A 144,179-nucleotide genomic window follows, 5' to 3' on the forward strand; every position below is an offset into this window, starting at 1 on the left:
CAAATGCAACATGATGCAAATAAATGTTCCTACTAGGGATCCGGCATGAAGTCAAGTTATTCTAGGTTCAACCTAGGTATATGTTCTAGATAGTGTACCCGAGTGGACAATTCGAGTTGAGGAAGGAGCTCTTTTCCGGGAACCAAAAGGCCAGCCGGCTTAGAAACTTTCCGAGCCTCTTTTATTTCAGGGTATGACATTAACAGAATAGGGAGTCTCAAGCAGTAAGCACATCCCCGGAGGTGAGAAGAGAAGGTTTCGGCACAGTTTATATGTACAGTTCAAATAATATCATAGCGGTAAAAAGCATCATTTTGCACATTTAAGCTCAATCACACGATAAAGCCAAATACAATAATTATTCTAAGCTCGAATTTCTAACCCTGAACCAGTAGTTCTAGGTTAAGTCCCCAGCAGAGTCGTCAGAGCTGTCATACCTCTTTTTTCGCCCGCGCCGCCGTGAAGGGACGCGGAAGGGAGTTTTTTCCAATTAAAGGACAATCGAAACGGGATTTATTTATTTATTTTAGAGTCGCCACTTGGGAGATTTATGGTGTCCCAAGTCACCGGCACTTTAGGAGTGACTTTGTATTACAGTTCGCAAACCAGAAATCCGGATAAGAAATTTTGTTAACCCGGGAGAAGGTGTTAGGCATTCCCGAATTCCGTGGTTCTAGCACGATCGCTCAACTGTCGTATTTAGCTTAATTATCTGATTTTATACAATTATGAACTTATGTGCAAACTTTAAACTCTTTACCGCTTTTATTATTATTATTATTATTATTATTTTAACAGAGAATTACAACATTGTGAAAAAACGTATCTAACTACGTCACATCAATGTACTCGTGGTTATCGACACATTTCGACTCTGTTGAGATTTGGATTTGGGTCACATAAATGTGCACCCGAGTTTAAGAAAGTAAATTGTTAAAGGTGCGCCTAAAGCGACTAGCGTATCATTATTTTGGGTAAGGCCGTGAAATTTGCTAAACGGCCCATCCGAAGTCTAATTAATTATTAACCATTTGTTGAGGGCCCCACAACTTGCGTTTTATTTGGGCGAGGCTCATCTCATTTATTTTAAAAGGATAATCCTAAAGTGCCTACATTTTTTCTATTAAATTTGTCTCTAAAAATGAAAGAGAAAAGGTCCTAATTTATTTACATGCTTACGAGTTGTTATAGTCGGGTTCCGAACGCAATTTGTTAAATCAGAATGTAAACACAATATGGACAGCCCGTTGGCCAACATGGGCCCAGGTTCACCGCATGTAGTATTAAACGTGACTTGGGCCGTCTTATTCCAATATTGGGCCTAGTTAATTATTTCTACACATGTTCACAATTTTTGCACTTACAGAGATATAATATGATAGTATCTAACTAAGCAAGTTACATGCAAGTTTTAGAAAGAGCAATTAATTGGAATGAAGTAACTTAAAGGTCTAGTTTTAATCCTAAATTCAAATAATTGATTGTTAGAGCTAGATTGCCATGATATCAAAACAGTCTACTGGCCTGGTTTTATTTAACATGCATTTGAACCTGTACTACCTAATAACCAAACTAAAACAACGGGACATTATTGACTATATTACTATAACACTGTCCAGTTATACAGAAATGGCAGAATTTTTTTTACAAAACAGTAGTGTATAGAATGTCCTAAGTACAATCAGTAACAAAACTAAATCAAATTAAACTTCAACTCTTTATTTGTATTCATGCTTCATGTTTTAGCTTACAGTAACCAGCGTATCAGTTGTGTACATGATATTGGAAGCAAAAGAAAAAGAAGATCAGCAGAAATACAGTAGCATACAACAACAGCAACAATAACCAGCAACAACCAGCAAACGGGACACCCAGTGACAGATTTGAAAACCAACACGATTCCAGCACACTCAATGAAACAATATCAACGCAAACCAATGCAGACCAGGAATAACAACTCAAGAAACCACTTAAAAAAAACCTCAATTAAACGGTAACAAACTGATTCTGATTTTCAGTAGTAAAGAAGACCTCACTTTTCAATATTTAGCTCTCAACCTATTGAACTCTTTTGGGTAAAAACTCAGCTTGTATTTCACTCTTAAACTTTGAATTTTTGATGTCCAAACCCGTCCCCCTTTTTTCCTTTTTGAATTTTTTTTTCAAAGTGAATTCTCCCTCCGTATATCCAGTGTATGCAAAGTGTATATCGGGTGTATACTACTCTCTCTTTAGATTTCCAGAATGTTTTTTTCTGTTCCGAAAAATCCTCAAATCTCTCTTAATGTTTCAGAAAATTCCCCCCTTTAACTTGTGTCAAGCTCTTCTTTTTTATAGCCAAACTTGAAGCACTTAAATTAAATCCCAGCATCTTCTCCCCATCCCCCTTTTGAATCCCACTACTTAATGTTTTGTCCCCCACTATATTAAACAAATATATTAGTTCCCACTAACACATATCTTTTCTTTATTTAATTCCCTTACTCCCCACTATCGCATGCTTTGTCCCCCACTATATTAAACAATGTATTAATTTAATATTATTTAATATTATTTAATACTTAGTGGACAGAGCACTCATTAATCATTTTTTTAAAAACTTAAAATCTCGAAAATGCCCCTGAAAATACTGCAATTTACCATTCTACCCCATCCCTTTCAATCTGTACCAAAACCATATCAGCTATAGCCAATTCACCTAATCAATTAATCAAATTACAGCAACTATAACCAAATCAAGCCTGACAATTGACAACTAATAATCAAACTCTGCATAATAAACTCGCCAAACAAACTCCTAATCGACAACGTTCATGAATTAACAACAAAGTCAGATTCATATTCGAACAAACTCATCAAAACAAACAAGTAAATCCAAATCACTAAACTCGATCATCAGTTGACCTCAAACTAAATCAAACAACATCATAACCACGATGAATGATTCATAACAAATCAAAAACTAAAGACCAACACATAAACACTCACATTAATTCACTTGATGAAAAACTAACGAACTTCAAACAAAAAATAAACACGAATTAAATCTAACACAAACAAAGACCTGGGTTCGAATTCAAACCAACCTATCGGAACACGAACATAATCATAGAAAGAAGAAAAGGAGCGGAAGATGAATTTACTGAACGAAAACTAAAAGAAAAGAGAACGAAAACCTACTAGTTTGAAGTCCGGGTTCGAACGAAAACTCGACGAACAATGCCGAACGGTAACCTCAAGAGTGGTTTCATGGCTACACTGTTGTGAATGGGAAGTGGCAGAAGAAGCGACGATGATAGTAAAGCTCAGAGACGACGGGTAAATAGCAGTTGGCTATTGGTGGCTGGTCGTGGAAGTTGCTGCTGGTTTGGGGGCGATGGAGGCGACGATGGTCGTTTGGACGTGACGACGACAGGGCTGGGGACGATGGACGTTGGTTCGTTGCTGGAATGATGGACTGGTTGCTGCTGGGCAGGGTTATGGGTGACGCTGGAGGGGTCGTTTGGAGGATGGTCGCCGGACTGACGAAGAAGAAGACACAACAGCCGTGGTTGCTGGAGATGGCAGTGGGGTTGTTTGAAGCGACGTGGTCGCTTGGGTAAGGTGGTTCGTTTGGGAAAATGGTGGTGAGGGGGGAAGCCATGGGACGTGAGGGGGAGCAGAAGCAGCGAGGGCAGCCATGGGAGGGTTGATGGGGAAGGGGGGTGGTTTGGAGAAGGAGAAGAAGAGGAGGGGCGGGTGTTTTTTAGGGTTTTGGGGTGGAAGAATGAAAAATGGGAAGGAGGGGTAACTCGTTTGGTTATGGGGCGGACCGGGTCGGGTTGACCCGGTAGGGGTTTTGTTAAGGGGTTATCCGGTTTTGGGCTTGTGGTTTACAATTGAAGAAAAGGCCCAATCCGATTTTCTTCTTCTTTTATTGCTTCTTTTTTCTTCTTTTATTTTTTCTTAAACTAAAACTAAATTCTAAAAATCCTAAATTATCCTATAGAACTAAATTAATTTATAAAAGTGCAAATTAACTCTTAGTAACAATTAACACACAATTAAATAGCAATTACGATAAAATCACACAATTTGGATATTAAATGCCAAAAATGCGACGTACATTATTTTTATTTTTTGTTCTTGTACGAACTTAATTGCTCCTAATTGTAGAATTAAATCCTAAATGCAAATGCGACATATTTTTGTATTTTTTTTATCAATTTAACAAATGATCTTCCTCCTGGAAATAAACCTTTGGGTTCTAAATGGATTTTTAAGAGAAAAATGAAAGATGATGGCACTATTGATAAATTCAAGGCAAGACTTGTTGTCAAAGGGTATAGACAACGAGAAGGTCTTGACTACTTTGATACATACTCCCCAGTTACAAGGATTACGTCCATACGGATGTTAGTAGCATTAGCTGCAGTGTATGGTCTTGAAATTCATCAAATGGATGTTAAAACGGCCTTCTTAAATGGAGAGTTGGAGGAAGAAATTTACATGGAACAACCTGAAGGGTTTGTGGTTCCAGGTAAAGAAAATAAGGTATGTAGACTTGTTAAGTCCCTTTACGGACTAAAACAAGCACCCAAACAATGGCATGCGAAATTTGACCAAACAATGTTGTCAAATGGTTTTAAGATAAATGAATGTGATAAATGTGTGTACATTAAAAATGTTCCAAATCACATAGTCATTGTTTGCCTATATGTGGATGATATGCTAATAATGAGTAATAACATTGCCAACATAAATGCTACTAAGCGTATGCTAACTAGCAAGTTTGATATGAAGGACTTGGGAATTGCGGATTTAATTCTGGGGATTAAGATCCAAAAGACTCCTCAAGATCTGGCATTGTCACAATCTCATTATATTAAGACAGTACTTGAAAAATTCAAGCACTTGGGCTTTAAAGTTGCAAAAACTTCAATTGACGTAAATCTTGCACTAGCAAAGAATAAAGGCCAAAGCATATCACAATTAGATTATGCTCGTGTGTTGGGATGCTTAATGTACATCATGAATTGTATACAACCAGATATAGCTTGTGCTATAAGTAAACTAAGTCGATACACGAGCAATCCAGGTCAATCTCATTGGATGGCAATGAAACGAGTTTTGGGATATTTAGAACATACCCAAAACTTTGATTTGCACTATAGTAAATATCATGCGGTGATTGAAGGATATTGTGATGCAAATTGGATCACCGGTTCAACTGATTCGAAGTCCACAAGTGGATATGTATGCACTATTGGTTGAGAAGCGATATCTTGGAAGTCGTCCAAACAAACATGTATTGCCCGCTCTACAATGGAGGCTGATTTCATAACCTTAGATAAAGCCGGTGAAGAAGCTGAATGGCTCCGGAATTTCTTGGAAGACATTCCATTTTGGCTCAAACCGTTGGCACCAATATGCATACATTGTGATAGCCAAGCAGCAATTGGAAGGGCTGGGAGTGTTATGTATAACGGTAAATCTCGTCATATACGACGAAGACATAAAACCGTTAGGCAACTACTCTCTAGAGGAATTATCACGATTGACTATGTAAGGTCAAGTGATAATGTGTCGGATCCACTTACAAAAGGCCTAACTAGAGAGGTAGTTGAGAAATCATCGAGGGAATGAGACTATGGCCGAGAACAAGTCATTGTGGCGGTAACTCTACCTAGAAGACTGGAGATCCCAAGATCTAGGTTCAAGAAGATCAAACAAAGTCATTAATGATGGTTCAACATTGTCAACAAAAATTTTAGTCCATTCTCGTGATGAGACAATGTTCAGTACCAAGGATAAAGCATTAAGGCTTTTTAATGATTTCTAAATTTGATACAGGGTATATCAAATAGTGTATCTACGGGATGACACGTTTAGGAATCACCTATGTAAGTGTGAAGTGTTAGCCGCTTCAAGGAGAATTTTGCAAGGCCAATTCTCTACGCACTTATGAAACCAGGCAGTGTTCATGGCTGAAACGAACACAACAATGAGAACCAAAGACGGTTAAGGGATTGATTGTGTGACTTATGGTTGTCTAGGTATACACTAAAGTTCGACGGTTCAAAGATATCAAATCTACCGATTGACCGAGTATATCCGACATAAGTTCACTACGGAAAGTTCAAAGGGAAACCTACTTATCCAGATGCAATTAATTCTTGTTTGCAAATCACACAAGTTTTTCATGCATACTTCCATGATATAGCCATTCCCCATTCATGTGGGGGATTGTTGAGTTTTTGTTTAAGATGAAATAGTCTTAAAATTAGAGTGAATGGGAAATGGGATTTGGATTCGGATTTGGTCAAATGATCGATCGATTGATTAATTTTTTGGACCAAATTTATTTGTTAAGTTTATATACAAATACACTTCATATAGCTCTTAAAGAGTTAAGAAGAAGGCAAGCCTCGCGCCGTCGTCGTCGCTCGCTCGGCTTCGGCTATGGCTACGACTTCGGCTTCGGCTTCGACTTCGACTTCGGCTTCGGCTTCGGCTTCGGCTTCGGATTCGGATTCAGATTTGGTCAAATGATCGATTGATTGATTAATTTTTTGGACCAAATTTATTTGTTAATAGTAGATATTAACGTAATATTATCCGTGTTTGTAACAGATATGTTCCAATCCGTGTATTGTACCACCAGTTGCAATAGCAGCCGCCTAGTGCTCCTCCCACCATGGCTAAGTGCTTGCTCCATAACAAGCTAGTGCATGCTCCACCATGGAGAGGGGGCGGGTCTCACAACTGACTGCTATAAATATGAACAACAGCAGTTGTTGAAGACACACCGAAACAGAATTGAGAGCTATTGATCTTCTCTTCACCGAAAACTCAACGTTGGCTATAATTTGCATTCCTTCCTCTCAGAATTTCCATTCGACTTCTGAGTTTTCCTCCCTTGTTCTGCATTGTTTTAAACTACAAACAAAGCATCCGTAAGTGTGATTTGCTGCCGAACTTTGTATTCGCTGAAACACTGGGGTTTGAAGTACCGCTACACCAGTGTGTAATTCGTTCTATCCTGGAAGGAAATAATCCATAACCTTGGGTACTAGGAGGGGATTAAATTCCTTAAGGAAACACTATGAATTCAGTAGACTCGAATTAATTTCTATTTTATTTATATTTACGTTTATAAGCTAACGTTCTAATTTCTAGAATCATTATTTACAAATACAGGCATTCAAACAACAACATCCAGATTCCCATAAAGAAAAATCCTTGATTTTAAATTCTTGACGGATCAGAAAGAATATTTTGAGGTGGATGTGTTTTATTTTCACACTTGGAAATTGGAATAGGATGTAGACATCTTTTACTTGTCCCATTCTCAGCCACTGGTCCTCCAATTAAAGATATTTAATCAACATGAAAGAAATAATAATTTATGTAGATATTTTTAAAATGCAACCCTAACCAATGTATTTGAATATTTTAAAATCTCAAGAATAACACTGCGAATTTGAAAATTAAATTAAAGGTTTTTTTTTTAAGACTTGCTCTTTTGTTTAGTTTCTGCTCTCAAAACGAAAATTTAAACATTCTTTAATAAGTACTACATGCCTACAGCGATACTATTACGCGAGAATTAATAATGTCAGCTAGAGTGATATTGTGCGTGAGAATGAAAAGCAAAGGAGATATGACCCTTTTATTTCACAAGTGGATATCTACAATAACGATCAAGTAAAATTTTATTAGTGGGGCTCGTGGAGGATAATGTGTACGTATATCTTACTTTTGCTGATTCGAAAAGATTCTCGACTCAAAAAAAGAAAAAGAAATAATATATCAGTGTCATCAACAAAAACTATAGAAATAATATCATAAAAAACATAAAATAGATAAAAAAATAAAAGCAATAACTAGTAAATACCAGCACTATGAAAAACGGAAGTGGATAATCATATACCTCAATATAGTAATCAATGTGTGCCCAAGTCTATATAAGATAATCTGATTCAGATATTTTTATAACAAATACTTCCCTTGTAAGCATAGACACTTGAGAATTTTGAGATTTTAAAATAAAAATTTAATTTTAGAAAACTAACATGAGGTAGATTATAGCTGAACATTGACTTTAATTTAACTATGGCGAATCAAACTCTCAAATTATACCCAAAGTCACTTTTTCGTATACATATTTATTACTTAATCGTAATTATTCTCACGTTAACTTTAATTATTAAAATTGAGATTATCTGAATCCATGCAAATAGTAAGTACGGGTAAATATTTAGTCATAACATCAAAACAAAATTGATTGAATGATTAATAAAGGGAAAAAATTTATTGATTGATTTGACTCAAATAGTTAGTAGGATAAGATTTTGTCTTGTATGGACTTCTAAATATAATGAAACATCATTATTCGACAATATCAACGTTATTTTAATGGCGTCCGTTTGTTGTGTTGAGTTGATATGAAACTTCCCCTTTCGCTTTCCTTTCCCGCAACTGCTACTTTCCTCTGCCACCCCCAACCCCAACCCCAACCCCCTTTCAATTCGTCTAAACCCTAAAGATCTTTTCTTGGAATACACTCGAAATATTATTTCTTCACAAAATTGCACAATTGTGGAGTACTATTTATTTCGTATATATTGATTGCTAAATAAATATATCTGCGACTAGTAGTACTGTGTGTGAACGGAAAACAATGAGCTGGAGAAGAGTTGGGAAATCTTTTCAGGCACTGTCAGCTCACACCTTGCTTTTGTGTTTCACTGTTTTGCTGGTTCTCAAGCTCGATCACGTCGTCGATTACTCCTGGTGGTCAGTTTTTTTTCTTTTCCCAATTTTAATTTAATATACGAATTCTAGATGAATTCATTATAGTAATTGATTCTCATGCCTGTATTTTCGTGGATGCTTATATGGCTTGTTTAAACTGTGTGTTTCTTTAACTTCCTATGAAAACTTATTTGTTCCTGGGTTTGTCTATGGAGAAAAAACTAGGAAATACAATTATTATATATAAAAATAAGCTTAATTGGGTGTATATGAGTGGTCGAGGGAACAACCTTCTCTTTGCATATCTGTTATTTTTTTCTCTTTAAATATGGTAGTGCCGGTGCCGGGGCTTGCACAAACCTATGTGCTGCCTCTTACCAGCACAGTTATCGGGCAACGCTGCCACCAAGGCTTAGGCAAATGGGAAGAATTTGTGGGGTCCATCCTATAAATTAAGGAAGACTTTTCTTCCTTTGTTGTTTTTTTTTCAAAGTTGGCAGCAACTTTTTCTTCTGCATTGTCAAAAAGGGTAGGTTGCAGAAGAAAAATGTCAGTAGGCGAGGCTCTGCCTATAAAAGGAGAGCTTCGGCTCTCATTTCTACACACAAAAAACCTCAGACAATAAATTTGAGTGAGAGAGATCAATGTATTTCATAGACTATAAGAAAATAGTCTGTAAAGAAAAATAGAGTGTGAGAGATATTATAGTAAGGTGGAAAAAGCAAAAGAGTGTTTTTTCTTTTGAGGGTGTAGTGATCTTAGGAGTATTTGTACTCGTTACTACACATTGTAAAATTCCTTGCTATAATGATATCAGTCGCTCTTCTTGGCCGTGGTTTTTTCTCTTATTCAGAAGGGTTTCCACGTAAAATTTTGGTGTCATTTTTGTTGCATTTTTATTCTTGCTGATTTAACCACAACTTAGCGGTCCACGTTTATCACTAATACCGTAAATATTATTTTTATGGGGTTTCTTCCCAACAAGTGGTATCAGAGCCAAGGTTCTGTCTGAGTATGCTCTGTGGTTGCAGCACAGTCTGAACTTCCACATCAGAAAAGAATTACTTTGGTCTCTTAATAAATAGTATTTGTATTTGTGATAAACGATGGAAGCCAACACTAGTAGAATGGTTACTTTGAGTGACACAAATTATGCCATTTGGAAGGGCAAAATGGAAGATTTGCTCTATGTCAAAAATTTTCATCAACCTGTCTTCGCTACTATAAAGCCTGATAATAAATCAGATGAAAAATGGAATTTGTTACACAGGCAGGTTTGCGTCTTTATTAGACAGTGGGTTGACGATAATGTTTTGAACCATATTTCTGGGGAGACACATGCTCGGACCCTATGGGAGCACCTTGAAAGTCTGTATGCTCGGAAAACTGGAAACAACAAGATGTTTCTAATAAAGCAGATGTTGGGTTTAAAATAACATGATGGTTCCGCGATGACAGATCATCTGAATAATTTTCAAGGGATCATGAACCAGTTATCTGCTATGGGCATTAAAGTTGATGAAGAAATTCAAGGCTTGTTTCTACTTGGTTCCTTACCAGATTCTTGGGAAGTTCTTAGAACTTCATTATCAAATTCTGCTCCGGATGGTGTGATCTCTATGGACCTTGTCAAGAGCAGCCTTTTAAATAAAGAGATGAGAAGAAAATCTCAGGGTTCCTCCTCATCAGATGTCTTGGTGATTGACTCTAGGGGGAGAAGCAAGAATCGGTGTTCTCAAAATAGAGAATATAATAGAAGCAAATCCATAAGCAGACTTAAAGATATTGAATGCTATCATTGCGGGAAGAAAGGGCACACAAAGAAGTTCTGTCGGATTTTGAAAAAGGAGAATAGAAACAAAGAAGAACAGAAAAAAGATGGCAATCGTGTGGCCACCGTCACTACAGAAGATCTTGTTACTGTCCTTGATGCGGATCTGATTAATATTGCTTATTATAAGTCAAGATGGGTTGTGGACAGTGGTGCCGCATCTTATGTGACATCAAGGAAGGAATTTTTCTCATCCTATACTCAGGGTGACTTTGGAACTTTGAGTATGGGTAATGAGGATGTATCTAGGGTGGCTGGTGTTGGAACGATTAGTTTGGAAACTAGTATTGGAACTAAACTAGTTTTAAACAATGTAAAACATGCACCTGATGTTCGTTTGCACTTGATCTCTGTTGGTGTTTTGGATGATGAGGGATATGTCAGTACCAATGGTGCTGGAAAGTGGAAGCTCACTAAGGGTTCCATGATTGTGGCTCGTGGGGAAAAACGTCATGGTCTATATTGGACTACGGCCTCTACCTGTGTTGATATGGTGAATGTCGTTGAGAGCAATAGCTCTTCAACGTTATGGCATAAGAGGCTTAGCCACATTAGCGAGAAAGGACTAAATGTTCTGGCCAAGAAGAAATTGTTGTCAAATTTTGAAAGTACAAATTTAGAAAAACGTGAGCACTGCTTGGTTGGAAAACAAAAAGAGTTTCTTTCTAGTCTCATCCTACTTCAAGAAAGACAGAGTTGCTTGAGTTGGTGCATTCAGATTTATGCGGTCCAATGAAGACAAGGACTTTGGGTAGTGCACTTTATTTTGCTACCTTTATTGATGACTGCTCAAGGAACTTTGGGTCTACATCTTGAAGACTAAAGACCAAGTGTTGGGTATCTTTAAGTAGTTTCAGGCTTCAGTTGAAAGAGAAACTGGAAAAAAGCTGAAGTGTATTTGTACTGATAACGGTGGTGAATATTGTGGACCGTTTGACGAATACTGCAAGCAACAAGGTATTAGACTCCAGAAGACTCCTCCTAAGACTCCTCAGCTTAATGGTTTAGCAGAAAGGATGAACAAGACCTTGATGGAAGGAGTCAGATGTTTGCTTTCTGAAGCAAAGTTGCCGAATTCCTTTTAGGGTGAGGCTTTGTTGATCGCCGCACATGTTATTAATCTATCTCATGCTATTGCTTTGCAAAGTGATGTTCCAAACAGAGTTTGGTATGGCAAGGATGTTTCCTATGACCACTTGAAAGTGTTTGGTTGCAAAGCTTTTGTACATGTACCTAAAGATGAGAGGCCAAAATTAACTGCCAAGACAAGGCAGTGCATCTTCATTGATTATGGCCTTGATGAGTTTGGTTATAGGCTATATGATCCAATTGAGAAGAAGGTCGTGAGAAGCCGTGATGTTATCTTCGTGGAGGATCAAACCATTGAAGATATTAACAAAGCGGAGAAGCTAAAATCTCCAAGTTCTGAAGGTTTAGTTAATCTTGATCAAATTCCTCATACAAATGCGGATGACGTTGGTGGGCTCAATGATGATGGTGATGCCAAGAACCATATTCCAGATCAATATATTGATGGTGATGGTGATAACAATGCTAATGCTAATGAGGTAAATGCTCCTACTCACGAAGTTGTGGACGAGTTAGATATTCCACTCAGGAAGTCTTCTAGACCTCGTACTCCTTCCTCCTGTTATTCACCCAATGAGTATGTATTACTCACTGATGGGGAGAACCTGAATGTTATGCGGAGGCCATAGAAGATAAGCACAAGGATCAATGGATTGAAGCCATGCAAGATGAGATGAAATCTCTGCATGAGAACCATACTTTTGAGTTGGTGAAATTGCCTAAGGGCATGAGAGCTTTGAAGAACAAGTGGGTGTTCAAAGTTAAAGTTGAAGAACATAGTTTGAAGCCCAGATACAAAGCTAGATTGGTTGTCAAGGGATTTGGTCAAAGGAAAGGTATTGACTTTGACGAAATATTTTCTCATGTCGTGAAAATGTACTCCATTCGGGCAGTTCTTGGTTTGACTGCCAGTCTTGATTTGGAGATTGAGCAGATGGATGTGAAGACTGCTTTTCTTCACGGTGACTTAGAAGAGGAGATTTATATGGAACAACCTGAGGGCTTTAATGCAAAAGGTAAAGAAAATCTTGTATGCAAACTTAAGAAGAGTCTATATGGATTGAAGCAAGCTCTCTGACAGTGCTACAAGAAGTTTGAGTATGTTATGGGGGAGCAAGGCTACAAAAAGACTTCTTCAGATCATTGTGTGTTTGTACAAAGATTTTCTTATGATGATTTTATCATCCTCTTGCTATATGTGGATGATATGTTGATTGTGGGCAAGAATGCTTCCAAGATTGACAAGTTGAAAAAACAGTTGAATAAGTTTTTTGCAATGAAAGACTTGGGTCATGCTAAGCAGATTTTGGGAATGAGAATTACTCGTTCGAGAAACGAAAGAAAGTTTTACTTGTCACAGGAGAAGTACATAGAACGTGTACTGGAGCGCTTCAATATGAAAAGTGCTAAGTTGGTTCGCACACCTCTTCCTGGTCATCTCAAGTTGAGTAAGAAGATGTGTCCTACAACAACGGAGGAAAAAGAGAGAATGACCAAGATTCCTTACTCCTCTGCTGTCGGAAGTTTGATGTATGCAATGGTATGCACTCGACCAGATGTTGCTCATGCAGTCGGTGTTGTTAGCAGATTTCTCGAAAATCCAGGAAAAGAGCATTGAGAAGCTGTAAAGTGGATACTCAGGTATCTAGAGGAAGCTCACATGAATACTTATGTTTTGGAGGATCAAATCCAATTCTGAAGGGCTATACAGATTCTGATATGGCAGGTGACCTTGATAACAGAAAATCCACTACTGGATATTTGTTTACTTTTTCAGGGGGAGCTATATCATGGCAGTCGAAGTTGCAGAACTGTGTCGCACTTTCTACAACTGAAGCAGAGTATATTGCGGCTACTGAAGTTGGCAAAGAGATGATATGGCTCAAGAGATTTCTTCAAGAACTTGGATTGCGACAGATGGAGTATGTTGTCAATTGCGACAATAAGAGTGCAATAGACCTGAGCAAAAACTCCATGTACCATGCGAGAACAAAACACATCGACGTAAGATATCATTGGATTCTTGAGTAAGTGGAGAACGAATCACTTCAAGTCAAAAAGATTCACACGAGTGAAAATCCTGCAGATGTGTTGACTAAGGTAGTACCAAGAGACAAGTTCGAGCTTTGCAAAGAACTTGTTGGCATGCGCTCAATCTAGAATCTCCGGTGTTACCTCCTTCAGGTGAATGAGACTGGAGGGAGAGATCTGTGGGGTCCATCCCATAAATTAAGGAAGACTTTTCTTCCTTTGTTGGTTTTTTTTCAAAGTTGGCAGCAACTTTTTCTTCTGCATTGTCAAAAAGGGTAGGCTGCAGAAGAAAAATGTCAAGTGTAGTAGGCGAGGCTCTACCTAAAAAAGGAGAGCTTCGGCTCTCATTTTTACACACCAAAAACCTCAGACAATACATCTGAGTGAGAGAGAGCAAGGTATTCCATAGACTATAAGAAAATAGTTTGTGAAGAAAAATAGAGTGTGAGAGATATTATAGTGAGGTGGAAAAAGCAAAAGAGTGTTTTTTCTTTTGAGGGTGTAGTGGTCTTAGGAGTATTTGTACTTGTTACTACACAATGTAAAATTCCTTGTTATAGTGATATCAGTCGCTTGGCCGTGGTTTTCTCCCTTATTCAGAAGGGTTTCCACTTTCCACGTAAAATCTTGGTGTCATTTTTGCTGCATTTTTATTCTTGCTGATTTAACCATAACTTAGTGGTCCGCATTTATCACTAATACCGTAAATATTATTTTTACGGGGCTTATTCCCAACAGAATTCACCTAGTGTTATTTAACATGAAATCTCATAATTCTCTGACCACTAGGCCACACCTCGAGTGCGGTAACCCCACCATTCATCTTCTCTTGAAATTTGTGTTATGCAATCTAGGGAGTAGGAAACAGGGATTAATGGGGCACTTGTATAACACTGGAATGAATTTTATTATGAGAGATGGAATGATTCCTTTTATAGACAAAGGAGCTACTAGTATAGTGCCCCTTAAATTTCCTTTAACAGTAACAAGAAGTCCTTTACCAGGTTTAGATTTAGAAATGTTTCATTATGACTTTGACTTGGATATGCAGGATTGTATTCTTCCCTCTATGGCTGTTTCATGTTGTTGTTGCCCGAGGAAGATTCTCCCTACCCGCTCCATCAGTTCCCCATGATCGCAATGTATGACTTTATGCAGTAATCTTCTTTAAATTTTGATCAGAAAAAGGAAATCTGTCCAAGCAAAAGTGCTTATCAAATTTATCTTCTGCTTTTGTGTTCTTTCTTCTGTCGCCGTTGCCTCCTTGTGGATAGTGGGCACCATGTCATGCTGTTGTTGCGATACCTTTGCTTATAGCATTCGAACTACTTCTTTGTATACATCTCGAGAGCATATATGGTAAGAAATACGAACTCCACAATCTTTTGTAGTATGATTCCTACAGATTTTTTACTTCTCAGTTTTCTTGTACTATCTCAAGGTGTGCCTATATATCCTATTAATTTGTTAGCGAGAATTGTCCTTACTTTTTCTCTTGTGTTTTTGTGCAGTCATCCATTCTGCAGCGGTGAATTTGAAAATTGTCTTTCTTCCCTTGTTAGCATTTGAATTAATTATTCTCATTGACAACTTCAGGTAATGTACTGACATATTTTTGGTGATTTCCACTTATTTCTTTGGTTGCTTTACAATGAAAAGACAATCTAGTGGTTCTTGTACCGCCATGATTCTTAAAAGAATCTCCATAATGCCCTTCCTCTTAGAGCCTAGCCTTTGTTGTGTAGCTTTTCATTGGTACATTTTAGTGCAATAAAGATGGCATTTGCAACAGAAAATTATTCATTTCTAACGAATATTAGCAATTCATGCCATTAAAGGCTTCAAAAATAAATTATTTGCCTCTTCATAGGGTTAGTGTTAACATTGCTTGGGCCTCCAAGTAGAAATCTGTCATTTGTTCAACATATTGGTCACTTTTACTATTTCTTGCCTTCTAGTCCTTTTCTGCAATATGAGCTGTTAAATTCTTTGTGCATGACCTATTGTGTGTAAAATAATGAAAAGCATGATAACCAATAATGGAATGGAAATAGTAGTACACTTGCTTATCAAAAATCATGGTATTTGGATGCTACCTTCACCCTTTCACTTATGTGCCATGTCTGACTGGTGGATAAATACCTTTTACCTTTTGGAGCAGAATGTGTAAGGCGTTATTACCTGGAGATGATGAAAGCATGAATGACGAGGCAATATGGGAAACACTTCCTGTAAGTTCATTTATTTATCCTTGGAGATACAGTTATAGTATGCAGCTGAATTCTTATTTTTCTGATTTTCAATTTCTTGATTTTGTGAATTCATATTGCAATTTAATTTGTTCAAGTGTAAGATATCCCGGACCCCATTTATGGGATCAAACTGGGTTTGTTGTTGTTGTTGCAAGTGTAAGATATATTATCATGGTCGACCATACAGTTGAGATCATCTGACACTATCTGTACTCCTAGGCATAGTAATCTGAACTATGTTTTTATCCCCAGTAGTATCAATATACAACCGAGAGGAGTAACATTTGTGTATCATTGAAATCATGTGAGATAAAAACTGTTCTTTGCAAAAACATTATCTTAGAGAAGGCTAACAAAATGCATAACTGACCACTAAATGCATTGTTATTTTCCCTACTTGTAGACATCTAAAAATGTTAGCCTTTGCCCATAACTTTGAACATGCAGTTTTCATCACTTAAATTGCAAGGATCAGAAATGAAGAAGCTAATAGATATTGGGATCTTAAATTTAATGAGGACCAGCATACCTAACCATATTGATCTATTACTATGATCCAATGATCATCTAGCATATAGCAGTTAAATAAGATTGCTGACAATATTTTCCCATACTTCTAAGTGACTAGAAGACTTGTCTACTTTAGTTTGTTAATCCCTCCACAAAATGTGAATGAACTATCATCTTATGTTCGTTGCAGAAGATACAAATTCTTTCTTTGAGGCAATATTTTCCCTCCAGTAATCCGGGATACCATAAAGTTATACTGCTCTATGTTATTTCAAAGTTTAAATGATTTCTTTTAGTCAACTAGTCTACCTTTTTCGTATTCTGGACTCCTCTATCCCAATTATTACATGAAGAAGATATTACCTTTTCATAGTTCGAACTCCTCCACCTATCCCAATGATTACATGGAGAAGATATGACGTGTGCGTTGTTTTAGCATTTGTCAGGGAACATATAGGGCTTTTCTTTGACCCTGTGTGCTTTAAGTATATAATAAAAAAGTAGTATTCTCAAAAAATATTTTTTAAAGAGTATAATAGGCTCCGTCTTTTTGTACCATATAAACTGCTATTTGCAGTTTAAAAAAAGCTGTCTCCATTTCGGGTTTAACAAAAAAGATGATAGAACTATCTTTTTGAGACTGACTGAGTGTCTTTCTATCTCCAATTCAATCTAATGACTTGTTCAAAGAGCTTGCTCGATGACTAGTTAAATGAAATCATATCTTCCTAGATGGCGGACCATTATTGATGATCGCATTTCGTAATAAATCTGGCTGTGGTTGAATGATTTAATGATGTGTCATCAAAGCTTTATGGTGTTGACACAAGTAACTTGGTATTGCTTATAACTTCACGTTATATACAAAAAAAAGTAACTTCGTATTACTTATCTTAAAATGAAAAAAGGATATTTATCAGAAAATAGTTTGGTTATAGCTGTTAAACTTTCTTCTTGTTTTCTTAATACTGTGGAGAATGCAAAAAGATGGCTTTAACTGAATAATGATCTTATGCTTGCTAGCATTTCTGGGTGGCGATCTCCATGGTTTTCTTTGTTGCTGCTACAGTGTTCACCCTTCTGAAGTTGTGTGGTATGTACCTCTCCCTCTCTCTCTCTCTCTCTCTAGTTGTGGATTTTGTTTATTATATTTGTTGCTTTGAGGGGTGCAGCCCAAAGCATCTTCACTCCATTTTTTTTATTTTGCCACCTAATTTTTGTTTTTTTTTTTTTTTTGGGTGGGGGGGGGGGGGGTTACTCTTTCCTAAAGATCATCCATTCTTTGACAGTTGAAGTTTATTGATGTTCAATTGGATTCCTCGAGTTTTTGTGTAGTCATTTTGACATAGAGTACATGAATTATATTTGTTTAAGTAACAGGATGACAGTGCAAGATGCCCTTAGTCATGTTTAGAGGAGAAGCAGGGGCTCGCAAAACAAGTCCTATTCATTTGTGGTTGCTTGTCAGTTTTTCTTTAAGCCTATGTCAATTCATCATTTCCTCTCTTTAAACCCTAAATTATGTCATCAGAAAAAAAGAGTAAATGAAGAAACTGAAAGACTCCCAAATTTAGGCAAGTTCTTTTGGGAAGTGAAGTCACAAAAGGACACTAATTTTTTTCAGCAGAAAGCAACAAGGAGAAATTCTCTAAGTTTTGTTGCTGATTTATCAAAGGCATCAGAGACACTTCTTTAAAGAGAAGCCTGAATAAGTAGATATTTGAGGTCCATTGTTGCATTTGCTCATCGATACCTTGATATCCTGGAGGCCCGTTTTAGTTTATTACTTCCATTTAATTATGCCCGCTAATGGTCTTGAATCCACCATATTCTTTTTGCACAATTGAGAACTTATCCTACAAGTATTTAGATATTGAAAAGCAGAAATTTCTTCAGGGAAGAGCAACGAATTGCCAGTGATTAGTGTTTTAGGACCAAGTGCTTTTACGCGACAGCTTTTAGGTGTGATACAATGGGGCCGAAAGTGGTCTTTGGATATTCACTTCTATGTCTATTCATTGGTTGATGAAATATTGAGATTGAAAAAAAAAAGAAAATAGAAAATCCTGGAATTCATGTTCCTTTAAGGGGACTTATATTTCAATTCTAAATGTAATCCAAGGTTTGACTGGTTTATTTATAGTATGCAAGTGTTTTACGTCACTACTACCTATTCTTTTTTTTTGGGGGGGGGGGGATTAATTGATCTGTCTTCCAAAACATGCATGTATACATGTAGGGGTGTATTCCTTGCAGCAATAATACCTATTCTTACACTATTCCTTTGTTGTTCCAGGTGATGTGGGCGCTCTGGGCTGGTGGGACTTGTTTATAAATTATGGGTACTTTTTTGTGATGCTCTTAGCCGTCTTACTTCTTATAGTGGATTCGGCTAAAACTGACAAAGTTCAACATCTGTTTTGGCAGTATTGCTGAGTGCTTTGCTTTTCTTGTTTGTACGAAGTGGTCAAATCCAACGATTCATGGAAGCTCTCTCGCACATGGAGCTAGTTCGTCATCTACTACTATCAGATATCTTGACTGGAATAGTGGTTTAGTGGTTTCCTCAGAGGAGGAACCGCAGAATAGAATGTGTGGGCTGCAAGACCTTGGTGGTCACCTAATGAAAGTTCCAATCATATGTTTCCAAGTCCTCCTCTGTATGCGCCTGGAGGTAAGTTACTCTGGTATAATTGTGTCTCAGCTACTTTTTTGAGGATATGCTTGGAATTTGTATCCATTAATTTATTCTTCTGAATTTCAGGGAACACCTGCAAGTGCAAGACACATTTCCCTTCCACTTCTATTCTTACCCATATTCCTATTGCAAGGAGCTGGGGTCTTGTTTGCTACATTAAGATTTGTTGAGAAAATTGTTCTTTTATTGCGAAGTGGAGCTGTTGCAGAACGATATCATGTATTCTCTTCAAGAGTGCGTGACTGCTTTGCGTTTATGCATCACGGTTCCAGGTAAAGTAATGAAGAACCAACAAGATGCAGATAGATAAATCATTACAGGTTTCTTTTCTGTAAAACATGGTGTGCAGAAGGAAGAATCAGAAAATTATGGGATAACAAGAAGACTTAACTGTCACATAGTAGTGATTCTTGATGCTTCAGTTAAGTGGTCCCTAACATGTGTTGGTATTTTCAATAAGCAGGCTACTTGGTTGGTGGTCCATTGATGAATCAAGTCGAGAAGAACAGGCTCGACTATTCCATGATGGATTTCCGGGGTAAGAATGGTTTTCCCTCTTTGTTATTGCTTCTCCTCTGCCTCTGAGTTCTTTGCATTGCATTTCATTTCCGTGGTGAAAGGACGAGTTTGTTTTTTGATAAAGTAATAACTCAATTAGTGTGGCAAAATATATATATATATATATATACATATATATATATATATATACATATATACATACATATATACATACATACACAAGTGTTCACGTGAAAAAGTTCCGTACAAATGGTAAACAAAAGTAGAAAGTGTACACAAAAGTACGTTCTCTATAAATAATATCCAATCATCTATGCTGACAAGAACCTCATAGCTACTCCAAAATTTGCTAAAAGAAAAGACATGCCATCATCTGTTCTTCCCAATCCTTCAAGGTTCTCCTGTCCTTTCCCCCCAACTGTGCAGATAATAGCCAAATGGCTACATCATAAGCTGTGCATTTTCTATTTTCTTCCTCCTGTCATTTACTGTAGCTGGCATTGACCACTTACCTACCAATTTACCGCTGTCCACCAAACTGAGTAGCAACTTGGCTATGCAACAAGTGATCTACGTCTTCTTCTTCCGAGAGTTTTTGCATGTGATGTCAGCTAATATATGTGTTTTTCCTTTCCTCAAATAATTGGCTGTAAAAATGGTACCCCTTACTGCCAGTCAAGTGAAAAGTATACCTCTCAAGTGAAAAAGTGTACCTTTCTTGGAGCTCTGGAATTGTATCATTTGTCCTCCCTTCTTACTAATCTGTGGTAGAAGGACTTCCCTGAAAGAATTTCGCTTCCCTTCTCATTCCATTTGCATGATCATGGTCCAAAACTGTGATGTTCTGCTCATAAAGTAATTTCATGAGGTTTTGGAACTCAATTTTCCAATTCTTTACATTACTTCTAAATCTCAAATCCCAAAGAATTCCACCATCTTTTAGGTTTCTTCTGAATCTCAAATGCCAAAGAATTCAATATCCTAAAGATGGTTGGGAAGACATTAGTGAGAGTATCTTTGTCATGCCATCTAGGCTTCCAAAAGATAATCATGTTTCCATTTCCCGCTTTAAGCATGATGTTGCTACTGAAATCATCTCACACTTCACAATTTGTCCATGATCTAAGATTCCCAAGATGAAATTTGTAGATTTTGAACTTCTTATTTTATAAATTGCGCTTGGTTTTTCTGTTAGGTTCTTTAACTTTACCTCGGCCCTAAAAAACTTATAAAATCCAAAATTAAACTCTACAGCAAGGGTGTTTGCATTTTGGTTTTAGTATAGTTTCTACCCTAGAGAGAATAAGCCAACTACATGCATTATTAGCTAAATAGCTCCAAAATTGGTATTTGATAGGTTTCTATCAGAAATGCTGGACAGTGGTAAAAGATGTTTTATGAAGGCCATATCTTTAAGATGGTTCTGCATAGGTGAAGGAGCAAAATAATGTAACTATTTAATTGAATAATTTAAATCCCTAATTCACTTGCAATGAATATGTCTAAACAAGAGCTGAAATAAACTTCTTCAACTTGAGAAGCCAACCATATTTTGGGTTGATAATCTCATCTACAAAAAACAAATAGAGAGAAATATTGTCGGTTTGGTTTCATTTCAACATTTTCTGTAAATAGCAAAGCCATACCAGATTGTCTGTTTCTCAGATTTAACACCACATTGACCAAATCAAAGAACACGTCGGTTTATTACGTTGTTGTAAATTACTTTTTTGTTCAGTATGTTTTTTAATCTTTTTTGAACACTCCTACTCCTAGAATTGGAGTTCGTTCAGTCCTTATAGTTAAGTGATGTTAAAGCTTATGGTAGCACTAGTGCCTTTTGCTTTTCTTTGCACGAGCAATTACTAGATTCGTGAATCATAAATGTGGCTGAAATGAAGTCTGCTATCGAGACTTTATTTTATTATCTTGATCAAAAGAAAAAAAGAGAGACTTTAGTTCGTTATAGTAACTACTTATTGTTTTGTAGGTATAATACTTTTTGTGGTTATCCACCTGAAATAGTCAAGAAAATGCCCAAGAAGGATCTTGCTGAGGAGGTAAGTTTAACGTACATTTCTCTCTCTACTTATGAACTTTTCGGGATTCATATTTTAAAACCAAGTTGTGTATGATATTATAGGACAATTTCCTGAAATCTAATAATCTCTGCGATGTATACCTATATAGCAAATAAAAATTCTTGATAAAAAACTATATACACACAGTATATCCTTGTACTGATATCTCCCAGAAATTCCCTCATAAGTTCATAATTGTCACTTGATCGTACTTTCCTACAAATTTTTTATATGATGTTCATACGTTCTATTGGATAAACAGTTGCTTTTTGTTCATCCAACGCATTTTCCGTGAAATACATCTTTTTTTTGGAGGGGGGGGGGGGAGGGAGGGTATGTGCCGACCATATTTTGATATTATATTCATACCCTTTTTTGGATGATCAGTTGCTTTTCATTGATAAAACAATTACTCTTGTAATAATAACTCTTGCTAAATACCTGCAATCATATAAGGTAGGGGTAAGGTCAGCGTACACTTTACTCTCCCCAGACCCCACTTGTGGGATTTCACTGGGTTTTTTTTTGTTGTATTCCCACAAAAATTTGGAATTGTGTTCATACCATTTTATTGATTGATCAGTTGCTCTCTGTTCTGCTTATTCTGTATTTCCTTAACTTTTTGTCTTCTGTTGGGCTTTGTCATAGGTTTGGAGACTTCAAGCAGCTCTGGGTGAGCAAGCAGAAATCACTAAATTGAGCCAGCAGGAATATGAAAGACTTCAGAATGTAAGCTTCTTAATTTCGCTTAGGCCTTCACAACTCTGTGGTGCAGGAGATAAGATCTTTCATCCATTTTCAGTATATTGCATGATTATGTTTCATGGGCTATACTTGTACTTTCTAGTTATTTGTTGTTGTTGTACATTATTGGCTGTGTTATCTTTCAGCTTTGGTTAAATAATTTTGACCTCCGGCGGACTATGAAGTAACATTTGTCTGAATCTTTCTTTTAATATTGTTTCTTATTTTTAAATCCCTAACCTAACTTTGGACTACTAGAAATCTTATTGTTTTCGCCTTGGACATTTGATTATTATCATCATTGTTACTGTCACTGCCTTCCGAGGGGAAACTAAAACATTTGACAGTTACACTAACTGAAGTTACTAATGACTGAAGTGACTGTAATTTAACTATAGCTTTTTTCTGCCTCTTGGCATGAGATAGTACTTGCTAATGGGAATATCTTAAGTTGTACCTAGGACCACAACAACACCTACGGCCAATCCGCTAATTGGTGATCCTTAGGTTGTACATCATTGACATTCTCTGATTATCTTCACATTTCGCTCCCAGGAGTTCTGGTAACATTTACATTTCATGTCTGGTGATCTAAATGAATACTTAGATAAATGTAATACTATGGTTTAGTTAATTGGTCTTAGCTTGAGATATGGGATAATGGTAGCTGTTTGAGACGATGTGGGTGGAGTTTGTTGTGCGATTTGAACAATCTCATTTTTCTTGTGTGCAAAATGTTACACTCATTAATGTGAGATCTTCTTCTTATATAGTTGATCACATTAACTTCCAATTGATTTTTTATGCTCTGCAGGAAAAAGTTTTATGTAGGGTTTGTTTTGAAGGAGAGATTAGTACGGTGCTACTCCCTTGCAGGCATCGCGTCCTTTGCAGGTATTATGCTCTATCTTTGTGGGCAAGCATACTGGTTACTCGCCAATAATATAACTGTTCATTCTTTTCTGATGTGGTGCAGTACCTGCTGTGAAAAATGTAAGAGATGCCCTATCTGCCGTGTCTTTATTGAGGAGCGCTTGCCTGTATATGATGTATAAATCCATCAAATCAAGTTACTGCCTTCTTGAGTTGGAAGTCCTTACAAAATGTCAGATATGATACATGACAAGGTAGTTAATAGTTTCTCTAATGAATTTTGGGCAGTTCGTTTTGCTTTGACTGAACTAACAACATTAGGTAGGGCATAGTTGGATTGCAGTTGTTATTCTCATGCTGTGATCTTCTGTAAATGTATGTCCTTTTTAATGAAGGAAGCTGTAAATATTACAATATATGCCTTTTCTCAGTTTTTCTTTTTCCTTTCTAAATTTAGCTAAATACTTTATTGTCCATATGTTTTTAGCCATACAGCAATCATTTTCAGGTGAGAACTCAAACAATGATCGACTCTGAAAATGTGAAAAGTGATATTTTTCACATTCCATTCATGAAAAATGATAGGCCAGTGCCCAATAGGCAGTTGTCTCCTTAAGTAACAAATATTTGCCAAACATGACTAAATCAGTTGTACAAATGCAATAAGCAAGCTGCCCTAATTATTGCTACAATAGTATAAGAAAAAGATAAAGAGTGTAATGCATGATGTGTGGATCAGACTCGCATAAGTGGTTAGAACTCCATAACAAGTCAGGTTTTTAACTGAAAGAAAAGTAAAAGTAGTCAAGTTTTTAACTGAAAAAAAGGTAGAGGTGTAAGTTCATTATCCATCGAGTTTTGTATTTGTGCAAGCTCCCTACCTGTCGAGTGTCGAGTATTGTATCGTGCAGAACTGATAGTCTGGAAATTTCTTTGTTACAGAAAAAAATAATCTATAAAGGTATATTTTGTTAGAGGCCGATCCAGGATTTCAAGAGGATGGGTGTAATATTGTGAAGATGCAGGTTTATAATTTATATTTAATTGATTTAACTTTAGTCTCTTACCATGATCCATTACACTTACAATTATATGTTTAAAATTATTATTTTTTTGAAATTTTAGTAATTTTCACACACACACACACACACACACACACACACACATATATATATATATATATATCTGTATTGCATGCTGAAAACAAGAGATCTAAACTACCAATTTCATTTGTAGAAGTGCACCCAATAATAATTGCACCATAATAGTCTTTGAATATGGGTTCACGCGTATATATTTAAGTAATTTTAAAGAAATATAACATTGTTATACATGATTTAGGGAAAGGAATATGGATTCACGTGAACTCATATGTGAGCTTAGATACGCCTCTATTAACTTTATACGTAAGTTATAAACAGTTTTGCGCAGTCCAAATGCCTGCCGAAAAATTAGTTGCGTACTTTCCCCGTGGTAGACATGCAATGCAAGTTACAGTTGGCAAATAATTATGCAAGCTGAATGGGAGAGCTTAATATTTGTTTGAAATTTACAAATTATAATTTCTAATAAATCTCTGTATTATTCTATCTATGCCAATCAAAGAGGTATACGCAATAATTTATCCGAAAGCAAAACAAGTAGATTATACCAAGAACTAAAAATGGTGAAGATTCCACCTTAAACTTTAATTCCAATTTGTAAAAGGATTTATTATTTCTGGTTTATAGGATCAGCTTCTGAAATAATAGTGGCAATTCACCCAAAAAAAGCTTCACTAGGAGATGTGAGTTTCTTTTGGTTAGTTGTTTAGTATGACTCCACCCATTTCAATTTGTGTGATAGTGATTGATAGGAAATCTGATATTAGTGTATGGGGTAAAATTGGTTGATAATAGGTGTCGAATGGTAAGATGACACGTGGAGTCGAAGATGGACAAAAGGACAAGTCAGGAAACAAATAATACCAAATGCGACGTGTATGACCGGTACCGGATGGATTCCGAAGGGAACTTACTCGGCGGTAGAAGTTCAAAGATTTGCCATCAGACAACATTCAATGAGGAAATATTTGCTAGCGTTAAATGAGCAACTGTTACGGAAAATATTTGCATTCAAGGCATGCCGTTACATATTCATTAATGACACTTTTATTCTCATTTAAAGAGGAGTTTGATCTTAGGATCTTATTTCCTAGGTATAATTATAAATAGTGCGGTTAACCGCCATTGATGGGAGACGAGACATTCTGCAAAAGCTATACTTTATTATTTTGCTCTCATACTTTATTATTTAGTTCTCAATTCAACAACTTCATCATTGCTTTATTATTATTTTCGCCTCTGCTATCGAAAAGGTTAATTTCGGAACCCGGCTTGTTATTTTCTTTAATTTCAGTCGTTAAATCTTAGTTGTAATCTTATTTCTTTATCACTTTTTGGATCAAATCGATTCGCTTGTCCATAAACCACGTTGCAAATTCAACTGTATTGTTTTACGGATAAACAATTAGTGTTAGTGAAACAAGGTATTAACAGAGAAAGTTGCAGAATTCCTTAAAGTTGTAAATTGTGTAAAAAAATAAAATTATCAAAAAATAATTGTGCCAAACATTTCGTCAGAGTCCAAAAATTGAAAACAAGAATTTCATTTAAATTAAATGTTGGGAGTAATATTATTTTTTGGCAAAAGCAAAAGTGAGAAAATCATCAAAACATAGTTTTCAACAACTAGGGTTTTACAATTTTAATCTCGACAAATTTTTTAAACTTTTCATTTAGTAGTAATTCATTTTTAGTTTATATTATATGCATTGTCTCCCAAAACGGCCAAAAGCAGCCCCCCAGTCTGGTAAAAACAAATTTATTTTAGTTTCATAATTACTGTGGTTCAAGACGAATCCAAAAGATCTTCACAAAACAGATTTGGATTTGAAAGAGACCTCTATCCTATCCTATCCTATATATATATATATATAACCCAATTCCAAAATCTACTAATTATGGATTATTTCTGCCGATAGACGTCTGTTAAGCCTCTCTGTTCCCTCACATTCAAATTCTTGGATAGACCCACTTGTTTTTTTCTTCTTTTGTTGCCCCCTTTGTTAATAAATAACAAGCACATTGGATCCAAACTCAATTGTTTTTTTTAATAATTCAATCGAGACCCACTTGTTTTTTTATAATCACTCAAGCTTTTATTTTCCGATCCATCTACAGCGTTCGAGGCAGATATATCTTTGTTGAATTCAGGTGCCAAATACATGTAACCTAGTTTTATTTATTTGGTTTTTGCTTCATTATCTAATTGAGCTTTCTTTAATTTCCTACATGATGCTTAATGAGTTAATGCTTTAATTCTACAGGTTGAATAGGTTATACAAGTTTCTGTATATTTTTCTGGAATGAGAAATGGGAAGCCAAATTTTATTAGTATGAATATGTTGTAGTTTTTTAAGTAGCCGGAAATGAGCAGATCACCATCATTTTCGGTGAAATCAGAAGCTGATAATTTAAAGATAGATGAAAAAGCTTTACAGCAGTGGGTAGTTGGGTTCTGTATTATTAGGTTTGATCTAGAACAAGGTCAGCTCATTGAAGAATGTTACCCCTCGGGCTGTCTAACGCATAATGAGGAGCTTGAAGTTGCATTTAGCTCATTTCCGGATTCTGTTTCTCAGAGTCATAATCGATCAAGCATCCATGATTGTATTTTTTTCTTTCGTGTCCGGAGGCAGGGGAATCCTCTGCCTTCATCCGAGATAGTTGAAGTAGATAATACTCGAGTGACAGCTACTGATAAGGTGTTAAAACAACGGAATAGAATTCAAACGGGGACGAATTCTAGATATTTGTATGGTTTTGTGTTTAACAGACAGAGACACGATGAAAGGCTTAAACGGGGTGGTGAGCAAAAATCCGTGGTGATTCTTTCTCACAACCCATTTTCGAGTGTTTTTAGACCTTTGTTGCAGATCATGGGCCCTTTGTACTTTGACATTGGAAAGAAAGCCCTTAATTTTATTGCTGCCTATGTATCAATGTGGTCTGCTCCTGTACCTGGTCAGTTAATGGAGCTTCCAATTGGGAATGCTACTCTTAAAGTGAACTTACCACCTGCCCATTGTATGCCTTTGGATTGTGGAGTACTTTTTGAAGAGTTGGCTTCTCCAATAGCCCCGTTTCTTCCTTCCAATCAATCAGTTCCACAAGGTCTTTTCCATGACGCAGATCTTTTTGGGACGTTTAGGGGACTTTTAATGCAGCTTTGGAAGTTATGGGAATTGTTACTTATTGGAGAACCCATTCTTATCATAGCGCCAACGCCACCTCAGTGTTGTGAAGCTGTTGCTGGTTTGGTTAGTTTGGTTGCTCCGCTTCTTTGTAGCATTGATTTCAGGCCTTACTTTACTATTCATGATCCCGATTTTGCTCATTTAAACTCTCTTCAAGAAGGTGCAGCATTTCCTCCAATGATTTTGGGTGTGACAAACCTCTTTTTCTTGAAAGCCCTTCGAAGTATTCCGCATGTTTTATCAGTTGGAAATCCTACCGTGAACGCAACTCGACTTCCATTTACTGCTAGAGCTTCAACTGGCAGAATTCCGGCTGGACCTGAAGGACTTAGTCTTCCTAATCTTTCCTTGAGGAGGTTTGCGCCTTCAAATTTTTTGAATGCTATGAAATTGAGGAGAGATGGTCCACTCTGCCTGATGACTGAGCACAAGGAAGCCATTTGGAGCAGTTACGCTCCAATTACAAAGCCAGACACTTCAATCTTGAATAGGCTAATTGATGCAGGTTTATCACCCAGGGTAGAGGAATCAATGTCAGTTGTTAATAATGACATACTTCGTCGGCACTTCTTAGAGCTGACAACCAACTTCTTGGCCCCATTTGGCCCATATTATAGACCAACAACACCCTCTGAAGGATCTTCTCCATATGTTGATCCTCCTCCTCTACCAACATTTAATGCTGAGGACTTCCTCGCTAGCTTATCCGCAAGGGGTCCTGGGAAGTTTCTGTTGAAGAGGATGAAATCCAACTGGCTGGACCTTTACAGGTAAAAAATGGTCAGTTTTTCTTCTTGAATACTCTTCTTTTAACCACTTAGGGTTTTTCTCTTCAACGTTTACTAGCAAACTGTTATACACGAGATTAACGGATTGTCGCTTGCCTCAAAATGAAATGATTACTTGTACCCATACAGGCGGTTTCTGAAAGGGAACAATTTTTTGCCTTGGTTTCAACGAAAGCGTGCTGTTGCTGAACAAGAACAGTGTAGGCTGTGGAGGCAAGCTAAAATGAGGGCTGACATACAACAGCTGATATCTAGAATGTCTGAGTTGGAGATAGTTGATACGTTCAATGCAATTGAGAGGCATCTTCTTGGAGAAATGCAGGCATGTACTTTCCTAAACTTATATTGACAATTCCATTTTCTTCTCTCGAGGGTATTCTGGCTATTGAGTAGTTTTTCACCTATAAGGGATGCATACAGAAATATTGAAATGCTTATACTGAATTATCAGAAGGGTCTATTGGAAACAGCCTCTGCCTTAACAAGGTAGGGGTAAGGTCTGCGTATACACTATCTTCCCCAAACCCCACTTGTGGGATTACACTAGGTTTTTTGTTGTTGTTGTTGTCGTCGTTGTCGTCTTATACTGAATTAGAGAATGAAACTAAGAAATTTGGTTATGAGTTAGAAGTGTGATTGTCAGATGATATTTGATCATTCTTTTCTAAGTGACTAAAATATGTGCTTATCACCCCCTCCCAAAAAAAGAAAAAAGAGACTGACATATCTTGTTTCTATAGAGAGACAAATTGTTTATTACTACATATAGTCATATACCGCGGATGCTAAACTCAGGTGCTAACACATAAATCTTCCTATATATATGTGTGTGTGTGTGTGTGTGTGTGTGTGTGTGTGTGTGTGTATACACACGCATATATATTATCACATTACTTTCTGAATTTCTCATTGCAGTTAAGGCACATCATTTTACTTCCATGATGCTTGTCTGTTTCCTTTTATTTTTATCTATTTATCTATTTTTTGTGTGCCTGTTTAGAAGCTTTAATGATTCATATTGGTTAATGAGCTGATTAAGGACAAGCAATCACCTTCCCACCCCTGGGCTGGAGAGTTCCATAAAGGAATAATGTAAAAATGAGTGACAAACTTTATATGTTCCAATTGGAACAAGCATGTGATGACACCTCAAAAGGAAATTTATGTTGAATTTTCCAAAAAAGAACTAAATAAAACAATGAAAATATTGGACTATCTGGAGTTTTTCTGTGTTTGCATATTTCTCCCCTTGTTCTATATTGGCAAGTACAGAAAGCCATCCATTATGTTTACAATACCAACAGTTATTTGTGTTAATCATTTAAGTGAATATATTTTTATCAATTTGATGTGTTGTTTAATTTATTCCTTAGTTTTCATTTTTCATGAAAATGGGCAAACTTACTGTGGCAAGCTCTTGTTAGATCAGTTTCCTGACATCTTCTGTACCCACTAGCAATTAGGGGCTAGTATATGCTTTTGGTCTCACTGCTCAGTCAAATTCATCCCCCGAAGCATCCGACTGAGTTTAATATAATAGATATCAAATTCCTTAGACTGGTACTTTCTCTGGGTTTGAAAATTCTGCGAATGAACAGTCTAGCAGTTGATGAGACACCTAGCTGAGACCAAAGGCTTTGCTACCATTGTTTTCTGACTTATTCTTTTGCTGAATAATATTAGGCTGAAGCAGCAGTTTCTGTTTGAGTAAATTCAGTGGCTTTTAGAGTTTATTCATGTTAAGATAATCATATGCATCTGTGAGAGTTTTTAGTTGTCGGAGGGCGGTTCATCCATGATGGCCATAGTTGAGATTGCCTGTATTTGGTTATGTAGATGAAACACCATCAAAGTAAATGACAAAGAGCAACATGTGGATAAAAAATTCCATAATGCTGAACTAGTAGGAGAAAAAACTCAGCTTTAAATACCGGTGTCTGGATTTGTCGTTTCTTAACCTACTATACCATTTGAGTGTCAATGAAGAATATGTTCAAACATGACTTTAGTCCTGTGACTTACTGCACATAGAAAGCAACTAGTCAGGATATCAGAGTGAATATGTTGGAGATTCGCTTGCTGCCATTGTACAATACTTCTTGTCATGTATGTAGTTAGTTTAGTAAGTTATAACCTGTATATTCCTGGGCTGAATCAGAGGTCTGGGGCATGATGTGTGAGGCATTTACACCAAATGTTCACATTTGGTACTTGTTTTTGTAGATGATAGAGTAGTGCAGATTAGATAACTTTTTATGCTTGGTTAACATAGGACAATATACATCTTATGTTCATTTGAAAAAAAAAACAGATACTTAATCTTGGTTAACGTAGATCAATATCTTGGATGGGTCTGGAATTGGTCTTATAAGGGATCTGATGTTGTAAGATATAGAGCCCGTTTGGATTGGCTAAAAAAAGGTGGCTTTTCAGCATAAATAGCTTTTAAGCCAAAAAGCAATAAGTTGGGGTTGCCCAGCTTATTGTTTTTGGCTTGTTTTAAGCAGTTTTAAACTTATTTTAAGCACTTTATTGCATTGCCAAACACTGAAAAAAGCTAAAAAGAGCTTGAAAGCCTATTTGACCAGCTTAAAAGCCAATCCAAACACCCTCATAGTGGTGTGCGTTTTCACTTCTACCTGAATAGGTTTCATACATTTTATTACAAGTTTGTTTTAAACCTTGATCTTCCTCAATTTAACTGGGAATGTGTAAAAATAATTGATTTTTTTCAACACGTGAGTCAAATTTCGCAACAGCTCCGGAGTTACGATTTCAGTTCTTCTAAAGTGAAATTAGTCTTTTCACACAGCAAACATGAGCAAACTTTATACTTTGGTTACTCAAAAACAAGTCAAACTAAGAAATTTGATTTCTGAGCTTTCAATTAAATTTTCACAGCCCTTTCCTGAATAATTCAGTTATCTAATCTAGATGAAAGTTTGAACGAAGCAGTTGATTACCCATTGCGATGATTGACTGTCTCCTGAAAATAAAAGCTGTGCAAACACCTAATGCATCACAAGTACATTGATTGCTTGTGGAATAAGAGGAGCTCCTTAATAATGATTGTAGCGATTATTTTGCTACACCATGAGGAGTTATAACCCATTAGCTATGTGCATTTATAACAATTGCTAAGATAAATGGTAGGTCTTTCCTGCTGACTGATAAAAAAAGAAAATATATATTCAATTTTCTTTATGTCTTTTTCATAATAGTTATGTTATTAATTTCATTTGAATTTACTCTGCATATCTTTTAGTAATTTCCTTTGAGGAAGTTTTAGCATCTTTTCCATCTTCTACTATTCTACTAGATAGATGAAAGAGTGCATTAGGTTGATTAATCTAAGCAACCTAAGATTGAAGCTAGAATGGGGAGAAAGATAGAAGCTACACTGTCAAGAGTGGATATGACAATCTATGCTCCAAAAAGGAATTGATTGATAAATGGCCATGGAAACTTCTATGGAAGACCAAATTCCCTATAAAAGTAATTGGTTTTACCTGGACAACTTTGTACGAGGCCTGCCTTACTCAAGACAACCTTAGCAGAAGAAGCATTCCTACTGTGAATAGATGTTATATGTGTCAAGGGGAATCTGAGAGTGTGAGACATCTGTTTCTTCACTGTACAGTAGCAGCTGACATTTGAAGTATGTTTTTATCGGTCTTTGGACTTGCCTGGGTCATGCCTTACACTATTAAGGATGCTTATGAGAGCTGGTATTCATGGAGAGTTGGGAAGACCATAAAAAAAATTGCAAATGGTGCCTGCTTCTATTTTTTGGTGCATTTGGAATGAGAGGAATCGTAGTTGCTTTGATGAAATTTCAACTCCTATTCACATTCTTAAAGCTAATTGTATAATCAGCCTTTTTAGTTGGTTCAATCAGACCCCTGTAACTAGTACTGAAGTCGTTTTGGATTGTGTCTGCTCCTTAGTTATTCAGTAAATTTCTTTACATGAGCAGACACTCTTATGTTGTATATTTTTGCTATGCATCTTCTTGATACCTTATAATGAAATTCTCTTACTTCATAAAAAAAGGATTGATTAGTCTAAGCAACAAATTCTCAAGCACTCAAACTGGGAAGGCCATATTACTCCAGTGAACAAGTTATCATGGTAGGCAACCCCATTTTTGCTTCAGACGAAAATAGGAGGGTTGGAGGAGGTGGAGTCGTATAGGTTGTTTCCCTTTATTTGGTAAGAGCGTAAATGGGGAGGGGAACTAAATGTGAAGGGGTTGGAGACCTTTTCATTTTTGCCTTTTCAACTCCTCCAAAATGCGATGGAAAGGAAGAAGCATATCACATTTCACTTCCTTGCAACCACACCAACAACCAGAAATAAGTCATCAATCGTTTTCTTCGGGGAACTAAACCATTTCATTTCTCTCCTTCACCCTCCTCCTCCCCTTCCTGGAACCAAAGTTAGCATAAAAGAATGCATCATGATCAGCTTGATTGTGCACTGACAAATTTAAAAAGATATTTATAGGACTTGGAGGGACTTAGTTGTTTGATCTTGTAAAGAACTCAAGCCTGACAGATATGTAAGAGGGGATAGAGGGTGAAAACATATCTAATTATTTGCTCTTCCGTGCATTTCGCGCTTTAACAAGAAAAGTCTTACCTGTGTGCAGCTTATTTTTACCTGTACTCTGGGGTTATTTTGGCTCTATAACAAGTCTGTTCTACTTTATTTTAGTTACTGAAGAAGTAATCATGCATTTATAGAAGCTAAGCAATTAAACGAACTTCCATTTAGTCTTTTGTCATTTAAGCCTTATAAGCTGAGTCAGTTGACAAAGGAAAGGAAAAGGAAAAGGAAATAAAGAAGTGAAAGGTAAATCTTAGGTTAGCTGCGGATATACTGATAGATCTTAAACTTGTTTGCACACAAAATTGTAGCCTCTAGCTGTACATCAATGCTGTATTTCCTTGTCGCCTTCATTTTTTCTTTAGCTGACGATAGATTCACATTTACCATATTTTTGTGCATAGCCTCGACAAATACCAATTTTGTTGAGCTGAGATAGTATTGCCAGTTATAGTCATGTCATGTCTAGAATTTTGGAAAATACTCACATATTATCCATTATTTTTGGATTTATAGTCGCGCTTCTTAAATGAAGTGAAAGTGACCATCATCCATTGTTCATACTCACATATTACCCCGTTATATTTGGATTCATATTCGCTGAAGATGGCTTTTTCCAGTTTAATTTTTGCAATTGAACTGCAAACTACACTGTTTATTGGCTTTGATTTTACATGTTTGGTTTAGCGATGTTACAGAATTACTAATTTAAAAAATGCAACAGAATAATATGAAAGAATAGGACTTGACTGGTATTATATAAATTTTCAGCATGGGATCTTTTTACTGTTTTTCAACTTGAGGTGATCTAGTCTTCTGCTCGACATCTTTTACCTTCATAGGGCTAGCTATTTCCACTCTCTTCTGTTAATCAGCAATATCATGACAATATATCTTTCTTGATGGCAATGTCCTGCTGCAGCAGTCGAGCACTACTGATGCAGGTTCTGATGCCACTTGCTCCAAACTAAGGGGGGATCTTCAGGCAGTGTTTAACGTCCTTCCAAAGGACGTGCAGCAGCTTATGTTAATGAACCCTGAGAGGGCAGCACTTGTACAAGGAAATCATGAAAGTACAGGATTCCCTGATAGAGCTGTACAAGATGGCGAAGTTCCCTCTAATTCAACCAGATGACACGTGCTTATGAGACGGATAAAATCAGACAGCTGAGTTGAGAGTTTATTGATGCTGCTAGAAGATGGAGAATCAGTCATGTCCTCTTCTCCACTGTAATTTCTTTCAGGAGCTGGACTTCTCAATGATTCTGCTGTAAGGTCAGTTAAGTCTTGCCTCAGATTTCCATTTTGCGTTCATATTTTGATTGCAAGATTTTATATCTTTCCTCCAGATAAATTTGGTAAAGAACCCTGGTCTGTTGAAGCTGTGCGATGAACAGAGATTATATTCTTCTTCTAAGTTGGCATTCGAATGTTTCCAGGGAATGATTGTTATAAGATGTTTCAGGATGAAGACAAATCTGTTTTTTAACTCATTACTGAAAGGGAAAGCAATTTCTTGATATTACAGAAACAAATTATGAGCCCTTTCGCTGTAAAAGTCCAGCTTTGTCTCCACATTTCAATTTAAATCTTTCTTAATGAGTGTACCCTCTTTAGTTTTTGTTTCCCCTCAACTCTCAAGGACATCAGTTCATATAGTGCATGATTAGACCAGTCATGTTATAAGTGTAATGCTAATGTTTGCATTTCGTTGACAGGGGAAGAAGATTCTGTATATAAAAACCTCGAAGGGAGTCCACCTCCTCCCCCCTCCCCCCGCGCCTTTTGCTATCATTTGGTATCCTTTAAATCTTTCATTGCAGCTCAGTTGATTCTCCTGTAAAAGCTCAAGCATCCTTGCATTCTTTTGCAGTTCCAAATCTGCAATTTGCTACTATTACTGTATTCTTTTTCTGGAAGTTATTGTTTCAGATTTTTCTATTGACGAAGAATTCTCAAAGGTTGTGCTCAGTTAGAGATTGGCAGTCACAGTTATCCTGTTGATTCATAATATGGCATGCTAGATATGAAAGCACGGGTCACTGTGAACCTTGTAAAAGGACAGCCCAGTGCACTAAGCTCCCGCTATGTATGGGGTCCGGAGAAGGGCCGGATGATAAGGGTATACTGTATAGGATCCAAAAAAGTCCAAGGTTTATGGCGGTTAAATAAGACCAAAATTTGTTTAAACCTTATCCCATAAAGATAATTGGTGGATGATATGTAAGTATGAAATTTGAAATGTCATGTGATTGCAAGTAACAGTTGCTAGTATTGCGGTCCTTGTGACTTGTCATAAATATCAAGGAGACAGATTAGTTATCAAAGAAAGTGAAATTATGGCTTGACAGAGACTTGTTCTTTCAATAAAAATTAAAGTTTTTTAGTGCCACAAAGATTTATGAACCTTTGCCCTTTGAGAATATTTGAAATAGAGGCAAAGAGACTCGGATTTGGACGTAGTACTTGGTTTTGATAGGTATTGAAGAGACGCAAAAATAGACTTTTGCCATCTTAGGTAACATTATTATGTGTATGATCGATGACTGACGTCGGATTTATATACATAACATCTTTTTTTTCTTAGTGGACATTTGGACATAAGAATTGTAAATTTCAGGAAAAAATGAAGAAAAAAAATTCTAATGAAAATTGTATTTAAAAATTAGAGTTGTGTTTGGCATAAAAATAATTTTGGGCTGTTTTTGAATTTTTGTGAGTGATCTGAAGTGAAAATTTTGAAAAATAGTTTTTTGGAGTTTTTCGAATTTTTTTGAAATTTATCTTCAAGTGAAAATTGAAAATTTAATGGCAACACCCTGATTTTGAAAAAAAGTGCAAAAAATTTCAAAAAAAAAAAAAGAATCTCTTTTTTATGACCAAACGGACCCTTAATTTACCCCCCCCCCCTCTCCACCTTTTCTTTTCTTTTCCTTTCTATCCTTTAAATGAATATAACATGCTCTATATTAGTTTCTAATTCCTAAATTTGATGTATATAGTTTGTTTTGGCACATTTAGAATTTTTTGGTTACATACTTCGACTACTTTCTTTGTCCCAATTTGTATTACTTTGTGATTATTGATATTGATAATCAATGGATCAACTTTCACAACTATTTCCTTTTGTTGCAAATAACATTAGATATTTCGAAGTTACATGGAAATGATGAAAGAACACATTTAAAAGAAATTCTAGCAAAATGAGACATAGTTTGATGTTCGGGTGTGACAACTATTTTTGAGATAGTATTGTCTTAAAGTTGTATTCAATCGTTCGCAATAGGGGTGTACATGGACCGGGTTGGTTCAGTTTTTATTAAAACCAAACCAAACCAACTATATCGGTTCAGATTGATTCTGTTTTGTCGGATTTTTCGGGGTTTTCGGATTTTTTTATTACATGAATATTATTTCAATTTTACTTTGTTAAATTTTTTATAAGTAAATATATGTTTAGTAAAAATTGAAAAAATTGACAAACATATGATCTATTAAAAAAAATTTATGGGAGAATTTTGTTAATAACACATGATAGTTACTTTTTTAGTCGCCTAACAATAATTTTTCATCGACATATACTTTCACGGTTAAACGTATTTAATAATTAAACATAAAAATCAATATGATGCCTAATAATGATATGTTTTATTTAATTTAGATTATCAAAATATCACTTCAAATTCGAAAAAGATATAAGAATTTAATAAATCTTGACATATGAACATGGAAGAATAAAGAGATTGACGCATTTCAATAACAGTTAATAAGAAAGTGATCATATAACTCATTATTTAAGGTTAATAAAAATGGAGTACTTCATATTCTATTAAATATTACATCCTACAAGAGAATCCCAAATATTTCTAGAATTTTTGTAAAGAAAATTCTATATAAAGTCTTGAAAGTATATATAAAAATTATATATTTATATTTCGCTTTGATTCGAATTTTTTTACTCAATACCAAACCAAATCAAACCAAACCTAGTCGGATTTTTTAATCGATTTGGTTTGACTTTTCGGTTTGATGCGATTTTCCGGTTCGGTGTGTACACCCTGGTTCGCATATTGAAAATCTTTATTCTAAGTAATTTCCTTCTGTGAAAATGAAACTGAATAACTGCATATTATTTTATAATATCTAATATCTATACATACATAAATTAGTTGGCGCAACTCCTCGCCCCCTTTCCTGTGTTGTTACTTATCGATGTCATACTATAATTTATTCAAACTTTTCCTAATCTTTTTTTCTTTTGACGTTTTTGATTATTTTATGTAACATCTCATTGACAAAATGGGCATACTTTGGCATGAAGTAGAGAAGGAGAGAAGGCCACGTAGTACATGAATAATATGATTGAAGACAAAAAGTGCCAAATTGTGAAAAAAAATCATTACTCAAATGCCCACTTCCTCAATTTATGTCTTTCAATTCCATATTTCCATGTATAGCCATTCTTCTCCCTTTTTACCCTTCTCCTCTTGGATTTTCCACTTAAAGGGATTCTGATACTACAACTCGTCGAAAGGAAGCTGATCTATAGATAAAACTGTTTAATTATTTGGATATATATATATACTCTAATGTCGAAATATGATCAATTAGGACAAAAACAAAGTATTATGTCGAATTGTTTTTAGTATAAAAGTAATACTCCCTTCGTCCACTTTTACTTGGCATGTATACTAAAAATAGATTTTCATTTTTACTTGTTACTTTACGCATATTAAGATAAGACAATTTTTTTCTTCCTATTATACCCACACTATTATTACTCATTTCAAATCATTTTCTCAAATGCAACAAAATATGCATCAATTAATATGAATATCATGGTAAATTATGCACTTTATTTATTATTTTTTAAGGGACATGAAAAGTCAAAACGTGTCAGTATCAAGTAAAAATGAACTTAGGAAGTAATTATAAATAGTCATCAATTTTTGGGAAAGAAAGAATAGGACCTATTGGACCAAAAGCCAGTTGATTTTAACAGACATTCATTTTTGGTACAAAATTAGAAGATCTTCATTACTACTTACAATTAATGTTTTCAACATTGTCAGTTCTAGTACAAATAATATTCTCAAGATTACCACCCTTTAATTTACACACACACAAAAAAAAAAGGTATTAACTAGAGACTTTATCTAAGGAAATCACGAAAAAGAAAACCCTTATATTTCAAGAAACTAGCTACGGAGAAATAGGTAAAAGCTTATTTGCATCAGATATTTATACCAAATCAATATCAAATAACTATATTTAAGTAATTTAATAAGATAAAAATATATATATTAATTTCATAATTTAATTATAAAGCTTACGTGCAAATATATATTATGTATTTGTTTATAAATTTAATATAAAAATTGTTGCAAGTAAATTTTTACCGCAAATACTAGTCATTTATACACGATTGCCAACGGTGCGTGGCCCAAATTTGGTAGTGTCAGACAGGACTTTTATAGGAGCCTCTCATTGCATTTAACGCCATTCACCCTCTCAAACTCAATCATTGCTAAGTGTTAAAATAGCTATATTAGATTAAGTCAAGTCACAAAAAGCAAGAGGACTTTTATTTCATGTTTTAATCTTTTTATTCCACCCTCTTAATCATAGCTTTCTGCTTTCTTTTTTTTTTTCTCGTGAAGAATCTTTTTATATTTTTCACTTACTATCTAAGAATGGATTTAAACCGTAAAAATAACTACTATATTTGTATTAAGATAGATTGTTTATATTATACATTTTAGATATGACTTTCATCAGATCTATGCATAGTGCGTCGAGGCAATACTTTATGCATTTGGCTGATTTTTTTACTGCACAGGAAAGATTTTATTGCATGGGAAAAGTTGGTAACTTTCTTTATTTTCTATCTTTTCCCTCCCCCCCTACCCCGGGGTGTTGTAGGGACAGGGAGAGGAAAGAGTTGGAAAGGAAACTCTTTTTTAATTATTCTTCTTACTTTTGGTCGACATGAGCTTAATATATAGGTGGAAATTAATTTCCTTGTATACTAGATCTTGAATTATTTCTTTTGTATACTAAATTTTAATTAATTTCCTCTTATCTATTTTCCTTTTTTGTATATAGGATATTTCATTTACTTATTGGTACCCTTAATTGATTTCCTCCATAGAATCTTTTACTTTATTTCCTTCTTCAAATTTGCTTTCCTTTTATATAAAATCTTGTATATAGGATTTTATATTTAGTTTCCCTTTTATATATATAAATATATGACAATATTTACATTACTTAGAATCCTTAATTCTATTCCCTCAGTTTATTTCCTTCTTAATTTTTATTTTCCTAATTTTAAGCTTAAGTTTATATCTATATATTGACTCCAAAACGGAATAAAAATACACAACCAAAGTTATTCTCGAATATTATTTTTTTATTTATTTTGTGACGAACGTGACAAATCGACCCATCCCCTTCAATTTCACAAGTGGTCCTCCTTCTCCATTAATACAATTGATACCTCCCATTCTTATCCTGCACTCATATTTTCCTTCTTCCTAATTGGGAAAAGTTGTAATATTAAAAAGCAGAAAATAAAAAGGAAATATGTCAGTTTCAGAATTGTGGAGCAAAGAAGAAGAAAAAGCTTTTGAAAATGCCATTGCAATGCACTGGGTTGAGGATTCTGAACAACAATGGGAGAAATTTGCTGCAGTGGTCCCCACTAAAACCATTGATGAAATCAAACGACATTATCAGCTCCTTGTTGATGATGTTGCAGCCATTGAATCTGGGCACGTTCCACTTCCCAATTATATAGGAGAAGAATCTTCTTCCTCTTCAATTAAGGAAACCAATTTAGGTCATTCTGGGTCATCTGACAGACGCTCCAATTGTGGTTATGTAAATGGATTTTCGGGTCCAACACATGACCCGATTGGCCATTCTGGTAAAGGAAATTCTAAGGCTGAACAAGAAAGACGAAAGGGTATTCCTTGGACTGAAGAAGAACATAGGTACAGAATCAAATCTTTTTTTCTTTCTCAATTGCACTAATTTAGTGTTGAATTGAAGATTAAATAAAAAATAGGAGAATTCAAATAGCAACAACTTGTTTGACATTGAGATTTAGTTATTATTATTGCACAAATTTAGATGTTACAACTTTTACTATAGGTACCGCAGTAAAAAAGAAATTCAATTGCACTAATTTAGAGTTTAGAATTTTTACTATATATCCTATGCTTTTTAGGAGTGGTTAATTCTTTCAGAGATTTTTTAGTTATACAATTTATTTTTATGTGCATACTATTTGATATGAGATGAGTTTAACCAGAGTAATGTTGTCGGGAATGATTCGTTCAGGCAACCCTAATTTGTTTCGAATTGAAGTATAATTATTGTTATTGTTGCACTAGTTTAGATAATTTCTAATGGGATTGTTATACAAATAGCTGGCCAAATTTAATGTTTATTTTTGTTACCCGGTATTGATAAATTATACATAATTATATATATATTATACATCTGCCAGCAGTTTTTTTTTAATTTAAGAGATTAGTTGGATGGTTATTTGGGTTAATTCCTCATTTCTTAATCCTATGTCTGATTTTATCCCTTTATTTGGTTTACAGGTTATTTTTGCTAGGTTTAGATAAATTTGGGAAAGGAGATTGGAGGAGTATTTCAAGGAATTTTGTGATATCAAGAACACCAACACAAGTGGCTAGTCATGCCCAAAAGTACTTTATTCGATTAAATTCAATGAATAGAGATAGAAGAAGGTCAAGTATTCATGATATTACAAGTATTAACGGTGGAGATATTTCAACTCATCAGGCTCCTATTACGGGCCAACAGCCCAATCCAAATCCATCAAATCCAGCAGCACTTGGGCCCAATATCAAGCATAGAAATCAGCCCAATATGCATGGTTTCGGCATGTACGGTGCTCCGATGGGACATCCCGTTGCTGCTCCACCGACTCACATGGCGTCGGCCGTCGGAACTCCGGTTATGCTTCCTCATGGACACCATCCTCCTTATGTTCTTCCAGTTGCATACCCCCTACCGCCGCCGCACCCGCCACCTATGCACTAGTAAATTGTGCATATTATTGGAATTTTTTTTATTTTTTTTTCTAATTCTATAGACTATAGAGTCATAACATAAATGTTTTTAGCTGCTGCTGAAACTGAATTTTTGAAGGCTCGTGCCTTGTTTTAAGTATCTTTTAGTTGTTCCAATTGTTCGTTTTTAATGCGATTGAGAAATTTGTAAATACTAGAGTTTAGTTTCTATATGGTTTTGAGGGGTTAATCAACAATTCTTTTGCACAACGTACAAGGGGTTATTTTTGGCATCTTTTTTGCAATTCGAGTACATTAGCAGCCAAAAGTGTCCAGAATCCAAATCCACCAATAAGGAAAAGGAAATGCAATAGCTTTCAGTGGTACAGAGGATGGTGGGGGTCCGGGAAAACAACAAATGAGGGTTATGTGGAGAAAAAGAAGAGAGGAACTTTCTCTTGAAAATCTAGAATCTTTTTTTCCCCTTTCCCTAGATCTTTTATAAAATAATTTCCAACAAATCAGTGTAATTTCACGGATGGAAAGACGTATTCCAATAGACCCCATAATTATAGCACTTTTAAAAAGAAGTACAATGGTGAAAACAGAACCATGAAGAAGAAAAAAAGCAGTATCAACATTTATAAAATAATTTTCAAGTGTAAATTAAAATATAAAATTAAAGTGCAACATTTTTTAAAACAAAAATGAAGTTCCATAATAAATTACTTAAATAATGCGCAAACTATAATCAATGAGATTTTAAGATGACTTTTTCATTATGTCATTACCTTATGACTTAAACCTATTAACCGTTGAGGAACAGCGATGTTTAACCTACGAGGCTACGAGAGTTCCTCTTCCTGCCCCCCCCCCCCCCAAAAGCAGGAGGGAGGTCGGGGAGGTAGTACTTTAGATATTTATAACCGCCAGCGCTCTCTTGCATCATATAATTGGACTTCTGCTTTTCTGCATAGCACTGAGTGTTCAAAAATTTGAACACCCTTTGCCCGTGGGTTAAGCAAGGGTGTTCAAAGTCTGTTTTTAATCAATAATAACTAATTTTTTTACCTTAAATGTCGTATAATTTTTCGGCGAAGAGTGGTCAGTTGACCACCCTTCAACCAAAGTAGCTTCGCCCCTGGCCCAAGGGCAATGGCAAAGACTCCCATTATTGACCCCTACGTAATGCCAATGTAATTGTTGACGACAAGCTATTTCACTAAAAAAAATTACTCCCTCTGTTCCAATTTGTGTGAACCTATTTCCTTTTTAGTCTGTTTCAAAAAGAATGACACCTTTCTAAATTTGGTAACAATTTAGCTTAAACTTACAATTCTACCCTTAATGAGAAGCTTTTATAACCACACAAATATTCCAGGCCCCTTTTTGATTTGTTTAGGGCCACAAATTCCAAAAGTCTTTATTTTTTCTTAAGTTCCGTGCCCAGTCAAATAGGTTCACATAAATTGGAAAGGAGGGAGTATGAAAAATCCTGCCAATTATATGAATGGACACAGTACAAAAATAAGGGAAGTAACCATTTTTCAGTTCATTTGTTGATTACCGCAAGTTATTTGGAACCATAGTCGTTCATACACATGCTGGTAAATTAGAAAATTAGGCAGTATTAGAATTAGACCACTACAAATTGAAACTACTATTCCAAGTCTGTCCACGGAACGATGGAGAGGTCGACGCATAATGACCAAAAAAGAACATTAGGCGACTCTAGTTTCACTCAAGTATAAAAACAGCAGCATAGTGTTAGACCTAATGTATGAAGATTACAAAGATAGTCAACATCCACAAGAATAGTTACAACAGGATTTTGCACGCAGCTGCTTGGATAGTATCTGATACAACCACCTCTTTCGTCCCCATCGCCACCATACTGGTACACCAGTCCTGCGTCTCCGCTTACCCTGTTTTCCTGCATCAGGGACAACAAGGATATAGTTAAACACATAGAAACCCAATCCTCATCAACACCATTGCAGAATTTAGAGTCTAAAAGACTATACAGAAAGCTAACTGTCCTGAAACTTATCATTCAAAGAAATGACCGATTCAACACTCAACGACCAATGCACTTTATACAGAAAAAGTGTTGGGAATTATCAACTGAGATGCACAAGGCCTCCACATTATTTACTACCAGCCAAAGGATTTCAATTGGGGTTTATTTTGATCCTTTATCATCCTCAGAGCTAAAACTATTTTGGATATTAGGTGATCGTTCAGCTTCACATTTGAGGACTTTTTACCACATTTTAGTGAAGAAAATAGAAGCTGCACCAATCAGTATGTAAGAGGCCAGCTTCATTTCTGCAATAGAATATTGCATTTCAGGTAGGTCACAGAATTGTTGTATATTTCTCGAATTTTAACTTAAAATATTGAATTGTTGCACATTTATAAAGTAGTGACAGTTGACGCAAAAATCACAGGACCAATTGGAGAAACTCTATAGATTAAGTGGGCGTATGGACATAAGAATTGTAAAATTTCGAAAAAAGTGGAAAAAAAATTTCAAGTGAAAATGGTATTTGAAAATTAAAGTTGTGTTTGAATATGGATATAACTTTGGGTTTTTTATGAATTTTTGTGAGTAATCTGAGTGAAATTTTGAAAAACAACTTTTTGGAGTTTTTAAAATTTTCAAAAAATTCCAAAATTTATTTTCAAGTGAAAATTGGAAATTTTATGGCCAAACACTGATTTTTGAAGAAAAAAAAAAATTTCAAAAAGAAGTGAAAAAATTCCATGGCCAAACAGGCTCTAAAAGAGAAAACAAAAGCTTATTATCCAAACTAGAGACAAAAAAGAAAACACGGACCTCAGGTATGGAGCCCAGCGAAAATTCAAGTAACTTACTTGTGTCCTGAAAAACGTAGTGTCCCCATTTTGACTGTAATTTGGTGAAGTTTGTCTCCAATGTAGGCCAATAGTGCATCTGAATCTTTAAAACATCCATAACACTTCGCAATCCAGATTTGGAAGGTACAGCATTGTCTAGGTCAATCACAGGACCTTCACCAAGCAAGACCTAGATAAGAAAGGATAACATCAAAAAAGAAATCAACTTCTGCACACACCAGCAGTTTTAAGGATAAATCTTCAAACAAAATGTTCTAGCAGTTTTAAGTCACCGCCATCACTATTAAGAATTGCAGCATCAATGCATGTTCAGGACCTAGAATAATCTAGTTAAAAGTAGCATTACCACAAAAAAAAAAAAAATCAGGAACAAACTGTGATATATCCACAATTTGTAATCTAGACTTCTCCAAACATACTGCCAGAAAACCTCGCTTCGATAAGAGATGTAAATCCTAGTCATGAAACCTTTCAATTATCCAAAGAGTTGATTGTTCTAGTTGCATTAATGACTTCTCTGGTTTATCTGCTCGTTAAGTGAACTGAAAAAGATGCAGGGTGTATAATCCACTTGTAGAAAAACACATAAGAATGTACAATTCATTCTACATAGCTCAGCCAGGATTTCATAATATGCTTGATGCACAAAGCAATGTGTTTAAAAAAAAATAATAGGCCAAAGCATGCCATTACTCAACAATTCATTCTACATTACTCAGCCAGGATTTCAAAATATGCTTGATGTACAAAGCAATGTGTTTAAAAAATAATAGGTCAAAGCATGCCATTACTCGAAAAGATGACCAATACAATATCAAGCCATCTGGTTCTGACCAAGAAGCCTGAAATCATTGCAGTTTGCACTATGCACGCACAACCAGAAGCAGTTGAAACATTCATCACACTGGACTTAGGCCCCATTTGTTTGCACTTAATGGAGGTCTGAATCTTAATCATTTGGATCTCAGGAATTAAGTGCATTTATTTTTGAATCTTAATTATTCAGATCTTAATCATTAAGTCTGTTTTTTTTTTTTTTACTTCACAACCACTTAATAGATTTGAATAGGTCTGTATGATTAATATCTATAATAGAGACTTAATTTCATTAAGATGCTATCATCCATATTCATTATCAACTACCACCATGCCACCCACCACCACCATACTTAACCACCACCATCATCCTCAATCATAGCCGTCACCATCATCGACTACCACCCCCCACCATCCCCATCACTCCCACCGCCATCATTCTCAACCACAACCAAAACTCATCCACCTCAACTACCACAACCCTTCACCATTGACAAACATAGCTGGCATTGCCCATCATTATAAACCACCACCACCACCATCCTCAATAATAATCGCCACCACTATCAATCACCATTAATTACTACCCTGAACTACCACCACCAACCAAAACTACCACCAACCACCGTCTCTAATCGGTATTCACAAGCACTACCGTTAGCCATCACTACCAACAACTATCATAATTTTACAAAAAATATACTCCCTCTGTTTCAATTTATGTGAACCTATTTCCTTTTGGTCCGTGCCAAAAAGAATGACCCCTTTCCTTATTTGGAAACAATTTACCTTTATGCAATGATTTATAGCCACACAAAATATATGTGCCTCATTTTACACCACAAGTTCAAAAGTCTTCTCTCTTTTCTTAAACTCCGTGCCCAGTCAAATGGGTTCACATAAATTGAAACGGAAGGAGTATATTTTATTGATAGAATATTAGATTAATTAGTATTTCATTTGAGTTTTATGTTTACTAATTTTCAAATAAAAATAAATTTTATACATTCAGATGTTAAAAAACAAACAGTCTTAATTATTTAGTATTCAAATCTTAATACACATCTTACTATTCAGATGTGTATTCAGATTCAGACGTCTTAATCTTGAAAAAAACAAAATGAGGCCTTAGTAGTGATAGTCATGATAGAAGTGAAGTAAGACTAGAGGGGAAAGAATAATGTCTTGGTTTTTTTCCCCTCCAGTCTGATATCCTCTTTTGTAGAGAATCATGTTTTGATACAGATTCTCTACCTTTTGGTATACCTCTTGTATATGGCAGTTTCTCCCTTTTTTTATTTATTCCATTTACCTTGTATAAAAAAATGTATTTGTCCATACTGATAAAAACACACCCTCCTGACACTGCAAGTTCTTTTTCCTTTTTCAAACTATAAGTTTTAATGGGAGACACTGTAAGTTCTTTCTTTTGTTCCAACAGTAAGTTCTTATGCCCTGTTCGTCAGTTCTTCCCGCTCCACCATTCGCTACCTCTGCCTAAATTAGAGTAAAGTTTACCTTGATCACCGATGTAGCTGATGATGAAATTGAACGAAGATTGTAGCTGCAAAACATTGCCATTCAAAACAAGTAAACATATAAATCTCCAGTTCTCTTGGACTAAACAACAAGATAAAGGAGCAAAGACAAGACACAAACCCGCCCTCAAGAATAACAAGCAATTTTCCACCTGACAATGCACTCAACATTTGAGTCATTGATGCATAACCAGCAGGAGTTACCTGCAAAGATGATCCAAAAGGTAATACAACGTAGCACATGCAACATACAAGAGGAGAAATGAGTACAACATTAAACAAGTCGATACGAAGAAAAATTCTTACATCACAGCAACCAAGGGGATCACCCCTAGCAGCATCAAATCCTGCTGAAATGATAGTAAAGTCTGGATTGAAGTCCAAAGCTGCAAAAGGTGGAAATAGAGAAGTTGATGAGTTCGTTTTCTTTCTTGTTTTTCTTTTTTTCTAAAGAGATAATTCTATATCAATATCTATCTATATTTTATTAAAAGCACGAAGCCCTTTAGTGAAATGTTGTTCGTCTTTTTAACACTTCAAAAACTTGTTTGACATCGGGCAAAATTATAATTTAGTAATTATTTTCCTAATATTTAGGACTTTGAAATTAACAAAAAATTTAACTATTAAACTTTTCCTTATTTGAACTAGACAAAAACTCCTAATATTTAGGACTTTATAATCATTAAGCTTTTACCTTTAATAAAGGGGATCTTTACACAAATAGACGATCATATTCATTGTTTACTTTTTCTAGCCATATACATAGATTACACATTGATTATATAAAATTACACACATATAGTACATATATTATGCATATATTATACCTCCACCGGCTATTTTTAGTTTAAGTAGTTGGATGCACGGCTATTTGGGTTAATTCTTCTTAATAAAGTATCCTTATCATCTTTAATTTACTAAGACTAAAATATATGATGATACAAATGATTCCATAAATTAGAAAAATAGGAGAAATAGTTATTTTAATCTTATAAGAACATCATCTTTAATTTACTTCTATTAAATATAGGATGATACAAATGATTCCATAAATAAGAAAAATATATAGGAGAAATAGTTAATAATAGTTTACAAAATTAAATATCATGTGTTCTTTTATCCTTGGGTATAATTTTAATTTAGAGTAATAAAATATATACACATATACAAAGCTATATGTTAAAAAATTACACTCAACACTTAGAACAAACAACAAAGAAATATTTTTAATAATATAAAAGAGAAAGACAGAGAAAGAAAAATGCTTGAAGAAAGTCAATAACACTAACACTTCAGCAAACACAAAGTACAAAAATACAATTCCTTTACCACTTTGAAAATAAGATACAACAGTTAAATTATTTAATATTTGATATGAGCTAAATATTAAGAATTTGAATAAACAAAAAATAAATTATTTAATTTAATATTAAGAATAAATAATTAAGTATTTCAAATTCTAAAAAGTAAAATTATTTTTCAAGTTAACCCAAATCGTGTGGACCATAAATTTGTTGCATAAATGACCGTTGATGATGAAACAAATAAAAATAGAGCAAAATTAGTTATAGTTCAGTATTAAGAGTTAACTTGATTAAAATACAAACACGAAGAAACAAGAATGAAACAATAAAAGACAAAATGAATTCAAACTGAGTCGTCTAATTATTTTCCTTTCTTATTTAGTAACTAAAACCTCACTAAAAGGGTAACAATGAAACCTTTGAGGGAAATAAATTGAGAAGACATATGAGTCAATTCTTTAATTAGTGTTATTTGAAAAATTGCTAAAGAACCGTAATAGAAGTATAGTTAAGCCTACTTTTGTCTTCCCGAATAAACTTGATAAAAATATTTCAAAAACAACTCTTAAATCTGCAAGGATTATGTGTCTTGCTGAAACTAAAAAGGGAAATATGATAACTTGTGAAAATTAGATGATAAAATTACAAAATTGGAACAAAGTTAAGGTGAATATATTGAACGATGGATGAGGACTTCTATGAGACAGAGCTTCCCTCTTTTATTGAGTTAGCTATATGGCTTTTATTTTATAACACCCAAAAATAACTTTTAAATAATATTTATGTGATTTTTAAAAAAAAATTACTCATTGAGATTGGGTACACGCGCAATGCGCATAGATTAAGACTAGTATGTTCATAAGAACAAGAAATCAAGTGAGCTACAAATAATCAACCACTAAAATATGCATAATGCATATAAAGCAAACTAATTTGATCAACATGCAAAAGGTCGAGAATTTGATAAAAGTACATAAGATGGCGTTCAAAATAAGCCACCAAAAATCTAACCATCAACACAGCATGGTATTTCCTCTCTACACAAAGTAACAACGAAATAAAAGCGAGTTTTGAATGACATGAATTAGTCTTTCCACATCTTCAAAAGTTCTTCAATTTCGCTCTCCATATTAGCTGAAAAAATACATAGTGGTGCCCTTTTTCATGTGACTTTCGTCACAACATCTAGTTTATCCATCCTCCTACCTGTGTGAGCTTGCTCATATTGCCGGTCACAAACCTAAATAAAGGAGGAAGGTTGCATGTTGACACTCAAAATAAACCTAGTAAAAATTCATGATGACTCCTCGAAGCATAAAGTACGTAGGTACATGCTTGCCAAGGTACATGTTAATCAGTATCCAAGTGTAAAAACATGTGGGAGGGGTTCCATTTACCATTTATCAATAAGCTCCAATTTTTTATTATAAGAATAGGTAAACTAAAGACATCCTGCACAAGTCATAAACTATCAAGAAAGGAGCATAACATGCCCACATTTACTTGGCAATCATGGAGGCTTGACTTTGGCTTATGTCAACAAGGGATATTATCTAGCCTCAGCCTGGTACTTCACTAAATCACCTTTTCCAAGTATCCTCACTTTCTTTTTCTACTAGTTTATTTCATAGTTTCTTTTTAGTAAGGTTTGATTTTACATAATTTCTTCATAGATAAATAAAGAATACCTATAGGAAGCACAACTTGCTCAAATGCAAAAATGTAATCCTTGTCACCCACTCCCCCACGGCTCCAAGGAATATTCACACAGTATCCTTCTGCACCCATGGAACCAACCTGCAAAATAGGAATATAAACTATGACATCCAAATGCATCTCTAATGAACGTGATTTCAAAACAAAACACACGTGAAAATTATGATTTATGGACGCCTTCTCTAGAAAGAGCTTAAAATGAATTAACCCAAAATTAAGGGTTATTTTGACGAGAAACGAGTACCTCATCAGCAGCTCCTGTACCAGGGTAGAATCTTCCACCCTCATGTCTGTGCAAAGATATATACAAAACCTGCTCAGTAAGAGTACCACAACATTCAGTCATAAAGAAATTCTCCCTACCAAATAACAGATTTGCAATGTTGGGAAATTATTTATAATACACTCCCCGTGTCCCAAATCATGTGATAAACATTCTCATTTTAAGACGTCTAAAAATTTTTGGAAATAAAATTTTCCCAGTAAATTAATATTCTGTTTATAATTCGTGGTGTAGATGTTTTGCTTATAAATTAACTTTACAAGATTTCCAATATTTCAATAACTGCATTCAATAAAAATGTAATGTCATACTAATTTCTTAACATATTCTGCTAATCAAGATATGTGTACATAAACTGGGACAAAGACAGTATCAAAGGGATAGAAAAGAAGAGGATCCCTAGTGGCAACATGAAGGCCCTTTTCAGTGTTTTGCAAAAGATTGATCATAACACAAACTCAGTTTAGCAATTCATTGCTTACAGATTTGCTTCTCTCAAATATTTCTTGTGTACCATTCCCATGATGAACATCCTGCGAGAAATGAGAATAAATTACCGAATAGGTTACAACTTTTGCATTTCTTGTGTATTACACGAGTAAAATATCCCATGTTAACTGAAAGCAAATGCAATCAAGGATAAAGATATAGCATTAGTAATTACCCAATCAACTATTAACACCTTCTTTGCACCAGCGGCCTCAGCTGCTGATGCAGCAATTGCTGCATTGTTGTGGAGACAGAAGCCCATGGCCTGTTTCACACCAGCATGGTGGCCGGGAGGACGAACCTGATTCATTTTTTACAAAGAATATATGAGGGTGGTTTTTCTTCTTATATGGAGAACGCTAAATACAACAACAACAACAACCCAGTATAATCCCACTAGTGGGGTCTGGGGAGGGTAGTGTGTACGCAGACCTTACCCCTACCCTGGGGTAGAGAGGCTGTTTCCAAATAGACCCTCGGCATCCTTCCCTCCAAGAACTCCCCACCTTGCTCTTGGGGTGACTCGAACTCACAACCTCTTGGTTGGAAGTGGAGAACGCTAAATCAAATGCAAATTATTACCAGAGCAAAACCATTTTTGACACGCCCAGAGTAAATTGCTGAAGCAAGGTCAGCACATAAACCTGCTGCAAGCCTGGCAGCACATGCTGAATGTTCATTTGCATATGTATCAGGTGTAAAATAACTGCCATTTTAAAAAGCTCTTGATCAACATAAATATTATAAGTTTTTCTATATCATGAGAACAGTCCCAGTACAGTGATTACCATAAAACAAAAACAACCACCAATAAAAATGAAAAGTAAATGATCAATATTCTCAAACCTGGCAAGCATACGCCTGGTAATATCAACGGCTTCAATATTCTCTGTGGAGTGGACCTAAAAGATCCAAATATAAAATTAGAATATGAAAATCTAATTCTATTTCTAGAAGTAAAGAACATCACCTCCACCGTCTCTCGATACATAAAATCATAATACTAAAAATTGTTGGGTGTCATCGCTTAATAAGAAGCCTTCCATTTTCTATATTTTATTTGTATAAAACTTGGTTTTTAGCAGTCCCTAAAGATCAAATAAATCATAATTTACCATGACTGTGATTTTAGAGAAAGCAAAAACCTATCAGCTTGCTTCTGTAATTGGATAAGTAGCAATAAAACCATCTTTACAAGATATTTGTTTTTGCTTCCCCCTTCACTTAAAGGTAGATATGACGCTTAGCCAACTTTTTAGATTGAAACTAGTTAAGCTATTCACCTCAAAATAGCAGGCATGTAAAAAACTTGAGAAAAGTACGAGTGAAGTCTAGCATCTTCACTGACTGCAATACTTATGGGTCTCAGAATGCACACTAGTACAGACAATATCAAATAATGCTGAATACAACACATAGCAGAATCCTTCACCCACTAAACAACAAGTACTTTAAAGCATCTCACCATCTGGAGTTCTTCCCTTGTGATTTCTCTTGCAGCAATGGGATAGCACTTCCCCGGAAATATACCTTAACATTTCAAGAAACCACAAATGACTAGACAATCATTTTTCAGAGAACTGACGTCATAGACTTTAAACAGCATTAAACCACTTAAGTATTCTACAACTTCACATAGAATAGGGGAAAGTTTGGATGCCCATATGACAATACTAGGTTATAACACTGTAATGTTCCCTATGGCATGTGGATAACAAGAATAGGAGAAAACCTGCTGTAGCGAGGCTAGCTGCAATGGCTTGGAGGCGGTCTGGTCTTTCAGGATGTGGATGAGATTTCATTACAACCTTTTCAATCAAAAGAGAACCCAGAAATAATACCTTTATCAAAACAGGAAACTGGTATTCACTAACTAATATCCTAAACAAAATGCAAAACACAACAACTGAATTCTTCTTTTCTCTTTCTCATTTATGGGACTAGAAAAGGCTTAAGAAAATATTAAATAAAAGATTAACCCAGAAGATAAAAAATTGAGAAGTACCATACTTCTGTGTGAAGCAACATCCTTTCATCGAACCCTACAGCAGTGGAGGATGATAAAGAACTCTGCTTGCACGGATCTACAGCAGTGAAGAAGAATCAATATACTAGCTATGCTAAAACAAAAGAAAAGAGAGAGCATAAACAATATCGTGCAATACACAGATAAACATAAAAACTAGTAATAGATACATGCACCAGTGGAAAAGGATAATAATGAGTTTTACAAGTTAGAGGCTATTAGAAGTGGTACGTCTGCTCAAATTCCAAGGGACTTCACTTTGCAATCAATAAAATAACCTACGACAGTTCATCCACTGAACATTGTGAGATCAAAATTCTCCAAAACAAAACAACATCTCAATCACGTCTTCAGGTCTCTCAACCACCTGAATCCCAAATATTTGATTGAGAACTTCCATTTTCTAAAGAGCTCCAGTTGTGCTGAATATTTTACCCCTTACCTTCACATATTCTAAGTTCACCCCTGAGCTCAGCTTTTGCTTCCACATGACTATATACTTTTTCATATGTTAGATACAAATCTGCTTTGGGTCATCAAAAAATGAAAAACACTAAAATTAGTTATACTTGGGTGAACCAGCAATGTTATTCTTTTTAATGAATCACATTGGTTCTAGAAGCATTTTGAACAATGACTCCTGAGTATGAGGTTATAAACCTATAAGCTCGCCCTTAAATTTGGACTTCCATTCTAATTTCTAGATAGTTGACCTTTTCTTGCTGTGCTGGGGTCTATCTGAATACATGGTAAAGCAAATGGAACCAAGAAACAGGGTTACCGCATTGGCAGGAGAGGACACAAAAGGCGAAGGCTCACCCATAAATAGCAGGTACACACTGGACCTCAACTTCCAAAACATTATTCCTTCCACCAGTAAATAAATTTCACAGCTAACATGATAGGTCGACTGTCATCCACAACTAGATTCCTTGTCCAAGACTATTCTAGGAAAGCGTGCAAACTCCTTTCCTACGGGCATATTGTATGACGGGATAACTTCAACTAATCATGTAACAGTTCATCACACGAGAAAGTCATTTTTTTATCAATCAAAAGCCCAAATAAAACGTCTTACTAATAAGAATTACTACCAACCTTTAGATTTTTCAGTTACAGGCAACTCATCTTGGTTGACATCCTCTACAGGCAGATATGGAGAAGCAAAAAATCCACGCGTGAGGATTCCAGATTCTCTGTGTTCTCCGCATATCTGTATAGACAGTATTCAAGAAATAAACCACAGCCTATAGAATGTCTCCAGTAGGAGACTGGACATGCTGAACAAGAGCACAAAAAGAATAGCCAAAAAGATACACAACTCACTTCACAATTGGAAACATCCTCGACATTGACCATTGTACAATTGACACAGAACCACCTCGGAACTTCTACTTGCTTTTCTGATGGTTCCCAGTCACTGTCATCGTCGTCCTCGTCAAGATTGTACCGAGCATTGTACATATCCTCCAAGGTCATGTCATTTTCACGCTTCACACTTTTCTGCAGTTGCAAAGTTACAATAAGGAATTATTAGACACACACCTTCAATATCACTGAAAAATTCAAAATGAATTATAGCAGCTCCCTCACAGTTATTGCAGCTGGCGCAGGGTTCAAATCGGAGATGCCATCTGAATCTCTCGTACAATGTTGTGACACTTCCCCCGAGTGTCCATCATTACGACAAGTATAATCACAAACAGATGTGGACCCAACCCCGTTCAATCTTCCGTTTAAGTTTTGACGTATAACAACTTCTGAATGATTTAGAAGATTGGTTTCAGTCTTTCCACCAGTTAAATTGCCCATTTTAAGTGTCTCTGAGACCTCGTTGTCTTCGGAATTAATAACACAATTCTCCACCAAGATCATTTCTCCACAGCAATCACAATCATCTGTGACAAACATCAAATACTAATTAGTATCAAATGAAATTTAGACAAGCACTTTTAAATTTACAAACTGCAAATGCCAAAGCGGTCTGCACCATTACACTTTACTGTTATAACACTAACGTGACACTACAAAGTGTTTAACAAATTTGTTTAATTCCAACGGCTAGATCTGTGTAGAGATAAGTATTGAAATTGTGGCAAGTTCAGATTCATACAAATATCTGAGAATTGAGATATTCAAAGCTACAATTTTTCTTGATAAGCGATATCCAAAGCTACGATGGTAAATATGGATTTAGTGTAAAACTGTAGAAACTGACATACTGTTTCAATTGTCGCTTAAATCTTGGTTCTTTATTGATCAATAAGGTTAAGCCTGTTGAAAATAGAGCATAAACAAAATGCAGCTCCATAGAACATTCTAATTTTTTAGCTTTTACTAATCTAGTAGAATGGGTCGACGGAGCACCTCTCACGTCCAAAATAAGTGCAATGTAGTTGCAGTAGGGGAAAATAAACCAATTGTTCCTTATAACTGTATCGACAACAGCAACGGCGGAAAGTATTTGTCGTAATTAGACCAAAGACGTCGGTATAATTTAGGATAGTTGAAACTTTACTCCCAATAAACAAAAAGATTCGGAATAGTTAGAACGTAGAAGTGGAAATATTTCTGAAGCACAAAAGCAAGATTTTCTCCTACCTGATTTTCTCCTACCTCTGACAATGGTGGAAGTGCTAGTCTGTCTGTGGGCGGAAGATTAGCCGGTGGATGAACGGTTCGATGGACCCCTTTCCGCAATAAATAGGAGTCTTATTTTCTAGGGTTCTTCTTTTTGTTTTGTTTCAAAAAAAGGACATAATTTGGTTATCAGCCCATTGTTTGGCTCAAACAACTAGGAAGTTTATAGCCTCTTTGGCAAGAATGTATTGTCTTTTTTTTTGGGAACATTTGATTAACCATAAATCACAATCATTTTAATTTTAATGAAGGCCATTGAATATTCGAATTTTCGATACTAACAGACTCAAGGACACTTAATCTTGGATTACTTTAGAACTAAAGTGGCATCCTCAATACTAAAGTTAAATACACATAGAGGGTGTTTGGCTAAGCTTATAAGCTGGTTAAATTGGCTTATAAGTACTTTTTGGCTTATTTATATGTTTGGTAAAATTAAAAGTGCGTATAAGTTAAAAATAAGTCAAAAGTTATAAGTTGGTCTCCCCCAACTTATCAAATTTCAGCTTATAAGCACTTTAGGTTTGACCAAAATATTTACTATTCTATCCCTAAAATAATTCTTTTTAAACAAAACTCTTCGTATACCCAATTCTTCAACTGCTTATTATTAATTTTAGCACTTTTATCCAAACACATAATTCATAACTGCTCTTTTCCAGGCCTTGCGTGAACACGGAATGTCTTATGTTTACCGGGCTGTCTTTTAATTATATTGCAACAGTCAGGCATAACTATTAGCACTATTTTATGGTCTCGAGGTGAATTTGATTGTGAATTGACGTCATTATTGGTGATGAGTCTAATGCTATTCATGAGTGCATGTCCCTACTGAAATAGCTCGAAGATCCACTGATTGAACATGACTATAGGGAGCAAAACGAACTGGCAGATCAATTAATCATATATGGTAGCAAGATGCAGAAGACTATTGCTCATATATTACATTTTGCAGTTCCCTTCCATGTTTGTCTTATATGTTTTTGGAGGCAAATAAATTTGGTATCATATATCATAGAATCTCTACGGGTGTGATACTACTTAATACTAGTACTAGGATATAATATGCTATTGGAAAAAGGGTTAAAAAAAGTCAAAGTATCTCTTTCCAACATTCAAACTTCCATTAACCAGAAAAGAAAAAAGCTAAATCTTATGAATCATTTTGTGATGTATTTCTTCAGAAATGGATTATTTCTTGATTGCGCGTCTCATCTATTATAATTTAGGTGCTTTTCTCGTGTTGTCATTTTATAAAGTTTATTTAAGCACAGTTTATACTTAAATTACAAATAGATAATATATATACTCTCATCTCCGCAACCACTCACCATGCTATATTATAAGCATTAAGACTTTTAGGTGAAGTTAATTTACTATAATATCCAAAAATTGAATGACCAAATTATCCTCAATCTAAAATTAAAATTACCTTCCATTAAATAAATTTTTTTACTTAATGCCCCGGTAAAAAAAATAAACAGTCCTAATGAAATAATCAATAATAAGGGGTGTTGCCTTACACCTTTTAGCCGTCATTGTACAGTTTTTACTAATATTTTCACAATTTCTTTATATATTATTTGCTTCTTTATTCAGTTTTTTCTCCTCCTTTAAATCCTTTATTACATAAGCGATAGCGCTTATTTATTTTTTCGGTTACAACAGGATTTTTCACCATTAATTATTATTTACATATTAAACATTTCACATTTTATTTTCTCTATAACTCTTGTAACTTATTCCCTCATTAACCAATGCACTAACCAAATTAATTTAACCAATCTATTCGTTACTAAATAAATCTATAGAATATGAGGAGTTACACCTAAGTAAATTAATATAGGTTAATTCTATTATTTTAATAATATATGCAAGGGAAGCCCAAAGAACACCAACCAAGAGAGAACTAAATAAAGGCAACAAAATAATTTTCATTTCCCTCAAGAACGCTTTTGGGGTAGCAGATTTGATTTGATCTTACATTTTTATTTTAGTTTCTTTCACGTTTCCTTTCCATTGATAAAAAATGGTATGAAGTAGATGAAATTGAGAGTTGGACAAGTATGTAGATATGATGGATGCTAGAATCAGAATAGTTTCAACTCTCAGTACCTTCAAACTTCGCGGATGATGAAGACCACATGTGAGCTAGAGGAGTTCATGAGATATATGGAAGGTGAGTTTCTCCAGAAAAGATGTTATTCATGTATTTCGAGGGCATATCAAATGATATTTTAGCAGGTTCAATTGTTTTTGTTTAGTCATTTTTAAATTTTGTCTCTTGTCATTTCTATTAAAGTTTTGATCTTTAATTTTTATAAGTTTTATTATGACCGTGAATATCACAAAATTAGAGCGTTGGTGTTTTTCTACCAATCGATAGATGATTGGTCCTGAAAGAAATTATAAATAATTGAAATTATTTTTAAAATATTTATGAAAATCTCAAGCAAGAAGTTTCAAAAGCTTCCATAGCACGGAGAGTTGAATCTTCCTTTCCTTTTCTTCATATAGTGTTTACAAACAAATTATGGACAATTAAAATTACTTCCAATTACGTACATCACTCAAGAAAGAAAGTTAAGAAATTAAAGATTAAATGATATACAATAATTAACTTTTTTTGTGCTATAAAATATGTTTTAAAATTCAACCACTTTAGAATAATGTATGCAGTTTATGTAATAATTTTTTATTATTTGCTATAAGTTAAATAATGATTGCTGTTGGGTATACACGTGCGCGAAGCACGTGTCCAAAAACTAGTTTCTTGAAGTATATATATAGAACTAGTTGTTGAGTTTTTGTTTAAGATAGAAATAGTTTTAAAATTAGAGTGAATGAGAAATGAGATTTGGATTTGGATTTAGATTCGGATTTGGTCAAATGATCGATCGATTAATTAATTTTTTGGACCAAATTTATTTGTTAATAGTGAATATTAACGTGATATAATCCGTGTTTGTAACGGATGTTTTTCAATTCGTGTATTGTGTTGCAACACTAAGCAATAAGCAGCCTAGTGCACCTCCCACAATGGTGCAAGTGCTCCTCCCACCAAGCAGGTGTACATTCCACCATGTAAGTGCTTCCTCCATGATAGCATAGTACTTGTTGCACCATGGGGGGGGGGGATTTCTCTCAAATAACTGCTATAAATAGAGCATAAGTTGGAGAGAAAGAATAAAACATCGGAAAAAACACTCGAAACACTCTGTATACACTTAATATACACTCTGTATACACTGGATATACACTCTATATATACTGGATATATACTCTGTATACACTGCGTATACACTGGAAAAACGAATTGCAATCTGATATTCTCTTCGGTAAGAATTCAACATTGGCTATACTTTGCATTCCTTCCTCTCCGAATTTCCATTCGACTTCTTAGTTGTCCTCCTTATTCTGCATTGTTTTTAACTACAGACAAAGCATCCATAAGTGTGATTTGCTGCCGAACTTTGTGTTCGCTGAAACACTGGGGTTTGAAGTATCGCTACACCAGTGTGTAATTCGTTCTATCCTGGGAGGAAATAATCTATAACCTTGGGTACTAGGAGGGGATTAAATTCCTTAAGGAAACACCGTGAATTCAGTGGGCTCGAATTAATTTCTGTATCATTTAAATTTACGTTTATAAGATAACGTTTTATTTTTCCAGAATTATTATTTACAAATACAGGATAACCACGGATCCAACACTAGTCTCATTTATCTGGCTAACAAAAAGCCCATTGCAAAGTGCCACAATCCTGATAAATCTCTAATGCCCCACTTGGGCGGAGGCTCGTATTTAAAAATGTAACGCACTTCAGCTGTTGAGATTGTAAAGCTCACCTGGTGTCAAAAGCATGACTTCTGATTCAATCTGAGCCAAGTGTTCCTCTTTCCAATTTGTACTCGCACTCGACACCATCTTGAGAATATGGGATGAGGGAGTGGGGAAAAAGGGGCGGAACAGTACAAATAAGTAGATCAGTGCACACTACCCTTGTGTTGCAGAATGCTGATAAACGTTGTTAACGATATGGTCACCTGAGAAAAGTTTACAATTGCCTATATATATACGTGCTAAAGAACACTACAATGAGAATCAATGTTCACCTGCTTTACTTTGAACACTCTTAACAAGAACTAAAGTGTTACTGTAGAAAATTTAGTAGTAACGAGTCAAACGCATTATTTATGTCACATTTAACTATGAAAGTTTGGAGCTGAAAGCTTTTAGAATAACTGGAAGTGATCTGTTGACAGATTCTTGAGCTGGGGTCTATTAGAAACAGCCTCTCTACCTTCACAAGGTAGGGATAAGGTCTGCGTACACTCTACCCCAGACCTTACTTTGTGGGATTACACTGGGTTTGTTATTGTTGTTGTATGTTGACAGATTCATATATGGCTAACTTCAGCATACAAGTGACTAGAACAGCTATCACTGGTCAGCGGATGAAAAAACATTACCAGCTCCGGACACCTGCTAAGGATGTGGGACAAAATTACAAAAGAGTCAGAGATGGCACTAAACGGAAAGCTTGAAAGAAAAGCAGAGGATTACCATTTCCTGCGTTCTGGCCAACATAAGTGAAGACAAAGTTCTCTTTATTTCATCAATATCTTTGAGCAATTTCTCATTCTCAATATTGCCACTTCTTATTTCAACGTCTAAAGCTGTGATTCACATCAAATTCCAATTTAGAACAACCAAAGGGTTTGAAATGAAACACCAATTGTTGCATCTTTTACCAACCATACACAATTTAAAGTTCTTGCAGAGTTGTTGATAAATAGAGCAATGATATTTCAAGCTGTTCACACGTAAAACAGCAGCCCAGACGAAAAAGAAAGAAAAGGCTATAAGAGCTATTGACATTATTATATCACTAATGAAGGATACAACAAAAATAAAGCAGAAATGATACCAAGATATATAGAAACATAACTAACAGGAAGAGAAAGTTACCAGACTTCGCTTGCTGAAGATCTTCAAGAACCTCTTCCACAAAAGCTGTTGTTGAACTTTCCAATGCTTTGGTTTTCTTGTTTAAACTACGAACTTCATTTTGTAACAGCTTTTTCTCTGCTAGCAAAGTGCATACTTCATCATTATCTTTTACAGAAACTTCATTTTGAAAAGCCAGGCACGACGCCATGAATGCATCCCTGCAAAAGTCAATGCTAAAGATTCACTAACAGTTATCTTGAGATATGGAATTTATCAACAGAAAGAGGCTGCCCCTTATTAAAGATATATAAACTCTTGTCGTTTGTATTTCCACCCATAATGTGTCACATAGTTTAAGAATAGCACCTTCTGTTATTCATACTCATAAGTATCTCATCGCGCCTTGTTCTTAGACAACAAATCTTTTCGTCCAAATGTTTGAGAGAGGTCTCTGAATCAGCTAAAAACAAAGACAAAAATTCAGAGGAAAACAGAAAAGTAATGAGAATAAAAGTCAATCACCAGTTCACCACCACTTAAACAGCCTAGAAAAAGTTTTATGTATATGTTTCTTGTATTGCTTTAACCCAAAACAACCGATACTATTGGAAGTTCTACATTTAGTTTTAGGCTCATATTTGGGGCAGTAAATCAGAGGATCGTAATATTAGCATAAATAAATAAATAAAAAGAATCAGAAAACAAGTAATTTGACAGCTGAACACAAAAAATGAATTACCAAAAAAAGAAGAAACAGATTAAAATGCTACGCAAAGCCTCTATACTCTTAACATAAATACCATGAACTCTCATCAATCCATCGATTTCAAATTGCAGTGCATATGCAGTTCTCATCAGCTCCGATTCTCGAGCAGCCAAAGCGCTTTTAACTTCCGTACACTTCACTATTTGCGATTCAATCTCTCTCGTTGCCTGAATGTTCGCCTCAATTTCTTCGTTCACCTGAATGAAATTCCAACAAAATAAGCTAATTTAAACCATGTGATTCACCTATCACACACAAACACACATAGACATACACAAATATATAATCACACACATAAACACACAGATAAATACAAAATTGTATATATATATATATATATATATACACACACACACAGTGAATGAGATAAAACTGCGTGGAAGCACCTGATCAAGCATATCCTTGAGCGAAGAGATCTGACACAGAATTGTACCTGAATCCTCCATTGCTTCAGTTCTCGCTCCTTCCTTTGTGTTATGTGGATGCTCTCTTAATTTGCCGCGCTTTTACGAGATCACACAGAGGAAGCTGTAAGCTACGGGGTTCACGATTTTTCGAGATTCAAAATTTGACTCCCTCTAATATTTCGTTAGGACACTTTGCCCCTTCACTAAATGTCAAATGCACTTCGTTCCCCCCTATTGTGTCATGATTCAAGGAATGTAATGTGTCAATGATTCAAAAAATAATTATACTTCTACTTCAATATTTATTGTTTGGACTTTGGACAATGGTAGAAACAACAACAACAACAACCCAGTATAAATTCACAACCTCTCGATTGGAAATGGAGGTAGCTTGTCATCAGAGCAACCCCTCTTGTCTAGGACAATGGTAGAAGGCAATATTAAATTAACCGATTTTCTCTTTGTAAGCTGCTACGAAATCAGCAATAAAACATAATTTGAGGCGCGCATATATGTATGCTATTGCATTTGGTATAAAAGAAAACGTTTTCTATGAAAATATTTTCCACGAGTATATGTGCTTCATTTAATATTTTCTTCATGATTAATGTAATATTATCTTTTAGATCATTTTTAAGGTATTTGGTCAAGTAAAACTAAATGACATATAATAATTAAACAAGGTGTAGGATTATGAGGATAAAGCTTTTGTGTTAGCTTTTGGTATTATAAATTGATAACTATATCTGCGTGTTGATTGAGACATGTAAAATTGAGTAAGAGTTGCAATCTTTTTAGAGGATAATTACGGGAGAAATTCAAAAATAGCCAGATTTACAAGCGGTCATTTAAAAATAGTCATAGTTTCAAAAGTAATCGAAATTTAGCCACTTTTCATGTAAAGATAAATCTGAACGAAACACTATTCCAAATCCGGAAAAATACTCCAGCATAATATACTGGAATTTGGAGCACCGGTGCTCCAGTCTCCAGTATATTATACTGGAGCTAGCAAAGTATACTGATTTATGCTGGAAGTTCATACACAGGTGCACCGAACTCCAGTATATTATGCTGGACCGATCTCTGTTGCAGCAAAATAGTAGCTATTTTTCAATGACTTGACAAACGCTGACTATTTTTGAATGACCAGTCCGAAAATTGGCTAGACCATGCCATTTTAACGATAATTACTTCCACCCGCTAGTCCTGATTTTTGCATTTAAAATAGCCCTCTGAACAAAAAACAGCCTTGGACCTTTGAACATAAATCACAATTGGCTGATTAATCAAGGGTATTATACAAATTTTATACATTTTTTTGACTATTACTTTTACCACGACTATTCAGTGTCATTTTCTCATTAATCAACATCAATCAATGAAGATTTAACTCGCTTTTTTTTTTACAGGTTATCATGACAATAACCCCCCCCCCCCCAACCCCCTCTTTGGCTATAATTTCAGCTTCCAAAAATGATTCCATGTCCACTTAAATGAAGCTGTGTTTTCCTGGTGAGTAGAAGGAAGAAGCACGTGCAGTTTATGTACAAAAAGAGGCAAAACGAGCATAAGAAATCTGAAGGTAATTTGCCTCTTTGAGATACATGATTTGTGCGATTCTCTCTTACCAAGAAAATATAAGTTTTAAGAGCACACTGATGAGAGTACTCGGTTAAATGATGGTCTAGCCATATCAAACGAAAGTAAAATAGAAAATTTGAACCAACTTTTACCAAAGCACAAGACCCAAAACTTCACTTATCACTTAAATTTACGCCAATCCATGGGCAAAAAAGAGGAGCTGCATGGGAAAAAAGGTTTGCTAGGAAAAATTTGGGCGGGGATGGGGTGAGGAATAAGTTAAACGTTATTTTCCTCTCCAAGGATCTCACTTCAAATAATATAAAGAATTCACAAAATCACATCCCACTGTATGTGTGTGTTTGGGGGGGGTGGGGGGGGGGCGCTCTCTATGATCATCTCTACATGATAGCAGCACCCATCTCTGCTTTTCCCTGTCTACATCTTCAGAGATATAAACAACAGTTCAGGTTGAAACTCGAATCACGCCTTTGAAAAATTACACAAAGATTTGCATACCTGCACCAGTCATTTCCATTAATCAACAACAAAGACAGTTAACTGCAACTAACAATTTGAAGCGAGAAAAATAACCTGGGCTACAAGCTAGGGAGGGCAAGGCTAAAAGCAAACACCCTCAGCTTTCTTCCTAAGCAATTTCCAGTTGGAAAAAAAAGATTTAGATGGAGATGCTAGCATTTCAAGTGGTTTTGGATTAGATTTAAATCAATACAATGATTTTACATTTACGAGTAATTGGAAAGGAGATGAGTTACACGAAAATCACAGAAATGTTTACGAGAAGTAAGATAATTTGGAAATTAATCAAAGGAATTTGGAAGGGACCTTTACTTTTACTTTCTTCATTTTATCAATGTTCTCTTTCCCCATTTCTACTCTACTTCAACTCCTTCCCATCCCAGGTACTTTACACACAAATGGCATGAATATTTATTTCCTTTAATAAGTAGAGTTAATCGAGAAGAAAAACTCACATAAGATGAATACCGCACATTTAAGGGCAAAATAATGAAACTTGAATCAATTGATGCACCCATTCACCATTTAACTTCAGCCAAAGGTTTTATGTCGTGATTTCTTTTTGAAATACCCCTGGAAGGAATGATGTAAGAAGAATTTCTTTTTCCTTGCAAATATAATAATGTGTGTTTGTGTAGACAGTATGTCTAACTATTACATAATGTTAGTGAATGAGACTGACAATGAGTGTCTGGCCATGTAAACAACAACAACAATTACTACTATACCTCAATCCCGAACAAGTTAGAGTCGCCAATATGAATCCTCACTTATTTCATTAAGCTACACTTATATCATCATCATTACCAAAATAAATAGAAGTGAACGAAAATAAGATATCTATCTATATATATAATGAGAGTGATAATAATATTGATAGTTCTCTACCAAGTCTAAAACCTATTCTCAACTAGTGGATATCACCTAGTTGAGGCCATGTAAATGTGAGGCAGAAAAGCTTTTCTTTCCTGGATCTCAATGAACCAAAAGACTATGCTGGCCACAAAAACCTAACACACAAAAGAGAATCCGTTTACTAGGATTAACATGAGTAGTTCACAATCGTCAAACTTTCTGCTGATCAAGCCCTAAATAAGACCCTTGAGTTGTATGACTGTCCAAACAGTGTATCCTAAAGTCATTGTACTACAGATTTCGTAAGTTCCGGAAGCTTGAAATTTCCTAACTTTATCTAAGCTATAAGCAACAGAAAATGGAAAGATTAGGAGGTAGGTGTTTAAACAGTACCTATCTCGGAAGAGGGTCTCCTGACAACACAGTGGGGGTATGCATCTCCGTACTTTGCTTCATCTTGAGCTCCTCTTCATATTTCTTCAATCTCTCATTCCACATTTCCTATAATCATAAATTACAGTGATTTAGACAGATAATTGCGCTTATGCTTAAAAATAATTTAAGTATTGAACATATAAAACGAAGATCAGAAAACCTTGTACTTGAGTTCAGCACGATGCATAGCATAGAATCCAAGTATGCCTCCGAGAATGGTTCCTGTTATTATTCGAACATAACCCCATCTCGACGATCTCATCGGTGTCGTCATTGATTCTAGTCTCCTTCTCTTCCCTTTGTTCCGCGAATCCTAAATCTGAGATTGATGCAGCCAGGTGATGCATTCAAAAATACAAGTAGTACTAACTGTGATGCATTCAAAAATATAGCTGAAAATAGAACATCCACAAAATGCAGCTCCATAGAACATTCTCAGTTTTTAGCTTTTACTAATCTAGTGGAATGGGTCAATGGAGCACCTATCAAATTAGCCAAAAATGCAGTAGGGGAAAATATACCAACTGTTTCTTCTAACGATCAGTAAATATGGCCATAATAGGTCAATATTTACGAACCTGTACAGGTAGCAGAGACGACGGGAAAGTATTTGTCGTAATTAGACCAAAGACGTTAGTACAATTTAGGATCCTTGCAACTTTACCTCCAATAAAGAAAACGATTCGGAATGGTTACAACTTAGAAGTGGAAATATTTCTGAAACACAAAAGCAAGGTTTTCTCCGATCTCTGACAATGGAACTGCTAATCCGTCTGTGGGCGGAAGTAGGAATGGCAGGCGGGGCGGGGTTCTGTCTGAACCCGCAAAATTTAAACCCGCCCCGCCCCGCATAGGATTTAAACCCGCCCGCACTCCACCAGTATTCACCCGCCCGCCCCGCACCCGCATTTTTTTTCTTAATAAAATTTCTTTCTTTTTTAGAAAGCTAGACTTAAATTTGATTTTTTACTACATAGGCCAAACTTTTTACGTGTTTATGTTTTGGCAATTACTAATTGGCCATACTTTTATGTTTTGCTAAATTCCTCATTGTCTAAGTTACTTGGCTTTTTGCGACATCGACTACGGATATGATCTAACATGGACGATGTCCCACAATTTCTTGTTGATTTGATACGAGTATTACAATACTTACAAACACCAAAACGAACACCATTAATCATCACAGGTGTAAAATGATTCCATGCGTCAGAAATAAGTTTTCTTTTCCCAGTTTCATCAACAACTTCATCGACTTGCATAGGCAATTGACTGTCACTCTCTATAGGAAAAGTACTAGAAGATGAACCAACCGGATTCTCTTCATTTTGAGACTCCATACTTTTCTACAAAAAATAAGCTAAATTAATATTATGAGACATTTCTAAGTGCACATGGAAAATGAAAAAAGAGTCAATTAATTAGTAAATCCAAATTAGTCAGTTATACTCAGTTTGATCCAAAAGAGTCAAATAATTACATTACATACAACTACAACAGAATAATGCTTGCAAGTTGCAACTCTGTGAGCTAAAAATCAGCAATAATGAGACAAGCCCGTTTATCTTTAGATGTAATATAAGTATGTAATTCACATGTCAACTATAATCAACAGCATTATTGACAAAATTTTAGTTTTATTTCAACATAAATTGACATGAGCCTTAAATTAAGCTACATCAATGAGTTAAATTAAGCTACTATAAACTTGAGCTTACAGGAGTTATCACTATTTTCAGAATCCGGAAATCAATCCAATAAAAATAATCTTCAGAAGAAAAAAAGAACACAATATTTCACCAAAAAGAATCAAATTCAGCAATCAACAATAAACAGAAATTCAAGAAAATAAAAAGGCAGAGAAAAGAACCGCTGGAGAGTCAAACAGGAGAAAGTCGCCGACGGTCCACCTTCTGAGAATTGAAGAACCGCTGGAGAATCAAACACCGTGTTACGGCCGAAAAACAAGAGTTTGAGAGAAAAATTGAGACAAGAGTTTGAGAGTCGACGACGAGTACCTATTCACGAGGACGAAGGAGCGTCTCTGCGTCCGTCGTCTGAGAGAGAATGAGAGATGAGGCGTTTAAGTCTGAGTGAAATTGGGAGTATTTGGGACTAGGGTTTTAAATATTATTCAGCCTTTTAAAATTAAATCCCCACCCGCGACCCGCCCGCATTTTTTTTTTTGAGAAATTTTTATAAAGCAGTATATTTTAATAATAATTAGTCATCTATATATATCATATTACGGATTATGGATACTTTTTTGCGGTTATAAGATGTATTTGATGTATTTAAGTTATTGTATTCATGAATACAGTAGCAAAAATAGGCGCGAGTCACGAAAGTCCAACTAATTAGTTGTTGTATTCGAGTGTATTCGAGTGTATTCGACTGTATTCATGGAGTGAAACATGGGATTACAGTTGGACAGTATTCGACTGTATTCACGGCGTGAAATAGGGGATTACGCTGTTTTTAAAACGGAAAATGAATCAATTAACATAATAGACTCCTAACATAACTCAACAAACTCAATTATAACGCACAAAATTTGTATTTTCAGTTATAAAAAAGATTCTCAACCGAAAAATACCCCAAAACATAGTAATCTTCAGAGAAATTATATAATACATTTGAATACATAAACTATTTTAATTAAGAAAAACATATGAATACATTCATGGCATATAACGAGACAGTTAATACAATGAAATACATAGAATACAACGGGATATATTGAAATACAATGAAAAAAAGACAGTGAATACATGAAATACGTGGAATGCAACGAGATACATTGAATTACAATGAAAAAAAGACAATGAATACATGAAAATACATTGAAATATATTAACATAAATCAAGTTGCTCAGCCCCAAACTCCATCGTCTTTGTTCAAGAACAAACCCTAATTTTTGGCGAATTCGCCATAGTAGCGTTTGAATGTACAACACGCGACAACTTTGAGATTTGAAGGTATAACAGGCGACACCTTTTTTCATTACCCGCTACCCAAAAGATTCAATCTCGGCCGTCCACTGTCCACTGTTCCGTCGCCGCTGCTCCATCGGCCGCTGTATCCAAAGCCTCCGCTAAGGTGAAATCTGTCAAAGTTCAAACGTTGCTTAACTCCCTTTCCCAAATCAGTTAGTTTTGGTTAGGGATTGATTTGCTTTTAAATCGTAATTCAATATTCGGTGCAAGAATTGATCGGAAGGAAAAGAAAATAGTGTGGGTGAGAGGAATGTTGAGATTGAGCATCGTGTTTCAGGGAATGGGAGAAGAGAATGAGATGTATCAAAGTAGAGAAAGAAAGAAAATAGTGTAACTGAATAGCGTATTTAGTGGCTTAGGGCTCTAAGGTACCCAAAATTAAATATTTTGCTATAAACCTTAAAAGGTATCTATATAATATAATTTTTTTAAATGATATTTATTTAAAATAAATAAGGTGTTAACCTTTGCTATAGGTAGTAAAAATTCCTATTTTTTTAATTTAAAAATTGAACTCGCCCCGCCCGCAACCGCAAAATCTCAAACCCGCACTGCCCCACTAACGTTCAACCCCCCGCCCCGCCCCATTGTCATCCCTAGACGGAAGACGAGAGGGTTTATTCGCCGAGGTTGATGAACGGTTCGGTGGTGTACCTTTTTTGTTATAATATTTTAATTTAATATTTGCCCCCTTTCCGCAATAAATATGAGTGTTATTTTCTAGGGTTATCATTTTTATTTTTGTTTTGTTTCAAGAAAAGGACATACAGATTTGGCTTCTAAGTAACAACTTGTTAGGATGGTTGTTCCGTTGTATCGTATTGTATTATTATTCTAAAATAATATTTATTTTGATTGTCTCATTAAATTGATTGTATTGTGTTAAATCTATTGTTTCGGAACAATGAAAAGTCCTCTTTTTTTAAACAACCGATTTGGTGTGGTGAGATTATTTCCTATTTTTCTTTCCAATTATGTCCTAACTTATTACTTTACAATTCTATTTTATCCTTTACCTCTTTTTCTATTTTAACTCCAAATCTCCAACCTATAACCTACTTTGTTTTTTTTCCAGAACTTCTACCGCCAACGTGAAAGGTGTTTTGCCGCCTTCTGTTTTATTTTTTCTCCTAATTTGCTTTTAACTTAATTCTAACTAGATAGGCTCCTTTGTTTTGCCTTCTTCTATCTCATCCTTTGTTCTGCTTTCTTAAGGTGTTTTGACTTCTTGTGTTTTAAATTATTTTTATACATAATTTTTTATAAAATTTTATATTTAAATAATTGAGGGTATTTTAGTAAACTTATCAATTACAGTACAGTACGATACAGTCAAACTGAACAACAAAATATTATTTAGCAATAACAAATAATACAATCTATCCAAATATTGTATTCATAAAATGATACAATATAATACATTATGAAACGATGTGAAACAGTAATTTAAACAGAGTGTAAGGTTAATATCGTCAATTTAATTGTTAATTAATGTTAAGAAATGAATTACTCAATGTGTGAACAACCAAAAAAATAAAATGAACCGGAGAGAGTACTATATAATATGGCTACTCCTTTCCCCAAAAAAGAAAAACGGTTAAAAGAAGAGTTAGATCAAAGTATCTTTTCCTAACATTCAAACTTTCATTAACCAAAAAAAAAATTATAAATAAATCTTATGAATCAATATGTCATGTATTTCTTTAGAAACGGATTACTTCTTGATTGCGCGTCTCATCTATTATACTTTAAGTGCTTTCTCGTGTAGTTGTCATTTTATAAAGTTTATGTAAACAGAGCTTATACTTAAAGCTAGTCTCATTTATCTGGCTACTAAAAAGTGTCAAAGTGCTACAAGCTTGATAGAAAAAGTCATTTCTCCATAAAAGCACTTTTTTAAAATAACTTTTTTGAAAAATACTTTTCAGGAAAATATATTTAGAAGTACCTTTTAATAACTTGGCCAAACACTAATTATTGCGGGAAAGTGGTTTTCAAATTAAGTACTTTTGATAAAAAAAACACTTTCTCAAAGTATAAGCTGATTTTTAGAAGCTTGACCAACCTGGCTAGTAATCTGTGTCTTCCAACATCACGTTGGAAGGAGAATACTGAACGAAATATCCGGGAAGGGGTAAATGACTCTTTCATTGAAGCTTCAACATGTTACAATCTTACAACATACATACAGCAATATTCACAAAACCACACCTAAATCTCTTACACTACACCATCCAATACAATTCTATCTCCTTGGAAAAATATGTGGGCATGTACAAAGGAGCCAACGCTCTCACTGGTACACTTTCATGACCCCATGTTCTCTATATTTTTCTGTATATGTAACATACACGTCTTACATGGAACGCCAAATAATTTGGAGCATCCAAAACATCAAAGGTGTCGGGCTCTAGTAGTGTTTACACTTGCTGCTGGCTTCCCCCTCTTTTCTCCTCAGCTTTAACGATCTTTGCCCAGGTTGTTGTTTCATAGAAGCGCCTACTAACAATAATCGAGACATAACATAGGCCAATAGTTCTTCATGATGAGAAAATGTAAAATCCAAATGAGCATACTCAAACTCATTATATGACACCTCCACACCTGCATCCTTCATCAGCTTATAATGCTTCCTTACCATGGATGGCCTGATGACCTTGTCCTTCCGCCCAGCAACAAGATCAACAGGAATATCAATAAGGGAATAGTACTCCCCCAAATCTAAAGGCTTAGGGGAACTGTAAGCTTCCATGTTTGCAGCTGCACTCCCATAGTCAAACATTATAAACTTCCGAGTGTGCTTGATCTGTGCCAAATGAAGAGCCACACGGAATGAAACAGCTGGCATATCATTCATATTGTAGTGCGGCAACCCTAAGACTCCAACCCAATTTGAACTGTCTCCACCAACCCCATAGCTTATGAGAGTTTGCACAAGGCCTCCAACTGCTGGTAAGTTGTGGAAATCACGGGCCAACTTGTTAAGCAGCATGCGGAAAAAACGAGTGGGTATATAGAAAGCTGACACAAAAGGGGCAAGTAGAGGAGACAATAGTAGGAATAAGTATTCCATCATTGTGAATACAGGATTGGAATCATGATGAAACCCAGCAGGTGATAATAAGATTAATCTTGAAAGTCTATGGGGCTTTTCCTCAATTCGACGTGTTAGGACGTACATTAGAATAGCAGCTCCTCCCAAACTATGGCAAATTGCACAAAGTTTGTAAGGTTGATCATTGTCGCTCTCTTCCTCCACAGTTTTTTGGCTATTTTTCAATTCAGTAACTTTTGTTTTGTGGATCTTATCTATCATTGCAGGTATATCATGTGTCCCATGCTCATTTATGGAGTACTTCCAGTACCTGCATGAACATCCACATTTAGGAACTAAAGTAACTTATAGCAATTCAACAACCACCAAACACACAAAATATGAAGAAACTTTTTTTCTTCAAAAAGGAGTCTAATGACATTTTATACATGATGGGGGATGCATGAAGTAATACACTTACTGGCGTGAGGATATGTTCTTGTCAACATGCTCTCTTGAGACCAATCCACGGAAATTTCCTAGAAAAACATCATACCCTGTAATCAAGAAAGACAAGCTTGAATACTACATAATTATCTCAGGAGAGTTTACAGTATATGCACACCCAAAAAATTAGTTGACACAACAGCACAAAGGACAAACCTTGATCATAAGCTGCAAATGCTGGGGAACCAACAACTCCATTCGATACCCAACTATAAGTCAAATCACCAAGTGAGAGATTAAATAGAAAAAATAACGATGCAATTGACAGTTAGAAGTTAGAACTGATCATAGCCGTAAATCTTAACGATGCAATTGAAAGTTAGGGCTGATCTTCACAGTATTAAAAAAGGAAAACATAAGAACTAAAAATTGAAGGACTACTACGTCTCAATGCAACATAGATCAAATATCGACAAATAGATGCCTCCTCAATTTGTATGATTTGGCGGGGGATGAGATATAATGCGCACAATCCGCAAGATCAAAGTGCCAGATATAGTCGATCTCATCCTCAGAAGGTATAAATTGATAGCCTATACCAATTCTACACCTTCATCAATGCCCATATAGAAAATAGACCCTCTCCAGGCAAAAAAGTTTCTTGAACATACTTGGCTTCGCCCAGAAGGTAGTTCAGCTACAGTAGCAAATTAACTTATCCTAATCCTGCTTTCCTGATCACTCTGATATTTTGACATTATGAATATGTAAAATGAGAAAAGCAAAATATTGAACTCCCTGCTCAACATTCCATAATCCTAGTCCTTTATCCCAACTCCCTAGCGAACTAATTAGCACATACGCATATCATAGTTTGATCTACTTAGAAACCTGTGAAGGGGAAAAAAGAAAAAAATCCATAGTTGTTCAAAGTGTTGCTTAGACAGTCAACTGGCATAGAACCAATGATTTGGTACTTCCCAAGTCTTTCTATCTGATCGACTGTCATTTCACCCAAAATATCACGCAGTAGTTACTTATAAGCCTAGCAGATCTCAAAGGAAAAACTTGCAATTTATGCTGAGACATCAATGTTATCCCAAGTATGCAACAAGTTGAATACGCCAATTAAGAAAGGGAAAATGATTTTGAAGAGTTAGAAGAGATGTTAGGCTCACCCCATGGATGAATCAAAAACCCCATGTTGCAGATAAACAACCTTCCGAGCATCACGTCTGCAAAATTAAGTTTGAAACATCAAGCAATATCTATAAATGGGCATCCACCTTAAAGCTCTGATATAAAGTAGTGATGATGATCACAACAGAAATGCAAACCTTGGAATTCTCTCCAAAAGGAGAATATATCCATCATCAGTAACCACACGAAGAGCTTCATATGGGTATCTACAAAGGAAAGAGTAGCATGCTGAGAATAACTGGGATGCCAATTTTATTTGAAAAGCAAAGCACTGCTGAATAATGAATACGAAGGGTTTAGAACATGCTTCAACAGTCTAGAGGACAATATCTACCCAAACAACACTGGTTGGTCCAAAATAAAACTGGGAAGTCAATGATTTTCATTTTCCTGTTTACAGTTGTAATCTTAAAAAATTTTGTAATATAATTCTTGTCCAAAAAGCAGTATGTCCAATCAATTTAGAGGTCATTATAACTTAAAAGTTAGTATTTCAAGAAAATAAGCACTCTCTACGCGCACTGGATTAGTTACAGCAGACACTAACACAATAGAAGTACAGAGAAGATGCTACTCTTATCCAGCACTTTACAGACCTTTAAAGAATTTGGTGAAATATTTTAGATCCAAACTTTAAAAATATATCCTCTTATTAATACGACAAACTTAAGAAATATTTTAAGAAGAATTGGACATGTCCGATCCCTTGAATTGTGTCGGCAATATTTTTTTAGAAAAAGACAACTGCACAGGCCAGATCTTAGAAGAGGTAAAATGCAAGCAAAAACCCTCACCCAAGCTCTGTAATGACATCTTGACATGTCCGAGCATCTGTATTGAGGGAGTTAAAGCCTGTCTTCCGTTCTCTAGGAGTAGGATCACTCTCCGCGAGGGTATCCACAGGAACAGAGAGACCTGAACCAACAGAGGGAACATCCTCGTGACCGCTGTTATAAGAATAAAACCACTTCACCACTTTCTTCAAGGTGCCTATTGGTGACAGAAGACAGTGTGCTGCCTTGTCAACAAATTCAAAAACAGCCTCAATGGTGATCTCAATTGCTAAATGGAGATCCTGCATATAACAAAATTAGACCAAGTCATATTCATAAGAATATAATCGGGCAGAACACAAAAACAAATAGAATATACTGGACAGGACAAGGTAGTTTCTAAGAAGACACAATTTTTTATTTTCACTTTTCTCCTCCCGAACTCCTATTATTCTTCACTTTTGGTATTGTTTTGGCAGGTAGGACGAGCGAAGAATAAACAGGAACGGGTGTTGAATAAAAGAATAAACAGAGAGTATTAAGTTGTTAGTGAGAGAACCAATTCTGGAGTTAGTTCAGCTGCTTGGTTTCTTCTGATTGACATAAAAACCATCGAATTACTCAAATCCAACTTTTTTAAGGTTGACCCCAGTGTCAGAAGGCTCCCACTAAAGTAGGCTCGGGAGAAGACGAATGTAGGCAGCCTTCCCTCCTTTATGGAGAGGCTGCAAGTTTCAAACCCTAGTTGCCCATAGAAACACATAGCACTTCTCTGTCGCTCCAAGGCCCAACTTTGAAGGTCCAATATTCCGTGACATCAAAATGGTAAATAGGAAAAGTTAAAGCTAATTATAGTCGAAATACTTCTTGTTTCATTCTGTTTTTACCTTATATTTTCTGAATTTTGAAACTTCAAATTACTTTTAATGTAGCCCAAACCTGCAGTCTTCCATTTATTGAGTTATAAGCAATGCTTGCCAGGCCATAGTCCAACGAAACAACCACAACAATAGCATGATTCTTTTACAACCTGTATTACTTAAGGTTGAAAGTTGCAGCGGTTGTCTTTCCCTTCTTGTATAGCATCAGTCTTTCACCCACAAACCAAACACCTCTCCGATTTCTTCCTCTTGTAGATTGCTTAAAACTGAAAGATTCACCATACAAATCTGCAAACACAAAATGATCAAGACCGAAGCTCATCACCAACCCTTTCTTCACCAACTTTCATGGCTTCTTTCTTTAACCTCCTTCTTGATCTGTTACCTAAAGAGAGGAGCCTTTTTCGACCGCCTCCGCAATCGCAACCCGACTTATCATGGATAAACTTCTCTAACTCTCCCCCCTACCATCAAGGACCGAGAGTATATTTTTGTCTCTTTCCATTTTCAATCGAGATATGTTCTTTGCAGCCCATCACATTTCTTCCTCCATGTATTTTTTCCTTTTACTTTTGTGATACAGTATTTTTTTCAGGGAAAAAAATATGTCGCATTGGATCCGAGGCATACCAAAAAAGGGAGGTGAATTATCTCCCTCCCTCACAGTCTCTCTTCAGAATTTGTCTAGGAAATTGTAGATGAAAGAAAGTGAAGGTAGCAGCTAAGCACACTTACATCTAGTGAATGTTGGAATATTTTTGAGTCCTCCCCCTCCCCTTCACGCTTCTGGGAGTAGGTTGGAGAAGACAGGAAGACAGTTAATAAGTCTTCCCATTCTTTGTTCCTTTTTCCTTCTATCTTTCAATTTGCTACCCTTTCTGTGAATATGGTTCACCTAATCACCTCTCCTTACATAGAGTAGAAGAAGTGTAAGGTAAATTGGCATGTTCAAATATTGGCCAGACAAGGATAACATGAGGAATCACGTGGACAACCAATGAGCTGTCAAACCTACCCCACCCCCACCCCCACCCCCCACCCCTCCCGCAAAAAAAAATTACTGGATGAAGAGTAATGTTGTATGAAAATGTCAAACAAACCTCAACGACACCACGTCTTCTGTCAGTGGCACGCTGGACAACGTGATCCCTTAGTGTCTGTAACCTCTTCCTCGCTTGTACATGGGAAGACTGGAAACTCTCAGATGTCCGAGAGACTCTGCTGCCCGTACCCAAAGCATAGAGATACAAAGGTATGCCCAACATAAATTTAATTGGGAATAGGAGCCATGAAATGATGTATCTGACCCAATGCATCCAGTGCCTGTTCCGCCTTGAAAGACTGCGAGCTCTAGATACCCGAGAACTTTGTGACAGTGGAGATGGAGGACAAATGTTACTATCAGTATATTCTTCTTCTTCTGATGATGAATAATCTACACTCGAGGAGGTATCAGAATCAATAGAAAGTTCATGAATGAACTGGTTAAAAGAAGAGGCACCACTGTGATCACCGAAAAGGTAGATGTTAATACAGACGCATTATTCAAAAAGAGCTAAGTTCAAAAGCCAAAACAGGGGTAAAATGGAAAAGAAGATAAAAACTCACTTCTCCATCCACTGTGGAAGCCGAGGTCCACGAAATGTTGGACGAAGCTCCCAACCATGTATGCCTTCAAGAATAGTAGATTTCCCGGGCAATATTGTCAATAATAATGCTGACACTCCATTAATCAATCTCACAACATTATTCAGTGACTCATAAGTCACTGTCTTAACTGACCTGAAGAAATGTTGACAAAAGACAGAAACATTAAATAATGCATCAATAACCATATTTGCTGAAGAAAACAGAGTGAGAGTAACCCTAAGCATTTCAAGCTGAATAAAAATTACAACATATGAATGAAATAATACTGCTGAATATGAGCTACTTTTATGGTTAATGACTTCTGAGCTCATTCAAATCTATCCGCCAAAAGTAATTGTTCTCACTTGTAAAGAAATGGTAGTGCATTAGGGTATCTATAGATATTGAGCTTATTATGTTGCAGTGCACTCAACCAATGCCCTTAAGGCAATCATCACAATGAAAAACGAATTTTGCAATAATCTCCCATCTATTCCACTGGAAAAATAGGGGGGATCATAGCCGAATCTATCCACGAAACAACTGTTATATTGGTTTGATTTCCATGATCCCACTTCTTGCTACAATATTGCCATTAGTCTGCTACTTGAGCGGCACCAAGAGCAAAATACAAGCAGCTAGAGGTTTGTTCATTAAAATAGACATCCTCCCCCTGGATCTCTTCTAGAAGAAGCCACTTAATTGCCGAAGTAGTTACAGGCAAAGAATAAATATAGTGGAAACTTTTTCTCCTTCCAGCTAAGAGAGCAAGAGAATAACCAATCACAGAGTTCCTGATCATAAATACAAGTCCTAGAATGTTGTTAGAAACAGTTTAAGTGTCAACTTAGGAGATATACAGATATCTGCTTTGAATACACCAATACGATCTTCTTGAGTAGAGATAAGAATTATATCTCGCCTAGCTCTCCCTTTTTCTCTCGATTAATTCTAGTACTTTCATATGCGCTAATAATATTGAAAGAAATACAAGTCACATCAAGTTCACTTCTTCGAGATTTAGAAGAAACTCTGGGAATAACTTGAGATCAACGTGATATATAGACATAAAGGATAGTCGCCAATCTGCAACATTGTGCTCCCAAATCCGCCCCAATGTTCTACCGCAACAAGAACAAGAACAAGAACAACTACTGCCAAGCGGCTACGCCTCAATCCCAAACAAGTTGGGGTCAGCTATATAAATCCTCACTTCTTTTTTTAAGCTCAACTCATGTCATCTATCATACCAAAACAAAATAGAAGTGAAAGTAACAAAAAAAAATTCTATATTTTTATATATATATATATATATATATATATATATATATATATATATATGTGTGTGTGTGTGTGTGTGTATATATATATGTGTGTGTATTAGAAGTTCTCTAGCATCTAAAACATATTACCAACTAGTAGATATCACCTATATGGATCTTTTTCTTCCATTGTGCTCTATCTTTAGCTAAGTTTGCATTGATTCCAAGGATTCCCACCGATCTACCGCTCATATCCTAAATGGTTAGATTGGTATGCGTTTTCATTTCTAGTTCCTCTCTTGAAGATATGACCCTTTACAACTGTTCAATAATGTCCTCCACGTCATGAATTTATTATGCAAAAGATGAATTGATGCTATCATGTCTGGTGGCGGTAAATGGTAATAGTCTGTTAATTTGGCATTCTACTATAATAACGAGATACATGCCATCACAATTCTATTTCTTAGACAACTAAAACTCTAATTTTGTCACTTTTTTCTGCACATACGCCCCGTAGAAGTTCATAGCATAATTAATACTAGTAATCTGTTAATGTAACTATCCAACTGTGCCTATTCTTCAATATCAATTTGTTTCGTATATATACAGAAAACATAGCATAAGTACACGCTCACACACATATACTTATGTCTAACATTCATTTTTCAATTGCACATTTATCTTAACCTTATACTACCACAAAATTTCAAACCAAAGGTATATTACAACTCAATATATCGTGTATTTTTTATTTTCTTAAGCTCTGGCTGATTAACTAAACCCAAAAAAGAAGCTTCAAAGCAATATTCACATTCTTCTTTTCTGATAACCATGGGGTCCAAGCCAGCTTAGAAGGTAATTGGTAACTCTATCCACCAGGGCTTGAATAGATGGAAAGAATTCGTCAGTGTTTTTCGTCTCGTCTCGCTGGGATTTGAACATGAGACATGATGGTTCTTAACCAACTTCATTGACAACTAGGCCAACTTATTCACATTCTTTTTAAAAACTAATTGCGAAGAATCAACACATCACCACTTCACTGTAGAATAATCAATCAATCAAATTCGTCTTAATCCAATATCAGTTGGGATCAACCACATATATCTCCCAAACATCCACTCATCCATTTCATTCCAATTGGAACGAGAATATGCCTGAATACGCATACGGGCATCCATGTAGATGTACATCAATGTAGTTGTATCAGGTGCTTGTGTATTTATAGTTTTATACACATAAAGAAGGACAAATGAAAACTTACTCTTTGGTGACAGCGAGGGTATGGTCAACGAGCCGTTGCATCGGTTGCGATTATATTTGGATTAGATTTGGTAATTACAACAAATAATCGATACCGATTCAATCGATATAACTCCTGGAAAATTGTAATCAAACTGTAAAACTATTTGCAAAATGCTCTGGAGAGAGAGAAGGGGTCCGAGTCCGATAAATGGGGATTCGTAGCTACAACACCGCCTATTCTTGCCGTCCAGGGAAGTTATGGTCCCATTTTGCAACGTGGCATTCTGTGGTTGGACATAATAATCCCTGTCGCTTTCGAAGTTCCTCCTGACTGACGTGTCATTGACTCCACGTTTGCGTTTATATCCATTTGAGATACGCATATTTCCTCATATTGCAAATGCAGTCCCTGAATTAGTTGTGAATGACGACTTTCTGACCTTACCTATAAATTATACTGGTACCCCCCCCCCCAAGTTTTCGAAATCGGTCTAGCGCGTTATGTTAGATAATGATGAACGGCATTTGTTGAAAAATAAAAAGAAAATTATGCGATACATCAAACATTTATGTTGTATTTATTATTTTTAGCTACTTTCGAGAAACTTATCGTCCGTAGCTATATTTGAATGTTATTGCATCCAAATAAGAGGTTAATTATTGTGAACTGAAACAAGAGAGCAACAAGCTTTCGTAGCTTAGTTGGTTAGAACACTCGCTTAGTTAATGGAGGTCTTGAATTTCACTCTCAACAAAGAATATTTGATTTTTCTGTATTACGTATTTCGCCTTGATTGTATTCGTTGCGCGAACAATACGGCTTGTATCCTTTGTATATATTTTATATTCGTTATTTCCTTTGTATACTCCTTTATATTTTGCCTTGATTATAGTTAATATATATCATATTCGTTGCACGTTTGAATATAAGTGATACAAGTTAGTAACAATTGAGTAGTAGTTATGTATGCTAATGTTACGCCCCGAACCTAGGGAGGCGTGGCTGGCACCCGGTGCCGTAGTGGCCCGAGCGAACCACTTTGTAACTAATTCATTCCTTTTTATAACTATCATGGGTCAGCATGGCCACAACTCGTAATGTAAAATTGTAAGTGGGCAAATGTTATATCAATGAACCATCGTTCATAAAATGTGAATACATATGAGCTGTCAAGGCCTCTGACATACTGTACATAGTAACCATGTGTCTACAAAGCCTCTAAGATTATTTGACATAAAATGGGACAGGGTACCGGTCTACCCATAAGTCTGTAGCAAAACTCTGGCATGTGACTCATAGACTCGGCTGCACTCCGAATGAGATGGAGTCTTACCGATCCTTCGATGAATGCCAATCTTATCTACGATGAAGGCTCGTCAAACTGATTATCTATACCTACAGGCACGAATGCAGCGTCCCCAACAAAAGGACGTCAGTACGAATAGTGTACTGAGTACGTAAGACATGTAAATAAGTATATAAAAGACATGGAAGAAAACGTGGAGTAAATGACTCAGCCTATAAATCTGGATGGCTTTGTAAATCAAAATCATGAAATATCTTTAGTGTCATGCATATGCATACAAATGCCATGTAATGCATAGGTCTGTACGTACATAACATCATCAAGCCTCTGAGGGCATCCCATCATATTATTTCAGCCACTGTGGGCAACATCATCATCGTATACCAGCTAATTAGGTGGTGGTGCATATAGAATGATAAAACCTTTTTCCCATATCCTATATACATATATTTACATATATACGCGTATATAACGTCATCTGGTGCCACTGTGGGCAAAATCATCAATGTATATCAGTTGATCAGGTAGTGGTGCGTATATAATGCCGTAACCTTTTTCCCATATCCCATATATATATTTACATATATATACGCGTATATAATGACATCTGGTGCCACTGTGGGCAAAATCATCAATGTATACCAGCTGATTAGGTGGTGGTGCGTATATAACGCCGTAACCTTTTTCCCATATCCCATATACATATATTTACATATATACGCGTATATAACGCCGTCTGAGTCATGGGTAAATAAAGATATCTTAATTTCATACAAGTATCTTAATTTCTATTATTCTGGAAGGATATGCATGATTAAATAAGAAATGTAGGTGAATGTTATTTCACTATGTAAAATGTCAGAATGCTAGTATTCAAGCTTGTTTTCCTTTTGAATAACGTTTATAATGAAGTCCAGAAAATGATACCCTCACTATTTAGTGACACTCTCAAATGATTTCTTTTAAAGGATTGGATAGGGAAACCAAAACAAATTGCAAACTAAACATGTCATCTCTGACCACTAACTTCCACTATTTTGTTTACCTTCAAAGACGAGATCCTTATTGTCATCATTCTTTATGGAAAATGAATTGATCTAAGCAGCATAATGTTAATGCAATTCAAGAAGACGTGGGCATTTAGACATTCTCAAATCGTATATTCTAGTTGACTATAGGGTCAAATGCCACATGTAAACATGAAAAAATTATGAAATGGATAGATTTTAAGGACTGAATTCAACACTGATAATAGCTAAGTGTCACTTGTATAATCACTTACATGATCTTATAATAATAATATCTTAAACCTTCTATAACCTCCTAATAGACATAATCCCTTCGAGCTCATGTGGATTTACTACGGCACATCCTAATGCTAAGATACGGGATGTAACATCCTTCCCCCCTTTAGAAATATTCATCCTCGAATGTTAACTCTTTGAGATTTTCAAAACTCTTGCTAGGGTCTCTTCTGTATACTAAACTCTAACCCAACCTCTATATGAGCTCTAGACTATTCACAACCTTTTGTACTTCAGTATCTCGTATCTTCTTCACTTTTACCTTATTTACTTTTCAACCATGCATCGTATCTTCTGTTTCTTCTATAACCTCCCTTCCACATAAGTAGAAATTACATCTACGCCTTAAAGCTCTATTGTGATAGCACCTCTAGTGCATACAAAATTCGGTGGAAACTTTATACTGAATTTTTACGACTTAGCTCTATGGCACGATCTGGAAACAAAAGGAGGGTAACATTTCCTAAATGCCCTATAGCCTCTCAATTATAAATGTGGCGTGCAACACATCTATAAGTGAGACTATACTAGGCACGACTTTGTAGACTCCCTAGGACACAACCTGGCTCTGATACCACTTTGTCACGCCCCGAACCTAGGGAGGCGTGGCTGGCACCCGGTGCCGTAGTGGCCCGAGCGAATCACTCTGTAACTCATTCATTCCTTTTTATAACTATCATGGGCCAACATGACCACAACTCGTAATCTAAAATTGTAAGTGGGCAAATGTTATATCAATGAACCATCGTTCATAAAACGTGAATACATATGGGCCGTCAAGGCCTCTGACATACTGTACATAGTAACCATGTATTTACAAAGCCTCTAAGATTATTTGACATAAAATGGGACAGGATACTGGTCTACCCATAAGTCTGTAGAAAAACTCTAGCATGTGACTCATTGACACGGCTGCACTCCGAATGAGATGGAGTCTTACCGATCCTTCGATGAATGCCAATCTCATCTACGATGAAGGCTCGTCAAACTGATTATCTACACCTGCAGGCATGAATGCAGCGTCCCCAACAAAAAGACGTGAGTAGAATAATATACTGAGTATGTAAGACATGTAAATAAGTATGACATAGAAGAAAACGTGGAGTAAATAACTCAGCTTGTAAATCTGGATGGCTTTGTAAATCAAAATCATGAAATATCTTTAGTATCATGCATATGCATATAAATGACATGTAATGCATAGGTCTGTACATACATAACATCATCAAGCCTCTGAGGGAATCCCATCATATCATTTTAGCCACTGTGGGCAACATCATCATCGTATACCAGTTGACCAGGTGGTAGTGCGTATATAACGCCGTAATCTTTTTCCCATATCCCATATATATATATATTTACATATATACGCATATGTAATGCCATCTGGTGCCACTATGGGCAAAATCATCAATGTATACCATATGATCAGGTGGTGGTGCGTATATAATGCTGTAACCTTTTTCCCATATCTCATATACATATATTTACATATATACTCGTATATAACGCCATCTGGTACTACTATGAGTAAAATCATCAATGTATACCATCTGATCATGTGGTGATGCGTATATAATGCCGTAACCTTTTTCCCATATCCCATATACATATATTTACATATATACACGTATATAACGCCGTCTGAGTCATGAGTAAATAGAGATATCTTAATTTCATACAAGTATCTTAATTTCTATTATTCTGAAAGGATATGCATGATTAAGTAGGAAATGTAGGTGAATGTTATTTCACTATGTAAAATGTCAGAATGCCAGTATTCAAGTTTGTTTTCCTCTTGAATAACGTTTGTAAGGAAGTCCAGAAAATGATACCCTCACTATTTAGTGACACTCTCAAATGATTTCTTTTAAAGGATTGTATAGGGAAACCAAAACAAATTGCAAACTAAACATGTCATCTCTGACCACTAACTTCCACTATTTTGTTTACCTTCAAAGACGAGATCCTTATTGTCATCATTCTTTATGGAAAATGAATTGATCTAAGCAGCATAATGTTAATGCAATTCAAGAAGATGCAGGCATTTAGACATTCTCAAATCGTATATTCCAGTTGACTATAGGGTCAAACGCCACATGTAAACATGAAAATATTATGAAATGGATAGATTTTAAGGACTGAATTCAACAATGATAATAGCTAAGTATCACTTCTATAATCACTTACAGGATCTTATAATAATAATAATGTCTTAAACCCTCTATAACTTCCTAATAGACATAATCCCTTCGAGCTCATATGAATTTACTACGGCACATCTTAATGCTAAGATACGGAATGTAACAACTAATTAGGCAAACTATAATTATTAGACTCTAAATTATAGTGGTTTATGAAAATTCCTCAAAAATAAATTCTATTGTAAGAAAATATTTTTGTTGTGTTTCTACCGAGCATGTTTTGGAAAATGTATTTACAAAAATTAATAATAGTATTAAGGCTTGATAATAATGCCTAAACATAGAGCAATCTTACGATGGTAAAAATAAGCCAAGATTACGCTCGAAGGTGTAAAGCTTGCCAATTCCATGCTAACTTCATACATCTACCACATGAAGTATTACACCCAACTGTTGCTTCTTGGCCATTTGATGCTTGGGGTTTGAATATTGTTGGTCCATTGCCAAAGTATTCTAGTGGACATCTGTATATTTTGGTCGCAACTGATTACTTCTCGAAGTAGGCTAAAGCTGTTTCTCTTAAGGAAGTAAAGAAGGAAAATGTGGCTAACTTCATCCGAGTCAATACTATCTATCGTTTCGGCATTCCTTGATATATATTGACGAACAATGGTAAGCCACTTGATAACAAGCTGATGAATAAAATATGTGATCTTTTTGGCTTCAAATAACGCCATTCCTCCATGTACTATGCTGCTGCCAATGGACTTGCTGAAGCATTTAACAAGATGTTATGCAACTTATTGAAAAAGGTTGTCTCTAAGCTAAGAGAGATTGACATGAGAGAATGGAAGAAGATCTTTGGGCATATAGGACTACATATCGCACACCAACGCAAGCGACTCCTTATTCACTTGTTTATTGAGTTGAAATAGTCATTTCACTTGAGCATCAAATCCCATCGTTGCGGCTTGCCATTCAATAAGGACTCACTAATGAAGAAAATGCTTGATTACGCATTGAAGAATTGGAAGCTCTTGATGAAAAGAGGCTAGAAGCTCAACAAAGCCTTGAATGTTATCAAGCTCGCCTGTCTCTATTTTTTAACAAAAGGGTGCGCCTTAGATCTTTCCAAGTGGGTACCAAGTTTTTTTGGTCAAAAGGCCTATTATTACCTCTTGTCGATCTGGGGACAAATTCTCTGCTAAATGGGATAAACCGTATATTGTACAAGAGGTATACTCAAGTGGCGCTTACAAGATAGTTGACTCAGAAGGTTGCGGATTGGCCCCATAAATGCGAAATTCATAAAGAGATATTATCCTTGAAGAAAACAAATACGCTCCTTAACACATGATCATAAACTTCATGTTACTCCTGGACCGCAAGAGTATAAACTATGTACGAACCCAAAAAAAAGTCCGCTAGGTTGAAAACCTCGAAAGAGGCGGCCTAGACAAAAGTTAGGACATTAAAAAAAATACGGAATGACTTGATCCTCTTCACCGAGGTAAATAGGCAGCTTGAGTTTCATTCTAAGTTCGGTCATATGAGTTCAAAAATACATATTATCCAAGGCATTATTTAAATGAGGTATGATGAAATATAATTCACTTGATTGACACTTGAAGATTAGGTGTACATGTATTCTTTCGTTGAACCATCTGTTTTGTCTTGATGGCTCAATGGGGCAAGCCCTCCATGTCAAATTGAGGTCTTTGATGGAATGATTGTAATTTATTTAACAAGAGACCAAATATTCAAGTTAAAGTCTCTGATTCTAGGTCAAGTTGATTTTTCCAAGTCTGTTACATCATCAATTTGAAGTGTTCAAGCCAGCTAGTTCTTAAAGTTACAGTCTTCAAGTCCGTCAAGTCTTCAAATCCATAAAGTATTTTTCTTGACTGAAAGCGCTCTCTGATGCCACTGTTGAAGCTTGAATAGTTAAAATATCTCGGGTCATCCCTGAAAGAATCGTAAAGTATTTTTCTTTACCCTTCCACCATTCCAAAATATTAAAGGAGCCGTCGGGATTTACTTCCTCAATTCCCTATGACAAATAAACTTCAAACTCATTTAGTTGTGAAAAATCACTAGTACTAGAACCTTGAGAACCAACCCGACCCAAGCACTAAGTACTCTTACTTCCACAGTTCTTTTAGATGATTGAGAATTAGAAGAATAAGGAGTTGGACCATTTGGTCTAGCATGATCTAATGCAACTTGATAAGCATTATAAATAGTTTGAGCATTTATTTTAATTGAGGCTATTGCTTCAGGAAGTTTAGACAACTCCTCTTCTTCAAGTGCTAAACCATTATAAACAGTTTCATACCAAAATTGAGGACCTCCTAATTTCATAGTAAGATTTAACAAGGTAGCAACACCATAAATAGGGAGAATAGGGAAAATATTTTTAAAACTTTTTTCTTATAGAATCAATAGCAAGTTCATAAATTTCCCTACTCTCTAAAAATGAGCAAACAAATTTGCAAGTTTTGCAATATAAACTAAATAGTTAGAAATAGTCGGATAATATTGCCCAGAAAATTCATTTGTAGCAATATAAAAATTTTATAAAAAATCTGCAAGCATTTTAACATTAACCCAATCCGCATTTGTAAGGTGCTTATCATCATCACTTACATTAGCATTAAACATTGAGTTTATGGGGTTTCTATATTCATATGCAACAACGTTGAGTTTTTTTGGATAACAATATAAAATACCACCGATAACAGTATTAATTTTCGGTTAAAATTGATTAGATCCGGTACTAGGGACAACCTCACTAGGAGTAGGTACACTTGACCCCTCGGCCAAGGCTTTCATACGAAGATATTTGGCTTTATCTTGAGGGTGTATCAATATGTGTCTTTTCAAGTTCCCGTCCCCCTCCCCCCTCCCCCGACCGTTAAAATATTTAAAAGCTAACTCCTTGCCTCAAGTTTAACACTTAACCTTATTTTGTGGAATTAGTTGAGTAAAAAAAGGCCAAACAATAGATGTTTCTATTCAGCGTTGTCTAGAAAAAGTAGGTGCAGTAACAGGAGGGTCAGCCGAGGCATCATTTGAATTATCATTAGTTGGGTTAACTTTAGGAGCATGACTAGTGGGTATATCGTCAGCCGGTTGCATTTCACCAAAATCTATTTCTTCATCATCATTTTCACCAGCTCCAACATTATGCAAAAGTTGACTCTCACTAAATTGTAATAAACTATTATCACTATCAAGAATAGCAAGTGTAGGAGGGTTATGGGGTTTAGGTCGGGGAGCCGGGGGAAATGTAAGAGGAATAGATTGGCCATTAGATCCACCACTCTTGAATTTTTCCTTATTTTTACTTAACATTTTTTAAGGAATAAGACATCTTAATTAATCAACCAATAAAAAGTAAATAAAACAAACCAAACTATAATATTGAAACTTAAGAGTTGGAACGAGGTTACCGAATTGACGAACAACTTGTTGAAAATTAATTATCATTGAAGACTTGAATACTTTAATTCACCAACTTTATAATTTTTCACAAATTGTAACATTAAAGTAAGAAATTATAGAATAAAATTAGAGAGAGATTGAGAGAAATTGATGATTTTGTGAGAAAATTGAAAGAATGGGGAGGGGGGGTATTTATAGGTAAAAATAGGGAAACGTGTAATTATAAAAAGTTTGGGGTTAAAAAAGTTAGAGGCGTTAAATGGTTATTTTGTAAATAGCCAACGACCATTTTGGCAGAGGAAATGGCTATAATTTAAATGCCCTTAATGTGCGGTTTTTTGTTTTTAAAAAATGGTCGTTGGGACCGTTTAGGCCCGCTAGGACCGGTCCGATATCGGTCTCAAATGGTCCCGGTATTGTGGGTCTCAAGCAACGGACCGGCCCAGTCCCCGATCCCAGTTATAAATGGTTAGGACCGTTTAGGTCCAAAGCCCATATGGGTCGTGGTCCCGGGCCGTTCTCGGGCCTGGACCGGCCTAGTTGTCAGCCTTAACAACAAACTTCACAAAGTTGAGATCCTTAAGAATACACTTCTTCCGAGTCTTTCTGTCCTTTTGAGTAGCATTTTTCACAGAGTCATCAGGATTTTCCTTTTCAGCAACCTTTTTTACCAAGTCATCAACCTTGTCTTTTTGAGAAACATCTCACATTGTGTCATCAGTCTTTTCTTTTTCAGTAACCTTTTTCACCAAGTCATCAACCTTGTCCTTTTGAGCAACATCTCGCGTTGAGTCATCAACCCTTTCCTTTTCAGCAACCTTTTTAACCAAGTCATCAACCTTGTCCTTTTGAGCAGCATCTTGCGTTGAGTCAACCTTTTCCTTTTCAACAACCTTTTTCACCAAGTCATCAACCTTGTACTTTTGAGAAGCATCTCGCTAGGGATGACAGTGGGGCGGGGCGGGCTAGGTTTTATTTGATATAGGGCAGGGCATGTTTACTCTTATACGGGTGCAGTGCGGGGCGGGGCGGGTTAAAACAAATTTTAAAATTTTTAAACAGGGGCAGGGCGGGTCGCGGGTTTAATGTAGGTTAAATGCGGGGCAACTTTGAATTTTATCTTTTTTGAAACAAAGCAATCATTTCAACTATAATTTCACATTCTTCTTCACTAGCACGAATACTATTTTGATTTATAATTAACCAATTTGCATAAGTCTCACCAAAATGATATTACATAAGTCAATATATCGTATTAGTAATAAGAAATGATATTAGCCCATTTATTTTGGAAGATCAATGTAATACTCTCTCACAAAAAGAACAATGTCGTTCTTCCACACTATTTCAAAAAACATTTACAAGCTAAACCGTGAAATACTGCAAGCTTCTATTAGTAGGCATATTAGAAACAAATAACCATTTGACACAAGAATGATTCTAGATGTAGAATTATGTTTATTCACGAGATTTGATCTTAGTATATCATAAAGTACAAGGTATAAATATTTATGTTTATGTGATTCTATTAAACTCTCTATTTTATAAAATAATAAAATGTCAAACTAGTTTGTTTTAGAAAAAAAATTAAAGAAAAAAGAGAAAAAAATTAAGTGGGGCGGGGCGAGGCGGGTTGAAAACTGAAAAAATAATGTGGGGCGGGTTGAAATTTTTGTGGATTTTGCCAAACCCGCCCCGCACCCGCCTCATTGCCATTCCTACATCTCGCGTTGAGTCATCAACCTTTTCCTTTTCAACAACCTTTTTTACCAAGTCATCAACCTTGTTCTTTTGAGCATAATCTCGTGTTGAGTCATCAGCCTCTGTGCCCTTTTAAAATAGGGATTCAGACTCCTCGTCATCACTGAGAAGAATGAGGCTACTACAGTTTCCATGGTTTAACTTCCTTTTTTTTGACTTAGAAAGTGAGTGTGGCCGAAGAAGATATGCTCGACCTCTGTGCTTTTCACCCTAAAAAACAAGGTTAGGTAGTAGACCCTCATTTGTTTTCCCTTTTCCTTCTCCATTTTCTTGTTGCTCTATAGGATCATCATCTTCTGATTCCTTTCTTCCATCACCGTCATCATCCAAACCAATTCTTATATCAAATCCTTTTCCTTCTTTATTGTCTTGAAGCTCTATATGACAACTCATACCATCATCGTCGCTGTCTAATTCGCTATAACTTGATTGCGCATTCACCTGATAATCCTTATCTTCGGGGTCATCATTATCCTCATCGCTAGAAGCTTCAAACTCTGACTCAGAAGATTTTGTTGTATCATCATTAGACTCTTGTGATTTTACACAATCGTCCTCTGATTCCTCAAAATCAGTTGGCTCCTCTGATTTATGCAACTCACTAGGGCCCCGTGTCCTACACATACTTGAGGTAGATGAACCAACCTCATCTGCTGTAGTGACAATAGGACTCCTTAACCCAAAATAATTGGACCAAGATCCTGAACCTGATCCAGAATCAGATATTTCCTATTTCGTCATGGACTCACAAGTTCATGGACTGAGCATTCTATTCCCATTGCTCATCCTTTTTTTACCTTTGTCCAAACTTCTTACCATACTTTCATCTTCTAACCATTTTCCAATTTTTCTGTTGTCAACTCCACAAGTTGTGTTTTCTTTAGTCAGCTTTCCTGTTGCACTAGATGATTTCTTTATATCACCAGAAGATATAACATTATCCCTAATATTCACATAACAAGTACTAGAAGACTAAGGAGGATTACTATTTTGACTCAACCTCTTCCTCTTCTCAATTACCTCAACGAAATATCTATCCCATTGTTGTCTAGTCCTCCTTCTTGGAAACGAGGATGCCCCTGAATCCATCTTCTAGAAATACTAAACCAGAACCAAAACCAATGAACAACCATAAATACCAACATCAAAACACACAATATTCTTGATCAAAATGCACAAGCACTAATACACTAGAACAAATACAAAAACCTACCACTTTAAGTTATATTCACCATCTGTTGTACCTAAATTTTTACACAATATGATATGTTATAACTTAAACTAAAAAAACTAAAACCTAGCCAAAACCCCATCAAAGAACAGTCACATGCATATAAAAAAACCCATCAAAGAACAATCACATGCATATAAAAAACCCCATCAAAGAACAGTCGCATGCATATAATAATGTATATTAAAGACAGACTTGGAGATTTTACAAACTACAAAGAGACACTCACATGGAATCACAAGTCGTTGATGTACAACTGATATCGAGCGCTCACATACGCATACGAATGCGTGGAAGGAATTCAAAGAGTTATCTCTATTAGACACTTGCTCATGACTTGTAGAACCTATGAACCTAGAGCTCTGATACCAACTTGTCACGACCCAAAATTCACCAGTCGTGCTGGCACCTAACCCAATCCACTAGGCAAGCCAATTAACAGTTATCTAGTTTCATTTAACTTAATAAAATAATTAAATAAGTGAATTATCTAAATCTTATACATTTCCCAAGGACTAGTAGTACAAATCACGAGCTTTAACGAATGGAGTTTACAAAGCAACAATGGAACAATTACACAGTCTATTTGAAAAGTACATAAACAGAATTTTATAGTCTAAGACTACCATGAACAAGAGGCAGCTACAACAGGAATGCGGGTATGCCTTCAAATTCAGCAACCATTGAATGTAGCAACATCGGCATACAGGATCTGCACGCACGGTGCAGGAAGTGCAGTATGAGTACAACTGACCCCATGTACTCAAAAAGTAACAAACCTAACCTCAGGTTGAAAGCAGTGACGAGCTAACACATGATCGGGTCTAGAGCCAATATTTCCACAACAGTTAATAACAACATAAATGCAAGTATAAAAGAGATATCTCAAAATTAAAATACTCAGCTCGTTCAGAGTTCCAGAAAATGGTCATGCTTTTAAAATATCTCAGTGAAAGAGAATCCCAGATCTCTTACTGAAATTGCCAAAAGTACGAGTAAGTTTGAAAACTGTAATTTTTCAAATATCCTTTCCACAATAAATAAAATATTTTATCTTCTTTCCAAATAACAAGTATAAAGTACCTCTCCATACCCACATATCAATGTATATAATAAGTCATGAATGACGTGATACTATATAGCATGAGAAAGAATGTATCTCTATGCTTGTATGTCATGTATGCATGTGTATGCCATGTATCTCAGAGATGAAACATGTACTCACACTCTCAGAGTACTCAATCTCATTATCGTGCATCCTCTCTTACTAAGCTCAATACTCAGCACACTAAATCAATCATCGCTGTATAATAACTGCTGCAGCGTGCAACCTGATCCATATATATATAGTCGGTTGCGTTCACTGGGGGTGTACAGACTCCGGAGGGGCTCCTACAACCCAAACACTATATCCCGCAGCATGCAGCCCGACCCAATATCGTTGCGGCGTGCATCCCGATCCATATATCGCTGCGACGTGCAGACCCATCCATATATCGCTGCGGCGTGCAGCCCAGTCCATATATATATATATATATATATATATATATATATATATATATATATATATATATATATATATATATATATTGCTGCGGCTGCAGTCCTATCCATATATATATTTATATCCTCACAATCAGGCCCCGACCTCACTCAGTCATCACTCTCTCTAGTCTCGCTCACGGGCTCAAAATGTCATGAAACTAGCCCGACAACAATGATATGATGCATAACAACAACTAAGACTGAGATACGATATGAATGCATGAATATGACTAAGTACAAAATATCAATGGAAATCAGTGAGATGACAGTAAAAAATAACCACTATGGATACAAACAATATCTGCATAAAGCCTAAACATAATATTTAGCATGATTGACATCTCAATTACTTTATCACATGAAGAAAACACAAATATCAACAAAATAGGGTCACTATACAGGGCCATGAGAACAATAAAGTCCCATTTCACAGGGTGCATGCCCACACGCCCGTCACATAGTATGTGCATTACCTCAATACCAATCACATAACACGTAGTTCGGGGTTTCATACCCTTAACACTAAGCTTAGAAGAGTTACTTATCTTAAACAAGCCAATTCCGACACCGAGCAAGCCGATCGATGCTCCAAGAATCCCATCACACGCGTTCCAATCTCTGAATGGCTCAAAACTCATCAAAAACAACTAAAATATATCAAACAATGCTAAAGGAACCAATCCCAACCGAACAAGGTCGAATCTTTAATCAAAAGCTCAAAATCGGTCAAAAAGCCCAACCCGGACCCGTACCTCGAAACCCAACAAAATTTACAAAATCTGTTAACCCATTTAATTACGAGTTCAAACATACTAGTTTTACTCAAATCCGACTTTGAATTGGTGTTCAAAACTCAAAAATTCATATTATGAAACTTTAGGCCAAAACTCCCAATTTCTTCTTTGAAATTCATCAACAAATAGCTAAAATCAAAGATAGATTCATGAAATATAACCAAAATCGAGTAGAGAACACTTACCCCAATTCATATGCTGAAAAGCGCCTCGAAAAATTCCCCAATTCCGTGCTCCCCAACTCAAAATATGTTAAATGCATAAAACTCCCGTTTTAACACTGTTCTGCCTCGTTTCTTACGCTAAAAGATCTCGAAACTTACTTTTGATACCTCCAATAGATTTTTTGTGAAATTCTAGTCAAGTTAGGCTCTTGAATCACTACATTTGACCTTATATTGAAGGAGAAATGTTGGTTTCAATATTTGGAAATAGTGCAGGTTTTTAAATATGCAGCAATGTCAATTTCGTAATTAATCTGAAAAATCTGGCAACCTAATTCTTAGTAAAATGACCATAAAAATCCTCATACGAAGTCCAAATTTGATGATTCTTTTTGCTATGTCTCCATAATTACGATACGAATCTAATAATTCAATAAAAACAGAAATCGAAGCTCATTTGTTCAATGCGGTACAATTTATGCTTGAAGAAACGACGTCAAAATATAAGAAAAACGAGCGCAACACAACCCAAACCTATCCGAAACTCACCTGATCCCCTCGGGACCCCGTCTAAACATATCAAAAAGTTTTATATTATAAAAAGGACCTACTCGAGGCCTCAAAACACACATAACAATATCGAAACAACGAAATGCACCTCAAATCAAACTTAATGAATGTTCGAACTTTCGACTTCCAAAAACTCACGCCGAAACATATCAAATCAACTCGGAATGAACCCAAATTTTGCACACAAGTCCTGATACATCATACAGAACTGCTCGTGCCCCCAAACTAACGAGTGAAGTACAAATGATCAACACGACCGATCGGGTCGTTACAAACTCACCTGGATAAAGAGAAAACTTTTGTATAATAAAAAAATCAAGAACCAAAGAGCTTTTTGAGTTCTTCAAACAGAGTAAAACTTTAGGAATTAATACAATAAAATAGATTTTGAATGTATACACTAATATAGAATGAGAGATAGAGAAAGGGAACAGAAAAGAAAAGAAAAGAGACTTTTTTTGGACTTTTGCACGCGAAGATAGAGAAGGGTAATAAACTTTGGCAAATTACAGTGTGGATTAGCTTAATCATTTTTGGTAGGTTATAGACCATCGGTTTCGAATAAAGCTGACAAGTGGGCCGGGCCTGATCCTAAATGGTCCTAAGTGGTCTCGGGCTTCAGGGGCTTTTTGTAGGAACTAGCCCGGGACCGGGACCATGAACTAATGGTTCCGGGCTAAGTGAGCCGGTTCCAGGCCCAAGTGGGCCTAAGTGGACCCAACAGATAAACTTTTTTTAAAAAGTTTTTAGAAAAAAAGATGGTAATATAAATATCTAAGGTAATGCATTATAATTTTTATTATAACATTAACAAGACATGGCAATAACTTTTTTAGTCTTCCTCCCCTCTATGGAATGAGCACAACAAGGTGCTAATACCACAATTGAGAAGAAAAAGAAATTAATCAAGATGTACCAAAATACAAGTTACATATTAATTTACATGGTATGTCTTACAAACTTCATAAATCCATTAAGGTCCGGAGGAATTTTCGTTGGTGGTGGCGGAAAAGAAGTTTGGTCATTACTGCTTTCGGGCGAAGCAGAATCCTCCATAAGTTCACCTAGCATTTCTTTGTAAGCTTCGTCTACCTATGATTGTGATTCAGCAAGTCCAAAATTTGTTCTTTCCGAACGGATCCAATATCTGAAAAGTACTAATTTTTCCAATCTCTCCCTCATAGACGCTTTATAATCACCGAGTTGAAGTCTTGCTTGACTGAAAGTGCTCTCCGATGCCACTGTTGAAGCTTGAATAGTTAAACTATCTCGGGCCATCCTTGAAAGAATCGGGAAGTGTTTTTTTTGTCCTTCCACCATTTCAAAATATTAATGGAGCCGTCAGGATTCACTTCCTCAATTCCCTGTGATAAATAAACTTCAAGCTTATTTAGTTGTGAAAAATCACTAGTACTAGAACTTTGAGAACCCCTGAACCCGGCCCAAGCTCTAAGTGCTCTTACTCCCGCAGTTCTTTTAGATGATTGAGAATCAGACGAAGAAGGAGTTGGAACATTTGGTCTAGCCTGATCTAATGCAACTTGATAAGCATTATAAATAGTTTGAACATTTATTTTAATTGAGGCTATTGCTTCCGAAAGTTTAGACAACTCCTCTTCTTCATGTGGTAAACCATTTTAAACAGTTTCATACCAAAATTGAGGACCTCCTAATTTCATAGTAGGATTTAACAAGACAACAACACTATAAATAGGGGGAATAAGAAAAAATATTTTTTAAACTTTTTTCTTATAGAATCAATAGCAAGTTCATAAATTTTCCCACCCTCTGAAAAATGAGCAAACAAATTTGCAAGTTTTGCAATATAAAATAAACAATTAGAAATAATCGGATAATATTTCCCAGAAAATTCATTTGTAGCAATATGAATTTTTTTAAAAAATCCACAAGCATTTTAACATTAGCCCTATTGATACCTAATTTTTCCCTCATGTTTTTTAAAAATATACATATATACTTCCAATATAGTGCATATGCATCATCACTTGATTTTTAGACATATACAAGCATTTTTTCATAATTTTCTATAATTTTTAAAGGTTTTACAATGATTATTTTACTACAAATTATTTTACAATAATTTTATCATCCAATTTCACCATTTATATCCATATTATGTTTTAAATATTTTTAACATATTTATCACAATTGCATTTGCATTTTTAAGGCCAAAATTGCACATTTGCAATAATATCCTATATGTACTTATAATTACTTTAATATGCCAAATAATCCTTTTATACTTTTTATAACTATTTTTACTTATTTTATGCACAAATGATATTTTATTTACTTATTTATCCTTTTCAACCCAATTACTTGAAATACACCAGCCCAACACCCCAACCCAAGCCAAATGATCCCTAATCCAATACCAAATCGATAACCCACTTCCATACCAGGCCCAAACCCCTTTTTGATTCTGGCCATCTCTCAAGATCAACGGCCCCCGTTCATCCTCCTTTTTAATTAAAACCTAACATAACCCTAACCCCTCATTCTTCTAAACCCGCCGCCCTCAAACACTTCTCTTCTCTCCTCTGAAACCCTAGCATCGTCACTCCTAATTCCTTTTGATTCCAACCAGATATGGAATCAACTGGGGATTTTCTTACCTTATTGATCCTTTCTCGCTATTGGCTACTTGTTTATGGCATAACATAATTGCTTGCCTAACATGGCAAGCTGTTTTCCCTCATTCCGGACCAAATCTGGTTCGAACCTTCACTCTTTTTTCATCTATATTCATTCTTAGTCTCTTTATGGTATGAATCTCTAAGATTTGGTTCGATTCTTCATTTACCCCAAAGCTAGGGTTCAGATCTTTTCAAGATCTGTTATAGTTTTTCTATATTGTTTAATATTCTCGTATATCTATCTATGTGCATTTTATTGTGATTTTTGTTGATATTTCTAACTAGTTTTATTTGCCCTAAAATTAGGCTCAGATCTTTTCAGATCTATTATGGTTCTTATTTCTATTGAACATTTTTTCTTTATTGTTTCGTATATATGTCTATGCGCATTTTATTTTGATTTTCCTTTGATTATTTTTGAATAATTTTACTTACCCCAAAAATTAGGGCTTCTGGTTCTTTATTTCATTTTTTCTTGATTCTATATATCTATTTGTGACTCTTGCCATTAATTGCTTCACTTACCCTAATCTTAAGAGTCCTTGATTCCCCAAAGCTGTTTGATTCCCTAAATTACTGTGTTAAAATCCCTATGTTTTATGCGTGCATGTACTGTTACTTCTGGATTACCTTAAATAATTTTCTGAGTTTCATTTCCTCAATTAGTTGATTGATTACTTCCATGTTTATATGCTCTAGTCTAATGCTATTTAAACCCCTCCATTTTTCCCTTTGGACAAGATTTAGAACTCGAGTATTTCTCACTACTAAAACTATATACTATATTGTTATTCTATTCTGCTTTGATTCCTGGACGGCTGGAAGCCAAGGCCAGAAATCTTCAATTATTTGTTGCTGTTGATGATCATTGCTGCATCATTAAACTTCTTTCTGTTTCATCTGAACTAGTAAGTTATTGAAACTTCCCTACTGTGTCACTTGTTCAATATGCTACTGTTATTAGACTCATTGCCTTATGTATTTTAGACATGTTTAAACTCAGTGAATTAATTGATGAAACATGTTTAATTATGTTTAACCTAAGACTGCTATTTGGTATTAATTATGATTCACCGTGTAGACTCATTAGTTTGTTGCATATCTGTTGTCATGTTATTTACTTGATCTTATGCTCACCATGTTGTATCCTCTTTGTTAATGTTTATTGATAACTAATGTGCCTATTAACTCATGATTGATCTCATATGACTTATCCTAATCTGATTTCTTTATTGCCTTTGTGAAGTATGTTTAGAAATTTGTCTTTATCAGCGTTTCAAACTTGTTAGTTTCAATTCTGTTTAGTTTCAAAGTGATTGTCTCTGTTTCTGTGTGTGATTCTATCTCTAAGTGTACTTTCAAATCCTGTCCTGCACTCTTCTGAATCCTAATTCTTTGCTGGCTGAAAGTCAAAGTAATATAAGTACTATCCCTTGGCCTTCCTGGTGTGAGCACTGCTCATGGTCTTTATGAGACATTCGTGAACTCTGACACACCAGGATTTGGTCCATAGTTTTTCTTGAATTAGTTCTGATCTTTATACTCTAGTGTGAGCACTATCGGGGGTTAGTGAAGTCCTTGGAAACTCCGACACACTAAAGAATTGGGCTTGGTATGCTTATCCTTGAAACAAAGGTGAATCAGTCACTGAGGTCACTATGAACACTGGCTTTTTTGGAGTTATTGTGGATTGAAGGGCCTGGCCTATCTAGATGTTTTTGGGCCTGCTGCAGGCTTCCTATAGTCTATATACTTTATAATTTATTCATTTGATTCTGGTCTGTAATAATTATTTGTAATGACACTTGGGGGTTAAAATAAAATTGGGAAATAGGCTTATTTGATATTCTGTATAAAATGGGTAGATAAAATGCCTATAGGTTTTTCTGCTATTATATGTTAGATAACATGCTCATAGGTTTTTTCGTCCATAAATTGTATGCTGAAAACTTGTCTAAATATTTACATTTGCCATCGCATGTTAGATAACCTGCCTATATGGATTTCATTCTGGCTCAAATAAGTTCTACGAGTATACTGTCTATTCTGCTTCACATGATTAGATATCATGTCTATAGGAAGTACAATAATCAAGTTCAGCTTGCAACATATTTAAATCTGCTTCTGTAGAGATCATGGTTATAGGTTTTAGTTAATTGTCACACTTGCTTAGTTAATATGCATATCTATGGGAATTAATAAGCAGTTTCAATCACCAAAAGTAGAATTCATGCCTATTGGCATAGTTATCATTTGTGCCAAATACTAAAATTGGAACTCTCATAGGTTTTAGTTAATTGTCACACTCGCTTAGTTAATATGCATATCTCTAGGAATTAATAAGCATTTTCAATCACCAAAAGTAGAATTCATGCCTATAGGAATAATTATCATTGTGCCAAATATTGAAATTGGAACTCTGCATAGTGTCTCGCTAAATACTGCTAGAAAGCATGCCCATATGAGTAACTAAATAATTCTGAGCATTTTTTGTTGTCACTACTGTCAACTGTTGAATAAGTCACCTAGATAACATGCCTATAGGTTCAAACGCTTTAAATTGTAATCAGTAGGCAATTACATAGTCACCTAGAAATTATTTCTCATGGACTGCCAGTATAATTAAAATCCATAATCACATAGAAATTATGTCTATAGGACTTAACAACCTTAATTGTTATGCCAATCTGTTTGCGTGCATTTGCTGCCTAATGTGTGGAGGCTAAATTGAGCCTTTATCTGCTCTTGCATGAAAAGTCCAACTTGTTTTGTATCTTGCCTAGTTTTAAAAATTTGAGCAACCTAAGTTGAGTGTAGAACTATCCAAAATAGAGGCCCCAATGCCTCCAGGACCATAGGTAGGGACGGGTAGTGCACGCATAAGATACAAGTCAGAATTGATTAGACCGCTTTAGGTAAATAACTTAAAGATAGTAATCGGGTAGCAGGAGATGATAGTCTGTGCCGGCTGAATAATATAAGTAATACCCTACTTGTGGGAGTTACGAAGTATTATTTATATTGCACAGGGTGATCCTTTAGGCTAAAAAACTTAGGATCCCCATCCCTATTTAATAATTCCCTCGCTTCTTTATTAGAATAATTCACATATCTAAGTTTGGTCCGGACCCACAGTTGTGGACCTCGAAGAGTGTCTAACACCTTCTCTTTGAGGTAATTTCGATCCCTTACCCGATCTTTGGTGACGCAAATTAGTTAAATAGAGTTATCTGCAAATAGGTGTCTTAACGCACCTTAATCCGTTAGGCGGAGACTCTCTCTTTTAAAACGCTTCCTTAAAAGTGTTGTCAACATCGAAACCCGATTTCGGGAGAAAAAGGGGCGCGACAAGCCCAATCCGCATTTGTAAAGTGCTCATCATCATCACTTACATGAGCATTAAACGTTGAGTTTATGGGGTTTCTATATTCATATGCAACAACATCGAGTTTTTTTGGATCATAATATAAAATACCACTGGTAAAAGTATTAATTCCCGGTCGAAATTGATTAGACCTGGTACTAGGGTCAACCTGACTAAGAGTATGTACACTTGACCCCTCAGCCATGGCTTTCATACGAAGATATTTGGCTTTATCTTAAGGGTGTATCAATATGTGTCTTTTCAAAGTTCCCGTCTGTCACGCCCCAAACCTGGGGAGGCGTGGCCGACACCCGGTGCTGTGATAGCTCGAGAAAATAACTCTATAACTCATGATCGTTCGACCAAAACTAGAACATACATAGGTCGAGTTAGTTGAACTCATTCTTTTTGTAACTATCATGGGCCCACATGGTCACAACTCCTAATATACAACTGTTAGTGGGGAAACATTGTATCTTTGAATCATTTTTCTTAAAACATGAATATATATAGGCCGTCAAGGCCTCTAAAAAACCTGGGAAGGCATGACGCCGTCCCTCCCCCCCTCCCCCCGACCATCAAAGTATTTAAAATCTATCTTTGCCATAAGTTTTACACTTAGCCTTATTTTGTGGAATTAGTTGAGTAAAAAAAAGCCAAACAATAGATATTTCTATTTGTTTGGGACGTTGTCTAGAAAAAGTAGGGGTGTAGGGGTAGTAACAGGAGGGTCAGACAGGGCATCATTTGGATTATTATTAGTTGGGTTAACTTCAGGAGCAAGACTATTGGATGTATCGTCATCCGGTTGCGTTTCATCAAAATCTATTTCTTCATCATCATTTTCATCAATAGTTGGATTACTATAAAAAAACATTCATATATTCATTGTTTAATTGTTCACCAACTCCAACATTATGCAAAAATTGACTCTCAGTAAATTGTAATAAATTATTATCACTATCAAGAATAGCAGGTGTAGGACGGTTATGGGGTTTGGGTCGGGGAGTCGGGGGAAGTGTAGGAAGAATAGATTGGCCACTAGATTCACCACTCATGGATTTTTCCTTATTTTTACTAATTTGTTTTAAAGAATAATCCATCTTAATTAATCAAGCAATACAAAATAAATAAAATAAACAAAACTATAATATTAAAACTTAAGAGTTGGAACGAGTTTACCGAATTGACGAACAACTTGTTGAAAATTAATTATCGTTGAAGACTTTAATTTACCAACTTCACAATTTTTCACAAATTATAACAATAAAGTAAGCAATTATAGAAGAAGATTAGAGAGAGATTGAGAGAGATTGATGATTTTTTGAGAAAAATAAAAGAATGAGGGGGTATTTATAGTTGAAAATAGGAAAAATGTGTAATTATAAAAAGTTTGAGGTTAAAACAAAGTTGGGGTGGGGGGTGGGAGAGGTTAAATGGTTATTTTATAAATATCCAATGACCATTTTGACAGAGGAGATGACTATAATTTAAAGGCCCTAACGAGCAGTTTTTTTTATAAAACAAATGGCCGTTGGGACTGTTTACGCCCGCTTGGACTGGTCCGGTCCAAGTCCGATCCCGGTCTGAAATGGTCCCGATATTGCTGACCTCAAGCAATGGACCGGCCGAGAAGACTGGCCCACACGCCCCAGTCCCGGTTAGAAACGGTTAGGACCATTTAGGCTTAAAGCCCACAAGGGCCGCGGTCCCGGGACGGTCCCGGTCCTGGACCGGCCCACTTGTCAGCCTTAGCTGTGGAAGATGATTTCTACGGGTTCGGTCCTGCTATATACTTACCACTATCCTATGGCCTTCCTTGTTGCAGCGCTCCAATGTTATTAGCTTGCAAAAAGTTAAGAAAAAAATGTAAGAACACTTTAGCAAAGTCATTTGGCCATGGTTAACGAAAATAAAAAATTTATGTTTTCTTTGACTTTCTCTTTCCGAGTTGTGAGTGTTCTTGAAGGGCTATCAACGCTTTGGACCTCTATAACTCCTTCTGGGTTAGACCTTTTCTTTTTCCAACATTGATCTCCTTTGCTGCTATCACTATCCTCTTGGGACAGTCGCTTGTTAGAGACATCGATGACTACATCGAATGGAATGAGACTTTTGCCAACTGGAGCATGGATCTCTTCTCTTCGAACTTCATTGTGTAGCATAGGTCTGTTTCCTGCGCACATCTCAACTACCTTAGAATTTAAAACAGGAAGCTTATCAATCACTAAGATATCCTTATTGCAGTCTTGAATGGTATTTGCGATTGGCTCAACATGATTCATCAAAAATTGTAAGCGGTCTTCAAGAAGGCTTCCATGCGCCCTTACCCACCAAGAACTATAGTTAGACGATGTAAACTTCTTCATGTTTGACCCAAAAGGAGGAAATACTGCCCTTGAATTAGATCTAGTCAACAAATAAATTCGTGCAAGTCTTGACCCTTCTTCTAATGAGGCCTCACAGAAATCTCGCTCCAAGCGACCAGGGGTGTCTTGATAAAAACCAAATTGGCGGCTAAATCGATGAGGGCTGTAAGGTTCAATAATAAAGTTGACTCCTTCCCTCAAAGGAAGATAAATCTAGAGAATACTCATAAAGAAATTTAACTCGAACTCATCCGCCTTACCGTCGTCATAGTAGTGGTATGGTCTGATCTGCGAGGCACTGTCGAAGTCTAAATGATATTTTCTCTATTATAAATACACTTCCTTGCTTCCTCTTTCCCAAAATATTTAGCAGCACCTTCACCAGAACATGCAAACATGAGAGGAACAACTGGGCCCTTTGCATACGAAAAATGAGTCTTAAAGTAATGGGCTAATCAACCATACACATAAAGAGATGGAAAGCAAGTTTGGGCGGGATCAAGTAACGAGCATTTTGAAACCACATTCAAACCCTTATATATTCTATCTAAGACCGGGACTGCAAGGCTGACTTTTCGTTTACAAGAAAGATGACACACGATCTTAAAGGTCCCAGGATGAATGAAGTCATCTTCTTTTGAAGGGAGCACAAAAATAAATTCTTGCACCCTTTAGGGTTAGATTACACCTACTTAAGACGTCTTCTGCCCATTCCCAGTAGCCAGGAACGTAATGAAATTCATCACCAAATGGCAAATCATTGCCCCAATAGGTTTCCTTGTTAATAATTCACCGCCCAGGCATGATGAGGTACTCGCGACATTCCAAACATGATGATTAGTGGTGCAAAGTATCCATGTCTTAGGAGGGCGGCTATTGTATTCAAGTTTCCAGTCTACTAAATAAGGTAGGTTCCTCAAAGGTACCCATGAAACTGCATCACATTGGCCGACTAATGGCCTATCAACTGGTAACGTCATCTCCACCTTGCTTCCCTTATTGTCACGATCCAAATTTCCCACCCTCGGGAGTCGTGATGGCGCCTACTAGTGAAAGCTACGCAAGCCAACCAACTGAACTATCTACCTTATTTTCATTTTTAATCCGATAACGGTTAAGAGCCAACAATTAGATAACAATAGAATTGAATAAGCGGAAGACTGCATTGTAGAGATTTAATAATACTGCTAATACCAAACCATAACAAATCTACCCAAGACTGGTGTCACAACTTCACAGACTGTCTAGGAGTACTACAAATAAAGGTCTGAAAGAAATAAATACAATAATGTCTCTGGAAATACATGAAAGAAACAGGAATAGTAGATAGAAGGAGACGCGCCAAGGCCTGCGGACGCCTGCAGGACTACCTTGGATCGCCTGATGAACAAGAAAACAACAATCTCACTGCGGTCCGAAGTCTACAACACTAGGATCTGCACAAAAGAGTGCAGAGTGTAGTATCAGCACAACCGACCACATGTGCTGGTAAGTGCCTAGCCTAACCTCGGCGAAGTAGTGACGAGGCTAGGACCAGACTACCAAATAAACCTGTGCAATATAGCATACAAAAATAACAGGAAGCAGATAACAATGATGGAAACAATGACCAACCAGTGATGTAAATAGCAGGCCACAAGAACACCATAAATGTTTCTCAACAAATAATAGATACAAGTGCAATCAATTCATCAAGTCCTTCAAATATAAATCTTTCGCCTATAAATCCTTCAAGTAATAATCTCCAAGATAATATGCTTTTCAATGAATATATATCGAATATATTTCCTTTAAATAAAATATCTTTCAAATAAGCATCTTTCGAATATAATTCTTTCGAGTAAATGTCACCTTGTGACGCCTCATTCACTTAACATAAAGTAGAGTACAACTTCCAACCCAATTAGGAAATCAACAAGAAAATATGAAGTTATTTTTAGAAATCATTTGATAAAGAAGATACCCTTTTCAATTAAAGTACAATATCGAATGAATCCTTCACCTTTAATACGAGAAATCAATAAATCAAAACATAGTAGAAATTCCTTTTTTTGTAAAGTACAACCTCAAACGGTTTAAGGAAAATTTAGTTGAGAAATCAATTGAGTTAAAAAAATGTAACAATTGTTGAAATTTGGAGTATTGAACATATATATATATATATATAAAAAGTAAAAATAGAATATCAAGAGAATTATGAAGGAATCAAAATCCAATCACTAACAAGAATAAGGGAAACAAACGCATATTTCACTTTCTTTTCACATCTTGTTGCAGGCGTGCAACCCGATCCCATTTCATGTATCTCGTGGCAGGCGTGCCACCCGCTCCCATTTCATGTATCTCGTGGTAGGCGTACCATCCGCTCCCATTTCATTATATCTTGTGGTAGGCGTACCACCCCCTCCCATTTCATTATATCTTGTGGTAGGCGTACCACCCGCTCCCATTTCATTATATATCTTGTGGTAGGCATACCACCCGCTCCCATTTCATTATATATCTTGTGGTAGGCGTACCACCTGCTCCCATTTCATTATATATCTTGTGGTAGGCGTACCACCCGCTCCCAGTTACAAGCCAACAATAATCACAAGGAATCCCGGCAAGGGAACAAGAGCAATATAACAATTTTCCGGCAAGGGAACAATAATATTTCAACAACATTCCGGCAAGGGAACAATACTATCAAAACAAACATCCTGGCAAGACAACAATAATATCAAACAAACATCCCGGCAAGGCAACAATAATATCAAACAAACATCCTGGCAAGAGAACAATGGTGATAATAACATATGAAGTGCAATAAACCACAACGGAGTCATAACAATTATAATACAAGACTCACGGACATGCTTGACACCAACGTATAGATACTCGTCACCATGCCTATACGTCGTAATCTACAATTAATATGTAGCAATTAAGACACAACTCTTAATCCCTCAAGCTAAGGTTAGACCAAACACTTACCTCGCTTTGCAACCAATTCAAAATTCCAACAAGCCTTTGCCTCGCGAATTCGTTCGAAGCTTCAAATCTGGTCATAATAATTCAATATACTCAATATAAATCGTACGAATTAATTCTATATGAAAATACTAATTTTCCAACAAAACCCAAAATTTAACTCAAAATCGCTCGTGGGGCACACTTCTCGAATTCCGACGAATTTTACAAAATCCGATAACCCATTCAACCACGAGTTCACCCATACAAATTTTATCAAATTCCGATAACAACTCGACCTCCAAATCTAAAATTTTTATTTTTTGATTTCTCCTATTTAAATCCGAATTAAACGATGAAAATAACCATGGATTTATGTAATATAAACACTTTCGAGTATATGACACTTACTTGAGTTGAAATCATGAAGAACACCTCAAAATCGCCCAAAATCCGAGTTTGAAACTCAAAAAAATGAAAAAAAAAACGTGTTGTTCGTCCTTTAACTGCCCAGAATTTTCGGGGGCACTATTCATGCATTTTTACTGTTCACGGCATACTGTTCACGGGGTACTGTACACTGGGTACTGTTCATTGGTACTGTTCACGGGGATACTATTTCTGCAAATTTTCTGCTATTTTCCCAAGTCCGAAATCACTCCGAGATACCTCCGAAACACTCCCGAGCCCTCGGGGCTCCTAATCAAACACATGCACTAACTCAACAACATCCTACAAACTTAACTGTGCGATCAAATCGCCAAACTAACATCATATACCACGAATTAAGCTTTAAAATCCAAGAATTCTTTCAAATTTCATAAAACATCAAATTTTCCATTTTGAGTCCGAAACACGTCAAACGACGTTCGTTTTCAACCAAACTTTACAGAAAGTGCTTAAACGATATATAAGACCTGTACCAGACACCGGAACCAAAATACGGGCCTGATACCATCACTTTCTAATCAAATTTCATTTCCATTTTCCTTAAATATTTTCAGAAAACAATTTTACTCAAAAATTCATTTCTCGGGCCTGAGACCTCGGAATTCGATTCCGGGCATACGCCCAAGTCCCATATTTTTATACAGACCTCTTGGGACCATCAAATCTTGGATTCGGATTCGTTTGCTCAAAATATTGACCGAAGTCAACTCAGTTGAGTTTTAAAGCTCTAATTCATAATTTAATCCATTTTCCATACAAAAACCTTCCAGAAAATTATACTGACTGCGCATGCAAGTTGAGAAATTATTAATAGCTCTTTTCAAGTTCTTAAAATACCGAGATAATTATTTAATTTAAAGATGACATTTTGGGTCATCACACTTATGGTTGGAAATAAGGAGATATTGCGAATTAGAGGTAGAAAGTCTTGAGTCTTTGAATTAAACCATGTTTAGACTGCAAAAAGAGAAAAAAGTGTTTATTAGCACTTAACTTGGAAGTGTAATGTTCATAGCCTTAAATTCGTAATATAATGTGTCATATCTCAAGACTAATCTTACCAAGCATGAAAAGGGCAAAATCTTTGGCTTGGACGGTGTAATGGTCTTTGTCATAGATAAAGAAAGTCAAGTTTTAAAATAAAATGAAGTCTTTAGATCAGACGGCATAATAGTCTTCACTTCAGACAATAAATCTTTTGCTTAGATGGTGTAATGATCTTTGCCTAAGATAAAGTAAAATCTTTGGATTTGACGGTGTAATAGTCTATGCCTCAGATAAAATGAAGCTAAATCTTCAAACAAGATGAAGTCATTAGCTTAGACAGTGTAATGGTCTTCGCTTTAAATAAAATGAAGCCTTTAGCTCAGACAGTGTAATGGTCTTTGCTTCAGACAAAATAAATCATTGGCTCAGACGGTGTAATGGTCTTTACCTCAGATGAAAGTAAAATCTTTGGCTTAAACGGTGTAATGGTCTATGCCACAAATAAAGTGAAGTTAATTCTTCAAACAAAATAGAGTCTTCAGGTTAGACGGTGTAATGGTCTTCGCTTCAGACAAAGTAAAATCTTTGGCTCAAACTGTGTAATGGTTTTCACCTCAGGTAAAGTAAAAACAAATCTTCAAAAAGTATCTTTGACTTAGGAGGTGTAATGGTATATGCCACAGATAAAGTGAAGTCAAATCTTCAAACAAAATACACTATTCAGCTTAGACGGTATAATGGTCTTTGCTTCATATAAAGTAAAATATTTGGTTCAAACAATGTAATGGTTTTCACCTAAGATAAAATAAAATCAAATCTTCAGAAAAAATATCTGTGGCTTAGACGGTGTAATGATCTATGCCACAGATAAAGTGAAGTCAAATCTTCAAACAAAATAGAGTCTTCAGCTTAGACACTGTAATGGTCTTCGCATCAGATAAAGCAAAATCTTTGGCTCAAATGGTGTAATGGTCTTCACCTAGGATAAAGTAAAGTCAAATCTTCAACGGAAAAAAAGATCTTTGGCTTAGACGATGTAATTGTCTTCGCCTAAAAAAATGCATGTGTATGATTGAAGAAAACGTAGAAGATTAATTATCTGCGGAAACAAAAGAGATAGTTGTATGCAGAGGAAGACAAATAAAAGGCCCAAATTGGTAATTCTTAAATTCTCACTTGGGTTTACCTTGACGAAGTGAAATCAAGTTCAAAATTCATAGTGTTATCATACAATAAAAGTTCTATGAGTTCTATCTTTTGAATTTTCTTGAATTCATAATGTATGACTAAAGTTTATCATAAAAAAAAGTGGTAATAAAGTTCAAATATTTGATTTTAAGAGAATGCAACACTAATTGCTCCACAAGCCCAGAGGGTGTTGTCACTACCTTTCACCATAGCACATACGTGCCTCGTACAGAAAATGAGCAGAGGAAAAAACAAAGATTTTTATAAGTTTGATGAACATCTCAATTCTCATGTGGGATTAGAAGCGAAAAGGTGTAAAAGTTACAGTCTTTGTTTATCTTTTCTCTAGCTTTAAACTTATGGGACAGATATACATTGAATATTGTAGAAACTAAAAGCACAAAAAGGACAGAACTTTAAATGTTAGGGAGAAGATAAAAAGACTAAGAAAGATTGGCATGCACCTATTGTACTATTTAGAAAAAAAGTGGCTTGAAACAAAGTTTGTGATAGAAAACTCAAAAATGTCTTTCAAGTACGGGAAAGAATGGATAGTACCAAAACAAAAAATATTGCACTTGATATTTGACATATAGAAAAGAGAAAGTGAATAGTACAAATAAATATCATGGATATTGAAAATGACATAAAGCAAAAATTATCATATAAAAGGACATTCCAAAAGTGAATCTGTGAGTAAAGAATTGCTCACAAAAGAAAGCAAATATATAAAAATTATTACTATTCCTCTGTGAGAAATCAAATGAAATACTTGCTAGGTGCTTTGAATTTCTACGGAGATGTACCTGATAGACCAATTGTTCTAGCAAATGTATGCATACAACAATGGTCCCTTTTATAGGCATGGGAAACAACAGCTAGTGAAGACTCCCGGTCTAAATCAAAAGTTAAAGCCGTTAAGCAAAATATTTTTTAAATAAAAAAAGGATAACTTTTTATCTGGTATGTAGTTAAAAGAATCATTTTTATTTGATAAGGCTTATGAAAGGTGATCAAAATTCAAATGCCAGTTCTTCTTATCTAGCCACATACTCACCTAACCACAAATGAATAGGAGATTATAAATTTCTTGTAAAGGTGAAACGTACGAATTTATATGGGGATAAAATAATGACATATTTGCAGATTGACTCAAATATGTGAATTCAAAACATAAGCATTATTATTTTAATGCTAAAATATGAATTGACAAGCTACTAGCAAATGACAAGGGATACATCACGTTTTCCCTAAATATGGGTTTAGCAGCTAAATTGACAAATTCAATAAATGGTCAAAACATAATTCCTTAAAATGAGGAAATAATGTTTTTGTGAAAGTTTAATTGGGTATTTACATCCTTAAGAATATATCCAAATCCTTTTCCAAGTGGAAGTACATCAAGGTATTCAAGAGGAAGAAAAAAAAGGATTGAATTTTTTCAAAATTCAAAGGTAAATATTGCACACATATGGCTAATAAATGAAACTTTGTATTACGTGGCTTAATTTCCATTCAAATGTTCACAGCCTTTTGAAGATATTTGTGTGAATTCACGTACCATAAATAAGTGAAAGTGCGATTCTCATGCGTACTTCAATCCTAGTCTTGAAAGTTTAGTATTTGAAAAGTCTTGAAGTAGGGGGCATTTGTAAATATTTAAATTTTATCAGATTTAAATTTATAAAATAATGTGGACTATATTAAAATCAATATAATAGTCTGGCTTAAACAACCAGATTGATTATTTAAGTCCAAATATATTGGGCTAGTTCGTTTAATTGGACTATAAAAGAAGAACCTATTAACTAGCCCAAGACCTAAATGGCTATTAGGCCATCTTAAAGTCCAGGCTCATACCACGTGTCAAGAAGGGGTGGTATCACGACCCTAACCCCGAACCCAGTCGTGATGGCGCCTCTCGTGAAGACAAGGCCAGCCGGCTTAACCCAAATCATCTTTTAAAACAGTTAATTAACACAAATATAGTCTAAACATGGTGTAAATAATACTAAATAGTGGAAATATAGATAATAATGCGGAAGTCTAGCCCGACACAGCCCTAACTGGGGTGTCACAAGTCATGAGCATCTATGAATCATAATACAAGTCTGCTAAATCCAATAACTAGTACAATATCCGTAAGGAATATAAAAGACGAGATAATAGAGACACGGGGTTGAGGACGTCAACAACTACCTCGTAATCCCTGAAAGCCACCTAAAACTGGAGGAAATCAGCACTCAGGAGCGGAACCAGCAACGCCTGAATCTGCACACATGGTGCAGGGAGAAATGTGAGTACTCTGACCCAGTGAGTAATAAATATAAATAATGACTAAAGATAGGAAATCACGTAAAAATACAAGGCATTCCATACTGAAGCAGTAAAATCACTTTAAACAGTAAAGCAGTGAGAAATCAAGTGAAAATCTCTCCAACAAGTAAAGCAAGTAGTTTACAAGTGAGTAACAAAATGATAGAAATGTAAATAGCCCCTCGGGCAAAACATGTACAACAAACTGCCCCTCGGGCATAATATCAATAGAACCAGCCCCTCGGGCTCAATATCAGAACAGTAATGGCCCCTCGGGCTCAATATCAGAATAGTAGCAGCCCCTCAGGCTAAATATCAGAATAGTAACAGCCCCTCGGGCTCAATATCAGAACAGTAACAGCTCCTCGGGCTCAATATCAGAACAGTAATGGCCCATCGGGCTCAATATCAGAACAATAACAGCCCATCGGGCTCAATATCAAAACAGTGCCAGCCCCTCGGGCTCAATATCAGAACAGTAACAGCCCATCGGGCTCAATATCAAAACAGTAATGGCCCATCGGGCTCAATATCAGAACAGTAACAGCCCCTCAGGCTCAATATCAGACCAGTAATAGCCCTTCAGGCTCAATATCATATCACAATGGGGATCCGTGCTCACTGGGGGTGTACAGACTCCAGGAGGGGCCCCTTACGGCCCAAGTGCAATATCAAGCCATCTCGTGGCATCAAATCTAGGCCCTCAGCCTCATATCAATCAAGCCACCTTGTGGCGTATATAAGTATCTCAGGCCCTCGGCCTCATATCAGTACCAGTGTATCCTCACAACTAGGCCCTCGACCTTTAATCAGTCCAAAATCATCACAAGCCCCTTGGGCCATAGTAAAACAATATTTCTCAGCCCAAAACATCATTTAGAATATCATTTAAATCTAAAAACTGAGTAAAATGGCTGAGTAGTAAAATAGTGGAAAAATAACAGGACTGAGTTCAAGTAATAAGTCAAAACAATGAGAAAATGGTAGTAAAAATCCCCGAAGGATTCAAATAGTTGGCACAAAGCCCAAATATGACAATTAGCCCAAAGCATAATGAAAACAAATAAGTCTCAGTCAAATACGCGGTAAAATCATCAATGCGGGATGAACCAAGTCACAATCCCCAATAGTATATGACCACACGCTCGTCATCAAACGTGTGTCTCGCATCAATATAGCACTACGATGTGCAATCCGGGGTTTCAAACCCTCAAAGCATCATTTACAATCATTACTCACCTCAATCCGAGTAAAATCCTACTCCGAAATGCTTTTTCCCCTCGAATCGGCCTCCAATCGAACCGAATCTAGCCACAGTTAATTCGATACGGTCAACAAAAATTATAGAAATCAATCCCATATGAAAATATTAACTTTTCCAATAAAATCCGAAATTAACTCAAAAATTGCCCGCGGGGCCCACATCTCAGAATCCATCGAAAGTTATGAAATATGAACTCCCATTCAACCACGAGTCTAACCATACCAACATTACTAAATTCCGATAATGAATCGACCTCCAAATCTAGAATTTTCGTTTTTGAAAAGTTTACAACTTTTCTCCAATTTCTTCCATTTGATTCACTAATACTTGATGAAAATAATATGGAATCATTAAATATAATCACTTTTGGATATAGAACACTTACCCCAATCCATGTGGTGAAAATCGCCTAAACAATCGCTTCAATCCGAGCTCCATAGCTCCAAAAATGAGTAAAAATCTTGGATAGCTCGATTTATACACTCTGCAACATTTTCACATCTGCGGTAATATTCACCACAGATGGGGGTTACTGTTCACCGCAGATGCGGTACTGTTCACCGCATCTGCGAAAAAACCCAGCAATTGCCAGAAAATTTCAACAGTTTTTTATTTCACTAAAAATGCTCTAACTCTATTATACGAACTCAGAATTCAATGATTCTTGTTCCTATGAGTCACAAATAATAATACGAACGTATTCCTTTAATCGGAACTAAATTCGGAGCTCATTTGCTCAATGTGATACCCATTTCGCTTGTCAAACAATTAACTCATGTTTCGCGCTAAAAACTCAATCGCGACTTGATGAAATTAGACCAAACTTTCCAGATCACTCCTATAATTCATTATCAAAATCCAGAAAGTCTCGAAATTAAATTTGGATTTCTAGAACTAAAAATGGACCTTTGGATCACTACGTGCTTATGCTCAAAACACCAAACTCTTCCAAAACTCATCCGAGCCCCATGGGATCCCAACGAAGTATATTAACAAGTCCCATAACATGACACGAATTTAGTCGATGCCTCAAATTACATTGAACAACACTAAAACATGAATCACACCCCAATTCAAGCTTATTCAAAACTAATAAATTCTGAATTCTACATTCGATGCCGGAACCTATCAAATCAATTCCCATTAACCTCAAATTTTACACACAAGTCATAAATGACATAATGGAGTTGTTCCAATTTCCAGAATCAGATTTTGATCCTGATATCAAAAAGTCAACTCTCGGTCAAACTTCTCAAAAACCTTCAAATTTCTAACTTTCGCCAAAATGCGTCAAATTGTCCTACGGAACTCCAAATCCAAATTCGAACATGCTCCTAAGTCCAAAACATCATACGAAACTATTGGAATCATCAAAATTCATTCCGGGGTCGTTTGCTCAAAAGTCAAATCTCCGGTCAAACTTAAGAAATTTTTAGCCTTAGATTTCTAGATTTCGTTAAATGGCGATAATTTGAGCTAGAGACCTCCGAATTCGATTTCGGGCATATGACCAAGTCCCAAATCACGATACGGAACTACTTGAATGGTCAAAACTTGGATCCAGGTTCGTTTGCTCAAAATGTTGATCGAAGTCAACTCAGTTGAGTTTTAAAGCTCTAATTCCTAATTTAATCCATTTTTCACATAAAAACCTTCCGGAAAATTATATGGATTGCGCACGCAAGTCGAGAAATTATTGATACCACTTTTCAAGGTCTTAAAATGCCAAGATAGTTATTTAATTTAAAGGTCACATTTTGGGTCATCACATTCTCCACCTCTAAAACAAACGTTCGTTCTCGAACGTACTAAGGATTATTCTCAGGTTGCCAAATTGACGATTTTACTTTTACACAAATATTCGCGGTTGATCCCACATTACCGCATTCAACATAAGTCTGACAATACCATTTTAATTGAGATTATTTCCTGAAAGGTCCGATTTTCACGTCAACACATGATATTAGTCTCGACTGGCTATAGAAACTCATGCCTACGCATCCATCAGATATGAGGTATTACATTCTCCCCCACTTAGGGTCATTCGTCTTCAAATGAGAAGTAGAGTCCTTCCTCAAACACATAATGTAACTTATCTCTTTCTTTGCACATCTCAATATCCCAAATTTTTCTAACTCCCAAATTTTTCAGAAATTTTGGCAGAGTCTCCCCTGTAATTGGGCCTATCCACATGTCAGAGTAACACCAAAATAACTCCTAACAACATGTCCACAACCCATCAAGGCACCACAAAGTATATATCAATAACACTAATCTCCGCATTACAAGCATTGCATTATCGGAATGATATCTTGACATGACACGCCATATGTATGACCATAACCACATCTCTGGTCTTAATAGTTGTTCATAATAGATTACAACATCGCCAATTAATCTCATGTTAACACAATCTCGTTTCAAACCTCCAGTTTACTAACAACGAGGCATGGAGATCTCTTAATTACTTACCTGAATTAACGAGTAAAAATTTATATCCCCGGGCACTCACCTCGTAGTCTAAAACTCAATAATTACAATACAAATCTGGCAAATTATGCACAAAGATATTCATATAAGAATTTTCAAATAAGTCTAATGGGCATGACTCCCTATAAGTACTATAGTACAAATTTTAATTTTACAAAGGGAGCATGTAAACACATTTTCTTTTTCACCACAAGGACCTCATCCTTATATAACATCCACCGCAGCTTGTACCCCGGTTTAAATATTTCTCATTATATTAAAATGCGAGGATCTCGTCCTCAATTCTGAATCACAAGTATTATGCACCTCGTGCCAAACGAAATATTTCATTTTCTTCTTAATTTTTTTTTTGTTTAACAAAATCCCAACATATAATGATAGACATAGCTATCTCCGTCGATTCTCCCAACATGAGTATTCACATAAGCATATTTCAGAATTACGAAGCTCACTCATAAGTGGAGTACAATAGGAAGACTTGTCTCGATAATCAGAACCGAATCAAGTTAACAAAATTGTTACTTTATAATAATTCGAGACCGTACTTGTAACGACACCATCTGGTGTTGCGACCTCAGCCATACCATAGAAAATATATCAACGGCTCGGTCTCCACCTCTAGGAGTCTCACCTCCACCTCTAACATCTTGACCCCTACCTCTGGTTGGTCATGTAAGTGGAGTAGTAACTGTAATGGGGCACGTAGCCTGATTGCTTTTACAAAATATGTTTCTCCCAAGTCTAGGACAATTTTCCCATGATGTGCCTAGTACTACCACATTCATAACAATCCCTTTGAGGGTTCGGCTGCTCATACTGAGTCTAGGCTAGATAACTGGACCATTATACGAACCTCGTGGCGGTGGTGCATTAAAAGAATTTTTTGGAGCACCCCAAGTAATCAGATATATTGACTGGGCTGGCCAGCTGCCCGAGCCCCTGTTATAATGATTTGTAGTTGTAGAGTAGAATCCGCCGAATCCTTTAAAACCTCGAGACCTCTTGGTCTTCTTAGATTCCTCTCTTCCTCATGCAGAACACATTCTAACATTTTTGGCAATTTCTACCATTAGCCGAAATGAAGCATCAACCCATAGCTTCCCGGGTTTTACTAAATTTCAAGATCATAATTGAGTCCTTTAATGAGTCTGTGGACTCGCTCTTTAGCTTAGGAACCAAAGTAGGAGTATTACGGCTAACTTATTGAACCTGATGACATATTCTGACACTGTCATGGTGACCTGACACAATCGTTCAGACCCCAAATACCACATATTATAGAGAATCTCGGAGACAAATTCCTTCAAAAACATTTATGAGAACTGAGCTGAGTAGTTGGTATTGCATTGGCTAGTCTGCCCTCTTTATAGGCTTGCCACAAACATCGGCGGCTAGTTTCTTCTTTTGCTATGTTGACTCAACACTGCTGAGCTAACCTATTTATTCATATATTCTCCGGTTCTTCTTTAGGGTAACTTTTTCTCCGAATTATGTACAATAATCACAAAAGTATACCCAAATCAAGATAAATCTTGGCACGTACTACATAGTCCAGAAGATCATCAACCATTGTACTTCCTCTGAAGCACCCCAAAATTTGCAACCTTGACTTCTACACTAAGCGGACCTTCAATAAATTTAAGGTTGTTTTTCTAACTCCTTTGATACTGAAGTATTGGATAATTAAAGAGGTAGACATACCGCAAGTCCCAACCTTATCCCCTGCATGTCTCAAGCCTTAATTATGTGTAAATTATTGGGGAACCTTTCAGTACCATATATATATATACATTTTAGGTCAAAACTGATATAACACATGACCATTCGATCTATTCATTGATAGTGGACATCCCCATTTTGTGGGAAGGCATGAGTCACAACGTTTGATAATCCACAATGTTGACCTTTTAACTCATATAAATCGACCAGACGTCAAGTTCCGTTGCACCCCTACAAGATTCACTGGGTGATCTTCTCAATACGTCCGCATCTTCGGACGGAACTATAATGGGTCTAGTAAATACCTAATCTTTCCACCACCTCTTGGCGGAACCCGTCATCTGAAACACAGTAAAATCAACCCATATTTCTTTCAACTATTCCCATTTTCTGCGATACTTCATGGCAGTGGTTCAGAAAATCCTGTGGGTCCTCAGAAAGTGCACCATTGAAATGGACTTGAAATAGCTAGGTAAACTTATCCAATCTCAGCAAAGCCTCAAAAGACAAGACGTCATGTCATCGTCCTGTGCCGCAATAACTGGTTGAGCTGCCCCAACTGGATGAGATTAAGCTAAATCCTTCATAAGCTCATGCAACACAACCCATCTAATTCCTCAAACCATTTGCAAATCTTGCATTCACCCTCGTAACAGTCAATCTAATTCTCATACACGATCCAAACTCAAACTCTAGCATATGTAATTCATTGGTAAAAGAGGACTCACTACAAAACAACATAGGGTTCACACAAACCTCGACACACCTCGCAGGAGGTAACCCGCCTGCTTAGCCTCAAACTAGTATCTCTCTACATTGTTCCATTATCATACTATTACATAATCACTTAACCCCCCCTCAGTCTGAAATCATAACACAACATGAAGATCTACCCCACTCCACAACTAAACTACATGAGAGGTCATTCAACACACCCATAGCTCGAGGTCATACGTCAACTCAAGATGGAAGTCAAACACCCAATAGTCCTTACTACATTTCCAGCAAACTCTTCTTGTCACATTCGAACAATCTGAATACATCACACAATCAATTCATACTCGCCTCATAGTTATCAGTCACAAATCCCACCAATAAGGACACAAATGGACATATAAGTCCCAAATGCATGTGCTCACACAATTGAAATCTCAGTACTCAAGCCACAGACAAAACCCGACCTCAAGTCCTCCAGACTGGTCTAACATCACACACAGAAATCACGTCTCGCACCTCATCCAGGAAATCACAAGTTGTCGATGCACAATAGATACCGAGAGCTCATATGCGCACACAAATGCGTGGAAGGAATTCAAAGAGTTACATCTCAAGCTGAATCAATGACACACAATAATAATTCAAGAATGTAAATTTTTTTCTAAAGGTTCTGCAGCCTCTCGAGGATAAATACAGACGTCTCCGTACTGATCCGCTAGACTCTACTAAACTTGCTCATGACTCGTGAGGCCTATGTAACCTAGGCTCTGATACCAACTTGTCACAACCCTAACCCCGAACCCGGTCGTGATGGAGCCTCTCGTGAAGACAAGGCCATCCGACTTAACCCTAATCATCTTTTAAAACAATTAATTAACACAAATATAGTCTAATCATGGTGTAAATAATACTAAATAGCGAAAATATAGATAATAATGCAGAAGTCCAGCCCGACACAGCCCTAACCGGGGTGTCACAGGTCATGAACATCTATGAGTCATAATACAAGTCTGCTAAATCCAATAACTAGTCCAATGTCTGTAAGGAATATAAAAGATGAGATAATAGAGATATGGGGCTGCGGACATCAACAACTACCTCGTAATCCCAAAAAGCCACCTGAAACTGGAGAAAATCAGCACTCAGGAGCGGAACCAGCAATGCCTGAATCTGTACATATGGTGCAGAGAGTAATGTGAGTACTCCGACCCAGTGAGTAATAAATATAAATAATGACTGAAGATAAGAAATCACGTAAAAATACAAGGCATTCCATACTGAAGCAGTAAAATCACTTTAAACAGTAAAACAATGAGAAATCAAGTGAAAATCCTTTTTTCCAACAAGTAAAGCAAGTAGTTTACAAGTGAGTAACAAAATGATAGAAATGTAAACAGCCCCTCGGGCAAAACATGTACAACAAATCGCCCCTCGGGCATAATATCAACAGAACCAGCCCCTCAGGCTCAATATCAGAACAGTGCCAGCCCCTCGGGCTCAATATCAGAACAGTAACAGCCCCTCAGGCTCAATATCAGAACAGTAATGGCCCCTCGGGCTCAATATCAGATCAGTAACAGTCCCTCGGGCTCAATATCATATTACAATGGGTACCCGTGCTCACTGGGGGTGTACAGACTACGAAGGGCGCCCTTACGGCCCAAGTGCAATATTAAGCCATCTCGTAGCATCAAATCTAGGCCCTCGGCCTCATATCAATCAAGCAACCTTGTGGCATATATAAGTATCTCAGGCCCTCGGCCTCATATCAGTACCAGTGTATCCTCACAACTAGGCCCTCGGCCTTTAATCAGTCCAAAATCATCACAAGCCCATCGGGCCATAGTAAAACAATATTTCTCAGCCCAAAACATTATTTAGAATATCATTTAAATCTCAAAACTAAGTGAAATGGTTGAGGAGTAAAACAGTGGAAAAATAACAGGACTGAGTTCAAGTAATAAGTCAAAATAGTGAGGAAATGGTAGTAAAAATCCCCGAAGGATTCAAATAGTTGGCAGAAAGCCCAAATATGGCAATTAGCCCAAAGCATAATGAAAACAAATAAGTCTCAGTCAAATACACGGTAAAATCATCAATGCGGGATGGACCAAGTCACAATCCCCAATAGTATACAACCACACGCTCGTCATCAAACGTGTGTCTCACATCAATATAGCACTACGATGTGCAATCCAGGGCTTCAAACCCTCAGAGCATCATTTACAATCATTACTCACCTCAATCCGAGCAAAATCCTACTCTAAAATGCCTTTTCCCCTCGAATCGGCCTCTAATCGAACCGAATCTAGCCACAGTTAATTCGATACGGTCTACAAAAATTATAGAAATCAATCCCATATGAAAATATTAATTTTTCCAATAAAATTCAAAATTAACTCAAAAATCGCCCGCGGGGCCCACATCTTGGAATCTGGAGAAAATTATGAAATATGAACGTCCATTCAACCACAAGTCTAACCATACCAACATTACTAAATTCCGATAACGAATCGACCTCCAAATCTAGAATTTTCGTTTTTGAAAAGTTTACAACTTTTCTCCAATTTCTTCCATTTGATTCACTAATACTTGATGAAAATAACCATGGAATCATTAAATATAATCACTTTTGGATATAGAACACTTACCCCAATCCATATGGTGAAAATTTCTTCAATCCGAGCTCCATAGCTCCAAAAATGAGTAAAAATCTCGGATAGCTCGATTTATACACTGTCCAGCATTTTCGCATCTGCGGTACAGTTCACAGCAGGTGCGATTTTACTATTCACCATAGATGCGGCACTGTTCACCGCAAATGCGGGTTTACTGTTCACCGCAGATGCGGTACTGTTCACCGCATCTGCGGAAAAAACCCAGCAATTGCCCAGAAAATTTCAGCAACTTTTTGTTTCACTAAAAATGCTCTAACTCCATCATACGAACTCGGAATTCAAGGATTCTTGTTCCTATGAGTCACAAATAATAATACGAACCTATTCCTTCAATCGAATCTAAATTCGGAGCTCATTTGCTCAATATGATACCCATTTCGCTCGTGAAACAATTAACTCATGTTTTGCACTAAAAACTCAATCGCGACTTGATGAAATTAGACTAAACTTTCCAGATCACTCCTATAATTCATTATCAAAATCCAGAAAGTCTCGAAATTAAATTTGGATTTTTAGAACTAAAAATGGACCTTTGGATCACTACGTGTTTATGCTCAAAACACCAAACTCTTCCAAAACTCATCCGAGCCTCATGGGATCCCAAAGAAGTATACTAACAAGTACTATAACATTACACGAACTTAGTCGATGCCTCAAATTACATTGAACAACACTAAAACATGAATCACACCCCAATTCAAGCTTATTCAAAACTAACAAATTCCGAATTCTACATTCGATGCCGGAACCTATCAAATCAATTCCGATTGACCTCAAATTTTACACACAAGTCATAAATGACATAATGGAGCTGTTCCAATTTCCAGAATCGGATTTTGATCCCGATATCAAAAAGTCAACTCTCGGTCAAACTTCTCAAAAACCTTCAAATTTCTAACTTTCGCCAAAATGCGTCAAATTGTCCTACGGACTTCCAAATCCAAATTCGAACATGCTCCTAAGTCCAAAACATCATACGAAACTATTGGAATCATCAAAATTCCATTCCGGAGTCGTTTGCTCAAAAGTCAAATCTCCGGTCAAACTTAAGAAATCTTTAGCCTTAGATTTTTAGATTCCGTTAAATGGCGATAATTTGAGCTAGAGACCTCCGAATTCGATTTCGGTCATATGACCAATTCCAAAATCACGATACGGAACTACCGAAATGGTCAAAACTTGGATCCGGCTTCGTTTGCTCAAAATGTTGACCGAAGTCAACTTAGTTGAGTTTTAAAGCTCTAATTCACAATTTAATTCATTTTTCACATAAAAACCTTCCGGAAAATTATATGGACTGCGCACGTAAGTCGAGGAATTATTGATACTGATTTTCAAGGTCTTAAAATACCGAGATAATTATTTAATTTAAAGATGACATTTTGGGTCATAACAGGTGGCAATCCAAGTCAAATCAACAACCAATAGAGTTATGCCAAGTGTCTAAATGGTATTGATCAGTTCAAACGGACCCATCAAATTGCAGAGCCACACCACTCCCCACAACTATAAATAGAGGCCTTCATAAAGCTAGAAGACACCAAAAGTAATAACAAGAAGCAAGTAGAGAGCTCGTGGATCAAACGCTGCAGAATCTCTACAAGCTGCAAGTTCAAGCACTCAAGCTACAAGTTCAAGTTCAAGTTTAAGCATGAAGGCAAATTAAATACCAAGTCATTCAAGATCAAATTACTTGTTCATGATCAAATCCAAATTCAAGTTCAAGGAAGAGATTAAAGGTTAAGCTTTACAAACCCTTGAATTAAATCGAAATCAAGCTCATCAAAATACTTTACGTTCTTGAAGAATTAGTGGGATATCATAGAGATTATAACACTCATTATTTATTGAAATCAAATACTACATTTGTTATGCAATTTTCTAGTCTTGATTATTTATTTTTCTCGACGAGAAAATTTGTTGATACAAATTTTGGCACGCCCAATGGGACAATCTCTACCTCTCATCTCTTTAATTACTAAATTTCAAGAATACTGAAATGGATCCTAAGAAGGTCAACTTCATACTCACTACTACTAAGGCTACGGATTCCAAGTTTTCCTCTAATGTTGAAAACTTACTGGATGCTACTATAGAAAACATAGGACCTATCACTAAGGACAAAGCAAACTTGCTCGGACAACAAGCATTTAAAATTTCGTGTGCATCAATTCCTATCTTTGATTTTCGATCCTGAAAGGGGGCAAAATCGGGGCAAGATCATTTCCAACTGAATTGGAAGAAGGAGCGAACATTGCTAAAATCATTGAGAAGACATTGGCTCTACTAAGCCCATCTAGATATAAGAATCTCATCACACAAGATGATGATGATGTCTTGATCATTGGATCTGCTCCAAGCACACCACATGAGTTGTTCCACTCAAAGTATGGTGTAAGAGAAAATCCATGCTTTGGTTCACCATCCACGATGATTATCCAAGCAATGGTGACTAACACTTCAACTGTTGAAGAACAACTCGCAAATTTAACAAAGTCAATTGAAGGATTGACGAAGCATATGCAAGATCAAGATAATCAAATTGTCAAGCTAACATATAAAGTTGAAAGTATTATGGAGAAAGATTCAAGTCATGCACCTGAAAAGCTCCCTATGATGCAAGATAAAGGAGACACATCTGCAAGGCAGACGACGACTCCTAAGGAACTTCAGATTTCATCTGATGGGGTTATTCCCATTTATAAATTGAAAGACTTCATCATGGGAACCATAAAAGATAAGTATAATGTTGTTGCCAAGTCTTCTCTTGCATATGCAAAACCATACACTGCGAGAATTGATAGTTTGAAGATGCCTGCAGGTTATCAACCCCCAAAATTTCAACAATTTGATAGAAAAGGAAATCTAAAGAAACACATTGCACACTTCGTCAAAACTTGTAATAATGCTGGAACCTATGGAGATTATCTTTTCAAGTAATTTGTCCATTCCTTAAAAGGAAATATTTTTGATTGGTACATTGATCTCGAGGCTAGTTTCATCGATAACTGGGAGCAACTTGAACATGAATTTCTCAATTGCTTCTATAGCACAAGGCGCACTGTAAGTATGGTTGAACTCACAATAACATGTCAATGGAAGGATGAACTAGTCATTGATTTCATCAATCGATGGAGGAATGCAAGCCTTAACTGCAAAGACAGATTTAGTGAAGCTTCTGGAATAGAAATGTGTATCCAAGGAATACACTGGGGACTCCGCTATATCCTATAGGGTATCAAGCCTAAGTTTCTTGAAGAATTGGCTACACATGCTCATGATATGGAGTTAAGCATGTCTTCAAGTGGAAATCAAGGGCCACTTGTTCATGAACCTCGTGAAGTGAAGGATAAACGAGAAATAAAGAAAGGAGGCAAGTTCGTGCCGAAGTCTAAGAGCAAGGAATCAATAAATATTAATGCCTCGCCATTAAAGGTCACTACAAAAGTGAGTAAGAAGCAAAGTGTGAAGACACCGTCCCTACAAGATAAAGCTGGCCGAAAGTTAACTCTAAAGAATGCAAGCAAAAGAATATCCATATTGGACTCTAACATTCCAGCAATTTTTGAAGAGCTCCTTGAGTTGAAACTCATTAAGTTACCTGAAATGAAGCTGCCAGACGAAGCTGGAAGGACTAATGATCCAAATTATTGCAACTACCATCGGTTGATTGGCCACCCTATTGAAAAATGCTTTATCTTCAAGGATAAAGTCATGGACTTGGCTGTTGAAGAAAAAATCATGCTTGAGGATGTGAAGGAAAGTTTGAATCAAGTCTCTGTCGTTTTTGGTTCACTTGATCCCATTGTCCTATGCAATTTTGTCGAAGTACATGAATGTGATGACTTCCAAATTATATCATCACCAAATATGATTAAATTTGGTGAATTTGAACCTATTGTTGTGAGAAAAACATTGCTTCTCCCTATAGTGAATGAAGTAATAGTAGAGGAAAGATCTCAAGAGGAAAGTGAATCACGTGATGGTCAAACTGATGATGATGGTTGGATTCTTGTGACTCAGCGGAGACGTTGCAAGACAAATTCACAAAGGGAGTCAAGTAAACAATTGACTAGGGGAAATTGGTAAAAAGACCCAAGAAGAGAATCGCTCTCAAAGGCTACGTCGCCAGTGACATTGGATGAATTTCTGCCAAGTTGGTTATGCTCGCAAGTTTCTTGTGAAGATATCAAGGCTTCATGTTGTAAGGTAGATGAAGAAGAGACAAAGAAGGAAGATGCATCATTGTTGCCACGTCCCTTGTATGAAAAGACCCATTGAGCATCTCTCCAAAGAAGTGGACATTTGTGATGCCAAAATCACATTTACTAATGATGATCTTTTGCTAGGTGAAACACCCCATAATTGTGCGCTATTTATGGTTGGATTTGTGCGTGAGAAGAGAGTAAGTAGATTTTTGATTGATGATGGATTTGGCGTCAATATTCTCCCAATTCATACTGTCAAAGATCTTGGCATACCGATGGATGAGCTATGTGAAAATCATTTGGATTCAAGGGTTCAATCAAGGGGGGGGCAAAAAGCTATAGGGGCTATCAAATTGGAAATAAATATAGGAGATTTGCATTTGAGTGCATGGATGCACGTGATCGATGCAAATACCTCATACAATATCTTGTTAGGAAGGCCATAGATACACGAGAATAAAGTGGTCTCATCCACCTAATATCAATGCTTGAAGTACTGTGAAGATGGGGTCGAAAAGAAGATAGTTGATGATAAGCCCTTTACCGAGGCTGAATCATACTTTGCCGATGCAAAATTTTATTTAAAGAATTACGTCTCAAAGGATTTTAAGGTTGATGATGTGATATTGACCAAAAGTGTTGCAAAGTTGATGTCAGAACTAGCAAGGCAAAGATTACGGTTGAAAAAGATCAGGTGCTTATGATAGGAACAAGATGAGTGAGGCATCTTCAAGTAAGAAAGTGACTCTTGTTCTTCGCTATGTCCCAACGGCAAGGAAGGATGAAGATCCATCTTCTGAACTATAAGGTAATGTGTTAAGAGACTTGACCCTTCCTATCAGGAGAATTGATGCAATTAAGTCATCTACGAAGTTGCTTAAAGAGTTTGTCAAATCATCAAACCACAATTCACTTCTAAATCTAGCACTTCCTACAGAGCGCACAGATGAGGACTTTGACCCAAATGCCTACAAGTTATTAGCAAAAGATGGATATGATCCTAATGAACCATCCAAGTTGGGACAGCTCCCGCCTGAAGCTTCAAACCCTACTCAAAAGATGATGATGGAGAAAGGGTACCTACTGAAGCAATCACGTGAAGGATTTGGGTTACAAACGACCCCCTCCAATCCATATCTCCATTAAAAGGGTAAGTTGTAACTACATTACTACTAAAGAAGTGTCTACGATGCTTAATGAGAAGCCTTCTATGTTTAATCGACTTACAAAACCAAGGACCTCAGTCTTTGATAAGTTGGGACCACTGAAGAAAGAAAAGAAGCATCATGGAAGTAATAGAAGGATTGGAGCACCTATCTTTGCTAAAAAGGAGATTTTGACCACAGACTGCCCAAGTCTGATTCCTTCTAGAATGAGGGGAGAGACCAAACTTGTAGTTTCTTGCGGAGAGATCCTCAAAGAAAAGGCTCATACTATAGTCCACACTAAAGAATGGTTGGAAGATGAAGAAAGTGTGGGGTCATCATATCATATCGCCATTCATGATGAACAAAATGCTTCATCTTATACGGAAGTCGATGCCTTGATATTCATGTATGCTATCACATATCTTTCAATGATGGAGAGCCTCAAGAGGATGAAGACACTAAAAATGCACCACCTGAGCTTGAAGTAGGAGTGAACACAACGGTTGATGCACTAAAAGAAGTCAATCTCGGAGCTGTTGAAGATCCAAAGCCCACATATGTAAATGCCTCTCTAACTGGTGATGAAGAGAGCAAATATATTGAGCTACATAAGGAGTTCAACGACGTATTCACTTGGAGCTACAAAGAAATTCCAGGTTTAGACCCTAAGGTGGTTGTTCATTATTTGGTATCAAACGAGGTGCTCTTCCTATGAAGTAAGCACAACGTTGCTTCATACCTGAACTGGTTCCCTTGATTAAAACTGAAGTTAACAAACTTATTGAGGTTGGTTTTGTTCGTGATGTTAAATATCCTACATGGATTTCAAGCATCGTCCCTATAAGAAAGAAGAATGGCCAAATTCGAGTTTGTGTTGACTTTAAGGACTTAAATAACACTTGTCCTAAGGATGAATTTCCTCTTCCTATCCCTGAGCTCATGATTGATGCCATGACTAGATACGAGGCGAGTCATTCATGGGTGGTTCATTTGGATATAATCAAATTCGCATGTTACGGAAGGATGAAGAACTTACTGCCTTTCGCACACCTAAAGGTATATACTGCTACAAGGTAATACCTTTTGGTTTGAAGAATGCTGGTGCTACATATCAACGTGCCATGCAAAATATTTTTCATGATATGCTTCATAAAAACATGGAGTGTTATGTTGACGACTTGGTGGTAAAGCCAAGGAAGAAAGATAATCACTTGCAAGATTTGAGGATGGTATTTGAACGGCTTCGGATATACCAACTCAGAATGAATCCATTGAAGTGCATCTTTGGAGTTACTTCTAGGAAGTTCCCCAGTTTTATTATTTGACACCGAGGTATCGAAATTGATCAAGCTAAGGTGGATGCTATCTTGAAAATGCTTGAGCCTAAGGATATTCATGAATTAGAAAGCTTAAAAGGTAAGTTGGCATATCTTAGAAGATTTATTTTGAATATGACTGGAAGATGCCAACCATTTAGTCGCCTCATGAAGAAAGGGGTTCCTTTTGAATGAGACCAAGCTTGCAAAAATGATTTTGAAAGCATTAAGCCTTATCTGATGAAACCTCCAGTACTGGTAGCCCCCATATCTAGAAAGCCACTCATATTATACATTTTAGCACAAGAAAGGTCAGTAGGAGCGCTTCTAGCTCAAGGAAACAATGAAGACAAAGCAAATGCACTTTATTACTTGAGTAGGATGATGACGCCAAATAAGCTCAAGTATTCAGAAGTTATGCTTGGCACTTGTTTTCTCCATTCAGAAGCTGAAGCATTACTTCCAAGCTCACATTGTGTGACTCATCCCAATAGCGAATCCCATCAAGTTTATCATGTCTAAACCAGTCCTAAGTGATCGATTAGCGAGGTGGTACCTCTAATTTCAACAATTTGAAATTGTGTATGTTCCTCAAAAAATGGTAAAAGGACAAGCATTAGCAGACTTCCTAGCTGACCATCCAATTCCAGATGATTGGGAGTTGTCTGATGAAGATGCAATGGTCATAAAAATTCAACCCCCTTGGAAGATGTATTTTGATGGTGCTGCACATCGTAAAGGAGCTGGTGCTGGAATAGTGTTTATCACTTATCAAGGAGAAGTTTTTCCATATTCTTTCACTCTAACAGAACGGTGCTCCGATAATGTTGTTGAATACCAAGCACTCATACTTGGGCTTGAAATGGTTGTGGATATCAAACAATTGCAACTACAAATTTTTGGAGACTCCAAGTTAGTGATCAATCAGATTTTGGGTAGCTATGAGGTCAAGAAGCCAGAGTTGGTGCCATATAACTAATATGCTCAAGGATTGGTAAGTTGGCTTAGAGAGGTAACTATTCAACACGTGCCGAGAAAGGAAAATAAAAGAGCTGATATATTAGCAGCCTTAGCTTCTACATTATCTTTGCCTGATCAGACACAAGTCACTGTTTTCCAAAGATGGGTAGTTCCTCCACCAAATGACTATGGGGAAGAAGAAAGCAAAGTTGAGCATCTTGCTTCCATTCTTGAGGTTGATATTGAAGATTGGTGACAACCATTAATCGATTATCTTGTTATGGGATATTGTCGAAAATTACTTGAAGGAAGACAGAAATCCAAAAGAGAGCTCCTCGTTTTCTTTATTATAAGAATACACTCTATAGACGATCATTTTATGGAGTGCTCCTACATTGTTTGCGGGCTGATGAATCCCTTCAAGCCCTACAAGAAGCACATTCTGGAGTATGTGGTGCGCATCAATCAGGGCCAAAACTTCATTTTCACATAAAAAGAATGGGGTATTATTGGCTAACCATGGTGAAAGATTGTTTAGATTACGCTTGACGATAAAGCTTGCCAATTCCATGCTAACTTAACACATCGACCACCTGAAGTATTATACCCAACTGTTGCTTCTTGGCCATTTGATGCTTGGGGTTTGGATGTTGTTGGCCTTCTGGTGGATATCTATACATTTTAGCCGTAACTGATTACTTCTTGAAGTAGGCTGAAGTTGTTTCTCTTAAGGAAGTAAAGAAGGAAAATGTGGCTAACTTCATCCGAGTCAATATTATTTATTGTTTCGACATTTCTCGATATATATTGACGGACAATGGTAAGCCATTTGATAACAAGCTGATGAATAAAATATGTGATTTTTTGGCTTCAAGCAACTCAATTCCTCCATGTACTATGCTGCTTCCAATGGACTTGCTAAAGCATTTAATAAGACGCTATGCAACTTGTTGAAAAAGGTTGTCTCTAAGTCTAAGAGAGATTGGTATGAAAGAATGGAAGAAGCTCTTTAGGCATATAGGACTACATATCGCACACCAACATAAGCGACTCCTTATTCACTTGTTTATGGAGTTGAAGCAGTCCTTGAACTAGAGCATCAAATCCCATCATTGCAGCTTGCCATTCAATAAGGACTCACCGATAAAGAAAATGCACGCTTACACCTTAAGAATTGGAAGCTCTTAATTAATAGAGGCTAGAAGCTCAACAAATCCTTGAATGTTATTAAGCTCGCTTGTCTTGATCTTTTAACAAAAGGGTGCGCCTTAGATCTTTCCAAGTGGGTGACCAAGTTCATGCGGTCAAAAGGCCTATTATTACCTCTCGTCGATCTGGGGAAAAGTTCTCTGCTAAGTAGGATGGACCATATATTGTACAAGAGGTATACTCATGTGGCGCTTACAAGATAGTTGACTCAGAAGGTTTGCGTATTGGTCCAATCAATAGGAAATTAGTGAAGAGACACTATCCTTGAAGAAAACAAATACGCTCCTTAACGCATGAGCATAAACTGCATGTTACTCCTAGTCCGCAAAAGTATAAATTGTGCACGGTCCAAAAAAAGAGTCTGCTAGGTTGAAAACCTCGAAGAGGCAACCTAGGCAAAAGTTAGGACATTATTAAAAAAAAACTCATGTATTTCGAACTACGGAATGACTTGATCCTCTCCACCGAGGTACGCAGGCAGCTTAGAGTTTCATTCTAAGTTCAGTCATATGAGTTCAAAAATACATATTATCCAAGGCATTATTTAAATGAGGTATAATAAAATATAATTCACTTGATTGACACTTGAAGATTAGGTGTACATGTATTCTTTCGTTGAACCCTCTGTCTTGTCTTGATGGCTCAATGGGGGTAATCCCTTCATGTCTAATTGAGGTCTTAGATGGAATGATGTAGTTACTTTAATAAGAGGCCAAATATTCAAGTTGAAGTCTTTGATTCTAAACCAAGTTAATTTTTCCAAGTCTGTTACATCATCAATTTGAAGTGTTCAAGCTGGCTAGTTCTTAAAGTTACAGTCTTCAAGTCCGTAACAAAATCTCACTTGTTATGAACTACGAAATGACTTGATACTCTTCATCGAGGTACGTAGTCAACTTAGAGTTTTATTCTATGTTCAGTCACTTTAATAAAAAGAAAAGTGAGGTTTTTTTAGAATACGTGGATAAACTATCGAGTCCTAATCGTTGAAGCACTTAAAAAAGAATCAAGAGCAAAATGGAATATTGATCAGAGTACGCAATATAAAGTGAAACAAAAGAAGTTTTAATGCTCATGAGAACATCTACTAAACAATCAAATGCAAGAAGAAAGGGAAAAACAAATAAAGCAGTGTTTATAGGCTAATCTAAGCACAACTTGTAGTTGGCCAAATATCTTCCAAGTATTTCTTCTTCTCCAAATCGAAAAAGTCATCATCAGTCAACAAGGCATTGCAGCATGCTTCATACTCCTTTCTAGTAGTTGAGGCTCCTAACTTAGCTTCTTCAACTTCTTCCTCAGTAACTTCTAAAAGGGCTTCTAAGTTCTTCTCTTTTTCACGGAGCTTCTCTATCTTCTCTTTCACTGTAACTAGGGACTGACGGATAGATGACACTTCTCTAACCTTCTCTTCTTCTTAAATCATGGCATTTGTAAGGTGTACTTCAATATCTGATATTGCAGTATCTTCAATCTTCTTAGATAAAGCTGACCGGTAATATTATATGAAGTAGCAAGCTCAAAAAGGGACACCAGTAGGTTTCTCAAAAGGAAATATCCACATCATCCCCATCCATTACCTCAAGGATCACTTTAGTATTTTCTTCGAGCTCAGAGACCTTGTCTGCATTGCTACCTTTCAGCTTATGCTAAATCGAACTCCAAAGCTTTAATATGAACTCATTTCAAATATCCAAGACAACCTTCATTTCAATATCCAAGATAACCTTATTTCCATAAAAAATAGAAGCTGCAATTGTTGGTCGTTCACGCAAATTGGAGCACAACTTTGCCCTAATTCCATCATGAGAAATAGAAGCTGCCTTAGATGTGGAAGATGATTTCTACGGGTTCGGTCCTGCTATAGACTCACCACTATCCTGTGGCCTTCCTCGTTACATTGCTCCAATGTTATTAGCCTGCAAAAAGTGTAAGAACAATTTAGCAAAGTCATTTGGGCATGGTTAACGAAAATGAAAAGTTTATGTTTTCTTTTACCTTCTCGTTCCAAGCTGTTAGTGTTCTTGAAGGGCTATCAACGCTTTGGACATGATCTTCTTTGCTGCTATCACTATCCTCTTGGGATAGTCTCTTGTTAGAGGCATCGATGACTACATCGAATGGAATGAGACTTTTGTCAACTAGAGCATGGATCTCTTCTCTTCGAACTTCCTTGTGTAGCTTGGGTCCATTGCCTGTGCGCATCTCAACTACCTTAGACTTTAAAGCAGGAAGATTATCAATCACTAAGACATCCTTATTACGATCTTGAAGGGTATTTGCAATTGGCTAAACAGTATTCATCAAAAATTATAAGCGGTCTTCAAGAAGGCTTCCATGTGCCCTTGCCCCCCAAGATCTATAGTTAGACGATGTGAACTTCTTCATGTTGGACCCAAAAGGAGGAAATACTGTCCTTGACTAAGATCTAGTCAACACACAAATTCGTGCAAGTCTTGACCTTTCTTCTAATGAGGCCTCACGAAAATCTCGCTCCAAGCGACCAGGGTTGTCTTGATAAAATCCAAATTGGCGGCTAAATCGATGAGGGCTGTAAGGTTCAATAAAAAAGTTGACTCCATCCCTCAAAGAAAGATTATTCGAGCGAATACTCATAAAGAAATTTAACTCGAACTGATCTGCCTTACCATTGTCATAGTAATGGTATGGATTAGATCTGCGGGGCACTGTCGAAGTCCAAATGATATTTTCTCCATTATGAATATGCTTCCTCTTTCCCAGAATATCTAGAAGCACCTTCACTAGAACATGGGGCCATGAGAGGAACAACTGGCCCCTTTGCATACGGAAAATGAGTCTTAATGTAATGAGCTAACTAACCATACACATAATGACCTGGAAAGCAAGTTTGGGCAGGATCAAGCAACGAGCACTTTGAAACCACGTTCAAACCCTTGTATATTATAGCTAAGACCGGGACTACAAGGCTGACTTTTCGTTTAGAAGCAAGATGATACGCGATCTTAATGGTCCCAGGACAAATGAAGTCAACCTCTTTTGAAGGGAGCACAAAAATACATAACTAGCAAGATAGAAAAGTAGCCAAGTATGTCTTATCTTTCTTGTCACCCATAACTCCAAGTTTACGGAATAAAGCTTCTTCAATAGTCGTTTAATTAACTGTTTCCTTTATGACCCCGGTAGGATTGTACGTCGATTTCAAACGAGCAGACTTTGTTTCTTTCCTTAATGGAGGCTGAGTGTACTTCATTGCCTTTCTACACCAGAACTCTACCCATTTTCATATAAACCTTTGGATCGTTGCTACCTCCCTCTCAGAGCTGATGGAAGGCATCAAACAAATGCTCACAAGCCTGGGGAAGAAACCTTCTCCCCTTGGCGTACGTTCCTGTAAGCTCTTTAACATTTGGCACAACTTCCTTGTAAGGAGATCCTGTTATAGGCAGATCGCCGATAAATCCCAAAGTGATATGGATAGGTCTCTAACAGAGGTAAGCAATGTATTTGTAACAGAGCACCATGCCTCACAGAAAGCCTGCAAAATATTTGTATTACGGTCATATGTGAAGAGTGAAGTATATACAACGTCATAAATTCTTGCACCCTCAAGAGTAAGACAACACCTACTTAAGACGTCTTCTGCCCATTTCCAGTAGCCAAGAACGTAATGAAATTCACCACCGAATGGCAAATCATTGCCCCAATAGGTTTCCTTATCAATAATTCACCGTCCCAGGCATGGTAAGGTACTCGCAACATTCCAAGCATGATGATTAGTCGTGCAAAACATCCATGTCTTAGGAGGACGACTATTGTATCCAAGTGTCCAGTCTGCCAAATAAGGTGGGTCGCTCAAAGATACCCATGAAGCTGCATCATATTGGCCGACTAATGGCCTATCAACTAGTAACCTCCTTTCCACCTTGCTTCCTTTATGGTCCGAAATAAGGAGGTTTTGCGAATTAGAGGGAGAAAGTCTTGAGTCTTTGAAGTAAAACATGTTTAGATTGCAAAAAGAGAGAAAAGTGTTTATTAGCACTTAACTTAGAAGTGTAATGTTCATAGCCTTAAATCTTTTTCAAATTTTGCCCAAATTGTATTAGGGGTTTGGATCTACCGATACAGAGAACTTTTGGATTTTGCCAAATTTAAATTCCGTCATGTTCTTCTTCTTTCGTGATGATTGGATTGATTAGTTTTGGGATCGGAAAAAATAAAACCCCAAGGAATTTTATTGCACGGCGATTCTTTTATGCATTCAAGAACTCCTCACCGATCTCTTGCTCCAGCTCCGGCTCTAGCAAAAGTTCCAGGTTTTATTCGCGGGAATTGGTACCTCCCGCCCATTATCTTGGTTTATAATTCCCCCTATTTTCTTAGTTCTGTGGGTGTTTGTGTGTTTTGCAGGTATCACATTTGTGGCTGCTTGGAGGCGATAAGGAGGTGCACACGCACAAGCAGTAGAGCAACAACTATACGCTGGGTTCCGCAGCATCGAGAGTATACCAAGTCGAAAGTTCCAGGTTCTATTCGTGGGAATTGGTACCTCCCGCCTCCTGTTTCTCTGTCTCCATTGTTAAATACTTTATTGTCGTAATATTTCGTACTAGTCTAGTTAGTCTAGCAGTGGGATTGTAGTTACTATTTGCTCTCTTTGTTGTTTTGTATAGGATTTTTTTTTCATTTTTAGACCTTTGTAGGTATAGAGACTGTAGTTTGTAATGGCAGAGTAAGGTCATATCCTCGGGGAGGTCAGAGGGGGGTAGGGTAAGGGTTAGGGGGTGGGATATGGCCCAAAGGGGGTAAAGGGAACAAGGTCGCTTGTAGGTTGAGAATTGGATCATGGAATATAGGGACATTAACGAGTAAGTTTATAGAGCTGGCGAAGATTCTCCAGAAGAGGGGGGTCAATATATCATATGTGCATGAGATTAGGTGGGTAGGATCGAAGGCGATGAATGTAGACGGGTATAAATTGTGGTTCTCTGGAGTCGTGAAGGGCAAGAATGGAGTGGGTATTTTGATAGATAGGGAGCTTAGAGAGTCGGTGGTTGAGGTTAGATGGGTGAATGACAGATTTATGGTGATTAAGGTAGTAGTTAGAGGGAGCACTCTGAATGTCATTAGCGCTTACGCGCCGCAAACGGGCTTGGCCGAGGAGGTCAAAAGGCGCTTCTGGGAGGCGCTGGATGAGGTGGTGCGGGGTATTCTGCCTACGGAGAAGCTATTCATAAGAAAGGATTTCAGTGGTCATATTGGGTCGTCTACTGGTGACTATGGTGAGGTACACGGTGGCTTCGGCTTTGGCAATAAGAACGAGGGTGGTACCTCACTGTTGGATTTTGCTAGAGCTTTTGAATTGGTGATTGTTAACTCTATGTTTCTGAAGAGGGAGGAACATTTGGTTACTTTCTGGAGTATAGTGGCTAAGACTTAGATTGACTATCTCCTCATTAGGAGGTGTGATAGGGGGTTGTGCGAGGATTGCAAGGTGATCCTGAGTGAGAACCTCGCAACTCAATATAGGCTCCTTGTGATGGACATCAGTATCTTGATGAAGAGGAAGAAGAGGTTTGTACGGGTCAGTCAAGGATCAGGTGGGGAGCTTTGTCTAAGTATAATGCACAGGAGTTGGAGGGGTGACTGATGTCTATGGGTGCCTGGAAGAGTGGTGGGGATGCTAGTGCTATGTGGACGGCGACGACGGACTGTATACGGGAGGTAGCAAGAAAGGTGTTGGGAGTTTCGAAAGGTTACTCTGGCGAGCACCGAGGCGACTGGTGGTAGAATGAAGTGGTCCAAGGTAAAGTGGACGCCAAGAAAGTGGCTTACATAAAGTTAGTAGAGAGCACCGACGAGGATTAGAGGAGAGCGAACAGAGCAAGATATAATGAGGCTAGAAAGGAGGCGGAATTAGCGGTCATGGAGGCTAAGACTGCTGCATTTGGTCGGCTGTATGAGGAACTTGGGGGCAAAGGTTGGGACAAGAAGTTATTTCGATTGGCCAAAGCTAGAGAGAAGAAGGCTCACATCTTGGATCAAGTGAGGTGCATCAAAGACGAGGACGGTCGAGTATTGATGAAAGAGGCCCAGATTAGGCAAAGATGTCAGTCGTACTTTCATAAACTTCTGAATGAAGAGGGGGATGGAAACATTGTGTTAGGGCAATTAGGGCACTTAGAGAGTCACTGCGACTTTAGGTATTGTAGGTGCATCAAGGTTGAGAAGGTCGTGGGTGCGATGGGTAAGATGAGTCGAGGCAAAGCAACCTGACCAGACGAGATTCCAGTAGAGTTTTGGAGATATGCGGGTAGAGTAGGCTTAGAGTGGCTGACTGGGTTGTTTAATGTTATCTTCAGGATGAAGAGGATGCCTGATGAGTGGTAGTGGAGTACAATGGTTCCGGTGTACAAGAATAAAGGTGATATCCAAAATTGTAACAACTATAGGGGTATCAAGTTACTAAGTCATACCATGAAAGTTTGGGAGAGGGTGGTGGAAGGGAGGATAAAGAGGGCAATGTCTATATCGGAAAACCAGTTTGGGTTCATGCCGGGTCGTTCTACTACGAAATCTATTCACTATATCAGGAGATTAGTGGAACAATACAGGGATAGGAAGAGGGATTTGCATATGGTGTTTATTGACCTAGAGAAGGCATATGACAAGGTCCCTAGGGACGTCCTTTGGAGGTGTCTGGGGGTGAAAGGTGTGTCGGTGGCTTACAATAGGGCGATAAATGATATGTATGATAGAGCTATGACTTAGTTTAGAATTGTGGGAGCTGACTCAGAACCTTTCCCGGTGGTTATGGGTTTACACCAAGCATCTGCACTGAGCTCGTTCTTATTTGCCCTGGCGATGGACGCACTAACACACCATATCCAATGAGAGGTGCCATGGTGTATGTTGTTCCCTGATGATATAGTCCTAATTTGACATGCCCTAGAGTCTAAAGGTTTCAAGTTGAGTAGGACCAAGATAGAATATTAAGTTCAGCGACATGACGTGGGAAGAGGATGTGAAAGTCAGGCTTGACTCACAGGTCATCCTCAAGAGAGAACGTTTTAAGTACTTAGGGTCAATTATCCAGGGAGATGGGGAGATCGATGGATATATTACGCACCGCATTGGGGTGGGGTGGATGAAATAGAGGTTAGCTTCTGGAGTCCTGTGTGACAAGAATGCTCCACCGAAACCTAAATAAGTTCTATAGAGGGGTGGTCAGACCGGCCATGTTGTATGGGGCTGAGTGTTGGCAAGTCAAGAATTCACATATCCAGAAGATGAAAGTAGTAGGAATGAGGATGTTGAGATGGATGTGTGGGCACACTAGGCTGGATAAGATTAGGAATGAAGATTTTCGGGAGAGGGTGAGCATCGCTCCGGTGGATGTCAAGATTGGGAAGCGCGACTTAGATGGTTCGGACACGTGCAGAGGAGAAGCCTAGATACCCTGGTTAGGAGGTGTGAGCAGTTGGATTTGGCAGGTACGAGAAGAGGTAGGGGCGACCTAAGAAGTATTGTGGTGAGGTGATCAAACAGGACATGGCGCGAATCCAGATTTTCGAGGACATGGCTCTTGATAGGAAGGTATGAAGGTCGAGCATTAGGATTGTAGGTTAAAGGATAGTCGAGCAATTTCCTCTTTGTCCCGGTTTCCTCTTTGTATCAACGAGTATGATAGTGTTTTGCCTAGCACTGCTAGCGATTTATGTTGTGTTTCATACTTTTGCATAATATTTGTGTTACTGCTTTTCCATTTATTCATTGTCTCTCACATTGCTGATATTATTTTTCAGATTTTGTTGTCACAGATTGATTGTCTCTGAGCCGAGGGTCTCCTAGAAACAACCTCTCTACCCCCTCTGGGGTAGGGGTAAGGTCTGCGTATACTTTACCCTCCCCAAATTTCACTTGTGGGATTTTACTGTGTTGTGTTGTTGTTGTAACTCAATACTAATCCTACCAAGCATGAAAATGGCAAAATCTTTGGCTTGGATGGTGTAATGATCTTTTCCATAGATAAAGAAAGTCAAGTTTTCAAATAAAATGAAGTATTTAGCTCAGACGGCGTAATGGTCTTTGCTTCAGTCAATAAATCTTTGGCTTAGACAGTGTAATGATCTTTGCCTATGATAAAGTAAATCTTTGACTTAGACGGTATAATGGTTTATGCCTCAGATAAAATGAAGTTAAATCTTCAAACAAGATAAAGTAATTAGCTTAGACGGTGTAATGGTCTTCACTTCAAATAAAATGAAGTCTTTAGCCTAGACGGTGTAATGGTTTTTGCTTCAGAAAAAATAAATCTTTGGCTCAGACGGTGTAATGGTCTTTGCCTTATGTGAAAGTAAAATCTTTAACTTAGACAGTGTAATGGTCTATGCCACAGATAAAGTGAAGTCAATTCTTCAAGCAAAATAGAGTCTTCAGCTTAGACGGTGTAATAGTCTTCACTTCAAACTGTCACTAACCTAAACCCGGACCCGGTCATGATGGCGCTTCTCATGAAGACAAGGTCAGCCAACTAGTCCCAATTCAGTTTTTAAACAGTTAAACATTAATAAACATTCTAAGCATGGCTAAATAAGCCAAAAACTAAGCAAAAGATAGTATAATGTGCGGAATACAACCCAAACACCACCCGATACCGGGGTGTCACAAGTCACGAGCATCTACTAGGGTATAAATACAATTGAGAAGTCTGAAATGTACAAAACACAAACTAGTGAAATGAAGAGGGAGAAAAGCAGTGCTGCAAATGCCGGCAGCTACCTTGCTAAACTCCGATGACTCTGCCTTCGATCAGCCAATACCCACTTCCCGGTTCAGAAATACTTGAATCTGCACATAAGGTTAATGGAGAAAATTGAGTACTCCAACTCAGTGAGTAATAATCATAACTAAAGTCTGAATGGTAAGAAATCACGTAAAGCATATCAAGATGTTGTATTAAAGCAATTCAAAAACCAGTAAGAAAGCAATAAAGCTGTAAAATATCTTAAAACATCTTAGATCAGTTTAAACTTCTTTGAAAATGACTTTTCAACAGTTACGAAAATGATGCAAAACAATTAGTGCAGATAAGCATAGAAATCCGCCCCTCGGGCACAAATACACAATTAAACTAGTAAATGGAAGACAAATAAGAAAGATAAGCACATAAGGTTCGCCCCTCAGGCATAATGTCATCAAATCCGTCCCTCGAGTAATATCTTAGAACAGTACCAGCCCCTCGGGCAATTCACATAGAATAATACCAGCCCCCGGGCTATCACATAGAACAATATCAGCCCCTCGGGCTATATCTCACATCACAATAGGTACCCGCGCAGACTCCTGGAGGGGCCCCTTACGGCCCAAGTGCAATATCATGCCACCTCGTGGCATAATCACATAGGCCCTAGGACTCATAATCAACAAGCCACATCGTGGCGTACAAATCTCAGGCCCTCGGCCTCATAATCATAATCAGTGTTTCAATCGCAGGCCCTCGGCCTCATAATCATAATCAGTAATTCAATCTCAGGCCTTCGGCCTCACTCAGTCAGAATCTCATAAGCTACTCGGGTAACAGCAAAACAAAATGCTCAGCCTAAATATCATTTAGAAATCTCATTTTTAAGTTTAAAACAGAGTAAACATGGCTGAGTTATGAAAACAGTAGAATATAACATGACTGAGTTCAAGTATAAAGTCAAAACAATGATGAAATATCAATGGAAAAATCCCATAAGGGTTTAGATAGTTGGCACAAGGCCCAAATATGACATTCAACCCAAAACATGATGGTAGCACAAAATTTTCAGTCAAGTACGCAGTAAAACAATCATTCGAGACGGACCAAGTCACAATCCCCAACAGCGCACGACCCCACGCTCGTCATCAAGCGTGTGTGTCACCTCAATATACCGCTACGATATACAAAATTCGGGGTCTCAAACCCTCAGAACATCATTTACAATCATTGCTCACCTCTATCCGGTCCGAACTCTAGCCCGCGATGCCTTTGCCTCTCGAATCGGCCTCCGGATGCTCCAAATCTAGCCGAAATCAGTACAAAACTATCAAAATATGCTGAGGAAACAAAGCCCACTCGAAAATAATCAAATTACCACAAAATTCCCGAAATTGGTTAAACCCGACCCCCAGACCAATATCTCAGAATTCGACAAAATTTACAAAACTAGAATCCTCATACTCTCACGAGTCTAACCATACAAAAATTATCCAATTCAGATACCATTTGATCTTTCAAATCATCATTTTACAATTTTGAAAGATTTCACAAATTTCTTCCCAAATCATGAATCAAATGATGAATTCAATGATAGATTCATGTACTTTAGCCAAATCCAAGTTAGAATCACTTACCCCGATGAATTTCTTCAAAAACCTTCAAAATATTGCCAAAATCCGAGCTCTCTAGGTCAAAATATGAAAAAAAACCCTAAACCTCGTATTTATAGTGCACTTCCCGGATTCCACCACTGCTGACTGCGCAAAATCGAGTGCGGTCCACACTAGAGCCAGTGTTGTCCGCACAAAATCCATTGCCCCTGCGGTGGATTTTGATTGTAGGGACAGGCTTTAATATTTTGGCCATCACTTTCGCAACAAATGTCCAAATTCTATTCTAATATGTTTCTGAAAACTAGATTCAAAGATCTACAACTTTCGTTTTTAAATCATCCCAAAATTCTTTGTAGATCAAAAGATATGAGCTTCCGAAGTCGGACCAGCGATCTTGCGGACCATTTTTGGTGTGCGGCTGCACACCATTTTGTGCGGTCCACACTGAGGTCCGCACAAAATGGTGTGCGGTCCGCACTCCCCTTTATGGTATGCAAAATTTTGGTGTGGTCCGCACTCCCAAAAGTGCCAGAACCATCTCAGAGTCCGAAATGTCCGGACTCGCTCGAAACACACACGAGGCCCCCAGGACCTCAACCAAATGTACCAACACATCCCATAACATCATCAAAATTTAGTTGAGCATTCGAATTACTCCAAAAAAAACCAAAACACCAAATCCACCTCGGGTTCAAGCCTAAGGACTTAGAAACTTTCAAATTCCACAAACAATGCCGAAATCTATCAAATCAAGTCCGATTGACCCCAAATTTTGCACACAAGTCATAAATGACATAATGGAGCTATTCCAACTTCTTGAGTTGGATTTTGATCTCGATATCAAAAAGTCAACCCCTCGGTCAAACTTCCAAATTGCGACTTCTCGTTTTCGCCATTTCACGCCTAATTAAACTACAAACTTCCAAATAATTTTCCAGGCACGCTCCTAAATCCAAAATCACCATACGAAGCTATTGGAATCATCAAAAATCCATTCCGGATTCGTTTACTCATATTTCACCTTCCGGTCAATTTAATTCAACTTAAGCTCTCTTCTTGCAGACTAAGTGTCTCAATTCCTTTCAAAAACCTTTCCGAACCCGAACCAATTTCCCCGGCAAGTTACATAAGAACCGTGAAGCATGAATTTAGCAGTATATGGGAAAACGAGGTTGTACTTATTCAAAATGACTGGTCGGGTCGTTACATTCTCCAACTCTTAAACAAACGTTCGTCCTCGAACGTACTAAGATTATTCTGAGGTTTGAAATTTGATGTTTCTACTTTTACACATATACTCGTGGTTGATCACATATTACTGCATTCGAAATAAGTTCGACAACACCATTTCAATTGAGATTATTTCCTTTATTCATATTTGTAAGTTTTAAGATGAAATTTCCTACACTCCAAACATCTTCAAAGTGGTCCAATTTTCACATCAACACACTGTATTAGTCTCGATTGTCTATAGCAACCCGTGACTATGCACACATGAACTTTTAATAGCGCTTAAATACTTTGAAATTTTTCCGTGGTGTACATTCTCCCCACTTAGAGTCATTCATCCTCAATGAGAAGTAGAGTCCGCCCTCAAACACATAACGTAACTTATCTCTTTCTTTGCACATCTTAATATCCTTTTTCTAACTCCCAAATTTTTTAGAAAGTTTTGGCAGAGTCTCCCCTGTAATTAGGCATATCCACCTATCAGAGTAACACCAAGATAACTCCTAACAACACATCCATAACTCAATAATGCACCACAATGTATATATCAATAATACTAATATTCGCATTACAAGCACTGCATTATCAGTATATCTTGACATGAAACACGTCATATGTATGACCATAGCCACATCTCTAGTCTTAATAGTTGTTCATAATAGATTACAGCATCACCAATTAACCTCATGTTAACAAAATCTCGTTTCAAACCTCCAGTTTACTAACAACGAGGCATGAAGATCTCTTAATTACTTACCTGAATTAATGAGTAACAATTTACATCCCCAGGCACTTACCTCGTAGTCTAAAACTCAATAATTACAATACAAATTTGGAAAATAATGCACAAAGATATTCATACAAGAGTTTTCAAATAAGTCTAATATGCATGATCCCCTATAAGTACTATAATACAAATTTTAATTTCACAAAGGGAGCATGTAAACACATTTTTTTCCACCACAAGGACATCATCCTTATATAACATCCACCACAGCTTATAGCCCAGTTTAAATATTTCTCATTATATTAAAAAGCGAGGATCTCGTCCTCAGTTCTGAATCATACAAGTATTATGCACCTCGTGTCAATCGAAATATTTCACTCTTCTTTCAAAATATTTTCCGTTTAACAAAATTCTAACATATAATGATAGACATAGCTATCTCCATCGAATCTCCCAACATGAGTATTCACGTAAGCAGATTTCTGAATTAAGAAGCTCACTCATAAGTGGAGCACAATGGGAGGACTTGCCTCGATACTCAGAACCGAATCAAGTTAAGAAAATTGTTGCTTTATAATAATTCAAGACCGTACGTGTAATGACACCATCTGGTGTTGCGATCTCAGCCATACCATAGAAAATATATCAACGGGTTGGGACTCCACCTCTAGGAGTCTCACCTCCACCTCTAACATCCTGACCCTTACCTCTGGCTGGTCATTTAAGTGGAGTAGTAACTGCAATGGGGCACGTAGCCTGAGTGCTTTGATAAAATATGTTTCTCCTAAGTCTAGGACAATTTTCTCATGATGTGCGTAGTACTGCCACATTCATAACAATCGCTTTAAGGGTTCAGCTGCTTATACTGAGTCTATGCTAGATAACTGGAATAACCATTATGTGAACCTCGTGTCGGTAGTGCATTAAAGAACTTACTGGAGCACCCCGAGTAATCAGATATATTGACTGGGCTGGCCGGCTACCCAAGCCCCTGTCATAATGATTTGTAGTTGTATAGTAGAATCCGCTGAATCCTTTAGAACCTCAAGACCTCTTGGTCTTCTTAGCTTCCTCTTTTCCTCATCCACAACACATTAACATTTTGGCAACTTCTACCACTAGCCGAAATGAAGCATCAACCTATAGCTTCCCGGGTTGTACAGAATTTCAATATCATAGCTGAGTCCTTTAATGAGTCTATGGACTCGCTCTCTGGCTGTAGGAACCAAAGTAGGAGTATGACAGGTAACTTATTGAATCTGATGACATATTCTGACACTGTCATGGTGACCTGACACAACCGTTCAGACCCCATATGCCACATATTACAGAGAATCTAGGAGAAAAACCCCTTTAAAAACATTTTTGAGAACTAAGCCATATAGGTGGTGTTGCATTGGCTAGTCTGCCCTCTTTATAGGCTTGCCAAAAACACCGACGGCTAATTTCTTCTTTTGCTATGTTGACTCAACATTGCCGAGCTAATCTATTTATTCATATACTCTTCGATTCTTATTTGGGGTAACTCTTTCCCCCAATTATGCACAACGATCACAAAAGTATAGCTCCATCAAGATAAATCTTGGCACGAACTATATAGTCCAGAAGATCATCAACCACTGTACCTCCTTTGAAGCACCCAAAATCTGCAACCTTGACTTCCACACTGAGCAGACCTTCTATAAATTTATAGTTGTTTTTCTAACTCCTTTGATACTGAAGTATTAGATTATTAAGGAGGCAGACATACCGCAAGTCCCAACCTTATCCCTGCACGTCTCAGGCCTTAAATATGTGTAAATTATTGGGGAACCTTTCAGCACCCCATATATATACATTTCGTGTCAAAACTGATATAACACTTGACCATTCGATCCATTCATTGATAGTAGACATCCCTATTTGGTGCGAAGTCATGGGTCACAATGTCCGATAATTTACAATGTTGACCTTTGTAACTTATATAAATCAACCAGATGCCAAGGTCCATTGCACCCTACATGATTCACTAGGTGATCTTCTCAATACGTCCGCATCTTCAGACGGAACTATAATGGGTCTAGTAAATACCTAATCTTCCCACCACCTCTTAGCAGAACCGTCATCTGAAACACAGTAAAATCAACCTCTATTGCTTTCAACTATTCCCATATCCTACAATACTTCATGGCAGCAGTTCAGAAAATTCTATGGGTCCTCAGAAGGTGTGCCACTGAAATGGACTGGAAATAGCTAGGTAAACTTATCCAATCTCAGTAAAGCCTCAAAAGACAAGGCAGGCTTGTCATTGGCCCGTGCCACAATAACTGGTTGAGCTGCCCTAACTAGATGAGATTAAGCTAAATCCTTCATAAGCTCATGCAACACAACCCATCTAATTCCTTAAACCATTTGCAAATCTCGCATTCACTCTCATAATAGTTAAACCCACTCTCTTAAGCGACCCAAATTTAAATTGCAACACTTATATTTCACTTGTAAATAAGATCTTCTAACAAACAGCATAAGGATCACACAACCTTAGAACACTCCGTAGGAGATAACCTACCTGCGTTGCCTCAAACTAGCATTTCTGTATACCTTCCACTGTTATAAACGTCACGCAGTCACTTGATCTTCCTGAGTCTGAACTCATACCGCAACATGAAATTTACTTCATTCCCAACTATAAAACATGAAAAGATTCTTCACACACCCAAAACTCGGGGCTATACCTCAAATCGAGATGAAAATCAAGTACCTAATAGTTTTTCTATCCTCTAGCAGACCCCTCCCGTCGTTTCCAAATCATATCAATACACCTCCCAGTCATATCATACTCATCACGTAGCTATCCAGTCATTACTCTCCCTTAATAGGGACACAACAGAACATATAGATCCAAAGCACGCGCTCACGTAATCAACAGCTCAGGGCTCAAGCTATAGGCAAAAAATCTGGCCTCAAGTCTTCTAGACTGGCCCAACATCAACACACTGATATCACATCTCGCCCCTCGATCGGGGAATCACAACCATCGATGCACATTTGATACTGAGCGCTCATGCGTGCATACGAACGCATAGAAAGAATTCAAAGAGTTACATTTCAAGCTAAATCAAGGACGCACGATAAGAATTCAAGAATGTGAAGTTTTTCCAAAAGGTTATGCATCCTCTCGAGGATAAATACAAACGTCTCCGCACCGATCTGCGAGACTCTACTAAACCTACTCATGACTCGTGAAACCTATGTAACCTAGGCTCTGATACCAACTTGTCATGACCCTAAACCCGGACCCGGTCGTGATGGTGCCTCTCGTGAAGACAAGGCCAGCCAACTAGTCCTAGTTCAATTTTTAAACAGTTAAACATTAATAAACAGTCTAAGCATGGGTAAATAAGCCAAAGACTAAGCAAAAGATAGTATAATGTGTGGAATACAGCCCAAACACAGCCCGATACCGGGGTGTCACAAGTCACGAGCATTTACTAGGGTATAAATACAACTGAGAAGTCTGAAATGTACAAAACACAAAATAGTGAAATGAAGAGGGAGAAAAGCAGTGTTGCGAATGCCGGCAGCTACCTTGCTAAACTCCGATGACTCTGCCTTCGATCAGCCAATACCCGCTGCCCGGTTCAGAAATACTTGAATCTGCACATAAGATGCATGAAGAAAAGTGAGTACTCCAACTCAGTGAGTAATAATCATAACTAAAGTCTGAATGGTAAGAAATCACGTAAAGCATATCAAGATGTTGTATAAAAGCAATTCAAAAACCAGTAAGAAAGCAATGAAGATGTAAAATCTCTTAAAACATCTTAGCTCAGTTTGAACTTCTTAGAAAATGACTTTTCAACAGTTACGAAAATGAATGCAAAACAATTAGTGCAGATAAGCACAAAAATCTGCCCCTCGGGCACAAATACATAATTAAACTGGTAAATGGCAGGCAAATAAGAAAGATAAGCACATAAGGTTTTCCCCTCGGGCATAATGTCATCAAATTCGCCCCTCGGGAAATATCTCAGAACAGTACCAGCCCCTCGGGCAAATCACATAGAACAATACCAGCCCCTCGGGCTATCACATAGAACAATATCAGCACCTCAGACTATATCTCACATCATAATGGGTACCCGCGCTCACTGGTGGTATACAGACTCCTGAAGGGTCCCCTTACGGCCCAAGCGCAATATCAAGCCACCTCGTGGCATAATCACATAGGCCCTCGGCCTCATAATCAACAAGCCACATCGTGGCATACAAATCTCAGGCCCCCGGCCTCATAATCATAATCAGTGTTTCAATCGCAGGCCCTCGGCCTCATAATCATAATCAGTGATTCAATCTCAGGCCCTCGACCTCACTCAGTCAGAATCTCATAAGCCACTCGGACAACAGTAAAACAAAATGCTCAGCCTATATATCATTTAGAAATCTCATTTTTAAGTTTAAAACAGAGTAAACATGGCTGAGTTATGAAAACAGTAGAATATAACATGACTGAGTTCAAGTATAAAGTCAAAACAGTGATGAAATATCAGTGGAAAAATTCCATAAGGGTTCAGATAGTTGGCACAAGGCCCAAATATGGCATTCAACCCAAAACATAATAATCGCACAAAATTTTTAGTCAAGTACGCGGTAAAACAATCATTCGGGACAGACCAAGTCACAATCCCCAACAGTGCACGTCTCCACGCTCGTCATCAAGCGTGTGCGTCACCTCAATATAGCGCTACGATGTACAATCCGGGGTCTTAAACCCTCAGAACATCATTTACAATTATTACTCACCTCTATCCGGTACGAACTCTAGCCTGCAATGCCTTTGCCTCTCGAATCAGCCTTCGGATGCTCCAAATCTAGCCAAAATCAGTACAAAACCATCAAAATGTGTTCAGAGAACAAAGCCCACTCGAAAATAATCAAATTATCACAAAATTCCCGAAATTGGTCAAACCCGACCCCTAGGCCCACATCTCGAAATTCAACAAAATTTACAAAACTAGAATCCTCATACTCTCACTAGTCTAACCATACAAAATTATCCAATTCTGATACAATTTGGTCCTTCAAATCATCATTTTACATTTTTGAAAGATTTCACAAATTTTCTTCCCAAATCATGAATCAAATGATGAATTCAATGATAGATTCATGTACTCTAGCCAAATCCGAGTTAGAATCACTTACCCCGATAAATTACTTGAAAACCCTTCGAAAAATCGCCAAAATCTGAGCTCTCTAGTTCAAAATATAAAAAAAAAACCTAAACCTCATATTTATAGTGCATCTCCCGGATTCCACCACTGCTGACCGCACAAAATCGAGTGAGGTCCGCACTAGAGCCAGTGCTGTTCGTACAAAATCCATTGCCCCCGCGGTGGATTTTGACTGTAGGGACAGACTTTAATATTTTGGTCATTACTTTCGCTACAGATATCCAAATGCTTATTATAATATATTTCTTAAAACTAGATACAAAGATCTACAACTTCCGTTTTTGAATTACCTCCAAATTCCTTGTAGATCAAAAGATATGAGCTTCCGAAGTCGGACTAGCGATCCTGCGGACCATTTTTGGTGTGCGGTCTGCATTCCCCTCTTGTGGTATGCAAAATTTTGGTGCGGTCCGCACTCCCAAAAGTGCCAAAACCATCTTAGAGTTCTGAAATGCCTGGACTCACTCGAAATTCACCACAAAACACACACGAGGCCCCCGGGACCTCAACCAAATGTACCAACACATCCCATAACATCATCAAAATTTAGTCGAGCCTTCGAATTACTCCAAAAAAAAAAACAAAACACCAAATTCACCTCGGGTT

The 144,179-nt window shown here is 36.7% G+C and overlaps 7 protein-coding genes, 1 long non-coding RNA gene and 1 other non-coding gene across 16 annotated transcripts; 4 read left to right on the top strand and 5 right to left on the bottom strand.

Annotated features, from left to right (window-relative positions):
* The first annotated feature begins 8,385 nt into the window (after positions 1–8,385).
* Positions 8,386–23,803, top strand: LOC104231091 (uncharacterized). The gene is made up of 14 exons (XM_009784031.2): positions 8,386–8,778; positions 14,739–14,829; positions 14,962–15,046; positions 15,199–15,283; positions 15,849–15,918; positions 17,473–17,542; positions 18,746–18,791; positions 18,877–19,123; positions 19,214–19,419; positions 19,611–19,685; positions 21,657–21,726; positions 22,396–22,476; positions 23,306–23,385; positions 23,468–23,803. Exons 1-14 carry the CDS (start codon positions 8,663–8,665, stop codon positions 23,544–23,546), a joined length of 1,401 nt encoding a protein of 466 aa, XP_009782333.1. The 5' UTR covers positions 8,386–8,662; the 3' UTR covers positions 23,547–23,803.
* A 2,491-nt stretch (positions 23,804–26,294) lies between these two features.
* Positions 26,295–35,319, top strand: LOC104231098 (uncharacterized). 5 transcript variants are annotated; one of them, XR_712035.2, is made up of 5 exons: positions 26,301–26,618; positions 26,732–28,431; positions 28,579–28,771; positions 33,980–34,332; positions 34,407–35,319. XR_712035.2 is itself a non-coding variant. In XM_070171382.1 (4 exons), exons 2-4 carry the CDS (start codon positions 26,834–26,836, stop codon positions 34,190–34,192), a joined length of 2,001 nt encoding a protein of 666 aa, XP_070027483.1. In that variant the 5' UTR covers positions 26,295–26,618; positions 26,732–26,833; the 3' UTR covers positions 34,193–35,319. The 5 variants fall into 5 exon arrangements, 3 of the variants coding, with proteins under 3 accessions (XP_070027483.1, XP_009782343.1, XP_070027482.1); XR_712036.2 differs by having other exon boundaries at positions 34,776–35,319; XM_070171382.1 differs by having other exon boundaries at positions 26,295–26,618; positions 33,983–35,319.
* A 4,190-nt stretch (positions 35,320–39,509) lies between these two features.
* LOC104231123 (transcription factor MYBS1-like) lies at positions 39,510–41,282 on the top strand. Its single transcript, XM_009784067.2, has 2 exons — positions 39,510–40,052; positions 40,671–41,282. Exons 1-2 carry the CDS (start codon positions 39,643–39,645, stop codon positions 41,134–41,136), a joined length of 876 nt encoding a protein of 291 aa, XP_009782369.1. The 5' UTR covers positions 39,510–39,642; the 3' UTR covers positions 41,137–41,282.
* A 1,351-nt stretch (positions 41,283–42,633) lies between these two features.
* On the bottom strand, positions 42,634–54,927 carry LOC104231167 (histone deacetylase 15). 2 transcript variants are annotated; one of them, XM_070171383.1, is made up of 18 exons: positions 54,762–54,927; positions 53,754–54,058; positions 53,487–53,663; positions 53,259–53,373; positions 52,145–52,218; positions 51,867–51,942; positions 51,600–51,664; positions 50,981–51,036; positions 50,717–50,840; positions 50,310–50,435; positions 50,128–50,178; positions 49,607–49,675; positions 49,335–49,443; positions 46,646–46,725; positions 46,461–46,543; positions 46,320–46,365; positions 43,983–44,154; positions 42,634–43,038 (listed from the first exon to the last, which is right to left on the bottom strand). In XM_070171383.1, the coding sequence occupies exons 2-18, from the start codon at positions 54,033–54,035 to the stop codon at positions 42,905–42,907; spliced, it is 1,839 nt and encodes a 612-aa protein (XP_070027484.1). In that variant the 5' UTR covers positions 54,036–54,058; positions 54,762–54,927; the 3' UTR covers positions 42,634–42,904. The 2 variants fall into 2 exon arrangements, with proteins under 2 accessions (XP_070027484.1, XP_070027485.1); XM_070171384.1 differs by having other exon boundaries at positions 54,777–54,863.
* A 3,951-nt stretch (positions 54,928–58,878) lies between these two features.
* On the bottom strand, positions 58,879–61,277 carry LOC104231155 (GRIP domain-containing protein RUD3-like). Of its 2 annotated transcripts, none has more exons than XM_009784109.2 (6): positions 60,907–61,277; positions 60,555–60,717; positions 60,121–60,214; positions 59,773–59,972; positions 59,368–59,480; positions 58,879–59,286 (listed from the first exon to the last, which is right to left on the bottom strand). In XM_009784109.2, the coding sequence occupies exons 1-6, from the start codon at positions 60,964–60,966 to the stop codon at positions 59,245–59,247; spliced, it is 672 nt and encodes a 223-aa protein (XP_009782411.1). In that variant the 5' UTR covers positions 60,967–61,277; the 3' UTR covers positions 58,879–59,244. The 2 variants fall into 2 exon arrangements, with proteins under 2 accessions (XP_009782411.1, XP_070024757.1); XM_070168656.1 differs by having other exon boundaries at positions 58,879–59,289.
* A 1,380-nt stretch (positions 61,278–62,657) lies between these two features.
* On the bottom strand, positions 62,658–64,641 carry LOC104231130 (uncharacterized). The gene is made up of 3 exons (XR_011406323.1): positions 64,509–64,641; positions 64,300–64,407; positions 62,658–63,030 (listed from the first exon to the last, which is right to left on the bottom strand). It is a non-coding gene; the product is annotated as an uncharacterized protein (transcript).
* An 856-nt stretch (positions 64,642–65,497) lies between these two features.
* Positions 65,498–66,451, bottom strand: LOC138888779 (uncharacterized). Its single transcript, XR_011406322.1, has 3 exons — positions 66,360–66,451; positions 66,212–66,272; positions 65,498–65,687 (listed from the first exon to the last, which is right to left on the bottom strand). It is a non-coding gene; the product is annotated as an uncharacterized lncRNA (long non-coding RNA).
* A 3,010-nt stretch (positions 66,452–69,461) lies between these two features.
* LOC104231177 (uncharacterized) lies at positions 69,462–78,019 on the bottom strand. Of its 2 annotated transcripts, none has more exons than XM_009784126.2 (9): positions 77,832–78,019; positions 75,282–75,455; positions 74,774–75,176; positions 72,814–73,094; positions 72,157–72,225; positions 71,998–72,054; positions 71,036–71,088; positions 70,854–70,929; positions 69,462–70,703 (listed from the first exon to the last, which is right to left on the bottom strand). In XM_009784126.2, exons 1-9 carry the CDS (start codon positions 77,870–77,872, stop codon positions 69,749–69,751), a joined length of 2,109 nt encoding a protein of 702 aa, XP_009782428.1. In that variant the 5' UTR covers positions 77,873–78,019; the 3' UTR covers positions 69,462–69,748. The 2 variants fall into 2 exon arrangements, with proteins under 2 accessions (XP_009782428.1, XP_070027486.1); XM_070171385.1 differs by having other exon boundaries at positions 74,774–75,108; positions 77,832–77,967.
* A 52,985-nt stretch (positions 78,020–131,004) lies between these two features.
* Positions 131,005–131,487, top strand: LOC104237365 (uncharacterized). The gene has a single exon (XM_009791501.2). The coding sequence runs from the start codon at positions 131,005–131,007 to the stop codon at positions 131,485–131,487; it is 483 nt and encodes a 160-aa protein (XP_009789803.2).
* Positions 131,488–144,179: the final 12,692 nt, after the last annotated feature.

Source organism: Nicotiana sylvestris, chromosome 3 (assembly GCF_000393655.2).
Source record: "Nicotiana sylvestris chromosome 3, ASM39365v2, whole genome shotgun sequence".
Lineage (NCBI taxonomy): Eukaryota > Viridiplantae > Streptophyta > Magnoliopsida > Solanales > Solanaceae > Nicotiana > Nicotiana sylvestris.

Excerpts from the sequence above, each read along its gene's own strand:
- LOC104231091 (XM_009784031.2), top strand. The coding sequence starts at position 8,663 with ATGAGCTGGAGAAGAGTTGGGAAATCTTTTCAGGCACTGTCAGCTCAC. Across the intron at positions 8,779-14,738 it reads GTCGTCGATTACTCCTGGTG|GATTGTATTCTTCCCTCTAT; the intron begins GTCAGTTTTTTT and ends TTGGATATGCAG. Across the intron at positions 23,386-23,467 it reads AGGCATCGCGTCCTTTGCAG|TACCTGCTGTGAAAAATGTA; the intron begins GTATTATGCTCT and ends GATGTGGTGCAG.
- LOC104237365 (XM_009791501.2), top strand. The coding sequence starts at position 131,005 with ATGAATGTAGACGGGTATAAATTGTGGTTCTCTGGAGTCGTGAAGGGC.
- LOC104231155 (XM_070168656.1), bottom strand. The coding sequence starts at position 60,966 with ATGGAGGATTCAGGTACAATTCTGTGTCAGATCTCTTCGCTCAAGGAT. Across the intron at positions 59,973-60,120 it reads ATGAGTATGAATAACAGAAG|GGATGCATTCATGGCGTCGT; the intron begins GTGCTATTCTTA and ends TGACTTTTGCAG. Across the intron at positions 59,481-59,772 it reads TCTTCAGCAAGCGAAGTCTG|CTTTAGACGTTGAAATAAGA; the intron begins GTAACTTTCTCT and ends TGTGAATCACAG.
- LOC104231177 (XM_009784126.2), bottom strand. The coding sequence starts at position 77,872 with ATGCAACGGCTCGTTGACCATACCCTCGCTGTCACCAAAGA. Across the intron at positions 75,456-77,831 it reads ACCCTCGCTGTCACCAAAGA|GTCAGTTAAGACAGTGACTT; the intron begins GTAAGTTTTCAT and ends ACATTTCTTCAG. Across the intron at positions 72,226-72,813 it reads GATGTCATTACAGAGCTTGG|ATACCCATATGAAGCTCTTC; the intron begins GTGAGGGTTTTT and ends TTTCCTTTGTAG.
- LOC104231123 (XM_009784067.2), top strand. The coding sequence starts at position 39,643 with ATGTCAGTTTCAGAATTGTGGAGCAAAGAAGAAGAAAAAGCTTTTGAA. Across the intron at positions 40,053-40,670 it reads TGGACTGAAGAAGAACATAG|GTTATTTTTGCTAGGTTTAG; the intron begins GTACAGAATCAA and ends TTTGGTTTACAG.
- LOC104231098 (XM_009784041.2), top strand. The coding sequence starts at position 26,834 with ATGAGCAGATCACCATCATTTTCGGTGAAATCAGAAGCTGATAATTTA. Across the intron at positions 28,432-28,578 it reads AACTGGCTGGACCTTTACAG|GCGGTTTCTGAAAGGGAACA; the intron begins GTAAAAAATGGT and ends GTACCCATACAG. Across the intron at positions 28,772-33,979 it reads ATCTTCTTGGAGAAATGCAG|CAGTCGAGCACTACTGATGC; the intron begins GCATGTACTTTC and ends GTCCTGCTGCAG.
- LOC104231167 (XM_070171383.1), bottom strand. The coding sequence starts at position 54,035 with ATGATCTTGGTGGAGAATTGTGTTATTAATTCCGAAGACAACGAGGTC. Across the intron at positions 46,726-49,334 it reads GCAAGTTGTGCTTCCTATAG|CTTTGGACTTCAATCCAGAC; the intron begins GTATTCTTTATT and ends CACCTTTTGCAG. Across the intron at positions 43,039-43,982 it reads CTACGTTTTTCAGGACACAA|GAAAACAGGGTAAGCGGAGA; the intron begins GTAAGTTACTTG and ends TCCCTGATGCAG.